The 144,179-nt window shown below is 33.0% G+C and overlaps 6 protein-coding genes across 18 annotated transcripts in view; 4 read left to right on the top strand and 2 right to left on the bottom strand.

Annotated features, from left to right (window-relative positions):
- Window positions 1-41,998, top strand: part of LOC131847731 (sodium/potassium-transporting ATPase subunit alpha) — a 55,611-nt gene extending 13,613 nt beyond the window's left edge. The window contains exons 2-18 of one of the 9 annotated variants that reach the window (XM_059197374.1): window positions 19,421-19,527; window positions 25,671-25,751; window positions 26,034-26,165; window positions 26,583-26,753; window positions 27,356-27,577; window positions 28,081-28,299; window positions 28,407-28,587; window positions 28,927-29,184; window positions 29,602-29,951; window positions 30,280-30,531; window positions 30,683-30,894; window positions 31,156-31,339; window positions 31,739-31,954; window positions 33,806-33,900; window positions 37,975-38,149; window positions 38,340-38,572; window positions 38,753-41,998. In XM_059197374.1, the coding sequence (XP_059053357.1) occupies window positions 19,519-19,527; window positions 25,671-25,751; window positions 26,034-26,165; window positions 26,583-26,753; window positions 27,356-27,577; window positions 28,081-28,299; window positions 28,407-28,587; window positions 28,927-29,184; window positions 29,602-29,951; window positions 30,280-30,531; window positions 30,683-30,894; window positions 31,156-31,339; window positions 31,739-31,954; window positions 33,806-33,900; window positions 37,975-38,149; window positions 38,340-38,572; window positions 38,753-38,873 (3,111 nt within the window). In that variant the 5' untranslated portion in view covers window positions 19,421-19,518 and the 3' untranslated portion in view covers window positions 38,874-41,998. Of the gene's footprint in view, window positions 1-19,208; window positions 19,528-25,670; window positions 25,752-26,033; window positions 26,166-26,582; window positions 26,754-27,355; window positions 27,578-28,080; window positions 28,300-28,406; window positions 28,588-28,926; window positions 29,185-29,601; window positions 29,952-30,279; window positions 30,532-30,682; window positions 30,895-31,155; window positions 31,340-31,738; window positions 31,955-32,358; window positions 32,454-33,805; window positions 33,901-35,071; window positions 35,167-37,974; window positions 38,150-38,339; window positions 38,573-38,752 lie in introns of those variants that run through there. The other 8 variants (XM_059197372.1, XM_059197373.1, XM_059197370.1 and 5 more) reach the window with 8 other exon arrangements.
- A 2,425-nt stretch (window positions 41,999-44,423) lies between these two features.
- On the top strand, window positions 44,424-54,944 carry LOC131847609 (synaptotagmin-16). The gene is made up of 11 exons (XM_059197210.1): window positions 44,424-44,614; window positions 44,690-44,881; window positions 45,835-45,926; window positions 47,045-47,251; window positions 47,557-47,715; window positions 48,166-48,274; window positions 48,614-48,783; window positions 49,193-49,411; window positions 49,950-50,114; window positions 50,661-50,825; window positions 51,250-54,944. Exons 1-11 carry the CDS (start codon window positions 44,578-44,580, stop codon window positions 51,280-51,282), a joined length of 1,548 nt encoding a protein of 515 aa, XP_059053193.1. The 5' UTR covers window positions 44,424-44,577; the 3' UTR covers window positions 51,283-54,944.
- Window positions 54,945-55,630: 686 nt separating this feature from the next.
- LOC131847743 (sodium channel protein Nach-like) lies at window positions 55,631-64,088 on the top strand. The gene is given in 12 exon segments (XM_059197390.1): window positions 55,631-55,728; window positions 56,292-56,501; window positions 57,414-57,543; window positions 58,331-58,500; window positions 58,946-59,078; window positions 59,973-60,109; window positions 61,525-61,688; window positions 61,746-61,802; window positions 62,250-62,277; window positions 62,352-62,450; window positions 63,409-63,518; window positions 63,925-64,088. Coding segments are annotated over 12 exon segments (1,500 nt in total).
- A 283-nt stretch (window positions 64,089-64,371) lies between these two features.
- On the bottom strand, window positions 64,372-104,399 carry LOC131847642 (transcription factor kayak). 3 transcript variants are annotated; one of them, XM_059197260.1, is made up of 5 exons: window positions 103,979-104,399; window positions 69,043-69,217; window positions 68,129-68,678; window positions 67,687-67,819; window positions 64,372-67,329 (listed from the first exon to the last, which is right to left on the bottom strand). In XM_059197260.1, exons 1-5 carry the CDS (start codon window positions 104,111-104,113, stop codon window positions 67,114-67,116), a joined length of 1,209 nt encoding a protein of 402 aa, XP_059053243.1. In that variant the 5' UTR covers window positions 104,114-104,399; the 3' UTR covers window positions 64,372-67,113. The 3 variants fall into 3 exon arrangements, with proteins under 3 accessions (XP_059053243.1, XP_059053244.1, XP_059053245.1); XM_059197261.1 differs by lacking the exon at window positions 103,979-104,399 and adding an exon at window positions 94,329-94,601; XM_059197262.1 differs by lacking the exon at window positions 103,979-104,399 and adding an exon at window positions 70,428-70,843.
- A 1,216-nt stretch (window positions 104,400-105,615) lies between these two features.
- LOC131847602 (transcription factor IIIB 90 kDa subunit) lies at window positions 105,616-136,285 on the top strand. Its single transcript, XM_059197201.1, has 11 exons — window positions 105,616-105,972; window positions 106,854-107,078; window positions 107,661-107,765; window positions 126,257-126,406; window positions 131,291-131,517; window positions 132,017-132,149; window positions 132,555-132,698; window positions 133,286-133,516; window positions 134,154-134,394; window positions 135,294-135,517; window positions 135,849-136,285. The coding sequence occupies exons 1-11, from the start codon at window positions 105,759-105,761 to the stop codon at window positions 135,971-135,973; spliced, it is 2,019 nt and encodes a 672-aa protein (XP_059053184.1). The 5' UTR covers window positions 105,616-105,758; the 3' UTR covers window positions 135,974-136,285.
- Window positions 108,465-116,884, bottom strand: LOC131847603 (BTB/POZ domain-containing protein 6-B). 3 transcript variants are annotated; one of them, XM_059197204.1, is made up of 7 exons: window positions 116,740-116,884; window positions 112,985-113,142; window positions 111,443-111,724; window positions 110,940-111,087; window positions 110,642-110,858; window positions 109,586-109,951; window positions 108,465-109,492 (listed from the first exon to the last, which is right to left on the bottom strand). In XM_059197204.1, the coding sequence occupies exons 1-7, from the start codon at window positions 116,841-116,843 to the stop codon at window positions 108,998-109,000; spliced, it is 1,770 nt and encodes a 589-aa protein (XP_059053187.1). In that variant the 5' UTR covers window positions 116,844-116,884; the 3' UTR covers window positions 108,465-108,997. The 3 variants fall into 3 exon arrangements, with proteins under 3 accessions (XP_059053187.1, XP_059053186.1, XP_059053185.1); XM_059197203.1 differs by lacking the exons at window positions 112,985-113,142; window positions 116,740-116,884 and adding an exon at window positions 111,988-112,173 and having other exon boundaries at window positions 108,469-109,492; window positions 111,443-111,721; XM_059197202.1 differs by lacking the exons at window positions 112,985-113,142; window positions 116,740-116,884 and adding an exon at window positions 111,988-112,173 and having other exon boundaries at window positions 108,471-109,492.
- Window positions 136,286-144,179: the final 7,894 nt, after the last annotated feature.

Raw genomic sequence — 144,179 nt, 5'->3', positions numbered from 1 at the left:
CCACCAAATATCAATCAGCGATTTGGATTAGATTGTTATTATATATCACCTACTGAAAAAATATTTTATAATTCAGTTTTGAAAAATCAAAAGGAAACTAATTTTTATTTATTCCAAAACAACAACAAGGATATTTTTAAGTAAAATTCATTACTGTGTGACAAAATGCCACTGCTGAATTTATAGACATATAACGATAACCCTAAGCCTCAAAATTGACTTTCTGCAACTGTTCTTTTGTGAATTCTTACACAAAGAAAAAACTTTCATGTATTCTATTAGTCTTCAGAGCCCATTAAGCAACTAAAAGCCTCCTTATATGACCCGCAGTGTACGACCATGTTTCGATTCCGTAAGAAATAAAACTATTTATTTCTGTATAAAATAAAACCCACCCAGCCATGCCTTTATAGTGGTCCTTTATTTCCAAATACGAGTAGGAGTGCTTCTTGCCATTTACATCATCTACCTTTGTTTTACTGAAACATATTCCGGAATATTTTTCTACGCTCTTACATAATTCAGTAGCTGTTCCATTGGATGCCTAAGTGAAATTATGGTGTTTTTCTCTGTATATTATTGTAATAATATCTTCAGTTCATCTCATATTTAGCGTAATGTAGACACTGGTCAATTAATAAATTCTTATTTTCATATCAAGTGTTTATTTGTTGAATTGTTGTTTTGTTTGAATACATTTTTATTCTTTAATGTATTTTTAATCATTACATCGCATTGAACTCTTTTATTTCGTTTCAAAGAGGGTATAATATTCATTTAAATATATATTATTTAAATCTACTTCAAATGAGAACTGTTGGTAATAGCGTTACATAATTAGCTATCTTCTGTTTCCACGGACATTTCTCGAAATTATTTAGTGGTTGTTAAGAATCTAGATCCTAAAACGTTAGTAGAGATTATAACGACCTTTGAATCTCACTTCATTTGATTTCCACGTGCTCTATGAATGACTTGTCTTATGGAGAGAATATTCCTTTTATTGATAGAGCAACAATTATAGTTGGTACGTACTGAAATTGTATGTTAGTTTTAACTGTTAATAAATCTGACTTTAACAAAAATATTACGAATATTTTTTCACATTAATACATAATGTGAAAAAATATTCGTAATATTTTTGCGTTTACCCCTTAAGTTCATATTTTATAAGAGTCTCTTTTATATTGCATCCTACAAATAAATTACATTGTAATGTTACAGTGCCAAAGAGCAGTTGGCAACATTCATAATGTTCAAGAATGTGTTTTTTATTGCTATAATTCTAGAACTTGTATTTATTACTTTAACAATTGTTAATGACTGCTCCATTCATTTCAATGTATCTACTCAAATATTTTTATAAAAATGTGTATATAGTGTTGCATTTTAAAGTACTTAACTAGTTAGTATGTATTATATATATCTTAGACATTATATGCCCAATAAAGATGGTATAGTGTAGTGCAAATTAAAGGCGGCGGTTAGCAACGCTGTTTCAACTTATGTACTCTTTTATAGAAAATCGATATGGCCTGAAGCAGTTTTCGAGGCTTAACTTGTGTCAGCATTTAAATCATTTCAACTTTAGACAAGTCAGATCTGTGCTAAGATGGCCGCTGAGATACCTAAACTGTGGGGCGCTCCAAGATTTCCTCCGTACATTGGCCTTGTTATAGCACGAAATACCCGCCTTCGTATTGATTAGACAGAACTGCTGAATGTTACATAAGTAGTACGCGACGCGCCGCAGACTCGTAGACTGCAAGACTAGGTACAACTATAACTAGGTACTGGCTACACTGTATTGCCTTTGTACATGTTTCCGTGTGGCATAGTGTATTGTAGCAATATATGTACACAGTCTTATAATTACTCTTTGGTCTCTGTCAATCTAATACGATATAATCTAGTGCAATCGAGCATGGAAGACGTGAAGTACATATATCAGTAAAAGATATATCTAAATCGATCAATCAGTTAGTACTGCTTATGTCAGAGGCAACTCTATGTAGAGACCAATCGCATATTGGTAAATGGCATTCAATTTTCCGACTGAGTTCATTATGAAGGAGGTTATCATCTTTGGTTCATTTCTTCAATACATTTGCCAATTTTAAAATTTTAATTTTAATTGTACTTCCGTGATGGTTTCGTATTGTAATTGGCATTCTAAAATTTATATTTTGACAAGGAGAGGAAATTATACACTTTATTTATAAGAACATGCACAACTGCATAATGTCTCATAGGTACTGTAACATAAGTGTGATTAGAAATATCCATTTCTAAATCCGTATGGTTATACGTTTCTAAATTTGTTTGCGAAATAGCGAACAAATCTTCATTTGCATTTTATCCTTTGTTATCGTTTTTATGAAGCCAGTGTTGAATGCTTAGCTTCTAATTTGTCTAGTTTATATTATATAATTAGTAGGACTAATATTATAAATACAAAGTATTTGGTTTAAAATTTTATTATTCAATCCCGTTTAAGTTGTATAACTAATTTCAACGAAACGCTTTCTAAGATCACGAAAATATCGTATTATCATTTTTTTTTCGGTCCCATGGAATACAAGTCCCTGTAGACGATGTCGCGAGGAAAGGATAGTATGTATAATGGGAATTCAGACTACAAAGTCTAGATTTTACGACTCCATTGAGCTGGGATCTCTGTATTGCATTTGACATTTAGAAATACCCTTCAGAATTCCCTCGCTATTATATCTCGCGGGATTAATTCCAATATACCTGACATACTTTGCAATCATTTACACGGTCTTATATTGTTGCCTAATATTAATTAGCATTAGTATCACGTAGACATTACTATGTAAGGATTAAAAAAATAGCATATATTCAAGAAGTTTAACGTTTATACATATAGTTCATTTAAATCACCTTAGACACTGTCGGGAAAAGCAGAAACAAGTAAAAGATTATTTTCACAATTGATATATGTATACTATAATTTTCAAGTTATACCTATTTTTACAAATGTAAAAGACCCGTTTTATTAATTTTATCAGTAAATTTAAGTAATTTTTGTATTATAATACATTCACCTATTATAGTTCAATTTGGATCATTCTGTTTTTAATCAATATATTTTCTCTATGGTCTTAATATCATATTAATTTTGTCATTTGTTGATGTTAAGACTAAATAAAGATTTTCAATGAACTCTAATAAGATGAGTTATCCTTTTGGAGTGGTAGAAAAAAGGATCTTCAATCTTTTTACGTTGGTATTTCTTTTACCAGCTTTTATGTAAATTACTTCGTATAATAAAATTATTTCCGTTCATCCATCTTCAGTTGCGCAATTAAATGTAACTAACATAGAGACATAATGAAAGGTACACTGTGTCACGTCTTTTATCATGTTAATTGAATGTAGGGAGACAGTGTCTGTTCGTTATTGAATCGGGCGTTGAGATAAGTTGACGTTCGACACCCACTCCTCTTGTCTTGAGCTTGTCATTGTCATATAAAAGCGGATACAATTGCAGTATACGTAATGTACACAGAATTTGCCCCTCATACATACGTACGTAGAAATCAATATATGTATATAATTGAAGTTATCCAAAATAATAGTATTGTTTTGCCAGATGAAGGCAGCAAAATATTGAAAATTTGCAGTGAGAAATAACCAGCTTCAATCATGAGTATATTCATGTAAAATAATTATGAGAGATCAATTGTAAAATGATACATATTTTTCCTCTTCTTTTATTAATTCGTCAATTCCGAACTAACTTTTTCCAATTCAGAAATAATCTTACAATGAACTTTTATATTTTCACTGATGTTTATATCTCTTTTTATTGTAACAACGTTGAATAATTAATTTTTAGAAAAGACAGTTACAGTACGTACTTATTCCGCGTTATATATTGGGTATGAAGTAATTTTAAAGGAATAATAGTTTGAAACCTAAGAATAGCCATAAGACGTGTCATGTCTTAGAAACTTTCGTATAAAATAATTATATGTATAAGATTAATAAAAATAAGAATATAATGGATATTTCGCGCTACCGATTTATATTACTGCATTGCACCACACAGTCTCTTTTCAATCCCATGTTATATTTAGTCATACTAATCTATTTAAAGTGAGTATGGTATTATATAAATATGTATGATATTATTACTGTGAAAGCTTTTCGCCGCTTTTCTCGGGGTTGCATTCCCAACAAGAAAAAATGTCGTCCCTTATTTCATTACTCATGTGCCTTTCTATATGTCACCGGCATTTATTTTAGAGAACGTTTGTCGATTTTTCCACTTTATGTGACTTGACATACATTGACAATTTCAGCCTACGAGTTCTCCTCATAAACTGCTGTAGTTCTATTATTCAGGTGTAGAGAGTACACTACTTCAAAGAGGCGTGATCTTATGGTGTGTAAGTTTTCCACACCTGTTCAAGGGATTGTGTTTCTGGTTACCAATGTACATGTGGTACTGTAGAAAAAAGATATTTTTTATAAATTGACTGCCGATGCTGCACGTTGTGGTACAAGTAAGGTTGTCTCGAAGTTCAAAGCTTAACTTAACAATGGTACACTTGACAGACAACTGAACCTTTTACAACCTTTAAAAAATTCGAACGCAATTTCTACAACTAATGGATTCATATTTAAAGTTTTTTTTTTTATACATGCATATTTTGTACAAATTGTAATTTGTGTGTAATAACATTTATGTATTTCTTCAATTTAAAATGTTGTTGAAGCTTAATAAAGCTACTACTCTTTATTTTTATTAATATTTGGTACAAGTATGGTAAGTACGACAATAGCTCTCCTTCACAGCCTGTCGGCTCGAAGCCCCCTGCGGTTTTGAATTTAAAAGCTTTCCTGTGTCGATTGCTCTGTCTTTGTGCTGAAGTCTTTATGAATATAATATTAAATGCTACACTTGGAGCATTTAGCGTCCAAAGTCAACACGGGAACGTAATTATGTTTGCCTTAGGTCGTGTCAAAGGGTAGCTCATAAATGCACACACGGCTTAACGTTTACGAAACTCCTCCCAGCCACTTCATAAGGCTCGCGTGTGGTTTTTAATTAATGTCATCATGTATAAGTATACCTTTATTTTAGCTATCTGTATCTTCATCCGAGGCATATGATTATCTTTTTTTGAAGGCAAAAAGTACCGTGCCTGAGCCTCATGTTGTATGTAATACTAATATGAGTGTTGGTAAATAGAATATGTTTTCAATTCTAGGATACTTTTTATTATTAAATGATACCGACTGTAATCTGTAAATTTATTTGCCTCATCTATTGAATTACCTTATCTATTGCTGAAAACTGCATTAAAAAATATCTGATTTTATAATTCTATAAAGTGTTTCAATGGTTGAAGCTTAAAAAACAGACACACAAGTTACTTTACATTTATAATATTACTATATATATGTACCCACTAAATAAGGAGATTATATTTGTCTGGACTCTAGACTCAACTGCGCTGTCTGTCTGTAATGAAATCGTTTTGAATCTCCTTTGACTCACCAATGCATTCAGCCCCGTACGTTAGTGCTTCCTCTGCATTTTGATGTGGTTTCTAATGTATAAACTGTACCTTAATACCTCTATGGTTATTTATTACTGTTTACATATGATCTATAAACAAAGAGTAATTTAGTATGGGCTTTGTGCGACCGCTTAAGTAGTTAAGTGAGTTTTGGCTAATTCAATTCTACAAACGAATAGCTCTTTTCCTTTGACTCATACGGCATATTCCATTGAAGGATTACTGACTAATTGAAAAGGCACACTGATTTAGTCTATTAAACATCATTGTAGTAATATTATTATTTTAGACACATTCAGCTATTATTTATTATCAATGATCTGATGCATCTTATAATGTAATTGATTGCCCTTTGGAAAACTTTTCCAACCATACATGTACACCATTAAATATCCATTTGAAATACAAATTACGTTTATTGACGTAATAATCTGAAGCGACACATCTATAGACGTCTTCAGGAAATGAAGCAATTGACGTGATTTATGATGAAAATACGATTATTATCAATTTGTGCCAAACGGACGTCCTAGACCTTGACTGCGGGATTTGTGATACTTATATAGCGAAGTGATCATTCCAGTCTTCCTGATTGTTATACACAGTTTTCGTATTATATTATTTTTATTTACATAAATAGTAGTACATTACGATATTCTTTCACTGTAGGATCCACCCTTCTTCGGTTATTTGGTAGTGCAATTATTACATTAATTTTTGGCTGACATAAAAACTTGCCTATTTGCTAAATGTCATATGGATTGGTTAAGCCATTGTAGCTTAATCAGGAGAGAACAAAACTCTGTTTTAGTCGGTTTAGTTTGTAGAATGTCTACATTGAATGTCTACTTGCAGTGATGTGTCTACAGAAGCCTGTAGGTTTAAGCTGATATAAGTTATTGAATGTCTTATTTTTTTCTTCTTTCAACAATAGTTGTCTATAAGATATTGAGTTTTCATTACTGTCTTATAAAATAATGGCAGCATATCAATAGTATAGCCATAAAAACTTCTCATGTGGCAAGACATACATAACCAAACCCTTTTTTTATTGACGTATCTATTTGTGTTTGGACATTCTGATTATTCAATTGTACAAAGTTGTAATCTACTTTATAACACCATGGTGAAGATAATGTTCATCAAACTCTTTTGTCAAACTTACTAAACAAACATCGTATTGTTTACGGTTCGCCAGGACATTTTGCGAAGGTATACAATACAATTTTAGGGTGCTACCGGTTCTTGTTCGGCTGTTCTACGTTGCTGGCTTTACATATTAATGAATACAATTTGTATGTATGATGTCTACTTCAACTGGGGTTAAACAAGCTTTAGTTATGAAATGAAAAACAGAATCAATGTTTTTGTGTTACCATTGAAGAGATTGTCGATTAAAAAATTAAAATTATGGAATTTATATTGACTTCGATTGAAATCTATTATTGTGCATTAAAAGTTTTTAGTTTTTTAGTCGCCGATTATAGTTATGTACGCTTATATTTAGCGTTATCCATATATTGACCATCAATATACGCTGCTAACGTATTCGAATAGAATTACTACTGTCCTATTATGTTGCAAATTAGCATGAACCAGAATGCACGAGTACCAACGGCCATTGTCAAGTTTCATGCGCGAATTTCATTCATGCTCATGTAACTCAGAGTGGCACTCCCACGCGCAATTTGTCATTCTCAGGTTACTATTTAATGAGGAAAGAGAACATGGTTGAAATTGCTGACCGGCGGACTTATCTTTTATGACCTAATTGCTCTGGATGAAGGGCCATTGATAATAAGAACGAATTCGTTTAGTAAATTCCTAAAACGGTTTAGTGTCCGTATTTTATTTAGACTCTTTAAATAATTTTGAACCTAAAATTATTAAAATATTAGGAGTAAGAGGAGTGTGGTTTTAAAGATTAATATGAAAAAAAAAACTACAATTGAGATTCTACAACGCAATTGATGTAAATAATATATCAATAAAATATAAATATGAAATTAAAAAAAATATAAGGAAGTATAAATGACATTCTTTTTTTCAATCGGAGGTTTTTAAGGGTAGAAGTAAATAGTCCACTCGCCTGCCTATATACTGGCGGGGCACTAGTGAAAGATGACGCTAGGTTAAGATGTACATGAAGTCAGGTCACTTAGCCTATCATTTCACCAGGAATTAACGATGATTGATGAGCCCGCTAGTCTAGCTAGAGCTAGTCCCGGTTATCAAGAATCGCTTCCCCCATTTTGAAAAGGGTAAAAAGGAGTTCGCTTTACAGGCTTTAGAACTTGGCTTTTTATTCGTATATTGAGCAAAATATTTAAGGGTAGCTATAATATGGTACACGAGGTGCCGTCAAGCTCGTAATTGAATTATGGGGAGCACGACAGTTCTCGCGTGCACTTAACGCCGCCAGATTCACAGATTCACGTAACGTAAAATGCCCTAGTGTTTAACACGTCACGAACTTACGACCCTGTCCCCGATATTAGCTATGGAGGAACGAAGTGATATAATAAGAAAATATAATCTACCTGGATGCTTAGCTAATGCATATTAATATATCCACATGGGATAGAGTTGATTAACTAAGGTATAACAGAATGTATTACTAAATATGTACTATCAACATTTTGTACTTTCATTTTTGATTCAGTAATTATGACCTATCTCTGTGAGTCAATGAAACTAAAAATGATCTGTGCTAATGGGTGTCTATGACTTATACGTACATAAATATATAAGGTTATGACTTGTGGTTTAAATTTAGAAGTATGGTGCGTCTTTCTTGTTGTAGAAACTAAATTACTTAAACCATTTAATGTATTTTTATTTCGTAAAACAACTATGACTTAGATTTGGACTTGATTTAGTAAATTTAAAAATAAAATCATTTCTGATATTTGTCGATTTAAAAAAGAGACAATAAACATTTCTCTAAATCTATCTTTTAATTTAGAATTAGAAAAAGAAGAAAACTTTTAGCAAACTTCTAAGGAAATGACGTTATTCTCTGGACATGACGATTCTTTATAAGGAACATGGGAGAAAAGACAACACATTGTTAAGGACAGTATCATACTATCATTCATATTACTAGCGTACATTAAATCAAAAAGTGCTTTTCCAACTTCCAACAACGAATCAATTGGCAAAGGAGTGTTCAACTTTAGCCTAGTTTATTTTCGCGTACACTGCGACTGCGCTGTCTCACTTTTATTACATAAGAGCCCTATAAATGGAATGGATCTTTAAAATGGTTAATTAAAGTTTAACTAATATGAGAATTCTAATAAACACTAACGGTTTTCTAATTTTAATAAATCGAAAGGACCTCTGATTGACTTGACCTTATGAAATTAATGAAAAAAAAAAACAATGAATTTGTTTTAGTATACGATCAATTTAAACATAAATATTGTAGAAATGTAAATAAAGAATAATACATTTGTGATATAAATCTTAGTTACTGACATGACACAATAACAATGATTAACACTTAGACTGTAAAATGAAATGTAGAAACTTATTATGACAATGTATCCATAACAAAAATACTTGCTCATGGAAAAACCGATGTATGTACTCGATTGCAAGATCAATAACATTTTTCTTTTCACATATTTAAATCCTGTATAGTAGTAGTTTAAAGCCATTAGTTTACTATTAATACTGTAACATGGGCAAGAAAAACGGAGATTTTAGTAGCTTTTAGTTACGTATCTAGTTACGTATATTGTACGTAATATACACATAAAATAAAACGGTACCGTGTTGCGAAATCCTCTTCATAAAATACCATGAGGACGGGAACTAAATAGTTAGTTCCAGGCGGTAAAAACCGCTACAGACAAGTAAATTAGTATTATAAAGAGCAATGTTTTTGATTATCATTTTATCAGTAAAGTTAAAACATACTTAGCTTATAAAATATGCATGTTTCACATATTAAAAGCTACATTTACAGCAAGGCTACAGTTTCTTCTAAAAAAATTGCTATCCTAACAATAGGTAAATAGCATCCGCATGAAGTTTATTGCTAGTATACAATAAAAACAATAAAATTAGATCACGCTAGTGTATAGTGTGCCCGTAAATATTTTACAGGAAATCCCAAACCAACCTTTTGTAAAACTTCTAGAAACGTAAAGGGCTTCCATTGGTCAGTTTTTGTACAGTTAAATTATGTAACCGACCACACCGGTTCTTTGTTCTGTTTGTAATATAATGAGGTCCGTAGCTTCTTTTTAACTAAGCGCATTATGTAGTTATACATTTGTTTTTCATCAACGTTTTATTAAAACTTTGATGTCGAAACATGGTAATATATTACAGGTATAATATAAATAAACTCGTGACTGCATGAATTTTTCATGATCAAATGACGTCACATAGACTCTGATCTACCTTGGACTCTAAGCTTATCTCTTCAAAATTTAATTCAAATCGCTTAGAATTCCATTTGAATAGACTAATAACAACTCCTTGGGATACATGCTTATTTAGATTTATGCAATATATTAGCTACTTTGGTTATTTTCTTATTATTCTAGTGTTAAATTAGATTAGTTACTACCATATACTACAACACCCCATTAACCAAGTCACTGAAGTTCACTGGTCTCTTCTGATAAGGAAATATAATTATCGTTCCTACTTTTACCACGCTAGCAACTTAATATAGAATTTGATTCCATTCCATTCCATTTCTTCGAAATCCCTCTGATTTCTTCTCTTAGTACATAAGAGAAGAAATCAGGGGGATATTCTCCTAATCGACCTTTACAGTGTCCTAGGGAAAAATATTAATTGATTATGTGGCGTTTATTGAGTTTCTCTCATATTCATATTCTCACATACATAGAGTCATATTCTCGAAAACAAATTCTGTAAATAAATAAAATAAGAGACAACAAACTTTTGTATTCACATTATTGGATTATTCCTTTCGACTTTATAAGGTTTCTTATTTTATTTCACGATATGCGTGTAGATATTTATTTATCGTAACCAAAACAAAATTTTAACTAAACAGTTGGTTCATAAAATGACTGTACCTAAGTAAATGTTTCTTTCAGTTGTGACGCAAATAATCCTAAGATAGTCGAGGTTGCGTTTTATAGTTCACATATCGCTTTTTGAGGAACTACTTTTAGTCTATATGAGTAGTGTGTAATTTTAAAAATATTTCTGCGAACTATAAATCTTATCTGCTGGTATATATTTCTAATAAACTTCCATCGTATTCACCTTCGGACTGTACACGAAAAGTGAGTGTATCAACAATATTGGCGTAGCAACGTGTATGACGCCTTAGGTTTATATTTGCTCATATTCGTTTACTCTATAATAATTTCATTGACTGAAATATTTTACAGTCCATCCGGATTCCGTATACTAAATACAAAATAATGATTTACAAGCTGTATAGATCATGACATGTTTTCTATGCACCCTATCAATTACATTCTCCCAATGTTCAACAATATCGGTCATTGATTAACTGCAAGTATATTTTTGTGTTGTTTCTATTTATTAATACTTTAATAATTATATGAATATTATACACACAAAGAATCTAAAGTATCGTACTATTTACATGGTTTTATTACCTTGTATTGTCTAAATAGTGAATTACATTTTCAAAAACGGAAGAAAATATGCCGTTTCACAGATTAGACCATTTCATATTTTAATTTTGCATTTTAATATGGGTCGTACCTTATGATTGCCATTACACGCGTAAGTTATACTTATCTCATGTAAATGAAACTTATTATTAAGTACACGAGTATGAGTAAGTAATGAACTTACCAAACTTAGTACGCACAAAATCTCAAAAGGTCCTTTTTGGACTATTCAGTATTAAAATTTGCCTTAATTTAATTATGTAAAGTACAAAAACTAGTACATGTATATGCCATTGCATATTGAAAAAATTATCCTGATACTTATGTTAATTGAAATTCACTTTCTTCATTCTGTTTGATATGTTCATGTGATTATTATTTGAGCACCTGAAGACTAATAAACGTTATTACTGATATGTTTCTATTAGGAATCAAAATTTTGAACTTGAATTCCTAATTATAAGTAATCAACGGGATTACAATTCTATTAAATGTTCTATTTTAATAGAATGTGGTATAAAAGTCAAACGCCTTTTACACCTAAACAATTACGTAATGGATGTCAGGCATTATTGGGCTATCTAATTCAGTAATGTCAGACAATGACTGCTATTGTACATGTGTTGTGTTTCATCCACTTCGGAACCTTTACCGTAAAAAGTTCTTACCACACACATTTTCGAGTAAAAGACCGCTGCAAATGTGGTCCCAATGGACGTAATCATTATCAGTGCATTTCATAATCTATTGACGAACATTTTTTTTCATTGCGTCTACTCATACTTTTAAATATGTATTTTTATATTCTCTTTCCGATATCAATAAATATTTTTTCACACCACCTGACGTAATGTGTCTACTTGCGTGTACGTACGTTCATATTTTTCAGAGCGTTTACCTTTGTGAACATTGAGTTACAATATAGAAGCTTATAGAGTGCAACAGTTAAACAGACGAATTTAGGCTGAAAGTAATATATGTACATACAAAATTATTTTTGCAATTGAGCAACTAAAGAACGCTCATCCAATCCAATCCGTGGCTTAGAATGTTAAATACAATGCAAGTAAAATAAATTATTTAAGTTTAATTTATAGTTCGATTTAACCGACCTAATAATATAACTCTTTTGCTCCTTCACCGTGCTCGTGCTTGGACCCGTACCGTACGCAAATTTAATATCTGAAATGACTCGGCTACGGCTTATTCACTTTAAGCTCGGTGCGGCTCAGCTCGAGGTTGGGTAAAACTAATAAATATCCTCCACATCATTGCGTTAAGGAAGCAAAAAAAGTCGAAATTCATGTCGTGTACAAGAACAAATATAAGAAAACTAACACAACGTTAATAGCATATTAAATAAAATAATTAATATTTGTTCTAAGAATTAATAATAAATATTTATTATCTACTATTACCATTTATTAAATGCACAAATCATATTATACAAATTAAAATAATAACAAAGTCAGAATATAAGTATTTATCTCTTCAAAAAAATATCGGCGTTCCAGTTATATTGGTAATCTCACATATTTTTTACAAATTTAAAATAAACTGAGACAAAATTGTTTTGTAAATTTTACATAATCTAGTGGTATGGGTAAATGAATGAGATAAAATATGAAATTCGATCAAGAATACTAAAGAGTAATTTACCGTGCGCAAGCCTCATCAACTGGCGCGATCCCCTAGCCGCCCTTCATAACAAATGTCCATCATGTTTCAGATGCTCAAATGCTTTCCGCAAACATTTATCTACTTGGGTGTAAATAATATACAAATTTACAGCTTGCATATTTTTCAAAATTATTATTTCTATACCTCTTACTTTCTAAATGTTACTGTCTCTATTAAGTGGACAGATTTCACTGTGAACGATTTGAAATAACATACTCTGGTATAAAGAGTATTCATAGATTTCGTAATAGAATTTTATTATTTAAATAATTTACATAATAATTGGATGCTGTATAAAAAGTTATGTGCACATTTAATTGCCCAGAGTGAACCATAGACCAAATCAAATATCTTGTAAAATATCCTTCAAAATTGTTTCGTAATAGTTGTTACGTATGGACTTAATGGTTTAGGAGTTTTGTGAACACGTTTTGGCAGCATGTTCAACGTATGGCTGACGTGGACGTCACGCTTGGTAGTACCCCAGTAGTTTACCTTCTATTTCGATGCGGTACTCACCAAGCTATTTCTGAGCCACCAAGCGCGTGGATTGCGGTCTAGGTGTTTTACCTAACAATAGATGATTTACAAGGCACCTATCGTAGGTTTGTACAGTATAACAAAAAATATAAATTGCATGCAATACTAAAGAAATTAATTAATACGAATTTAATAGTTTCAGGGTTATTTAAAAGTTTTACCGAATGGCTGCCGCCTGCGTATATATATAATATAAATTCCTCTTCCTTTCCCCTTCTTTATCAAATAAGTAAATCCCATTTTTTATCTGAAACCAAATTAATCTCTTCCCTATTTCTCCATTTTTTATATATGAGATCGCGCTAATATATACGATATTTTTTTAATTATTGAATACATTAGCAAAAAATTCCCTACCTACATTTAAATGCTTAGGTTACACGAGTAACTTAGCTAAACATGACCCCCCAGAGTATGTAATAGTTATTAACATAGTGCAACAAATTGAATTTACTGCTTTATATTCCGTAGATCCGGAGATTATCCCGTATAAAAATATATCTTCGAATTTATTGTAGTTAATTTATTCAAAACCTCATTCGATATTTGCCATCAAAAGATTCTTGAGATATAATTCCATTAAAGGACGAATAAATGCGTGAATAAAATATTAAATAACTTTTATCCATGAAGAAAACTTTACCGACGGATCGAGCCTAATGTAAAAAGTTTACTGAACACAATCCAGTTAAAATGCAAATGTGCATGATTCAAGTTGAACGCTCGATTCACTATTGGATTTGGCCAGGAACATTAGTTTCAACTTTATTCATGTGGGATCAACCTCATGTGAGCACTCAAACTTATTTTAGAAAAAATATATAGGTGTACGGTCTTGTATGTATACAAGTACTATATCAGACACACATATTATTAAAGTTAAAGCCATTTATTACCTGCTCTGAAAGTTTTTTGCAACTAGTTAGCGCTCGTTAGCTAACGTTTCATTTATTCTTCCACTTGAGCCAGTTTCCAACTCAGAACGAACAACTCAATATAAGCTTTCAGCGACGTTTTAAATATGACTCAGTTCATATAGATGTCAATTTATTACCTACTTCATTCTATAAACTTTATACATAATTTAATACTAAATACTTAGTAGTTGTTTAAAATATATTATGGATAATTTATTTTAAAATGCTTTATTTCGAACTAAGAGTAGTTCATAGTTATATTTTAAACTGCTATAGTACCTGACTTAGGTTTTAAGAATTTACTTTAGCTGATGATTTCGTTGAATTATCATTCTCGTAAGTTTCTTGGCAAGTCTTTTCAGGGTTCCGAAACAAAAAGATATATTGAAATCGTTATAGTGGATTAGGCCGCTCGTCCTTTTGTCACAGTGATATAGTTTAGTTATTACACATACTATCAATTTGAAATATGGATTATTTCTGAATATTGTTGGCCCAATAGTAATGGAAAATGAAGATTTAATAAAATGTCTTTCTTTAGAGCCTGCAATAGAATAGAAATTTCAAAATAGTAGTATATTGACCACGTTCCATAAAAATATACATTTAGTTTAATTCCATTAATTAATGAAAATTATGTTATATAACTATTTATAATAACAAGAAAGAGACAAGCAGCAAGTAAATTATCATACAATAGTTTTTCGTATACAGACGTTAATCTCAATTGAGGAGCCTGTTACAAGGTACGGGCCCATAGTTCTCACAGTTAAGTTTAAATAGCTCATATAAAGGGCGATTTAGAAAATAATTAATGTTGGTGGGCCAGTGTGTGAGACGAGTTAGGTAACTGGCGGCGTGAGAGAGCGAGACTCGGCGCGCGCCGGCACCACTATTGATCGTGGGGAATGACGCCCGGGGTGACCCAAATAGAGCCTCCGTGCACCCTCCACCCCAAAGCGAGCGCCCCTCGCAACCACCCACCACCCGCTGGCCGCTCGACGACGAATTTTCATATCAGCCGGTCCTTCACAACGAAGGAATGGCCCGCTGCCTCTACTCTGATACTAATGTCTTATATAATAGATCAAGAACGCCCTGTTGAATTATCTCCGCTTAAAATCTCTTTGTCCTTTTGACATTTGACATCTGTTGTGCAGACGCTTTCTATACGCTTTTGCCCATTAGGAGTTCTTCAGAAAGTTAAGGTTACTTGTCCGAGAACAACGGGACGGCCTTTGGGGAGTTTCACCACGTTTTAGAAGTTTAAGTGCTTCAACTGAAAAGTTTCGAGGTCACTTTCACCACGGGTTTCATAGCTTAGGCAATGGGGTGATAATAAAAATGTTAACACAAATAATGTGACGCTGATAGAATATTTAGTTTATTATGTTCTATATACATATAATACACCTACAACACGCAGGGGGAGCAGGCGTAGTAACTGACCTATGCCTGGGAAACACCCGGCCGCAGCAAACCAGTGCATGCGTACATTTCACTTTATAACTGACAATTTCTACTCTAAAAAATCAATAAGATATGTATTATGTTTTAATGTCATTGTAGGATTCTATCGACCTCTTCGAACTATACAGGCTGGTATCTCTAATAATATGTAAAAGTCAGTCATATCAGGACACTAATAGAAAGTTAAATGTATGAAAAATATAGAATAATAAAATTATTTATAGTTACTTTCAACGACTTCTGTACTTTATAAACTTTGGACCAGAGTCGGTTTATATAAGACTAGTAGAACAAATAATTTCTCAATTCGACTCTTATTTTTGTGTATTCTGTTACCTGACCTTTCACCAGTATTGAACTTATTTTGATATATTGGCTTATTTTTGTAGTATGTTTGATTTTTTTTCTCACCTGCGTCTACAAGTTTTGCAACGTTTGCTTAAATGGTAAAGGTAGAGTTAACATAAAATGGTTTAAAAAATCATAAGGGCTCCTATAGATACACATTTTCGTTTAGATACTTGATTAATTTGAATACAAATAAACATTACTATGAAATTGAATTAATTAATGTATTGTTAAAAATATGCTTTGAATCGAGTGAAACAATGAAGAGAAAAATCCTTTTGTTTAGCATTTCAATTCAGACTGGGTAAAATGAAAAATACACTCATAGCGAGGGCACGACGGACGCTGAAATTGAAAAGTGTGCAACTTTATGTTTTATTGTCTTGCAACCAGCCATAGTACCACCAGGGGACTGAAAATAAAACCGCTACAGCGCTTTTAATACTCACAATGTATATCTCTATAAATTGCATACAATGTGGCTGGCTTATATTTGCGCTATACCAACTAGTGGCAACTGATATTACAAGCTCAGCAATACCGCATTCTATTAAGCTTTTAAAAGACATTTTACTTGGTAATAAATGTTCGCAAGGTCAATAGGGCCTTTTAATATTGCATTTTATGGACGTCCCTGTCGTTGGGTAAGTCGCCCTTTTCCTCCGCATAAAAGTTCGATATCTGAATTACGTGCCCAAGTGGTGTGGGTTTCGGGCCGTAGGACATTTACCGATGGTGATACGTCTAAATTTGCTGACGTATAATTACGCCGGACCAACGTCAAGTAGCGGAAATTAATACCTGACAGGTGGCGCGCCCGACGCCCCGGAAACGTATTCGCCATCTACCTACTTCCGCTCCCTTCGTTATTTTCACTTCGATTGATAATAATCATATAGAACAAAATTTGTAAACACTGCTGATAACTTTATCAGCAGAAAAGAATAGAATAGAATAGAAAATTCATTTGTTTCTCCGGAAACGGTGTATAGAATTAAACTCAGAGAAACAAACGCAGTTTTTTATATAAAATATTTGTAGATAGAACTACAATAAAGAAGTATTACGCAATAATAATAATTCTAATAAAGAAGTATTACAATAAAAATATAAAATTTTTATATTAAGAAATAGTATAGAACGTTGAATGTGTGATGATCTGGTATTAATTGTAATCTACTTTAAAGAGCTGGGCTTCACATGTATGTGGTCACATGTATATATTTTAATCACGTATCTCTGCACAAAATAAAATTTAAATTACTTATTTAAGCCCGTCATACTCGTAGATATATATACTTATTCTTATACAATGTCCCTTATTACAGTTTCCTCTAATCTCAACAGAAGTTTCAAATCTCCTCGTCTAAACATGCTTTATCGTGAAGTTCTTTCGTTCACGTCTTACTCTCCAGTGGGAAGAAGCCCACTGATTTCTATCAAACCTCTCTTCTTTAAGTAACCTTAAGTACGAATAAATAACGATTTTTAAGTCACAAAAATCAAATATGTCAAAAAATATGTTCTGACGGAATATAATTTTATTCCTGTTCTATTCGAATAATGACAGAATTAAATTAAACCTGTTTTACACTTCTTTAAAAGGGATATAATAATTATTAGATAGAACAATTATGTTATCAAAATATTATTTTAGCTTTAAAACAACTTATTTTAACAACATACTTAATGTTGTTGTTAATATCCTTATTTTGGGTCTTAAAAGATAAAAAATAATAAACCGAGGCGTAAAATTGTGAGTGCTGTCTAATTACATCTTACAATATATTTTTCCTCTAGAAACCGACTAAGTTTCTTTTCCTCTTTACGCTATCATTTCTTTTATCAGTTTTTGTTATTGGTAAACTCGTATATTTCGCGTGACGGCCTGTCCTTCTTAAATGGGATCCATCATTACCTATATGCGCACAGTACCTAATATATAAAGTAGAGTTGAACTGCGTGCGGCACAGCCAGCGCAGCTGTAATTTATAGTATCGATTTTCTGAACAAATGCATGGATGCGTTGCAGAAATTGTGCGCGATATTTCCTTGATAGACATTTAGGTTTGTGACTTTTGTATAAAAGAATTTTAAATGGGCTTACCTACCCATATAATTGAAATCCCTAAGGTGTGGATAATTTGAGGTTCAGATTTTTCCACATTGCTATTACTTTTCGGACAAAGGATTTAATGGACCCCACATAATACGTCCAAAGCCCCTTTCTGGTTGTAATGCGGCTTTCTATTCCTCCATGGTGAGGTAATAAATTTCGCGCGTGTTCCAGAAGGCGAGACTTGCGGATTTAGTTCGCGGGAATAACGGCCACTTCAGGGCCCTCTAGTAATAAAACATTTACGTCTATCATTTATTTATATTCGAATGTTATGACATTATCATAATGCAAATGCAATAAAACGGCACAGAATATATTCACTGGCAATAAAATATTCTCTAGACATTGTAATGCAAACGATATAACCAAGTTGCATTTTTATAATATTTGCCATCCTTTGGAAATGATACATATAGATTTACATTGTATTGCATCTTATCACAATGTCTTTAAATTACCTTTTAATTGTATCTTAAGTAACGTATAGATAGGTAAGCGCTTCGAGTCACCCTTACAGATAAGGAAGTCTGCCAATATTCAATATTACATTAGGGGTGGGCCTATCAGCGAGACACTCGGCCGTCCGCCCTATCAAACATATGCCTAACATAAAGATTACGGTACTGAACTTTTAGTTGACGCAAACTCTGTTACGTACAACGTCTGCCTAACAATCGCCACGTAATGTAAACGTAGCGCCAGTATACTCTGATTATGATATTTTGGAATTGCTTATATGTTGACGAAGTGACAGCCTGCATCGAGATATAGTTTAGGGAAAGGCTGTCAATGTACCCGTTGTGGAAGGTTACGAGCGGACGGGCGCGGCGGCGGTGGCACCAGCGGAGGGTGCCATGCGCGGCGGGCTGCGCGCGACGGCCGCGGCGGCGGCGGCGCTGGCGTCGTGACGCAGTGTGACGTCAGTGCGCCGTCGGCTCAATACGCGCGGACCCCGCCGTCAGTCGCCGCCCGACACTGGCCGCCGAGCGTCGCGCCCTTAGCGCCTTTGCCACCCGCGCTCTTTCTCATACCGGGTTTTAGTTTCGTACCACGATGACATAGCCCCAGTGCCGTGACACGAGACTACGTGAAAGCGCACACAATTTTAAGTTTTTTCGTTAGAACGAGGAAACCGTAAAAGGTCCCCCGTTGTTACAGAACTAGCGACGAACCACCCCACTCCGTTGAGGGACAGAGGCGAGACCAAGAGGCGGCTACCTCCTTTTTATCCGCCTTTTTCATAAAGACTAGCGAAAATGGGCGAGGTGAGTGCAGTGCTTGCTGTAGTGCCTTACCTTAGCCTTTCCAGTAGCAAATCTTTGCGGGACAGTGCTTTCGTGAAGGTGAAGTGCATGTCGGGTATAGTGAGTGCGGAAGGTAATGATGAAGGAGTCTCCAACAGCCGAGCAGTGATCGTCTGCTTGTGAAAAGTGCTTGCTTTCTCCAGGGCACGTCCCCTATGTCGTCTCACACCAGAATTTGCACGTTCATCCTCTTTGTTCTGCTGTCACTACAAATGTATAGAAGTAGAATGCGCACAAAGAAATCAGACCGAGAACATTCTTTTTTTTTTCATTTTATATTAAGAAGAATTGAAAGTCTATAAGGTTAAAATGTTTAATTTTCGCACTCATTACCTGTGATATATTTTCATCTTATTTGTTCATTTTAATGTAGTAGTTTAATCTAGTATTATATGGATTATACAATTTGATAGATAGGAAAATAACTAGGAAGTAATGTCAGGAGACGGCGCCGGCTGGGTTGCGTAACTGTGCGGTATCGATCTGTGCGGGGAGCGAGACACTCCGCTTGGTCTTTCATGTGACAGTGCAGGATCAGTTCCTTTGAGTAATTGAATTGAAATAGCATTAAAAATTGCTAACAAATACTGTTAATCGATATAGATTTAATCTAGCGTATATGAAACTATAATTGGATATCAATTTTAGCCATCTACTTTTTTATATATGATTTTTTTTGTGAGAGAGATTTTAATAATTTTTCTTGCAGTTTGCGATATGGCTTTAGCTATTTGTACGTGCCTTTAAATGAATTAAAATTATTTTAATTAATTATGTAATTTATAAATTAATATTTTATTCTAATATAATAGAACAAAGAGATGTCGGTCGTAGCCCAGTGATTCCTTTAGATCGAAAGGTCGTGAGTTCAAATATAGCCGACAAGCTTTGTGTTAGTTTATATTTAGAATTGACTCTGCGGTGATGAAAACACCGCTAACAAACCATCCAACTAATAAGAGAAACTGCGGTAGTCTGGTTTCCTGCTATATTAGAATTGAATACACCGAGCGAAATGTGGGTATGTCAATTGCTGCTGTTATAACGACATAGACAGTCGAAACAACCTCTGGCTACCTAATCGAGAATTAAGTGTAGTCGTGAATGTATATTATTATCATAAATGATTAAACAATTTATTTTAATAAAATGATCTTTCATCCATAACCGAACTGAACTTTATGGCAACATGGTTAAAAACGGGCGGGTACGGACATAACAATTTTTTTATATAAAGTTCAAACTTGCACATTTGATTCAAACCTAAGCGGTAATTATTTAAGACATTCATTATATCAACGTTTATTTGTTACCTCTTAATACTACAAATTTTAAAACTAGGTCATTTATGTCCACTCACCTTTTGGTCAGAAATAAAAAAAATTATAATAGTTTTGATTTTATTTCCAAATTTATGTACTAAAATTTCATAAAAAGAAAGAAAATATGTTTATGCAATACTGTGTGTATTACAACAGTAAAGAAATACTTAAATTATAACATATTAACGAATATCTGACAATAACCGACAAACGGACAAAATATGATACCGTGAAATTTTATAAAATATTTTTCTTTCTTTCTTTCGTTCTTTCTTTCTGAAATGGGTATGATAGATATATTAGGGTAGATATATTACAAGAGCAGATATTTCTTACAATTATTTAAAGTCTGCGCAGTTAATGAATTCTTTATAGACAGAGGGATATGGTATCCGTTTATTTTATTTTTTTATTACATAATAGTTTATTATATTACCCATTGTAGTCTTTGACCTGCTTCTTACTAGGTGTTCTGAAGGAAGTAGGTAACAGGTTGTCGCGGGAGCGAACCGTGGTTCGGACACGAGAACTATAAGAGCACCGAAGGTTTATTAGAAAATTGCTTCGTCATTATGTCATTTAAATCGCATAGAGTACTGTCGCTCTATTGGAGTATTTCCTTTATCCTTTATGACGACAGTACGCATCAATTAGGATGCTAGACGGTCCTTGGGGGATATTTCTAAGGTACATAATTATCTAATTTACGACATCGCTAAGCTACATCTTACATATTTTATTTATTGTACACCATTTCAAGCACATATCCAAGTATATTATGTTCGTAGCACTTTATGACAGCAATACATTTAATTAATTGACGCCAATATTTCATAATTGGTTACATCAGGAACAATTAGATGTATATAAATATTTCCTTTATCCTTTTTGACACCAGCACCTATACCTATTTAATATAAAACTTACCTATAGTTTATATATTAACTCTTTGTATTATTAATTAGTTACATAGCTTTTTACATATTTTTTACCAGCGGTCTACTACAGAACCTTTTGAGTAGAAGAAATCGTAAAGAATATTGGATAGTCCTGCAATTACCATCCTCGTCTTGAACAATAAAGTAAACTTATTTGTTACTCCAATCACATTAAAAAGTATTACATACATAATTACATAAGTAAATTGCAATTATAGAATGCCATCCAAGATGATATTGCTTATGATATAAATTGAAATATGTATAATAATTTATAAAAAACAATAATTAACAGAATATTTACATCTTTTAATTCATTGCTAAATAACTAGCAATATCTTTTATATATAATTTAATATGCTCAATATGGATTATATAACAGACTTTAATCTCATACATATTTTAATTTCTCAGATCGCAAGTACTGCAGATACGAGTTTAGGCTACAGTAAAAAAAAAAAGAAAATTTATGTTAAATCGTTTTATACTTGGTAACCCTAATCTTGAGTCTGTCATGGAATATTTCATCATAACGACATCATTGTAGTAGTTTTTACATAGATATGTAATTGAAACAATTAAACTGTTTAGGGCGGCTTTAAATTTTCAATTCTTCGATTGTAATTAAAATTTTACTTCCTCTAGAAATTATCTTTATTTAAATAAACGAAATTTAAATATATTTTTGTTTAATACAGATATATAAATGTAAAATTCTTTTGGTTATTTAACGTTTTAATAATATTTATTACTATATATTTTGTGTCGAAATCTTAAGCGTAATCGCCTCTTATCACATCACGGAGATGAATAAGAGTAGTGACACGTATTATAATATCTTATGACATACAGACAATTATGCAAGCATTCATTATAATAAAAATCGAAAATTCGGTTCTAAAATTTTCTTAATGATTATGAAACTAGTTGAATTCTGAAATTAGTGTCTTTATGCACTATTTTTATCCCGGTTAACAAAAAATATATAATAAATTACAACAGTAATGAAACAGTCAATATCTAATAGTAAATAATTATTTTATTATAAAACTTTAGCAAACTTTTAGCATTGTGAGCAAAAGAAGTATCCCAGGACTCGACTCAAAACACGCCTATAATTATTTCATTCATTCATTCCTTCATTTACTACGATAGTATCCACTAAATTTCGGTGATAACTAGTTTCGTCAACAATGTCAATGAAACTTTAGCCTTCTCTTGACTTGTATATACAGATATATTTAGAGTTATTGACTAGAGACTAGAGTTGATTGGCTGACATTTTAATAAACGACACATTTAGTATATGCAATTTTTACAATTGGCTCTCTCCTGAATTATTGATATGGAGTATTCGGGGGAATAGTCATCTTCATCAAAACGGTGTTTGACATTTTAATATTTGACATTGATTTACATAGTATTACAGTAATAAATCACACATAGCTCTTTGTTAAAAAATTAAATCGAATCCTAATTTTTATTATTAATATTATATTTTATGTCCTTGTGTTTGCATATTCAGCATGCTATATCTAGTACAAAAACAAAATGACCCCACTTCTCTTTACGATTTGGTTGCAAATACGACTATAAAAGAGACAGGCATCTCCTTTTGACATATTTTCCGTGACTGGAGACCTGTTTCATTTTGAATTGTCACTAAAGCCCACCTCGCCCCTCGCAAACTGTTCATGTTTGAGTTCAGACGGAACTGGTTTCGATTTTTCATCAGATATTCCGGTTTAACCTTTATAGAGATTATAAATGCGGTCTCCAGGGCCTGGGGGTGGTAAGTGGCAACCTTGTCTTTAGCTATTTATGTCGAAGGTACCGAGTGGGGGATGGTCCCCAGTGCGCATGCCCGGCGCGCCGCCGCTTATGTAACACGACGGACCACGCCGCCGCACGTCTGTCTCTCCAGTTAACACGATCTTATCCACCGCCCTCTGTCATATGAATATTGCATCACCTCCGCCTTCCACATTCGGAGGCCGGCTTAGAGCCCCTTAATTAAGTTTCATACAGATTAGATCGTGCCCTTGTTCGTAAATAGCCGAAATCTATTATCTAACTCGTCGTGTATAATTTATAAGCTTTTGACTTTGGCATCATTTAACCGCAATCATTTTGATGGTAAATTTTCCACCGAACGCCACACTTATTCGTGTGATGTCCTTGGATGGAATTCAGGGCGCGGTCTAATGATGCCTGTATGAAAACGTTGATCAATTATCGACGGCGACGACTGACTTGTTCGCAGCAGCGTGGACGCATTTAGACGTAACGACATTGCGCCCTTATTGCACACAATGCGAACGTTACAAATACAACACACGCCGAGTCCATGTTCAGTTCCGGGCGATACGTAAATATAGCCACAAATCACCCTCGGGACAGGTGCAAATTTAATATTCGCAGAGATGATGTCGTTTCTGGAACATTCCTTTTCATACCTAATTAGCATTTCCGCACAAAATGGTTTACCATCTCATGTTTATATATTAGTAACTTTTACCCGTGACTTTAATCTTTGCGGATAGATAAAATGTCTCCGTTGAATATACCAGAATTTAGGATCTGATGTATTTTTTTAAAAGTAAATATTTAAAATATTGTAAATTGAATACGACAAATGCAGACACATATAAAACAGTACAGCTAAAAAATAAGCTTCCAGAACTAAATAGAACAAATTATATATTAATTTATGTACTGTAGATATAAGTACATTAAAATACCTGATATTATGAATCCAAAATTTAAGACTTCTCTATCTAAAGAATAGAATAAATCTACAAGGAAGCCAAAAAATTTTTATTTTATTTTTAGAACATAAACTTTACGTACGTTTAGTGATAATATAGTAGGTATAATTTATCTCTCTGTTAATCATATATTAATTAATATATAAATGTTCTAAACTACAACATTGTCCTACATGTACTGGGTGAAGTAATTAAACACTAAATATATACAATAATAAATAAGGACAAGCTACTTATTTTACCTAATAATTATATAATTTATACAATTGTAATTTAATATTTTGAGAGTTCATGTCATGTTTCTACAGGAAATTTATAATTTCCTACCCAACAAAATATACAGTTCACTGAATTCGAAAACGTCAGTGTAATTTCCACAGAATCATTCTTAATTGAGAATGCCTCTGGCTAGCCTATATAGGATAAAACATTCAAGTAGAATACGTTTTTTATCTTCAACAGGTTCAATTTTAGGAAATACTACTTACATTTAACTATATAAATAAAGAAACATTCGTATAAGTATCGATGTTTGCATTGCCCTTGCCACCGCTCTTGAGTTTGTATGCGTAACGAAACCGTATGTATCAATTGAGTGTCATCGAGCAGTGGTCCCCAGGGTATACCTACGCCCGTCAAGGTTATAACCGCGTGTTCTATTGTTGTATGCTAGCCATACAATCCCCTTCACAGTCTCCTATACATTTATTTTATAGACCTATTATGTAATTTACTCTTTACAGTCGATTTAGCTAATGTTGCAGTAGTTTTGTACTTCCTCTTTTATCACGTCGTAATTGTTTTTATTTTTTGCAATAATTTCTAAATTATTTATTGTTGAATGCAATTATTATATAAGTTTCGAAACACTTCCTTTTTTGCATCGATATAGCATGATTTTAATCTTTTACTTATATTTTATACTATACATCATTATCTTGATTTCATTCATTATCTGCAACTCTTTTTTTTATAAATCGTGCTGTATCGTTATTTGTCACCATCTGCCATAATTCATAATGCATGACCCATAGGGTCCCTAGTAGAATGTGTCTAGCTCCTAGTTGTGTTTGCAGCATGGCCGTACCGACTCGTACCGCGTCGCAACCATCGGCCCCATTAAGGACGATAATAGAACCGCTGACGGACAGTACAAGGTTTATATTTACATTACCATCTTTCATTTGATGTTTCAAAGTGAAGATTGACGCCAGCACTCAGTGTATAAAGCGCGGCAATCAATCGTCGCTTGATATTGCATGTTTTTTTACCTCATACTATTATTTTAAAGTTTGCTATAACTTTGTTTATATTTTCCTTTCTTGATTAAACATAACGAACATTAAAATGTTAAAATACTTATGATGTGAAATTTTTGGTGGTGGAAAATAAATTATTAGTTTTAATATATTTATACGTTATTTTTAATGTGTTTACAGACACGCCGAAAACCCCCCGCGAAAAAACGGAAAACAGGAGATTTAGATGATCTGAAACAGGAGTTGGACATTGACTACCACAAAGTAACACCCGAGGAACTATACCAAAGATTTCAGACACATCCCGAAAATGTAAGTAACTCACTTTTACCTAACTTCATTAACACATTAGTCAAGATTCTATCATCTTATTGTAATGTATTGGAAATAAAGTTCTTTCTTTCTATTCCTGTTGTAACAATATCAAATACGTATCTTACTAAAATTTGAGTATTCCTGACTCTGTAATGTAATTGGCTGTAATGTTTCAGGCTATATGACGATTAAAAAAAGGTTGAATAGTTTCTTTTATTGTAATAGTTTTCTTTCACTGTCGTACCACCCGAGGCAACGATAGAATTCAATCTTATCAAGTCAAATTGTGTTGAAAGATTCTTTAGCCTATTCTATGCTTCATAAATTTTATAATATTCCATTTCATTACAATATTCATTTTAATCTTCCATAATAATAAGAAGGATATTACGATGTACAATCTTTGTATTTCAGGGCCTTAGTCACGCAAAAGCGAAAGAAAACCTCGAAAGGGACGGTCCAAATGCGCTTACACCACCAAAACAGACACCCGAATGGGTGAAGTTTTGTAAAAATCTGTTCGGCGGTTTCGCGTTATTACTTTGGATTGGTGCTATTCTATGCTTTATTGCCTACGGAATTCAGGTCAGTATTATGCTATAATTAAATAACAGTAACATGACTAATTTTAATAGATGTTATACTTACGAATATTGGATGAACCTGGTAAATGTGTGAATCAAACAGGCATAACTGTATACAATGCTTGGGATTTGTTGTATTACAAGCTATTTAAGTTGCTGAAGAAAGTTTAATTTAATGAATACGTACACAGCAGTTTACCAATTACGGCTAACCATTGTAGCTTATTTTTTTTATATGTGCCTATAGGGTCCTAAAAAGCAGTTTTAATAAAATAGACCCAATATAGGACCAATGACACAAAACCCTCGAAAAATATAAATAGTTTACTTCGATATCACATTATTTGAGGACGAAAAGAGACTACTTCCTTCCTTTTCATTTGTTTATTTGTAACTAAAGTGTTGTCTACTTAATCTATTTAACTGCTTTTAAAACATGTGTACCAGTTGATTTGCTTCAAAACTGAAGGAGCCATACGAACTGGACAATAGGGAAGTGATAGTGATATTAAAATGCATGTATTTAATTCATAGGTCACAAATACGATATTCTAGCATCAATGTATATATCTAAAACTATATTCATAAAGAATGTGATTACAGGCTAGTACCGTAGAGGAACCAGCGGACGACAACTTGTACCTCGGCATTGTATTGGCGGCTGTAGTAATTGTGACGGGCATCTTCTCATACTACCAAGAAAGCAAGTCATCAAAGATCATGGAATCGTTCAAGAACATGGTGCCACAGTTCGCTACTGTCATACGTGAAGGCGAGAAGTTGACGCTGCGTGCTGAAGATCTTGTGCTTGGTGATATTGTTGAGGTAATTACCAACAACAAAAAAAATTGAGTTTCTCAATTTGAAAAACTATACCATCTACCATTTTGACTATACTCTTTTATTGAAGTAAAGGAAGGAAGAATTTGTAGAAAGGGAAATCCGACATTTTTATTATATTACTTTTTATTATATAAAAGCATTCTTGTGAGTTCATATTTCTGATCCACTTTCAGATAATGGATTACACCATTAACAAACCTAGAATAATATTATAGATATATATTTAAATAAATTCAGCAACTACACTCTGCGACTCTATTTATATTCATTCATGACTATACAAATACTCATATCTCAAAAATGTATATAGATATACAATAATACTACCAGTTCGAGTACGGCATCCTACATGTATGGTATTGGAACACAGAAGGGAGGGCCGTATATTGTAGTGTGCTGATGGTTTGCGTATTTGTTAGGAAACTGTTTACACGGTCTGTGTTTACACGGTAATAAAGAAGCATAAAATAAAAAAATATTTGAAGGTGAAATTTGGTGATCGTATCCCGGCTGATGTCCGCATTATCGAGGCGCGTGGCTTCAAAGTAGACAATTCAAGTTTGACCGGCGAATCGGAGCCTCAGTCCCGCGGAGCTGAATTCACTAATGAGAACCCATTGGAGACTAAGAACTTGGCATTTTTCTCTACCAACGCTGTTGAAGGTACCGCTAAGGGCATCGTTATCTGCTGTGGAGACAATACTGTGAGTATATTTTTAAAACTTCACAGAACTGTTTTTTCTATAATAAATATTTCATTACAGCTGTCAAAGTAAGAGTAATTTTTAAATGTCCATTATTTATTCATTAGGTTATGGGCCGTATCGCCGGCTTAGCTTCTGGCTTGGACACTGGAGAAACGCCAATTGCAAAAGAGATTCACCACTTCATCCATTTGATCACTGGTGTAGCTGTGTTCCTTGGCGTTACGTTCTTCGTCATTGCCTTCATTCTCGGTTACCACTGGCTCGATGCTGTCATTTTCCTTATTGGTAAGAATTTTTATTATACAACATTTTTTAATGGACAAAAATCAAACGGACTAAATATTTTTTTCTAAGGTTGCCTATTTTTTTTTACTAATAGTAACTATATAATTTTTAATCCTATCGAGAAACCATGAAACACAATTGACAGACAGACGAAAAAGTATAAATAACGTATTTACTAATTTTTTAATATTTTTTCCTTTTTTGATAAAAATTTTATGTAGTGTGCATTATTAAATTATAAAAAAAGAAACAAATTTTAAGAACCATTACATAAATAGATGTTTAGTAATCATAATAAATTACATATTATTAATACCTACCTATATATTATTTTTACAGGTATCATTGTAGCCAATGTACCCGAAGGTTTACTCGCCACTGTGACCGTATGTCTGACCTTGACTGCCAAACGAATGGCTTCCAAGAACTGCCTGGTAAAGAATTTGGAAGCTGTAGAGACGCTCGGCTCTACATCAACTATCTGCTCTGACAAGACCGGCACCCTCACCCAGAACAGAATGACGGTAGCTCATATGTGGTTTGATAACCAAATCATTGAAGCTGACACTACTGAGGACCAATCTGGAGTACAATATGGTAAGTAATCCATTTGGAATGGCAAAGAAGCTAATATTCCAGATCTTCTTAAGAACCATGATATTCTCCGTGCCGTGTAATTGCACTGTCCTATCGGTTCATTGTTCAAACTAAAAAACAGTGACACAGTTATAAATTTGTACAAAATTTTCGTCTACTCTGTACTTGACGAAAATTACCGACGGCAGTACCGTTCAAAACTGCAAAATGACATGTATGAAAATATTCACAGAGTATAAGTGTAAAATATTTGTTTGCAAAATAAAAATTATAGTATATAATAGATTTATTGGTATATTCATATAATCCAAGAGTACATTAATGGACCTGGTCTCTGTTCACGATATAGCTACAGAATTTATATTATTATACTTCAAAAACTTTTAAGTAATAATAAATCTAATTGAACGTTCTCAGACCGCACCAGCCCCGGATTCAAGGCACTCGCCAAAATCGCAACCCTCTGCAACCGCGCTGAGTTCAAGGGTGGTCAGGATGGCGTGCCTATCTTGAAAAAGGAAGTCGCTGGCGATGCTTCTGAAGCTGCACTGCTCAAGTGCATGGAACTGGCTCTCGGTGACGTTTTGTCTATCAGGAAACGTAATAAGAAAGTATGCGAAATTCCCTTCAACTCGACCAACAAATACCAGGTCTCTGTTCACGAAAGTGATGATGCAAGCGATCCTCGCCATCAGCTAGTGATGAAGGGCGCTCCTGAAAGAATTCTGGAACGCTGCAGCACTATCTTCATTGGTGGCAAGGAAAAGGTAAGTGAGATCAATTATTTAAAGTGTTAATTTATGTAAAAATTTCAAAATACAAAAATAATTGGTAGTTTTATAATGTACTGGTACCAAATTATAAAATACACTTTTACACTGCGGGTTGTAGCACTGATGCGGTCAATAACTTATAGCAATGTTTTTGAAGTCAAAGTGTAATAGTAAAAAAATACATGTTCGCATTATGAATTCTTTTGTTGAACATCACTAAGCTCTCGGAATTATGCGTCTCACTCACACCATGATGTAACGCGCGTACTAAACTGGTTTAAGTTGTATAAAAGCTTTATCAAATTTTAATTTACAATACTAGGTCTTAGACGAAGAAATGAAGGAGGCATTCAACAACGCATATCTCGAACTTGGCGGTCTTGGCGAGCGTGTACTCGGTTTCTGCGATCTGCAGCTGCCTTCAGACAAGTATCCCATCGGTTACAAATTCAACACGGATGACCCTAACTTCCCCTTGGACAATCTGCGTTTCGTCGGCCTGATGAGTATGATTGACCCTCCCCGCGCTGCTGTGCCTGATGCCGTTGCTAAATGTCGATCAGCTGGTATTAAAGTGAGTTGAATAACATTTTCTTTATATTTTTAGCAACTACGCTACTTTGCTATATAATAATGTGTTCGATTCCTGCATAATAGATTTCATTTATAATTATAGCCGTAGTGTTACTTTTTCTGTGGGTCCAGAATTTCAATTTTTATTCCAGGTTATCATGGTCACTGGCGATCATCCTATCACAGCTAAGGCTATTGCGAAGTCCGTCGGTATCATCTCAGAAGGCAACGAGACTGTTGAAGATATCGCCGCCCGACTGAACATCCCGGTATCGGAAGTGAATCCCCGCGAAGCTAAAGCCGCTGTAGTCCACGGAACTGAACTTAGGGAGTTGAACTCTGATCAGTTGGATGAAATTCTCAAGTAGGCTATATTTTCTCTTTTATTATATGTAACTTGAACAGACTCTTAGCCTGAGTTCTTTCATGTGTTTCTCGCAATAATGTTCACCGGTATCTCATTACACACTGTATAGTCTGCTCTTGAAACACTCGTATATATACATATGTATACATATATCTAAGAATCAACTAGACTTCCCAAAATTCTTTATCATTTTGGGCTGTCCAAAATAATTAGTACAAGTCAGCTATTAAACTAACGTACTGTGTAACTACCATACAGGTATCACACTGAGATCGTATTCGCCCGCACATCACCACAACAGAAGTTGATCATCGTAGAGGGTTGCCAACGTCTCGGCGCTATAGTGGCTGTCACCGGCGATGGCGTTAACGACTCTCCCGCTCTGAAAAAGGCTGACATCGGCGTGGCCATGGGTATCGCTGGCTCTGACGTATCTAAACAGGTACTTTTGTGATTTGGTAACAAATTGTACTCTGTATGTGCTAATAAGTCTATAAAATATGATAGCTACGATTTAGTTTAATTGCATACATTGAAGCTACATGTAAAGATCGAGACTGATAAATACTATTTAGGGAAGAGAAAGTGAATGTAATAGGTCTCCAGAATTGACTTGGAGAAGTTATATAATGTAGACGAAGAAAGAAATCTGGGTAAGAATCTATAATAAGTCGGTTCTCTGTCTACGGCGTAAGTTCAATAGCATTCTCAGACTTCTAAAAAATAGTTTTTTTAATTATTTATATTCATTTTGAACAATTAAGTGAACAAATTTAAAAATAGTTCCCAATTTATGTGCTAATATCTATAACTTGATTGAAAGTAAATATTTGGATCCTAGGCCGCCGACATGATTCTTCTGGATGATAACTTCGCGTCTATTGTCACTGGCGTTGAAGAAGGCCGCCTGATCTTCGACAACCTGAAGAAATCCATCGCGTACACCCTCACGTCCAACATCCCTGAGATCTCGCCCTTCCTCGCCTTTATCCTGTGTGACATTCCCTTACCACTTGGCACTGTTACCATCCTTTGCATCGATCTTGGAACTGACATGGTAAGTTCGACCTTATAGCTGTTCAGTTAGGGTCTATTAGGAACTTTACAATACGACATCGTTTCGTTTTACAGATTTCAGAGCATCTAAATAAAGTTGCCCTCAAGTTATTAATTTATTTTGTTTTGTAATAAAGGAACGATATCGTATTTGTAAAAATACGAAATAAATATTGAAATAGAATTTTCTTCTTAAACAAGACAAATTAAGTGTTCTATTCTCAGCTGTTACTCTGTGTATTCTAGTAAATACTATGAAAATACTTTTAAATAGAAAATCATTTATATCAACATATATACACACACTGACAGCTTGGAAATAATATTTTCCTTAGAAATTTCAGCTGTGGAGATATCTACATAGGTAATAGTTATAAAAATACCAATATAAGTGATTGACATTAGGTGCCAGCGATTGCACTGGCGTACGAGTCTGCTGAGGCCGATATTATGAAACGACCACCCAGGAACCCATTTTGCGACAAACTTGTCAACGAGAGGTCTCTATTACGTGTAGCATTGTATTGCCAAATTATAATCCTAACTGGTTTCAGCTAATAACATGTTGTTTCGATATCGTGACGAGTGGTGTTTCTCTAATAGAACGTAACGTAATTTTATGTAATCATAATTGTCAGGTTTACCATGAAATGGCGTCCTAAAGTTTGATAACCATATTTCATGTTTGTTGAAATGCGTGAAATATTTTTATTAAGATTAAGGCCGTAATAGCTCTATTTCATTCCTTATAATACACTTCCTGGACGAGTCGACCGGTAGTGGCTGAAGTTATATATACTATTTTTGAATTTTGACTTTGTGAAAATTTGGACAAAATTTCATGGTAGATAGGAATTCTTTAGCGTCGTCACAAACACAAAACGTCGTCACAAACAAAAACGTATTAACTAGTTTAATTAGGACATTTTATCCTGTATTTTAAACGAAATAATTTTAGGTATAAATTTAATTATTTTTGATTTATCGGAGTTATTAATTTATTAACAGTAATATGTAACGCTTTGTAAAGAAAAAAAGTGATGTATGAAAATAGAGAAAGTTCGTGACCACGTTAAAGTTGTTATGAATCTGAAGACTCTTATGGTGGTGTAAGATAGCTATAACAGAATTAATGTGTTATGATGTTTTGAATTGTAGTATCATGCAGGCGATTTAACAAACAATCTACTAATACAGCATCTGGATATTAAATGTGATATGTAAACATGCCTAAGAGGTGTCCTAGTTTAGAAGTTTAATAATTGTATGTGTTTTCATTTAGCTTTTACATATACCTAATGGTGACGAGCGTAATAGTACAAAGAAGTGGTGCCCCGTACAGGTTAACGTAGTGCGCTCTACAAATTAGACAGACACAGCACACTGATGTAATCACAGTCACCGTCATACCATTACCATTGTCATTCGTTCAGTTGAAACGTTCATCAATGTGCGCCCATTGTAAAGTCCCGAGATGGAAATGTCCATTCATTCATTTGATTGAACTTGCGTTCCACATTACAATAACGTCCCATACCTGCCACTATGAAGTCATCCCATGAACTACATTTTTATGTGTTATCGATTATTTATTTTCTATAACATAGTTTTAAGCGTTACAAGTAGTTGCAAGCATGCGCCGAAATCTACATTGGTATGTTCAAGATTCAAATGGAAGTAGTGGCGTCTGATTGCAATTGGCTTGCTAAATGTTGGATGTTGTACACATGTGATAATAATGCACACGCTTTGTTGGAGCGCGAGACGTGAGCGCCGCTGCGGGCGCGCGGTCGTCGTCCGCCGTCCGCCGTCCGCCGTCCGCCGTCCGCTCATATCGCTAGTGTTTGTGTAGGTGCCCGCCATTTCCCTGGCCTACGAGGAGGCCGAATCTGACATAATGAAGCGACAGCCGCGTAATCCTTTCACTGATAAACTCGTTAACGAGAGGTAAAACATTACGAGTGGCATCCACACTCGTTCAAAGATATTATTCTATCCGCTAATTGCTTGCTACCACGTGTAAGTTAGTCTTCAATATTAAAGTTTGGTTGTTGCCTGCGTGTGTGGACGCGTGTCCTGTAGGTACACGACTCACTCTCTATGTGTATATTGAAGGCGACGATCGCACCGCTCCTAACTTATGCCTTGCGTTGTCTTTTGATACATTTTTCTATACTAACAAATCTCCTTTCCTTTAACGTATTTAGATTGATGTCTTTATGGAGTAATGCGTTGTGACGATGTGGCATTCAAACGCATTGTTCCATTTTGTGGATTTATTGGTAATTTAAATGTCTTGTGAGTGGTTGTTTGAAAGGTAAGTGTTCGGTGTCTCTCTGTCTCTGTCATTTGTCTATCGTGCATGTATACCTATGAAATTTACATTCTATTATGTATACTAATAAAATAATATTGTAAATATTCAATTTGTATTGGCTTAAAAATATTTCCATAATCAAAATTTGAATTGACGGAATCCCTTATTTTATTAGTATTACATTGTTTTTTTTAATTCTGATTATATTGTTTATCCTATATTAAGTTGTATCTCATTTCTTACCTCTCATATCTCCATGTATACCATGACACACTATTATTTATTTAACACAAAATATCGCCATCATTCAGTTTACTTAACTATTCCACAAGCTTCACCACAACACAGTTTCGTATATTTTACTGTTAGGCTAATTTCATCTATTTTCTAGGTAACAGCTACACAAATTTGTATTATACATACTACATATTTATAAAAAAATATGTTATTTAAGCGCTGCTAACCTTTATTTGTAACTTCTATCACTAGCGTAGTGTTTCTTTATTAAATTTTGTACTAAGATTCTTATTAAGAAAGGTAAAGTTATCTTAATTTTAAAATTTAATCACGCCACTTTTTCTATTTTTATATCTATAGCTAATTTATGCGTAATAAATAAGTAAATCAATAACTAGTATTAATGCTAACTTTTAAAATTGTTTCCTGATATCGCTAGCCTGTAGTGCGTTGTACATGCGGCAATGCCGGTCGACGTGTGTACGTATATTTATTATGTATAAGCCGCGGGTGCGCCGTCGTGTGCGTGTGTTGGTTTGTCCTGATTGCTTGGTGTTACCGAAGGTGCCTGCTATATCATTGGCGTACGAGGCGCCCGAGTCTGATATCATGAAGCGGCAGCCGCGGGACCCTTACCGCGACAACCTCGTCAACAGAAGGTTCGCCCCGCCGCGCTCGCGCGTCGCCACGCTTCTAGTTACTGATATGGGTGTCAACACTTTGTTAGCCCACTTTCAAGTAACGTCGCGATAAATACCAGAAACTCAATGCTAATTTGACAGTGAACACCCTATTTTAATTAATGCATGCATTTGTTTCGTACTGGTAACACAGGTGATTTTTATTTGGGTCTCACTGGCGAATTCGCTTTGCAACAGTTACTGCGTATTTAAAGTGATGCCTGAAGCCATATTCACTGTTCAAGGGATGATCAAATTAATTTTGAACAGTGAGGCTACCCGTATTGTCTGACGTTTAACAACAGTTTAATATACTGGATGTGGAAGAGTGATAATAATATAAAAACACAGCACTAAGCAATTGGCTATTTTAATGAATATTGAAACAAATTTATTTCGTAGTAAACTACCAACTGCCTACTTTATTATAATATAGTATTTTTAAATACAAAATAAATATACAAATAAATAGCATATATTATTATATTAAACGCTAAACGAAAGCTTTTATAACTTATAAATTTATTATAGATTTCTAAATATTGCATAGAAGTCTATTTTTTTAAACCATAGATTTAGAGCAGCTTAGTTATCTTTGTTCTACTTCTTTGATCTTCACTCTTCCATGTTTCAAAATTAGTAAAAAAATCTACAATGTAATTGAAATGCACGTTAGTGAACATATTAGAGGTTCGTGTAGTCTTCGCAATAGACAACGCACTAGTGGATTAATTTGTGTGACGTGTCGTAATAGTCTGTAGATCCATAGTAAAAATAAACATTACGGAATGATTTAGGTGACATGGAGCATTAGAATAGTTCTTCGTTATTATTTGGAGCGGTATTTATATTACTTTTATTGTATTATAGTATTTATTTCTCTTAATATGTATATATCTATATATTATATTTATATAGTATGTAGCACGTTGCTGATGTGCCAATTTATCACTCGCTACCTACGATAGCTTCCACGCCTCACACACAACATGTAGGGCTCTTTTTATTTAAGTTACCTTACTATTGACTTATCTATTCCAATATTTTATGCCTGTAATTTATTTATCACATTAGAAATGTAATTTATTTCCATTCCACTAATACCACAGACATAGGTGTATAGACGCAATTTACATCTAGTTTGCTGCGTTGTTTTTATTCAAAGTAATCGCATATGCGATCTACTTGAACTTGTACTAAATTGCTACTGGGAATTTCTACATTTAATTTTTTTTAATGTAGTTTCCACATATAAAGATTTTTAAAAGATTGTAATGTGCAAACAGCGAAAGTTTCCTTACTTTGCTGTCTATAAAATTATTTTGTAAGTTTAGTAGACAAATTGTGTCGTGTATCTTTATATTAATGTAATCAAGACTGTGTCTGTGGACTAAATAAATACGTAATTTTTCTATAAATTATGTGGAAATGATTACGTTTTTAATGAGCTTTGCTAGTAACCCCTACTTACATTGCTATGAACATGCTTTCTTCTTCCTGCCAATCTGCATGCTGGGTGTTCTAGGTAAGTATAATGTACCCCTGATCATTTCCATAGCTAATATGAAAACCAAAACATAGAAATTTATTTTTGAATGTTATCTTTCATAATTACTAAGTCTGACGCAGTTGTTATATCAAAATTTTATATTTATATTTATTTTTTATGCAAGACTAATTATTCTAATGATTCTTGATGAGTGTAATCATAATATAATTAGAGACCTTACATAAATTGGTGTCATTGAACTTATTACTTATTAGAATAATACTTATTAGATTTAAATAAAATTTAATTTTTTTTTGCAATCTAATTTTTATTGAAGTATTTAATCTAAAATTCAGCTAACTGCTTCGACTTCGTAATTAGTTTCCATTTTGTAACTTTTATGTATGCTGTATACGATCGCAATAATAAATATTCGTACTGTTGTATTATATATACATTCAGAAAAGTTTGCAACTTCCATTTGGTTTTCATTGAGGCAAAGATATAAATATATGACAAACTAATCTATTGAATTATTTGATTGAATTATTCATTGTAGATTCACACTACTGATCAGTATTAGAATCAAAAATGTAATTATATTATTCATTAAACTTATATTAGTTCTACTGATGCCTATGTACAATCATAGTATTAGATATGCACTTTCAGAGATGAAATCCATCTCTTCTGACATTGGAATCGTTTAGAATATACGCTTCTCTATAAATATCTCTAATTTAATTTAATATTTAGGTGGAATTGTACATATTATGTTAACGAGACATTTGTTCAAATATTATTTTCGAGCTCCCGATATATCGACGTTACACAGTTTTTGATTTAAATTGTCTACTCGTGAAGAACAGCGTGTTCATTCATAGTAAAACCGTTCTATTCGGACCTAAGTGAACTAATTAATAATTTAAATATATTTATATATATAATAAATAAGTAAAAATCATTTTAATCTTTACAGTTGATGTCTGTCCTGAGAATAAAGATTTAACCTGTATGCCAAATTGAACTAAAGTTTTAGAGATATGTATAGACATAGTACTTAATCGATTTCAATGTCTCTAAATCGTTACTCTTATGTTTAAAGTACAATAATTGTGACTGATCAGTAACTTATGCAAAGTCAACATAGTCCTATCAACAGAATTGCACGAATTTGCTTAAAATTAAAATACACCGTGCATTGTTTAATTGATTTTCAACAATAACACACCAGTAAATAATTCACTTTCCTACATCATTTGAAGTTCTCATTTGACACAAGCTGTTGGATTTGACAGGCTTATCTCGATGGCCTATGGGCAAATCGGTATGATCCAAGCCGCCGCCGGCTTCTTCGTCTACTTCGTGATAATGGCTGAGAACGGTTTCCTGCCGCTTAAACTGTTCGGCATCAGGAAGCAATGGGACTCGAAGGCAATCAACGACTTGACCGACTCCTATGGACAGGAATGGGTATGTATTCAATGTTAAAGTGAACATGTTAATGTTAGAACTTCTAAAATGTTACATTTACATTATTGTATAGTAATACTAACAGTTTTGTAAATAAAAAAACAAATGGTATACACTTAAACGGCTTATACTTTACTTTTTTTACTATTAATAAATCATAATCAAAACAACAAATTCTTATCATCTCCAGACTTACCGGGACCGAAAAGCCCTCGAGTTCACGTGCCACACCGCTTTCTTCGTGTCGATCGTCGTGGTGCAGTGGGCCGATCTGATAATATGCAAGACCCGACGCAATTCCATCATCCACCAAGGCATGCGCAACTGGGCACTTAACTTTGGCCTTATCTTTGAAACCGCTCTGGCCGCCTTCCTGTCCTATACACCTGGAATGGACAAAGGCCTCAGGATGTATCCACTCAAGTGAGTATCCGTCTAATAAAACAAAACTTAATATTTTCAATTATCTAAAGGCAATTATGACCAGTGGTAACAGTACTACGTGAAGGCATAGAGCTAGATAATATTTCAAAGGATATACTAGGTAATTTCACTCGATCCTCTACCCTACTTGATTTACTCATTTTTGTCTTTTGTCTCCAGGTTCGTGTGGTGGTTGCCCGCTATTCCGTTCATGCTTTCCATCTTTATCTACGACGAGATCCGGCGCTTTTACCTGCGCCGCAACCCGGGCGGATGGCTCGAACAAGAGACTTACTATTAAACACCACCGACCACTGTCCACACCGTCGTGCATCACTTAGTTACTGCGTACATAACTACTTCATTTGTGTTCTCATGCCCACAGAGCACATAACCCCTAGAGGTGGCGCGCGGGCGGATGCTTTAGTTATACTGTACAATATATGCATGCAAACATAACTAGGTGATGCGTGAACGATTGTGTCGGTCTCCCGGGACATCAACTGACGAGCGGCCACGCTGCGTCGTGGTCGGCCGCCCGCCGACTCGCCAATATTAACTAGTATAATTAAATTACGTGCGGTACTGGCATGGGTAATTCGCTGTTAGGCGGTATTGAATCGTATGTGTATTGATTTTGAGTAGCAAATATCCAAAGTGTACATTTCAATATCTATATATTGGCGACATCCGTTGATATCTATGCTCGAGTGCCCCGCACATAGCGCTAGATGTCGGATGTTGCCTCTTTGCATGAATATTGTAAATGTATACGGTAAGTGTCGGCCGTGAGTGCGGTTCGCGGCCACTCGCTAGGGGTATGTGGTCTGTGCTCGTACCTGGCGCCAGAGCGGCAGAGGTTGCGATGCCGTTCCGGTATATGTGTAATCGCTGTCGTGTACGCTTCTCACCGCTTGTTACCGCATCGCTCCGCACGGGGCACGTGTGTATGTTGTGTGACGTGCGCGTCCCGCGACACGTGGCCGGGCCTCGCCCGCGGATTCACCAGTATTGTTTTTATGAACTATGTATGTATATATGCACAGTGGAGAATGATGGATATATGTGATGATAAAAAAGATATTATACACAACATTATTTTTAAATCATGAATCATGTTATTTTTGTATTAAAATTGTTTAAAATGTAACTTGAGTATCTCGAATGACTCGTGACAAGTTTATGAATCTCATGGAGTATGTTGAATCTCTGGTTACGTTCGGCGGATGTCTCGCGGGGTGCGCGGCCGCGGCTCAGACAGTCGACTGCAGCTGGCAGCTCACCGTTACCACCACCACCACCACCACCACACTACACCACCACACACATAGTAAGCCCCGGTGATTGACACTCATGACATTATAACATAGAATAAATAATACTAATTAAAAATTTGTTTTTCACATACTTATGTAATAAGTAATAAATGATCGTTTAGCGGTAGTTTATCGTTCGTGACTCGGGTGGGCAAAAGTATGACGCCCGCCGCGCACCGTGCTCGGCGGCCAACGAAAAGCATTTGTTGTAAAATTAACAGTTAAGAAGCCATTATTATTATTATTGTATTTTAAGTAAATTAGATTAAGTTGAATTTTTCGAGTGAATAATGTTTAGTTGATGATTCGATCGGGTGCATGGTGTATGAGAGGTCGATGTGGAGTGCCTGAGTTTTAGTGTACTACTGCTTACTGTTAGGTAGGTAGTTGAAATTTTGATGCCGTATTTTCAATTGTAAACGTAGATAAATAAAGCATACACAGACGCGAACGCTTAGAGGTGGGACCCCGGCGTAGTGTTCGCCGCGGCCCGTACACGTTCATACAGCACTGCCGTCGACTATTGTTCGTTTGTCTCTATATCTGGTCTTTGTGGTCAGTCCCGGCCCACAGCTAGAAAACAGTCCAGAGGGAAAACTAATTAACAGCAAATGTAAAGCCATTATTCCATGAATGAGTGAGTATGGAAAGCGTTATTAATTTCTTGACATGGTTTTAACACTGAAGATTCGGTATTATGGAACCACGATATTATATTTAATTATCAAGATATTGTTATTTAATGAGGATCTTCGCGGATCGTTTTGTAATCTGAAATTACATTATTCATATTTTTGGGATTTTAAATGTGTCATTAATATATTTTATTTTTGTTATGGTGAATAGTAATTCACTTATCAAATTAAGCAAGGTTCTAGGCGCAAATCTGTGAACGAGTGTGTTTGGAGTATGGTTTGACGGCTTTGCTTAGCGTTCCCTCGTGGCTGATTTAGTTCGTGGGTCTTCGGCTGAGTGTTCGCTGGCGGCGCTGGATGCAGCGCTGGCGGCGCTCAGTGGTCTCGCGAGCCGAGTCACGCGACACCGCGCTCGGACACGATGCTTTTCTTTTATAAAAAGAATAATCAGATTATTAGCGAATTTCGTCAAATTTATTAAAATAGGCTGCTCATGATAATTACGTAAGATTTTATTTCTTAATTAAAAGATAATAACAAAATGTAGGAAAGCGTAATTAGAAATTTTTAAAATTATACAGTTATTATAGAGTCATCTTGTTTTAATCACCACTTGGCTCTTCTACGAGAGCGGTCGTAGTTAGGAATAGTATGTGAAGATAGAATGGGACAGTCTCAAAGTGACGTTTTAAAAAAAACGCCGAGATATAAATGCTGGATAAAGCGATCTATGATTCCAAGAATCTGGATCTCTTTGTCATACCTATCATTGTGAAAGAAATTGTAATTTACATCTGGTTACAATAGATAAGATTTTATGAGTTATTGTTTGAAATAAAACTACATATACCTACTTCAACATGTAACATCTTTAAAAAATGTACGCGCTTAATCGCCTGAAAGCATACTTTTCTCTGGGGTTAGTTTGCTATTTTATGTGAAATATCACATATCGTTGTTGGCCAAACGGATGGACGGGACGAGGCTGGACCGACCGGACGGGCGGGACGAGCCGGACGAGCCGGACGGCACGGACGGGGGCGTGGGTAGGGGTGCCGCCATTGCGGCGCCACCGGCCGGATAGAAGGACCAAGTGGAGAGATTCATTTCAATTTTTCGTAACGAATACATATAACATTATAATAATGGTTACAAAAGTAAAATATAACATTATAGCGACTAATAAATCTAAATTATATGAAATGTTTATAGATTTAAATGAAGTTCGTTTCTTTAGGGTGACCTTCTGTGCTTGTTTGATGAGAATGATGTACATCTCACTGACAATAGTCGTTCATGATATATTATTGTAATGATCCGATCTTTGTAAGCGGTTTGTTTAACGTACACTGTAGAACTAACATTGTTTTGCGTTCGACAGTTCTTTACACCGATTCATTTTATAGTATTACTCTGTTGGCTAGGAGCGCTGTAAAAATGTAAGTGTTAATAAAAAAAACATTTTCAAAATATTATTGCAGAGTTTTATTGCTACCTTTTTATTTCCTATTTATTCTCTCTCAAATGCATTTAGATGTATTCAGTAACATACAAAAAATATAGTTCATTAAAAAATAAATCTATTTTAATCATGAGGTGCCTACCCAATATCCTGAATATTTGTAGAGTTGTTAAAGCACCAGAAAAACAAAAATGAAAATCCATTATCACCTTTATTATGCATATTAGTAAAAATCATTAATATTAATTAATCACGATAACAAAACAGTTAACAGCAGTTATAGTTAGTGACCCTCAACTGATGTTAAGGATGATCAACTACTACTTTCAAAATTAGATAAGAGCCGAGGACCTTATCGAGTTGTGCCGTCCACGGTTCATTGTTACTAGGGGCCTCTACCCTGACCAGCTTTGCTAGCCTAGGATGCATCTTACCTGGCTACGCACACTGTTAACTATATTATTCCTAGACCGTCTTATTTTGAATATAATTTTAAACTAACAGGTTCGTAGTAGATAAAAATCTACTAAACTCATTATGAGACTATCAATATTTGATACCAATACATATTGTTAGATATATATTATTTTCTTTTTATGTATCTACTTTTAATATTGGTGCAATAAAGAATTATAAATAAATAAATATTGTCATTTATTCTATGGTACATTAAGCTAATCATAATGTGACCCGAAAAATTACACTATACCAATCTATGTTGTTAGTTATCTGAGTTAAAAAGTATAAAAATATTCTGCGACTCTTAAATCGCATTGGTGATTTTCAGCCGAAGTGATAAAAAATACAGGCAGTAAACTCTTCGGGTACGAAACAGCAGCCACTAACCTACATCATTTGTGACCAAGTCTACGATTTCTCCTGACTTATAACCCGTAAACAAGCCATTTTGCAGAATAAGTTCAAACAATTCGTACATATGGTAAACCCTCCTCGTTTACCATATGTACGAATTGTGTTTGAACTCTTTTTGTCAGATTTCTCTTAGGTACACGATGCCAACCAAGGACGACCTTAGTGGTAGTAATAGAAACATTGTCGGCCAACTTTAAAAATTTTAAATATTAAGAACGAATGTCGACAGTAGGTATTATTCATAGTTCTTTCAAAATTAAATACAAATTGTTTTATTCATGTGCTTTTTAGAATGAACACTGACTGAAAAGTCTTCACTCTTGTGTATGTATAACTCTCGCTTTGGTTAAATCATATTCTTTCAACTCACTGGAAAGGAAGATGCCTATAATTACGAACAGCACCAACAATATCATCAATTGATGCGTGTGGTTCCTCTAAATATGTTTTGAACTTAGATCTCAAGCTTCTCTGCTTTTAATTGTAATTTCACGGCTGTAGGTATTTCAGAATCTGTAACACATCTTACAAAGCAAATTGCTTAGCGTGAATTACAGAGAAAGAGGTACGTAAGCAGACGACTTTTTACAAAGTCTAGATGACCTATTTACAATAAGAATATTAATAATTCTTTTGTTAATGTTAATTATTTATGTAAATAACAAATATAGGTACTAGGTACTTGTTAATGCTATGATAGATTGTTTGAATTTAATAGGTCAGTTTCGACGAATATTTGGTGGACAAATCGTAATGAAGAATTGATTGGATAATAAAGCGAACGACTATAATCTGAAGTACCAAGAGTATGATATAAAAAAACTGTTATCTCTTTCTTAAATAATTGGAATTATAAAGAAGCTGACGACCCACTTGATAGTGAGTGGTGACCGTCGCCTAATTATTTTAAACGCGTCCGTGGTATTTATTATGAATACGTTGAATCCAGTAGACTAAGGTGTACTGTACCCTATAATTTCACTTCCTTATCTCACCCATCAACAGAAACACATTTCTAACGTAGTATATATAGCTGGTTTGCGGCTGAAATAGTTGAAAGTGATAAAAAAACGACTTTTTAACAACGTCTACTTTGATTAGTCTGTCTATGTACCTAAATAGCTCTGATCGAGATTTAATTAAAGTTTAAAATAATAAATTACATAAAGTAATACAATGAAATTTATAAATTCACCTCATTTTTTCAAATATTTCAATATTTATCAATATGCTTATAATAACTTATGTAGCTACAGGTGTATAGCAACAGCAGCAGGTTGAAGTACCTACCTGATTTATTTATTTTATTCATGTGAAGCGCGTTAAAACCACTGAATGCCTACGTGATCTAACAGCAACCCTATTATAATCCTCAGAGGGCACGTGTCGCCCTCGTCCTTGAGGACTACGTTCTATAGCTTTTAAAATACCTATATATTGTACGAAGATACTTATACCACAGAAAGAAAGAGACTCTTCGCCCTATAGCGACACGGAATGTTCCACACGCCCCGCCGTGCCCCTCGCCGACAACGCATGCGCGCATTTGACAGCCGAACCAAGCCTGCACGTCCTAATTTTCTTCAATAATATAACAACATTAAAAATCCGACACGAAATAAAAAGAAAACTCGTGAACGTGCAGTTGCCAACGTATTTATCGTTAAAGAGTACGCGCGAGGCGCAGCAATGCGCGCCGCGGAACTAGGTTGAGCCAGAATGGTGGCTAACATTGGCGTCATCAATCCTACTAATGGTAAACGTTGTAAACATAACTGCGACAATACTAAACACCAAGGATCTATCTTTAATCATATCGATTGTTGTACAGTGGAGGCCACAGCGTATATAAGTGCGGTAGCAGCATTCGCTGGAGTGGTTTTGGTGCTGTTGCTGTTCCTTGGCAGGCGATGGTGCTACTCCGCAGTATTTGGACGCAAGTGCTGCGATGACATCCTCGCGGTAAACGCGCGCGTTGCAGCTCCGACCAACCATTGTCTACCACTTGACAATGCTAAGTTTGGTTAGTAATGTAGTTGTAATATTCCACAATCTCATATTTAATGTCACTTTTATGGGGGCTAGCCCCCTTGCGTTCTGGGTATATAGTTTACTTGTACTTCACATAAACTAATTGAGATTTCAAATTTGATAACAATATTAAGTAGGTATATATTATATATATATATATATATATTGTATAGTCTGTCCGTACACTGAATCATAAATGCGACATTTGTAATGCTTCTATGATTATTTTGATAAAATGCAATAATGATATTAAAAATATGATGTCATTTTTAAAAAGCTTTTGTTAACCTACTACTAAATAAGGACTTACTTAAAAAAAGTACAAAGTTTACAATCACCCTGGCTAGACGGCTTATTATTCGTCGTTTCGAGTTTTCCTTCTCTTGCTGATAATGTATATCTACCATTTTTTTTCTGTAGTGGTCTCCTGATGATATCATCCAGGAATTTCCCCTAGTTGTCTTTTAAGTTATGAATTTTGGGGGTTAGACGAAGTATGAATACATGACTTCTATACCAGTGGCTGAATATTTTATAAGTATACTGCGTCACCATGTGAATTTACAAACATAAAAGAACATTCAAGGCCATAATTGTAATCTTTACATACAAGTATGTAGATACCTTTTATTGCGTGTTAGTAACATTTAGTGACTAGAATAGATACCTAGCACATACCTACTATTTTATTAATATGTTCGTAGCAATTATGTAGCTTCAAGGGCAGCCAACCAGCCAAGGCGACATAGCCGTGTGCTTATTATGTCCTTTAGCTATTATTCAGTCTGTACGTCTTTATAGAAGACTAAAAATTGTCTAGAAAAACTAATTATCTATAATTTTATATTTTGCTAGATAGTGTAGATAAAGCTTGGTCTTCACTAAATACACTGGGCATTACGTATTACCTATATCGATTGAATTGTCCGTACGTCTGTGTTATAGATGCTTTGTCGAAACCGATCCATTATCCCGAACGCATATTCACATTCGAGGCCTCCGACTCGGACGAGGAGCTGCGTTTGCGCATACAACAGGTGAGATGGCTAGAGACAAGTCAGATTGTTAAAAGTGCATGCCATTTAACTGTAGGCAATATTAACATTATTGATTCATTTAAATGAACGGGTAGGATAATATAATAATATCCTCGATGCTACACTACATTATGCACAAGAAACAAACTATTGAAAATTACTAATAATTTGGAAAAACCAAATTATTAGTAATTGTATTAGTAAAATATAAATACCAATTCAGTTTATATTAATAATAAATCGTTTAAGTGACCTCAATGTTTATAAGGGATTTTAATATACCAGGCAGCTCTTTTTTTCAATAGGAAATGCACGTTATAGTACATCAATTTTATTTTTATAATTAGTACTTAGAGAGATTTAATATGACCATATAAGTTATAGAATTAGAAAACATGCTACTGATTGCATGCTGCTTTGGTTTCATCAAATTCGGGCAGATCATTACTTTATGTTTTGGTATACGCAATTGTTTTGTGGAATGCATGACATGATAGCTAGTTATTTTTTTGTCTACATAGAATTTATATACATACGACTTAGGTAATAATAATAATTTCACCTATATATGTATATGTATAGTAATAAATATAATAATAATATTCTGACAATTGGTTTGTATACAGTTACAAGTTACAATTTATTTTAGTACAGAAAAGTAAAGGACCACAAGATAGATTACATGAATGTTTATAATGCAAATTATAAAGAATGTGGATTTAAAATAATTTAATTCCATGTTTATTTAATCAATCAAAATAATGAACAATTATAAATATATAAACTCTATGTAATTCGAAAATAGTGAAAGATTTTTATCCACATTCTAAACAATAGTAGAGTTGTAACTCTCCCACAAACATTTTTCAAACAATTTTCTTTGATACTGACGATTTTTATTCCCAAAATACACAACAAAACAAAAGAACGATAGTGTTGGTTTCAATGTTATAAAAACTTCAATACCTATAATACCCCGTATGCTCATCGCTATTATCCATTTGCCTGGTTATTATTGGTAGGCAATCACAAAGCTATAGGTAGCTAATTCATTCATACTATTATAAAAATATTTCCTCACAAATAATTTCCTGTTGAACACATCATCTCCGTTCCAGGATAAGGAAGAAGTTGTGGAATGTCATTACGAGGAGAAGAACGAAAATATAGCTCCGGCAAAGCTGGAGGTGGACCTGGTAGAAACAGCTCTCCGTGAGACAACGCTGAGGGAGACGAGGATCGACGACGTGATCCCTCAGCGGGCTGAATATATACACACATTAGAGGCGCAGAGTAGCGTGGACAGTGATGTTATAGTTCACAATGTAAATTTACAATGGGTTATCTTTTAAACTTATTTTATTATAGTTTTCAACCGATTATCCAAAATTGATTGGATTTTTTTAGATACGTTACGTATACGTGTTAAGTATCGCCAAGAAAATTTAACGGATTTTAATGATTCTATTGATATCAATGAAGGTTGCTTCCATGTGTAAAATTTACCATTTTGGTTGGGATCAGTTACACCTATGTTTTTTATATTTTTATAATTATAGGACAAAGTAAGTGTTCTTTTCGAAGTTATTCTGACTACAAACTTAATGATTATTTTGCTAAATGTTTCCAGGACACATCTCTTTTGTGTGGAGAAAGCAGCAGCTCTCAAGAACGTGGCTCTGTGGAACTTACACTTTTGTATGACGCACCGGTGCGTAGTATGACAGTCCACATACTGCAGGCGCGGTCGCTGCCTCAAAAAGCTGAAGGGCAGATTCTACAAAGCCAGGTTAGACGTAATATTTGCACAGCGCGAAAAAAATACGGGTTCATTTTTACATATTAATTTAGTATACAGTTTTTCAAAATGTAGATTGTGAATTTAGGAGATAGAAAATTGTACGTACACAAGTATGAAATAAGTTTATTAAGAAAAGATGTATCTCGCGTTGCGTATGGGAATCGACGCTTTTAATAAATGTTTTTCTCTGCCTTATTCTAAATTGTAAAAGAATAATTGAAATACTTCACCCATTGTTAGTAAAATGGTTTATTACCAACCATGTACCCATTCTTTTTACTTATTATTAAATATTTAACCATATAAAAAGAGTATGTGGGTAGTTAACTCGCCTCTAAACTTATGTAATATTATATTATCTATGGCAAAACTAAGCAGTAGGTAAGACGAGAATAATAAGCATCTAATTAACACGAATTCTACTTTTTCAATTTTCAGGTTCGAATCGTACTTCTCCCATTGAAAAAGCAAAAATTTAAGTCCAAAATACGAAATGGTGAAAATCCACAATACATGGAGAGTTTTGTTTTGCATAAAATTAATCCAGGTGAGTATTTGAAATAAATAGGAATTTGCGTTTATATAGCATAGCGTTTCGGATAGGTACACAGGAAATAGAATTAACTAGAAATAATCTGCAAGTAACTTAACCTATTTATTAATATACACCACTAAAAGGATCCCTCGTTTAAACTATTCTGCCAAATTAATTGAACTCAAATACAAACCGCCTCATTTAGACATTTGCAATTTAGTTTTTTTGTATAGTGGTTTCAGAAAAAAAAATTTACATATATTATTTATGTAACAGTAATAACTCTTAACTTTCCTCTAATGCATATTACATAGACTATGATTTAAATTAATTTATTGTATTCTTTAACAGAGGATGTGCATGGCCTTGGTTTGCGTATACGCATTTACGGTTGCGAACGCATGCGCAGACAAAGGCTGCTCGGTGAAGCGGCCGTCAGCTTTGCAACATTAAACTTCGAACTGGAGAACAGTTTGTGGCTACAGTTGATGCCACGACAACATCATCAGCCTGCTTTACAGGTAAAATTAGATCATCCTATGCATTTTCCACTTTTGTCATGGTCATTTGTGATAATATTAATTAAAAGTTGTTAATGCAAATTCACACCATCATCTCGTCAACACCCTGGTGTATACAAAATAATTGCACCTGCGGCATTTCCTACGTGGGATCAAACTGTATTGTGTTGAATACAACACAATTCGACCTAGAGGAGCTATGTAATTTTTTTATCTACATATATAACTATCTATATATACTTTATATTCCATATACAAATTTGCTGGCAATCTTGTCGTCTGATTTATTTGATTGGGTTATAATTTTTATGACATCGATTATAAATATAATATTGATTAATTAATCATACTAACACCCATGGAGCAATATTTTATATTAATTTAATTGTTTGTTTGTTTCTATTATCAGCTACCAAAATTGGATTCAAATCATACAATAACCGGTGTGCTCGCGAGTCCATCGTCGATAGTGACGGTGACGACGCCCAGCGCCGTCGGCCCAGGCACAGGCGAGGCATGCAGCCTCGCTAGATCTGACTCTGCCTCCTCGTGCTGCAGTGCTAGATCCACGCCGGAACTTCTACTGGGCCTGCAGTATAACTCCACAACTGGACATCTCTCTGTTGAGGTATTTCCTTATTTCACAAAAGTAATGTGATGTATTGTGGTCCTTCTTATAATGCTGTTTCTGTTCCTTGTGAGTAGCAAATTTTAAATATTTATGAAACTACCTAACTTTGTGAATTTATACAGCATTTTTATATTAACAATTTTATACTTTATAATACAAAAACAAATGTTAAATAATTTCACAGGTAAATTTTATAAAGAATAAATATCGATGAAACGTACCTCGAGTGTTCTCCTAAAATTTCATATGTGGAACGTTATTGATATTTAAATAATTGCCTGCTTTTAGTTTAGCAAGTTGATCTTAAGACTTTTATCCATCGCTAACTTGATTTAGCGTTCAAAATAGAAGGGCACACTTTTAAATTCACAGCTAGTAATAAATATTAAATCTTTTATATGTGTATTATGCAAATTTCTATTATAGATAGGTATCATACTATACTATGCTATGGCTGGCTCTACATATTATATTTGATAGACTATGGGAGCACAGAGATGTACAAGATGATGATGATCATGAATTTATTCAAAAGGTAATAAAAGGCACACACTTTCGAAAGTTGTCGCCCAACAAGGCGCCGGACACGTACGTGAAGCTGTGCCTCATCAGTTCACTGGGCATGGAGATGGGCCGGTGCAAGTCCACTACGAGGCGCGCTCAATCCAATCCACTCTATAAAGAAGTTTTTATATTCCAGGTGAAAACCGCAATTAAAATACCAAAAATATACGTGTTATCTACAAACAATTCAATTCTTTATTGAACTATTCCGTTTGCTTTTTTTAAATACAAGTAGGTACTTTTAGCGCTTGAAGCAGACGTAGATTTTAACAGCTAATGCGTTACTAAATGATGGTTATATATTTTTTTTTTTAAAGACTGACCGACAATTTTGACTTTGTGATCGTCATCTACAATCGCAAAACAACAATAATCATTTTGATATCATCTAGAGATCAAGGTCTTCAAAACATTAATCCCCACCATTCTACAACTCACCTATAATTTGAGAACGTCAAATAATTATTCATTTCTCACACGACGAGGGTCCCTACCGCCTTCTACCTTGGAAGACGGTTGAGCTCCAGATAGGAGGTTTTCATACAGCCGATTGTAAATGTGCAAACGACATAGATCTGATAAATATTATGTTTAAATATTTAATTGACATCACAAAATTCAAGCATAGTTCTTTGTTACTTAATATAATAATAGATCACTAACTGTTGTGCGTTACCGTCAGGTGGCGTTATTCCAGTTGAGTGAAGTTACTCTAATGGTTTCTGTGTGGTGGCGACGCAGCGTAAAACGCAATGAAATGGTCGGGTGGTTCTCGTTGGGTCACAGCTCCTCCGGCCGCGAGGAAGAGCGCCACTGGCAAGAGCTTTGTGAGCGCCAAGGAGAACAGGTATCATTTGACAGAAAACTATTTGTATTTGTCTGCATAGGTAGCCTCATCTCTGCCGCTGAGGAAGTTATGGTACAGTTCAAACTGACATGACATGAAAAGTACGTCAGCCATCCTGTGTATTTTATCCGATATTGTTTAGAAGACGATGCGACGGTTACCACTATTTGTGGCGGATAGTTTAAGTTTCACCTTGTTTAATATATTGTAAAAAAGTACATTTAAAAAATAACAATTGAACAGGTATGTCAAAATACAGTACAGTTTAAATTCTCCTTCCGACGGTCCACCTGATGGTAAGTGGAAACCATCGCCTTTACATAACAAAACCACGGACATTAAGTCATTACACGTTGCCCATAGTACAACTTTGTAGACAGTAAAAACTGTTATTGCTATTGTAACTGTCATTGGTGTATGTCAGGTTCAACGCTGGCACGTTCTTCTGGACTCCTGACGGTCAGTAACTTAGCGCATGGATGTTGCGCTCGCTTGAATTTCTACCTGGCACCCTGGCCGCACCACTTGGTGCTTTTACGCGGTGACTCCGTCGCGCGTTGCCAAATTCAGCCAGCCTTCAACACTCAAGTGGAGACGCCGATCCATAGTCACAGACTCGACTGCGTCTGCTTGCGTGTGTATCAATGTTTTTGGCCACAAGTACCTACCTACATGATAAATTCTAAGGAACTACATATTAAAAAACGTCTTTTTTAATACAACACAATTGCCATTGACCAAAAAAGTCATTTGTGAGATGATGTAAGAGAGTTTATATTATATTATAATATTGTTATTCGACTTTGGTGTGCGTTGCTTTGATGGTTTTAGCACTGGCACCTGCTTTATCGGATCCATATAAATATATAACTACGTGTATTAATAGCTACATTTATATTTAAACACATGTTTAATACAGACTCCTACATCATATAATATAGATATTGCTTACAGGTTTTATTTTATTAATATTTTTTTGGCATTGTGATATACCTCTTTAATAAAGAAGGGTGAAACAGAGCACACATTCTGACTGATTGAAAGTATGAAAAAAATACAAGATCTATAATTTCTGTTTTATTAAAATTGTAATTCTATTTAATGATAGGTATATTAAATTTAAAAATGTATATTATAATAGAAGTTTTACCGGAATTGTATTTATGTATTTAAATATTCTTATTTCTTAAATTTATAATTTAATAAGTAGATGCTTGACGTTGTACTTTATTTTAATTTTGTCTAATTAACATTTGGATGTTGTAGTAGTAAGTATTTATAATGATGGAGAAGACTTGGAGCGCACAATACAATGTGAGATTAATAAAATTACGATTATATAAGACTACATATATATATCTATATATTGGATATTGATATTTAGTACGTAATATATACAAATTCAAATTATATGCTTATTCTGTTTTTCACGGAAACTGATATTAATTATATAAGATATAGCACACATGTTTATAATTATATACATAATAAAAATAGCACAAATTATATACTAGATACTAATAGATTAAAGGTAGTTCATACATCCTGGTGTCAAGAATATCTGGGTCATCATTATTGTATATTAAAGGCATCTTCGTGTGGCTTCTATATAACATATTATTACCAACTACAAATATATATGTAAAGATTAACATGTACCTATATTTAATTTGATTCAGTGAAACTGGTACTTGCAGTTTAGTTTAATATACATATTTTATCCCATCATAATATTTATATAGGTATTAAATGAAATGGATGCTTATTTATGGTACAAAGTACCTCTTTTTTTGTATTTCTAAGATAAATATTATTATTAATTTTGTTGATATCATTGTTAATAAATATATGAATTGTAGTGGTTTAATGTTATTATTTTTTGTGAATAGATGTAAAATTATTGTTAATAGAGATATTATATTTGCGTGTACTGCTACTGCTAATGACTTGATATTTTTATAATTAATTAATAATTTCTTCATATTTGTGAAATTGTAAAATTCATAGATATGATCTATTAAATGTCTTTTGTTATAGGCTATTAAATGTGTTATGTATATTCTAGATGTGTTAATGCTAAAATCATAACATACCTGTTATGTGAAATTCTAATAATTTCGACGTTGATCAAACTTAAATAATTATATATATTTAGTTAAGTATTTTAGATCTATAATTATAGCGTATGTTGTCGACATTGCTTGAGTTTATATTTTTTATAAAAAAAAACATGATTTCTTATGTAGGTAAACAAAAGAATTATTGATTCAGCTTGCTATATAAATAGATATATGTATAGGCGTGTATCTGCTTACGTATCTGTGAGGAAATATCAATCTATTTATTAATTATAAATAAGTTGTTTCTTTGCTCAATTAAAATAAAAGTTCTTTCCTTATGAATATCAATTATTAACGATAGAATTCAGTAATTTATTTTATATAGAAAATAAAAGATTGTCTGTTTCTGTTTCTAGTAGGGTTGGATGAATAAGATAACTAAATAATAAATTAAATTAATAGTGAGATTACCAGTACCTAACTTTTAATAGAATATCGTTGCCCTTATAGCTATCAAAAATACAGCTACACAAAAAGTACACAATTAATTTGTCAGTTTAGTAGCTAGAAGTGGAGAGACTGAGATATTGTCAATAGTAGCTAATTATTAATGTTTATAAAGTTCACAGAATATACGTATATATATATAGCAACTTTTCTTCGATTTGGATACTAAGTTCGGTCACCCTTAACAATTTTACCTACATTAGGACACAATTAAGAATGGTAGTTTAAAAATGTTTGAAATTGTAATGACAACTACTAGACTACTAGATGTCAATAAATAAATAAATGAAGTGTTTACGTAGATCGGTGACGACTCTACTAGGTAGGTACGGTGGGAGCGGACGCTTGAGTAGGCCTTAATACCTACTCATTTCTAGTGTGAAGTATAAATGGTAAAATGTCACAAATTTATATTCAAAGATACTACTCTAAAAAAGTAGGTGTGTGAAACCGATATTCCTTGAAAATTAAATTATTACATACATTAAATTTTTCTTCAAAATGAACTTTCTTTATCTTACAAAATTTTCTTATCGTCATTCCCCACAATATCACTTTCTCTGTAATATATTACACCACCTGCGTCGTTTGTGTTTCTTGCAGCATGGTAGGCATAGTAGGCTCTCATATATAAAATATTAATATGAAAATATTTGTTAAAATCATATAATCTCACTCGACCTTTTTGGTTGTTTACCGTCTAAATTTTAGTCCAGTATAAGCTTAATCGTTTACAATTTCAAAGATTCTTTATACCGTTTGTAAAATATTACTATTTCCATAAATAAAATAGGTGCTGTCTGATAGTGAACAATTATTTCTTTTATAATACTGTATATTTTTATAATACAATACTTTATCAATAATTCTGTGAATGATATCAACTTGATGCCAAATTAGTACCTGTGAATATTGTAATGTGTATGTAAAGAAAGGCTAATGTTTGATTATGTATAATTGATCACTACAAAAGCATTTTCTTCATACACACTATAGAAATATATTTTGATCAAATTTAATAGTATGTACAGTAAAAACTCTACGTCACTGAGATTCCACTTTAGGTTATTATAGGTATACGGACCATTAGCAAGGTCCAAGTTAGTACATCTATTCATTACAATAGATTTTTTAGTTAAATATTAAAATTTTTTCATATACATATTCTAATCTAATGTACTCTGTTACTTCAAATATCTCTGACACTTTATATACCTAATTACATGATAACTCTTTTTCTCTGATAATTTTTAATTTAAGCCAAATAACTTATAATGTAATATAGACATGCAAGTAAAAATGCCACATCAGTTATTACTAAAAATGATTACTTGTAAAATATACCAATCTATAGCATTTTTCTTGTATTCAATCATGATTTAAGTACTTATATCTTACTAACGTTGTACTCGTGTTTCTATTCGATTTATATTACTACACGCTGCTTAGCGTGTTAACTAATAACTATGTCTGTTAATCTATTCAATAGATTTAAAACTTTTGTCTAATACGAATACAATATTATTATGTTATGTATTTTACATTGCCAGTACCTACCAATACATATTATAAAACATTCTTAATAAAACCACTTTATACATTTTTCCTACATAATGTTTTAATTTAACTTATTTACACAATATATCCTTTAAACTACCTAAATATCTAATTATATAAGCAATTTGCGTTACAAAGAACTGTGAATTGGAATAAATAAAAATTTATATAAAAAAAATTTTGAGTAGTAAAAACTAAAAGCACAGTTTTCAAAAATATTGTAAAAATACATAATATTGGGCAGGTGTTATGTAAAGTCTACTAGATATATAGAATCCAGTTTTCACCGATGCATTGCTATAAGTCTGACTATAAGGAGTATAGGCTTCATTTTACAGTAGAATATTATCTTACTCCGTACTAAGCAAAAGTATCAAATATGTTCTAAACTTTGTTCCTACCCTCTTATTTAATATTATTTGTATAAAACTAACACTAGCTACCTATATAATCATTTCTAGCATGCATTATATTTAAACAAAGCCTAATTAATTATTAATATGTTCATTCGCGTGACAATTGAACACAAGCATATAAAATATACCATTTAATATTAATTTTAACCCACTACAATTATCATGATTCTAGTTCATTATTACTACAGTGGAATATACACCTAGTTACTGTATAGCTAATACAATATCCTCTCGTGAACGACCTGTTGTTGGAAAATAATAAAATATGAAAGGAAATTTCAAAGATTTATTCCGTAAATTCTGTTTGGAAGGCTCATTTGTGGGACTAAAATATTTTTATATATATCCAGATTTTGTGTCAAGGTTGGTAGCCAATTTATATGTTTTATTATAGTCAAATTTTATGATCACTTCACCCATAGAATTCGTATAGGTACCTACTAAATCTTGGAGATTTCAACTACCTAAGTTCTAATAATTGTTTACAGTTGGAAATGTATTTAAAAAAGTTAAGTTATGAAACTTAAATATTAGCACTAAACATATTCGTAGGGAAACTCTCTCAGACCTTGAGTAGTTACTCTTACTCTTTAATAATTACCTATTTTAATAATTTGAAAGTGTAATTTATCTTACTAATACTGTAAACGCGAAAGTTTATCGAGTATAGATGGATGTTTGTTGATGTCCTTCACGCAAAAACTATTAAACGAATTTTAAGGAACCTTTACAACACATCGTTATACATATATAACTATAGTTTATACATCAGAATAATATTTAGGCTATAAATTACACGCGGGAAACCGCGGACACAGCTAGTTATATACACATGGATTATCTTAATCTGTTATCCTTTATTACTCTGTAATTTATGATTGTAGTACAATAAAGAGTTAATAAATAAATCTCTTCTGTATACCCAGATGTTTCTGGATGTTAAACACTGTGCTGACCTTGGGTCTATCGTATCTACTCGTCTACCTGCTGTATCACCGTTTCAATGAGATGCCTACAAGGATAACCATAGAGAATCAATACGAGATGATGGATGACATGCCTTACCCGTCTATTACGATCTGTTCACCAAATCAGATGACCATCAGTTCTATGACACATTTTAACAAGACACTTGTGTATGTTTCTTACATAGTTATAAAGTATATATTGTGGTAATACCTAGGTGTATCTTCGTAGTATACACATAGGTACTACCAAAGAGTGAAATAATAGGTGTAGTGGTTTGCAGTTTCCTCCATCCCTCACACTCTTATAACAAAATCCTCTCTCACTCTTAATATACCTAATATTCGTAGGTATCCTATTGAATACAAACCGATCTAGCTCGACTCTACAGATAGATAGAATGAATGAAAATATGTTTATATGATAAACTGTCCCACTTTAAATAACGTTAAGTTATACAATTTTCAAAGGATTCTAATATGACTTGTTTTTTAAATAATACCTTATATATAAAATTCTCGTGTCACAGTTTTCGTTCCCATACTCCTCCGAAACCGACTTGGCTTGACCGATTCTCATGAAATTTTGTGAGCATATTGAGTACGTCTGATAATCGGCCAACATCTATTTTTCATCCCCTAAATGTTAGGGGTAGTCCACCCGTAAAGTTTTGTTTTATTTTAAGGCAAAACAACGTTTGCCCGGACGGCTAGTGTATAATAAAATATACCTACTTAGTGTTTCCTTCCAGTTTTACTATAAATGTTTTTGTTTAAAGTATTTTAAAAAATTATATTCATTTATAAAAAATATTACATTAATTGCGACAATCGTAAGACAGAAGCATAAATGCTGTCTATTTAAAAAAATCATCAAAGTCAACACTTGTTAGCAGTCGGCGAAGATATTAACTTCAAAGAACACTTAGTTAAATTGACCTCTTTCTTGTCATGTATAGATTTATTTAATTAGCTACTACATTGTAGGCCTAATATCCATTGAAAAAATAACGGATCTTTTGTCACTTTCTACTCTCTAAAATGATTACTCTTTTCGTTATTTTATATATAAAACCGTTTCAGAGATGGTAACGTAACATTTGATTTAGAACATATTCTGCCGCAACTATTGGGATTTTATGCACCTTTACAATTATGGGACGTCCCTGGACTAGAACAGCTGCAGACTGTTATCAACCTTAACAGATACACAGTGAGTTAATCGAGCAATATTTCTTCTTAACAGTAACAGTAAACATGCTGATGGCTCTACTGATAGAAATCTGGAAGCCGTCAGTTATGGAGAGCCATAATGTCGTCGTGTGACGTCCTTAGTACGTCTCATTTGTTGTTACCTCTGTCTACTCTGGTGTTGTAATATTACTGCTATATCTCAACCTTAATCCAGGACATAACAAAGCAAGGACATGATACTGCAAAATATAGACCTAATATGAATTACATATTCTATAATCGACTATAAATGAGAAATACCTTTGTTAGTAGCATAATCGGTTATACCAGAACAAAAACGCTAGCGCCGGTAGGCGCGCTAGGTAACTGATCTGGACGGTTGAGTTAAAAATTCAAAACTGACGCTAATGTGATAATAATGTTATGTAGAAATTGTTAATATTTTGATTTATGGTGCATGTAGGTACAAGTACAATATAGCTACCAAGGCTACAAAGTCCAATTATTCTTTACATTTTTTTTATCTAACTGAAATAGCAAAAAGCTATATAATGGCCCATGTCATGGTAAGTGGCATTCATCGCATATAAGTAATGAAGAAAGTCGAATGATCATGGATGGACATTGTAGACCCTTCATGCATTACCACTTCTAGAGAACTAATGCTCATACGAAACAGTCTCCTTGGTGGCTGATATAGGTGAGACAAAGGTATCCACGTAGAGAATTTTGTACAAAGACTATCTATGTAATAATTGTTTTCGGTAACCTTTGATAATCGTACGTTGTACCATCGCCTATTACAGGTAACTGAAGTAATTAACTCAATGCCACAACGCTGTGATCGATTTTTAAAAATGTGCATATTAGATAGGAAGTTGTATCCTCAGTGTGAAGAACTATTCAGGCCAATCCTCACGATGTACGGACATTGCTGTATCTTCAATAATATATACTACTTCAAGAATCAATTAAGGTAAATTATAAAGTGTATTGCTAGTTCATCATAAAAGAACCAATGATTACGACTAGATAGTTCAAATCAGACTTGAAAGGAGGATTGTCTATTGCCATGCCAGCATTGGTTTAGTAAGTATGTGGTTTTTGTTCGACCTTTCTTTTACACCTTTCTGTTTTCACTTTGTTTCTTTAGTCGCCTCTACGACATCTGGGAATGAATCAGAATGAATTGCCATTTTATAGGTATTCTTACTCAATACGGGAAAAATATTGGTAAAAACTTAATTTGCATTTAAAATAAAATTGTCATTGTGTTGATAATGAAAAATATATATTTAAAATTTGTTCAGTTCGAAAATTAGTTCCGGATATATCTCCTTTCGGCTACTTAAACCTAAATATTTCTACATGCTATTATTGAGACACACAATAAGATTATTCTGATCGCTCTATATTTTCAGGAATGAAAAGGACAATAATATCTACAGGTGGAAAGTGAAATCGTTCGGCGTAATGGAGGCACTGACGGTGGTCGTTGACTACGAGCCTGAAGACGCACTGGATGGCACCATACTCAACGCGGGTTCAATACGGGTCTTTATTTATATGCAATCAAATCAACATCTATTTTTCAGAGAAAGGTGTGTCTGTCTGTTTGTTAGTTACCATTACAGTTTGCACGACAAAACATGAATCAATCGTAAAATCGAATAATCGTTACTTATATCTAAAAAAACAACAAAATAAGTCAGCTATTATACATAAATATAAGATTCTAATACACAGACACATCAGATATAGAAAACAAAAAATAGAGCTTTAAATCTAAACTCTAATAAATGAAAGTAATAAATCATGTATAATTAAGCTGAATAAAAACTTGTGACTGTTGGTTTTACATATTAAGCCTTCCATAAGAGGTTTCAAGCCCGAGGCAAAGGAGCTCGACCCCGATTCCCCAACCTCACGCCCTTACAGGAGGATGCAGAACACTCGAGTCAGTCGATATCCATTGTTGATTAGACTTATTTGAATATATAAATTCATACATATATTTTACAGTAAAACCATTCATTAATAATAAACATAGAGCTTCGATATTGTAGTGCTGTACCTACTACATGTGACTTTTTGTTTTTATTCCTACTTTATGCAAATATCTTTATCAATTCAATTGAAACCGCTTTGTTATTATTTATATATCTATATTAATATTATTTACAGAACAGTAAAACAAAGCAATATTTTGCAGAGATACCTAATGCCAAAAATATTTTATATATATACTATATAAATAAATAGACCCTAAATACTGTTACTCCAAATGGGATAGACAGAGGCATTATTAATTTTCAACATCATGGTGAACACAAAACTTGGTGACACCCATATTTCGCCTGGTATATTTGAATGCTTACATTTGCTATGCTCTAAAAAAAGCGGATTAATTTTTATCGATTCCATTAATAAATAATATAACTTGTACAGTTAATGTTCAACGACATGAACGAGTTTCCAGCTGAAGAAGAAACAAAATTAGTGCATCCATATACAGAGTCGTTCCACGTAATCCAAGCTGCTTATACGTACTGTTCTGAGGATGTTCGCAATTTACCATTTACGAGGTAGGAACCAATAGTGTACATAGATAAATTGATTATTTCGGCAACTTGAACTGAAGACACATCGACTACTTTTTTAAATGGAATATCATGATGAGTTAGGAATTTCATAAGAGGCCAATCTTTTAGAAGGAGCAGTATATGTTTGAAATTCTAATTATATATTTATGTATTTATAATGGCAAACAAGCTGACTGCCCACTTGACTATAAGCGGCAACCGTCGCCTATATACATTGGAGTGTCTGTTTGTAATATTGAAATAACAGTTTTTTACTACATGCCTATGCCTATAAAAAAAAAGTATTTCTATTCCTATGAATAGAAATACGTCTTTTTTTTTCTGAAACTTCCCAATAGTTTCAGAAGTGGGATCAACAAGATCTATATTGGATTCTTGCCACGCCTACAAATGCAAGTAACATTTTTTTTTTTTTTTTCTTTCTCCATAAGAAAAGAAATGGTTTGATGCATGTATATGCACCAAAATAAAATTTTTACAATTTTTGTCTGTCTGTCTGTCTGTTTATTCCGGCTAATCTCTGAAATGGCTGGACCGATTTTTACGTGACTTTTTTTTGGCAGGTAGCTGATGTAATAAGGAGTAACTTAGGCTACTCTTATTTTAGAAAAATAAAGTTAAAGTCCACGCGGACGAAGTCGCGGGAATAGCAAGTTTCATATAAATTTCATAGACTTGAATAGATACTGTAACGACTAAAGTTAATACTTATTAAATTTCTAATCGACCCTCGTAAGGATTTAGACATACCTACATTGTATTCCTAGATAAAATATATCTCTAAATACTTAGAGGGTCGATGAAAAAACACCGCAATATGGTCTTTTCAAATGATAAAAGGAAAATATATCGTATAATAGTATTTTGAAAAATTCTTGTAATGGTAGTAATTTTATTTTGTGTAAATTGATGTTGAGTGCGGAAGTCTGATCACTGCTACTGGGAGCGTTACGGTATTCGGCAAGTAAACTGCGACAATAGAAGTTTTGTTATATAGTTTTATATTTCGAATAAAAAAAAAATGCATCAATCCATTGGGCGTAGTAACGAACGTCCAATCTTAGTGCTGGTACACTTTGAATATGCTTATATTTTAAACAGACTTATGGTATATTCAAAATATTGACTGGTATATTGTATCTTTTGCTAGCGTCAATATATATTTTAAACATTTATATCTTATCTGCGAGGTTATATATAAAATACAAAATTTAACGCAAATATTTATGACACCTACTGAGATGAATAATAGCTCTCCAGTGAATTAATTGGGATAGAAAGTATCGATCTATTGTTTATTTCTCTAAACTACGATTATCTACCGTAGCACGGTTTCTTAAATCAAATTGTAACATATTCTTGTCCTCTAAAAAAATTTAGTATTATGATACTTGCAGTCGTAAATGTTACTTCAACGACGAGCATCACCTGCCATTTTTTGGTGATTATCATAATTCCGACTGCGACCTTTTATGTTACGTGAAAGCAGTGGAAGCCGCCTGCAACTGCATAACTATCAGCTAATACTATGTGCCCGCGCTATATTCTGACCTATTTTACCGTACAAAAAAAAAATATATTTGCAATATCTCTTGCCCTATTTGAGGATATATTATAGATGATCCCCGGCAGGCCTGTAACTTTACAAGTATCTCTTGCATAATGGAAACAAAACGTGAGTAGGTATATATATATATATTGTTTTTCTGTTATTATTTGTTTTTCATTTCTTATCAATGCGTTCTTGGATAATTTGAAATATAATTTTTATTTTTTGACATAATGTAATTATTGACTTAGTAACATTCTTTTTTTATCTTACTAGCTGACCAGGCGTCCCGAATAGCAGAATAAATATTCAAAAAATTAAAGAATCGACTGTTAGGCGTAACGAAATTCGCCGGATCAGCTAGTATAAAATAAAGATGTGATTAATTTTGTAATTTTTAGATTTGTTATATTGTAATCTAAGTGGCAATTTGCTATCTATACATATCTATATATATTATACAACAATTCAAAATTATTATATTACTTACATATCTCTGATGATAAAGCTGTGATAGAGTTTACTTATAATCATAATATAATTAGTATTCTGTTATATATGTTTATTTAACAGTTCACATCTACGAATCGCTTACAACAAAGTTGTTCTTTTGAATGTTTATGAACTTACCAATTAAATGACACACTCATGAGATAATATAAACGAAATATATAGCAACTGCGATTGTCCGAGAGATTGTGACTCTCGCCGCTACACCACTGAAATGACAGTAGGCAACCTGAAAGCTCTTCCGTACTTAGTAACAAATGCATTGTAAGTAAATATGTATAAGGTATATATGTACCTAACAATATAATTTTAATAATGTCTAGTATATAAGTTCATTAGTTAGGTGTTGCTTTTAGCATGGTTACATTTAGACTAACTTTCCCCTATCAAAATATACATGTATTTGGTACTTAGGTACATGAGTACCCCTGGCGCGTCCCTCAAATCAAATCATCATTAACGTAATTTTTTTTGTACTAATACCTATTTATATTTTTCCCTGCCGTCCAGTTCAGTATACATATTCAATTGGGACTGGGAAGAAACTTAACTGAATTTCTATTTTTTTTTTGAAGCCAGTTTACATTATGTACTTATGTAGGTGTCAATGTCTAACATTAAGTGAAAATTCCGTGCACGTTCGTCATTCAAGTAATTGTTTAGCCTGACACACGGCGCATGATGATTCTTCTTCAGGCTACGGGCAATACAAGTAATTTATGAATCTTAATGCGATGGGCTAATTTGTAGAAACCAACGTGAAAAGATAGATATTTTTCAGTTTAATATTTTATGTTTTTTTAACCCTCTCCTACCCATCCCCCTTCTTTCGGCCCGCAGTCCGCCTCTCGCCTCCTAACCTAATGAAACTGATATACTGAACACTTACTGCTTTTGTAATAACAAATTAAATCAAATATATTATTAAATATTACTACTCGATAATACGGAACAACATGGAGGAATGGGATTGTTAGATGATATCCACGTGGTTCCCATAAGTTCATAAAGTTCCTGATAAATTTATCACGGTGGACTAACTGATCTGATCTCATGCTCATCATTGTCAGCCTTCACTGGTGGCCCACCAGCGTAAACCGTTAGCACAACATGGGTACACCATTCCATTATCAATAAAAAAAACGGAATAATATTATCCTCCACAGACAATCCTCTTATGCAGATACCCTATACATTAATTAGTACTCTTTTTCTCTTGCAGTTCCGGTGTAACGTTCAACAGAAGTTCCGCCATTATGCATTTCTACTTTCCAAGTCCGGTATATGTAAAACAGAAGCAGGAGACTGTGATGTCACTTATTAGCTTAGCTTGTAAGTAAATTTATGGATCTGATCGGATCTGCTTTTTATAACATTTACTTTATAAAATTAATAAGCATATTATTACATAATACTGTTGTACTCTGTGCTTAGCAGAATATTGTTACTTCGCAAAACAGAAATTAAAGTCATTGTAGGAACATTTCCAATTAAAATAATTATGTATATTGTTTTAATTTCTACTATCGGCCTATTTTCCATCAACTATTAGAAAATAGGTAACGATAACAGAAATTATTATTTTGACGGCAATTTTTAGTGTGAGTTTGATAATGATTCCACCATAAATGGAACAATTTCTGAGTATAAATACCTAATTTTTAATTTTGTTCGTTAGATCGGAACATTCAAAACTTTTCATATTAATGTTTTAATATTGTAATTGCATTATTTTCAGCAAACCTGGGAGGTGTGTTTGGTTTGTGCCTGGGTTCGAGTGCTATAAGCGTTTTAGAAATATTGTTCTACTCATATAAAGCAATAAATAACTATATTTCAAGAACGAAAGAAATACGCAGAGGTTTACAAACGCAATTGGAAGTATTTGACTATAATTCCTAAACAACCAATAATTTATATACATATATCATGCCTGTCATATAAAATATTGTAGTATAATGATTTTAGCCCTGCACCGTCAAATGTTTGTATGCAGAAAACAAAATTTCCGTTTGTAGTTTTCCTCTACTACTTTTACCTATTCAGTACAGTGGTTCTGCAGCTTGCTACTAATACAGTACTACGTTCAATCTTAGTACACCTACGGTACAACAAAGTTTGTCACGTAAACATATATTACTTGTATAGTGAAAACTACTAGAGGGACACACAAAATAAAACCCAGTTATGAGGTGTATGTAACAAATTTATATTTTCTGATTTACATATATATTTCACTATATATGGCGATAAATTTCAATAATTTTATCAAATATATTGCTTTGCTAATTTTCTTGAAAAAATACAAAAGTATTCTACGATTGCGTTAAGAAAAATCTTCTAGAAAAAATTACATCTCTCTTATTAATCTAGATGTTCATATTATGCATAATATTTCGAATGCGTACTAAGTAAATATAAAAATTGTCGTTTGCACAAACATGGACATTGACGTGACAACTCGTGCTATTGCACCAATCCTTTCGAGTGATGATTATTTCACTATACTAAATAAATACTCTCAGAATTCGTCCTATACAATAATACTTCAAAGTAAATGAAAAGCTAAACAAACCTACAATAACGAAATAAAATGAATTTTTGGCTTAGATTTTAATTACATCTACAATAAAGCATATAACTTAATAATTTGGTCTAAGTTATGAATATTATAATTAAAATGTTAAGTATCCTTATACTAATTATTGCCTTAAACTATTTTACTTTAAATTCCAGTGGTCTCTATAAACACGACCGGCCGACTCATGCCTATATGCGAAAAAATTGTATCTAAAATACAAGGATATAATTAAACTATCATTATCTAATATCGATGATTTTGGACGCTCTACTCTATTCAGTGACTCGATTATCTATTATAATAGACTAATTCAATCTCATCATTGGTATAAATTATTATAAATATGAGCATTTTGAACAGTAATTAGGTAAATATAATATATAACATTGATTATCGAGGTGTACCATATAGCAATAGTATTTTAACCTTATGAAAATGAATTTTTATTTAAATTAATAAAATATTATCCACTAAAATAATACAGCCATTTCAAACTTACTATAACATTTATATTGCTTCTTACTTTTAAAATTTAGCTGGCTCTCGCGAATTAGACTTCAAGTGCAATCGATTTTTAGGTATCGGTCACCATGCACACAGATTAAAAAAACAGTGCTATACAATATGTAATAAGGGAAACGCTGCCGATAACTGCATATATTATATAGAACTTAAATCATACTATGTGAAATTGAAAGTATTGAAACTGTTAAGAATTATAGAGAACAAATAGCGTAAGAACATTTACTGTGCGGCATAATGCCCACAGTTGTGTAGAAAATTTTCTAACATGCTGTGTCGTCATTTTACGAGCTATTACAAAAAAAAACAGTTTCGGCAGCGTTACCTTACACCGAGAATAAACTAAACTGGCGACAATTCATCGATATTCGAAATGTATAATGTTAACAAATGGCATGAGTGAATTAAGCAACCATACCGCCACTCTAGCGGAGTCAATACAAAATCACTGGACGTATCACATAAATCGCTTATCGGTAAAATATTACATACCAGTACGTAATCCAATGGAACGGTAATACGTTACACCAACATTGAGCTAACTTACATTCAATATATTATTCTTTATGTAATATTGCTGTTAATTTATGGTTAACTAATTATATCATACTCGTAACTGTATTCCTGAGAGTAGACGTAGACAATGGCACTATGTTTATTATGACAAGAAACACCGAGGATCATAGTTTATGTGCCAGTTTCACAGTTCCCGTAAGAGATACTTTTACATTACAACTAACGCACCATCTAGTCTAGCCTCGCTAGAATTTAAGCACAACACGAAAATAAATTCCTGAAATGCTTAAAATAAAACTCTGTTTTATTTTTACACATCACAATTATTATTTATGAGGCGAATACAATTTTTATAAAAAATATTTTCGATTAGATAGTAAGGACAGCTTATAAATTGACTTCAGTAGGCTGGCAGCCCTAGGTCGACGCTAAATATTACAATATAAATACAAAGCACATAGTGAGCAAGTAAGTTTCTTATTGTAAACGTTCCTCAATAAATAAATATAGCCGATCGCCTAAGAAAAGGCTGAATACAGAATAGAAAGATAGGGACTATAAAAGAAGTCAAGAGAAACTTCGGCTCGACCGACACAGTACATCGAATAAATAAGTAATCCATGGTATTTGAAGTACAAAACTCAGTTATACCACAGAACACTACATATACAAAGAGTTAACTCAATCTGGAAAGTGTACAAAATTCATATAATTTTTATTAGATCTTTCCAAAATGAGCACTAGCTGAAAAACTTTTACTCTGTATATATGTAATACAGTGTGGTTACACGAACTAGGTTCGATAAGGCCGGCGCGCGTCTGACGCTGACGCCGGCCAACAACCTGCGCAAGGCACGCATTAACTTACTACATAGAATCTTCACGAAGCGCCTTCCCACTGCTCTAGCGGCTCGTGTCTTTGGGCGTTTCATACTATATGCTAATTGATCCACGGAGCGAATCGCCTGTGGGTATATGAATCCATTCAGATATCGATAGGTATCGCTAACGTATCTGTTTTAGAAACGCTGATTTATATTGCTATATGCTTTTTTACGTCATAATTTGACAGAATTAAAAATAACTGTAAAAAGTACATTTTATTTATGTACACAATATTCTAACTAATACTAATAGTAATAAAATTAAATATAACACTAATCCAGCCGATTCGCAGCGCGATCCGAGCGGTCCTAATGCAAAACTACCAAAGACACGTTACGCTGGCGTTCGAACTCACACTGCGACGTCATAGTCTAGGAGCGAGGATTCGAAGTCGAACAGCAGGGAGGCGGCGTCGAGGTAGTCTCAGAGGCTGACGAGGCTGGTGTGTGCGTCGGGCGAGGAGACATCGGGCGCGGCTCGCTGCTGCTGCCCACACGGGTGCGGGTGCGGGTGTACCGGCGTCAGGCCTGTGCCACCCTCCATCAAGCTGTCGAAATTGAACGGGATCCCGTTGCTGGGGGTGGTGATCTCGATGCCGGCCACTGTGTTATTGTTGCCCAACGCTTTCACTTTGTGTGGCTGAAATATGTATACAAATAAATAAATAACCATTCACATATGATACAGCGCCATCTAGTCTTAAAAGTAATGCTTGAAATATGACTACTGGACAATATTTAAAAAGATATTGTAAATATTCATAACCACAAATATTTGTAAGGTACGAGTATCGAATTTGCGACAGTCTAAAAGTGAGGCAGCACTGAAGTAGTAAAATACAAATAAATTTTAGTAGACGATTGAAGATACATTCAACCATACTTGACCCTGATACAATAGGAACCGCCATATGACTGATACCAAATTAAAAATAAGTTTATACTCCAGTAAAAAGACTTTATCAACAAAAAAAATATGACAAGATTATTAACATACCTGTGAAGAATTCGAATGTATGGGCACGTGTAAGAAGCTGGGCCTGGTCGGGCGTGTATTCGCGGGGGGAGTGTCCAGGGTATCTTGCGTCCCACTCGTCACCACGGCTGGATTCGCCGCCGACAGCATTATTCTGCATTTACGGAACATCCATTAGGAACAATCGAGAAGTTTGAGAAAATAAATATATTGAAACTATATCTATTACACAATTACACATTATGACTTCAAATATATTTTCCACGTATACGTAATTTACTATTCTTAGATGTCATTAGATATTGAGTACTATCCAGTGGACGAAAAGTGTATAAAGTATTGTACGTTTCTTTCTATATACATATTGGTTAACTAATAATATTCTCTGACAGTAGATTTATATACCATATAAGAACATACATAACAAAATTTTTACATTTACACAAAATGAACAAAAACTTACTTTTGGTCTGGGATCAGCGATGGGAACATGACATTATCTGACAAGTCAACCGCGGGCTCCATTGTTTCCACTTTAACGCGGACGCCATCTTCTGGGATTTCAGGGTAAAAGTGGTTGTCGTGGAAAGGTTTGACATCCGGTGGACTGATAGGTCTCTTTTTCAAACGACACGATGGAAGGTGCTTGTTTAGGATAATTTGAAGATTTTGGCGGTCAGCGTCTAGTTTGCGAATTTCGTCTTGAAGCGCCTGTTTCTTTTCTTCTAGTTTATCAGTTTCTTCCTGGAGTTCGTTGGTGTGGTCAAGTCTTCGTTTGCGACAGCGGGCGGCGGCCATTTTGTTACGTTCCCGGCGAATTTTCCTACGCTCTTCTTCTTCGGGGGAGAGATCTTGCGGAGCCTTTGTTGGTCTTCTGCCGCCCATGTTTCGTCGCTTCGGCGCTGGTAAGCCGGGGCTGCTGCTACTGTCGCCGCTGGCGGAGAGCGGGCCCGGCGACACATGCAGCGTCGTCGTCGGGCCCGAATCACAGTACCCCACCGAATTCAGGATGCCTGTAGATAACAATATAATGAACATGAAAATAACTAATACATTCATTGCCCACAAACTCACGAGATTTACGAGAGAAGTAAAAAATAAGATGAGGCATGTGCAAGTAATTATAAGCAGTTGTGTCAAAGATTTGATCTTATATTTCATAGGATTTCATTATATGTAATGATAACTTCAAACAATACTTAACTGATTTAAAATATTCTTTCACATATAAAAAGTTATAGTAGTAGTGGGTAATGCTAATATAACTTTTTATGAACTGAATTTCATATAACAAAAAACAAAAGTATCGCCAAAATCATTGTACCAGTGCGACGCCGGGGCTGATCGATGTTATTGACAACAGGTATGGGTACTGACCGTAGTTATTGGCGTGCGTGACTGACGGTGGCACGAAGCCTGCGTGGTTCGCCTGCTCGCTCCGACAGTTGTTCAGCTCTATGTATGTCTGCTCGAAGTTGCGCAGCTGCGTTGGCGTTATGGTGGCCGTGGTGCGCGTCGGTACCCCCGACTGGAGGCCCTCGAGGTTTGCCAACTGGAAACAAAAGCAAACATAAGCAAATTGTTTACTAAGTGCGACTTAATAATGTTTAAGAGATATAGAAGCTTTCACTAAATTTACTATGATATACTTTTTATAATAGAGTTGGGACATGTGTGAATACATAGATAAAAAAGTTTGGTTTATGTTACGTACTGTATGCAATAATTTAGGAAGCCTTTTTATAGAATGGGTTTTTTTAGAGTAAATTATCCTTAACATGTATGTTTAGAATTTAACAATATATGAAGTGATTTATACATAGATAAAATTATTATTATAGCCGATTACTAGTAATGAAATTCCTGAAATATCTTCATTTCGACGACAAATATTATGTTTATTTATTTCAGATATAACTCGAACAAATTGTTTGTTAATTGCAGTATGTAACTATGTATGTATAATTTTGTTTGCAATTATTATGAAATATTTGCTTCTGGCGCGCTGATTGCTTCCACATTCCGATCGTCATTTACAATAAACATTTACATTATACATTATACGGTTTGTATGTTAAACAATAATACAGAAAATATAACTAAGTTATGTGTGATCGATGCGACGTTTATAACAACTTTAATATTCCTTTTATATTAACAATGAATGAGATTGAGGAATTTTTGAAGTCCTTGTATACATTGGCTTGGCGCATTGTTGTATTTATTTTAATGACAATGTCGATATTATATATAATAAGAATGCTTATGAAAACTTGATGTATGTAGTGTGATTTTCATTCATTTAAACACCTACCAAATGTTTATGCACAGACTGTTGGTTTACATAAAGTATATTAAACAGGTAATAATTTAAGTATTATCTATTTATAGTATTTAAAATTAGAATTTCACATATAAACAAGTGGGCAAAGTGCAACGATAGCCGAGCGGCGTGCGAGTTGAAAGCAAATTCATAAATCAGTCATCCTGGGCCATTTTCAATAATAAATTAACCATCACTCCCAAATTGCATGACTTTCATGTAAATATGTAGGAATGTCTAATTAATGTCTAAGAAAGACTAATTGTTATATTTCCCATATTTTATACAAGACAGTGACTAGGGGATGCAGTACCTGTGTACACACAGGTACTGCAATTAAACAGAAATCGAGATTTACTTTCGTATTTGCCGAAAGAAAAAACATATTGCGTACGCTGTACTCAGATTCATTTTGTCCTGTTTTACGCATGGCGCATACCTGGTGGCACCATAGCTCCGTCGCGAGGATGTTGGCGATTTCCAGTGGATCGATATTCTGCATCTTAGCAGTGCTCAGTCAACCACGTTTATAATTAGACGCTTACTCTATTGTATTGCTCTTTTTGCGACGCGACACCTTCGTGCGGTTCGAGTTTGTTAGTCGATTTGTTCGTTATAATCCGCCCTCGCAAAGTACACTGTTAACTGGGGTCGATCCGTCGATGCACCGACCAATAATATATCGGATTTTCGATTTCGATGTAGTGTTGTCGTGTATGTAATCGGTACGGGGCGGATCGGTGGTCGTTAATCGCGACAGTTCGCGTTGTACGTCGTGTGCGCGGGATAGCGGCTCGTTCGTTCGTTGTGCGCGCTTACGCGGCTGCCGCGGCGGTTCGCGCGCTACTGCCGCGCCCGCGCAATCTCGCCCGAATCTTCGCCCACGAGCGACTTCGAATCATTTATTAATAGAATACTCCTCTAACTCCGGAAATATTTCGCGTCATTTCGCATCACATGCGGCGGTTCTAGTTATCTGAGGTAATGGGCGGTAAACTTCTGTTTGGCCATATCGGAAACAAAGACCATCCCTAATACAATACACTACTTTAGAATATAGAAACATAACTAGTTATATGCCGACTTTGTATGTCATACATACGTATAAAGGCACAATCCTACAATTATCTGCTGAACTTCAATTCAAAAATTCAGAGATTTTTGTTAGTGTGTAAGTCACACTCATCTTTGAATATCTTCACATATCATCACGAATATACCACTGTTATTTGATAATATAAATAAAATACCCTTGCCTAACTTAACTATAAACTAGAGTGTTATTCAATTTAAAAGGCAAGAAATTAAAAAGATTTTGTTCAGTAAGCATGATACTCGTAGTTCGATGATGTGGGCGAAATGCTTGGTCGGTCCTTGCTGCAAGGTCGCACTCACGGACCCGTGGGCGCGTCCGCAACTATACAACCTTATTTGGCGCCTGATAAGCTATACAAAGTGTGTCATATACTATATGACTATACTTGAATTTATCGGTAAATGTTGCAATATTGTTTTCCTAACACGTCCAGTGACAAAACAAAAACCATATAGCGATCGCAGAGACAATAAACCAATAGTTGCCTGTTTTATGGGGATGTGTCTAACTTGTTTGTCGTTAATGATGGACTAGTTTGCAATTTTGTCGCTATGTGAACCTGACGAAATCACAAAAGAAAATTATGTCATTTGGACTCGAGACTTCAGAATTACTGTTAATCGAAAAGGCCCCTAATATTATTTAAATTTAAGCTTTCAATTATGCGTAAGTTCAATAAACTTTAAGAATGAACAGTACTAAATAAAATTAATTAGTTTAGTTTAAACTATACAATTTACTGACTGCAGTGTGTAAACAAGGAAAACTGACACTGGAACATTTGTAGGCACACATATAATAGTACCTATATAATGAAGATGTTATGATGACTAGTATAATTTCCTCTGTGAATTATATGATCACAAAGGGGACAAAGGCGGCAGACGGGTCCGGAAGGCGCTGTGGCCGGTCAATTACCACAATTGCTTAAATGAAATTCGTCTCGAATGCGCGTTGCGCTTGCGCCGGCCTGCCCGCACCACGTACGTTAATTGGTCACGGTGCTTACCTAACAATTAACTGATAGTTTATTATCGCTATCTCGCATTCTTGCTCGTTATCAATAATACCATACAAATTGCGTCCACGACTTAAAGCTTTTAAAGTATTTTAAAGGGAGAAATGAGTTACCTAATAGTTATAAAACTCTGAATCCGGAATTAGACCATGTGGAAATCACGGAAAGTTGTACGTCGAACTGCACATTTAGTGCAGTTCAACGTTAAAAATTAAAACCTTTAATTTTTAAATGCCTTGGTTATAGAGTTTGGACACAAATATAATTTAGCTTAGGACAACCAAAATCTTAATAGGGAGCAAACAGAAATAGACTGTTATTTTACTATAGGTATTAGTTATCAGACATAACATATTCTAGTTCTAGTCATGTTAAAATTAATAAAAAAAAATACATTCAAGTACATAGTAATTAATGTTGCAAATATGCTATAATATCTATAAAAAGAAATAACAAGAAGTGAACCCAATGGTAGAGAGATCCCACAATCACTCATAGCTGGCTCACTACTCCGCTAACTGCTTGTTCGACGTCGCTTATCGAGCCGCGTGGTAGGACGACCATGAGATCACCACTATATGTAGTTGTGACGTAAATAATATGTACTTGATGTACCGCGTGAGTGCTGCGGTAATGGCATCGCTTTTTGTAAACGATGCAATAAGTTTTTATTGTTATTTCATGTGCGACAAGCGTCTGTTGCCAAGAACCAAAAAAAAACGAGACAGTTAAAAATCACAGTTTTAATTTCAATATCTATTCAAGTACATGTGTGTAAAAAATAATTGAAATATTTATTAATGATTGCATTCTGTTGTAACTTATTTTATGTTAATGTTACTATACTATTTTTAACCTGCAGTTTATTTGCTAAAAAAAATCTCCCTAGACACCATTCAAACTGTTATTACTTCCCTCGCTCATACTATATTCGAATTGTCTGTATAAATTTCCAATTACACCGATGGTAACCGAACCTAAGATTAGCGAATTTATCTAACTGTGCTTGAAAAATCATTTAGCCAGAGGTAGCATTTAACTTGTTATCATAAATCTGTTATTCATAGAAATACTTTTTCCTTATTGAGAAAACTAGTGTTTTCATAATATTACCGATATGGGCCTATAGTAGCACGTGCGTAGTTACAATCAAATATACATATTACATACACATGGATATATAAACAAGCAACTAGGTCCAGAATATGTTTATTACATATATGTAACGTGCAACATAATGGTGCAGGATTGTAATATGGCATGCTTGTGCGTAGCACCTGCAGATTTAGGAGATAAGGCTTACTAAATTAGACCAATAGATAAAGTTTGTACCTATCAGAATTTTGATATCGTTATATTTTTAACATGTCTATAATCAGTACCGAAGGGTGAAAGGCCTTTACAGCCATCATATCTATTTCATATTTATATCAGTACATAATAATCGTCAAAGTAGAAAACTATGTATCTCTTATTATTAAAATTCATTTTACAGAATTGGATAATTAATTTCAATTCAGATATTTAAGTAAATATTATATTACATATTTAATAACAATTATTAAATTTGATATCAAAATTTGAAAGAGAAACATTTTAATCATCACACTAGTGGTCTCTTTAGTTATTAGGCTATCAGCCAATGTTTACATTTCTTTGAAAAGTACACTTTCCACTCTTGCTAATGTACTGTTACATCACGACATAATTTTAGCACTGTACAATTCTCGGCTTTCCAGGAACAACATCTGATAATCCAAATTCGACAATCGACCAAACCAAAACTGTTTACTCGAACTCGAAATAATGTATAAAATATAAAACATGTTTACAACTGTGATCAAAGTTTATTAATAGTGAGCAGTTAAATATTGATAAGTTACATTTTAATGTGTCAAAGTCTAAAGGGCGCGTTGTACAAATAATTAAATAAATTGAAACAAGCTGAAACGCTGTCAGACATGTAATTTCATAAAATTTTAAAAATCATTCTAAATTTTAGATTATTATATATATATATATATATATAAATACCTATATAGGTAAATGGACTGCTAAAAACTTTTCCTTTAGTCTCTACCGTGGTCGGGTAAAGAGATTACTCATTACACGTGCATTTTTGTTGTTTCAGCATTTCGCAATGTAGTATTTTACATTTCGCTGTAACGTCTTGTGTGTTTTGTTTCGGATATTGCAGTCACCGCTTAATTTAGAGCAGTATCAGGAGTGACGGGCATTCCGGGACATTTCCTTGACAATGCGAAAATTTCGTAACAGACAATCTGTAAAGGTTTCTTTAACTTTCTTTTCTATACTAAAAACAGATGAGACGGGAATAGAAAGAAAGAAAGAAAATTGTTTAATTGGTACACTGAAAATCATTTTTAAAATTAAGTTTACATTTTATATTAATAATTAGAGTACCAACTAGGTCTCCGCTCAGCATATGTCGTGACGGGGTGCCACGACGCTGGTTTTCAGCGGACACCTTATATACAATAAATATAATAAAATAATAATAATAATACACATACATACATAAATCCAGGCGGACAACACAAAGCAAACATTTACGACATAATACCATATATAAATAAAAACCAAACATAAACTACACACTGAAAACATAAAATAAACATAAACATAAATTCTGGTGATACTAGGATACCCTGCATTACCCCGCTCTTGGAGTGCAGACACATCACGGCACAGTTTTCTGAGTGAGGAGGAGTATTTTTTTAAATTTATTTTTAAAAATCTGCACAGTTAAATAAGATTGGCTTTACCTCATTTTCCTTTACATTTCCAGAAGTTTATAGTGAATATGATTAAAAATTTAATTTTCAGATTTTAACAAAAAGAAAACTTATTCAATTAATCTATTATTGAATTAAAAGATATATTTATTTAATTATTCTTTTGTTTTGATTACATAGGAAAAGTCAGGGACATTTCGGAAATCTATTAAATATATTCTATTTGGTAACCTTACATTTGAACGGGAAATGTATAAGTACCAGTTTATACGCGGGAAATGCCACCACAGTACTTCCTTTTTATATATGACCAAACATATAAACGCATTCAAATTAATAACAAAACATTTGTATGTTATTTTTTTCGTATCTAATATTTCAAGATATCGCATATTCAAAGATAGAGCACGTTATTTTGGACAATGGTGTAGAACGACGTGAGCGATGTTGCGAACAGACAGGCGCGCGCGCACGTGCACGGCTCGTGATGTACACACGACAGGTGAAGGAGGTAACGCTTCTGGGTCGTGGGTTCTTGCAATTTTAGAAATAGATATTACGCCTCTTGTCATTACATACATTGTCTGAATAGTATTAATATTGATTAATTCGAAATCGCTATACGATTTACTACTGTGAACATTATCTAAAGTTTGACGTTCGATTAGGTATTGATAAACAAGATAAATGTCTACGGAGCTGGTATGGCTATGCGAATGTTTTATAAGCTAAATAGGTATTATAAGTGTGGCCACGTGACAAATAAAACATAACAGTAAACCCAGTACTATTACTTGATGGTAAAAAATTGCAATAGGTAACTTAAACAGAATACCCAACCCAATTCCAGATACAATCAAATTAGTACTTACAGTAAGTCAAGTAAGTAATGAGTTAAATCCGTGAAATGAAATCCGTATCCGTAATATATAAGAAAGAATGTACCCACACATTCTGATGTCATATGAAGTTGAAAGTAGGGCCACGAGGGAAAATATCAGTAACGGCTAGTATCAGTTTAGACAAAAGCACAGTTTGTTAAATGGACTCTGTTCAATATGTACATTAGTAGAGAATGCAATAGGTAGGAGTAGTGTAAAATTCTTCCCATGCCATACACCAGCCTTCGACATGGATAGTTGAAATTTGTTCTCAATACCATGGTAATACGGAACTTATTTCAACATATTAAATGCTACGGTCATAAAACACTCGTACTATTATGCTATCAAATTTAAATGTGGTCATTCTATACGGGGTCAGGTCCGATGGACGACGTTTTTATCTAGTCGGTTGTATGGGAGATCATTAACGCGGCGCTAATTGCTCACACTAATAGCACTCGGGTCCAGTAAGAATTCCTTGAACTGATTTTAAATGAAATAAAGATGTGTTTGTTTTGCACCGATATACAATTCTTGTCGTATGGGCAGTTGATATATATTAAAGTCATATCATTATATTTTTTTTTCTGAAAGTATCTCATATCAGTTAGGGATTAATAAAAATCAATTAATTAAATTGAATAACAAAATTTTTAAAGAAAAAGCCCTGAATTATATTTACGCATACTAATGTTAAACCGAATAAAATACTTTTCTCTACAGATACCTGTTTTCGATACTAAATTATTACAATTTTATGACTGAATCAATAACAGCCCAATAACAAATGCGTATTAGATTTTAACTTATCTATTGTTTATTGAAGATATAAAAATAAATTTTCAATAACATTAACACACATGACTACTTACTCGTATTTACGTACACGATTTATTATATAAATTATTTGAATACAGTATATTCAATATATGCCTACTTAAAAGAAAGAAGTGCAGTTATGGACTTCGCCAAGTTTCATAATAACTATCACTAACATTGACCCTTGTACTCGTTATATATACTCTCTAACCCGGTTGGGTTATTATGTTATGCCTCTATATTTTGATATTTAGCTACCTAACGTTATCTATATTGATCATATAATAACACACAGAATCCCAGTACACTTTGTCTCGTGTTACTATATTGGGTATTAGCGGTAGGTTGATTAGGTATAATACACAAAGAACACATGTGAGCGTAGTGTGGCGCCGAGCGCCGGCGAATTGTCGCGACATTGACCGCCACCGCGCGAATAAAACAAATCGGTAGCTGGCATCGTGCCAACACCCTTTCACTACATCGACATTATACGGAGGTACACTGGATGCATCGACTAATGCTGCAACAAGTCCAGCTTTGATAAATAAAAGCGCTACCAAGCCAGCAATGAAAGTAGCAAATATTTGTACGTACATACAACACAATTGTAATACTTATAGTGATGGACACTCACTTTTCATACAGCACTTTCCATGGTCACCCGTATAGTAGAGGACAAAAGGTTATGAACCTACACAGAAATTTCAAATAATTTCCTTCACATCCAAACTTTCCAGTTCACATGAAAAAGAAAATTATAGCGCATCGACACAAAAGAGCCATCATTAGCGGTCGCTTCGTCGGAGCCAACCTTCATTTTTCACGAAAACTGCTCCATTCCGCGTTTCTCGGAAAACCCGCGTGACTCACCGGCCGCTCTCTATCGCGGGTCACTACGATCGCGTATTTACATTCGTCGTCGGCTCGATTCAAAAACTCGATTACGTCGTGTGATTCATACAAACTATGAATCAGCGAACGTGCGACATTGGTGAAAAAAAATGCTTATGAAAACTATTGAAAGCGTTTAAAAGCGAAATAGTTAAAATATTACAAGTATAACATTTTTCGTTAATGTTAGTCTGCAACGTTGTTTATATTACTATATAAACAACGTTGCAGATATACCTTAATATATAATCGGAAAGGTCACACAAAATTATATTTGAAAAGTTTTAAAAAACTTTTGACTGAACTGAACACTAAAAAGATCGGTGTGTGAAATTGGTATGTATCTCTTTCAACCATAAAAAATAGATTTCAATCATTCTGATAGTGTATAATATGGAATGAGACTAAAACTCAGTTCAGATAATGTAATCTATACATATAGAGACGACGCACTAAGGCTATGGCGCGCAGAGTACCGGAAATCGTCCGGAAATGTCGGGCATTCCGCGCAGTTCATGCCAAGCCGCAGACTTCACCGAAAAAAAACAATGATCATACTTTTTTGTAATTAGAACACTTTGGAATAAGTTTTTACACGTAAACTTTTTTTATAAATATATACATAGAACAACATTGTTTTTATAGATGGTGTTTCTAGTCTCGAGGTAAGGTTGCGTTTAACCTTGCGGTTTTCTCGGAATAGACTCAGTTTAGTGACGTTAATTATTAATTAAAATCTCTGGCCTAATGTTTATTTTATTATATAAACAAAGCAGATTGAGAATTATACTAGTGCCTAGCTGCTTATCTGTACCGAGAAGTGTTTTCAAATAATTATGTACCTACTTGGATTGTATATTATTGTTCTATAACGATAAGGAACAACAGCTGCACGAGTGCGGTATAACAAAGAGGTATAACCCTAATGCGTCAAATGGCAATGTGAGTGCTACAGCTACCATAACCTATTAACATTTTCAATGTAGTCACATTACGTACGCTCGTGTGCATTATTTGCAATTACAATAGCTAGTATCGCGAATAATTAATGTTAAAGTATGTTTAAGGCTAAATTTGATGTAATATAAATAGCATTACAAAATAGCAATCTTATGCACTACACATATGAACTAAACAAATATTAATACTACAATTGTTATTAATCAAATTGTATTACTACAATTGCAATATAAAAGTTATAAAAGGAATATTTAAGGTAAGTACACGTTACTTTCTAAAAGGAAAAAATAATAGGGTTGTAGTGTTACAGAAGGAATTGGTCCCAAATAGTTATTTAGACTACCTATTTTGTAATATGTGTACATACCGATGGTGACAGGAAAAGTGACCTCTTTTTCTCGACTCCCAATAACATGAGAAGTATCTTCAATTGGTTCAAGCATCGGCAGTTGATCGCCCACACGTGTTTATATTTGTTTTATTTAATTTTTAATTGCGTCGCCCACATATTACCGAGAAATAAATAATCGAGCCTATTCGGCCGGGCTCGGTAATCTTCGACTGTTTTTAATTTGAACCTTTGAATCTTGAACATCGCAATTACCTCTATTAGGCTTTGCACCGGTAAATATTTTAAATTGAACTTAATGACTTGTCTAAATATTTTATATCTTTTCAAAATATTCCTGGATGTATATAAGTTACTTTATAAACTAATTTGTATACACTTTATTAGCAGGACAAAAAATAAACTGTAATATTTTTACTACTATTTGCTGTAAATAATACTTAGGCATACCTACAAATTCTAATAATATCATATGATTTATATTGCACGATTTATGACTTAGTACTTTATTTATTAAAAATAATGATTCCTACTTTACATTCGAATATTATATCTTACAGTTGCAGCATAATCCTTTATGACGTTACGTTGGTGAAAATAATGCGCACAATAACCACTTCAGCATATATGGACTTTGCAGACGTTTTAAAATTGCGTAGTAAAGTGTATATAAATATAAAGCAACACAGTTAGCGGCGACGTGCAGACGAATAGACAGACAAAGCCATTGTTCCCCCGCTGCGTTTGGCGGCACTTATGCAAATTTCTTTTGAGGAGCATTACACACATCCTTAGCGGGAATAAATATTTTATTATCCGCTATATTAAAACGCACAAAAGGCAAACATAATTAAATATGCATAAAAAAGTAAATTTATTAAATAGTATATGACTAGTAACAAATAATATTTTTGAATGCAGCTTGACAAACTAAAATTTTCGAATCGAAGTAACTAACTATATTATCAATTGTATCATAAGGGGGTTACCCTGACACAAAAAGAGGAGGGTTATAATTTTCACGTGTCTATGTGTCTGTCTGTGGCATCGTAGAATAGACCAATTATGATACGTTTTCTTTATACAAATTTCTTGTAATGATCCTGTTTCGTTACGTTTTCACGTTCCCGGGATTACCTTCATCACTATTGGAATATTATTGCGCGGACGCAGTGGAAAGTTTAGTTTATCACATGGGTGCGGAAGGCCTTCCAGCGACCCTGGCACCGCCTAGCACCAGATAAGCAACGCCCATCTGCGTTGACGGCCATGTACATTTTGTACTTAAGGAAAATCCAACCAATAACTTCACAAAAAGATAAAAATAAAATGGAGTTTTATATGTTATCATCAAGCATGCAAAATATACGAACAGGACAAAAATGTATACAAGACTAACATTGAAATATCGTCGACGTAGGAGGACTTAATAAGTCAAACTTTTTAGTTTGCAGTTATTCGCCATTTACTGATTTCCTTCGATTTCTTTGTAATAATTGATTATTATTGGAAGATAATACTAATATCGATAAGTCGATAAATCTACAGTGAAAAATGTCTTTATTTCGTTCTCAACCTAAGCTATAAATATATGACAGGCCAATAATATTTTCCGGATTTGTAATGCTGAGCAAAATGCTGAATGTATTTGTACTAAGTACAGTAATATTAGTAGCAGGTAAAGTTTTTGGATGTGAAGCCCAGAAAATACTAATTCAAATTTAAATGTTCTATACAGGCTGTATATTTCACATGATTATGACCACTGATATAGCTAATGATATAATAAATGCACTCTTCCCATTTTGTAACATTAGTAGAGACCTAATTAAATCGTTGTGATATTTATAGGCTACACTTTGCTCCGAGACTTGCCTCCTACGTTCACACAGAGTCAAGAGTGTGAACTTAGTGTCAATGTAGATCCTGATTTATTAGAGTCAGTGTATGGATCGTGGATATTGTCTCTGCTATAATGTTTAAATAGATACAATTTGAATTTTTCCTATTAATATTATTTTATTCATTATCCTGAACAAACAATACCATAGTCATTTCAATAAACATATATTCTACCTTCACCTGGGTTAGTTCAATATTCTAATAATTCGTATTGCACGCCAAATATTATTTATAGGATCACAATTTTTATCTTGATTATGGTTTTAATTGTATTCGTATCTCCGTTCCAAGTGTTATAGTATATGAGTATTTTTTTATTTTGTTTAACAAATTGTAACAATAACTTTTATATCATACAATAACTTTGTTTATATTACGTAATATTTATAATTATTGTTTGGTACTATAGGTTATACGAAGTAAATATTTTATTGGCATATAACTAATTAATTTTATAAACAGCTGCCTTCAATTAGCGAGGACTAATAATTTGATAAAATATAAATCAATCATTTACAATATCCAATTACGTAATTTCTATATGCGTGACCTAGTCATAAGTGCAGTCATAGAAGTTGGGACCACCTAATTGCAAAATTAACATAATTGTATTGCATGGATCTTTCTAAAAATAATATAGAGTTTTTTACATGACGAAGACCGTTGAAAATTACTTCGATGTTGTTGTGAAGTAAACTTTGAGGGCTACATATTTTTTTTTAAAGAATAATCCATCCAAAAACTTGTTTTCAGTTATAATAGTCAACATTCTTTCAGTTTTAACCAACATAACATTCGAATGAACACTGTCGAACTGTGTGTTTGTAACACAAACGCCTGTCCTGTCCGTGTGTCTGTCTCACCTATGTCCTGTATACTAATACAGAACTCTCTACCCTGTGTTCTGTATTAGTATACAGTATACAGACTTATCAACACTAGATAGTGGCATCCGAATAGTCTTTCAACTCCCTACTTTTCTTCCTCAAATCGAACCCCCGTGTAAATCAAACGGTGACAGGCTAGGGTAATAGCCTGAGTCATTGTCGATCCTTGACTCAGGCTAGAGGACCCTAGCCTGAGTCAAGGATCGTTTCTCCACCTAATAGTGTTCTCAGACTAAAGTCGTATCCGCAGGATCTTGCTTTCAGCCGCTCCATAAGCCGTTTCGCGGATTTGGACTCGCTCGCCCTATCGTTCACTGAAGCTGCAAAGGCCAGCGTCGACCAACAGCACTAGAATATTTATAAAAAACTTACTTATCTATCACCTTTCCACGAAACCCATTACAAACACTTGCACTTATCGCGAAATATTTCGAAATATCTTTGATGAAGAATGCCCCATTGTGCAGGTTAGAAATTGTATTTTATATTATTTTCCTTGTATTATTAATATACTATATAGATATGTCTGGCGCCACACGTATTTTAACAATCAGTGTACTGAATAAATATAGATATTATTATTGCTATAAAACTTGTAAAAGTGGGGTTAAGAAATTTACAAGGGTCGTTATCATTCTTTATAAATAATCATTGACCTCAATGATCATCGTTCATCATCATTCTATGGTAGCATTATGCATGGTAGAACATGGATGTGGGCAAAGAAATTCTATGAATTCCGAGTACAATCCTTTCTTCCTTGGATTCATTGGAATTGACACCAATGTAGGCCCCTATATATGTCCTGTTCAGGCCAGGCCTTTTTGTTAAACAAACTATTATTGTGTAAAACTTAAGTATTTCTTTACTTTCATAGATTTACGACGCGAAATTCATATTAACATTATTTGATATTAAGATATCGTGTAATCGTAAAATATCCTATAATAAAAATATAACATTGAATTGTGAACTTCCTACTTTTTAAACGTAACTACAATAACGGGCGTGTCATTATTGGATATTACAGTAGAATTACAAAGAAAGTACAAAGAGCACAGAAATATCTAGAACTGTAGATACAAGTCAGAATAACTAACGTAACTTTATAATTATTATAGAAACACTACTTTATTCGTCAATAATATCGAGCTACTGAAAAATGGTCGTGACCTTGCACATTTGCAGGAAGCAACAATTTAAGTAGAGGAGATCTTAAAACCAAAATTGTTTAGTATTCAACATTACTGTGTACCGCACAGAATACTTAATTGAAGTCAGTTGGCATGAACCCAAGGATTTTCGTAGTGTGTGCAATCGTCGTTGTGGGAACATTAATTAATTTGTCATAAACATATACCAACCATTATCTTTCCAAGAAATTCGACTGCTTTTATATATGTATAATTAGCTAGATACGTGTATGTGAGCAACAACAGTCATTACTGTACAAGAGGGAACAGAAAGACCTTGAATAGTGCCATTATAATGTGATTATTATGTATTAACGTTATTATTATTCAGCAGTTCATATAACGTCTAAGGAATTCACCATAATTGGTAGAAGGTACGATATTATAACAAGGAAAATGACTTGGCTCATTTAACACAAGTAATATCTTTTTTAATATCATGCATTCAATTCATGCGTTCCAGCAGTTATCTTTTTTCTTGATACTTGTCATTTTATTCAAATGATATCATTTGTTAATTGTTAGTTAATGACATAGCCATTGAATGTTGTCGAGATATGGCCGGAAAGGGATTTTAAATACATTGTATTCCATTTAAAATAGCCGTATATATTTAGTAGACATTTTAGTTTGTTACATTAACACACAACTTACTTCTGAAGCCTTTGTTACCTATCACAAGCAAAGGAAACAAAACCGCCGCCGCGCTGTGGTAATGCGTTTGGTAGGTACAGCTTTTATGATTACCATCAAGTGACGAGACACATTAACGACATGTGAGGAATAATAAGCCCGCATAATATTGAATTGTTCACTTTTATAAAATTCTTAACTATATTTGCAGTGCGTTGCAATGTGCGATTAAAGCTCGAGCGTACCTAAAAGAGATATATTTCTATTTACCTTTTTTTATTTGTTTAAAGCTTATCTATTTGTACAGGCTCATAATCATATAGGTAACTAAGTATGAGGTACATACAAATAAATATTGTACAAATAAAGGTCGAATGTACAATGCTGCTAGCGATATTTACCTTACAATAACAACTTCCACGAATTTCCAACAAATTAAAACGTAGGTACAATATAACAACATATGATGTCGTTTTAATAGATGTTTTTTTTAGATTTTCACATTTTAAACACATATTATGATCATAAAACCGCAAAGCGAGATCATTGCTGCTAACTGAAATTATTTTGAAATGAATAACATTCTTACTTCCACCATAAATCAAATCTTCTTTATAATATATCCTACAGGAACTTTATTTGCTATTTAAATAAGTCTCAATTTAAAATTGCGTGGGATTTGCCAAACATTCCAAATAGTTAATATAGAATACTCATGTTTGACTTGTATGTTATGAAATTAGAGACATTTGTTTGAGATAAATAGGGACCGTTATTCAAATTCAATAAAAGAAAGAACAAAAAAATCCCGGAAACAATTAACAGGTACAACAGAAAATATTACCAGCAAAATAGAGAGGAGTATCAAACTTATTTATAAAATTAGAGGCAGAAAATCTGTTAGAAACAGATGCAATACTACGGTAATGAATTGGGATGCAATCGTTAAAATTTAATAGGGTTGAGGAGTGTTAGAAAAAACTACAAACATAATATATTATGTTTGTGTGTAGTAATATTCATATTTCTATTGTATAGTCCCGAAAGTATTGAAGTACACTTACTCAATATTGTTTCAGTATCTACCTGATTTTTTATGTACGCTACACTAGTTAACTTTGTCTGCATTTTTACTTATTGTAGGCATAACATTGTTTGCACAGTTTAATCTATATATCTTTTATATAAGTCTAATATAAGCCCGGGGAGGACAATTTGAATTCTTCCATTATCGAAACGGTTCGATGTTATCAGTCGGTCAATCCGGAATTCCACATTCAGCTATTGTTTACACCGATACTCGAGCGTATCTTATCATGTAGCACGGTCAGTCCTTGTTGTAAGTAATGTTAGGTACATCTATTTTGTATTATACATTTTTGTGTTTTAACTATAATTTCCCTCGATGACTGGAGGAATGGAATGGAATTCTAATAGTATCAAGTGCAACGGGATGATCAAGATAATATACATATAACAATTTTTCTATTGATTCGAAGACAAACAAGACAGACAATTGAGGCAAGTATATTATTTTCTTCTTACTATCAAAGAATGGTTTCACAACCATAATAGATTATTAAAGAAATTATAACAAATAAATATTTTAGTTACATTAAGTATAGGGTCTCATGCTATTTAAGTTACAAAGTATTACAAATATGATGCTCGATGACGATAGGGACCAAAAAGGGGGTAAAAGGGAGAGGGCAGGTATACAGCACCAACGGTCAGAATACATCCGTCTAGTTGATGAGACAATTAGAGGCACGCTTACAGTCCACTGGTTACAATGCCGATGCAAATAATCTCGATTATGGCAAGGTTGACGTCGGTCGGCTGAGGGTTCGTTCAACTGACCGCGAGCGATGACACGGTGCGCCCGCGCAGCGTCGCGGCGTCATATGCGCATCATGCCGATACACCAACACATGAGGACGGTGTGATCCTTCATCAAACATTATTCAAGGTACACGTCGCAAAATATCACCGTAAGAGACAATTGATAACCAACTAGCATTCAAACCAATAAATAGTAATACAGATAAACATCAAGAGTGATGCAATTTTAAGAGTTTTATAAATTAATTGTGCAATAATTAAGTTAAGAATACCAAAACAATCAAGAACTTCGCTAAAAACATGCTTAAAATAACACAACAACAGCTTACCTATTCCACAAACTGTAATCCAATTATCACACTAATTCACAGTGAAAATTAACTGAACAACTAGGCAATGTCCAAAAACTTGTTAAAACTTGTCAAAAACAAGAGCGAAACACGCGTGCGCACTAGGAAAACAGTTGGTCACAATATATCGGCTAGTGTCGGAAAACCCCTCAACCACTACACTACGCAAAGCACGCACTCTGTAAATATTATTGCTACGGCTGGACAAAGGTTTTTGTTATCTAAAACCGGTGTCAGCAAACGTGTACGACACAAGCCGCACGGACAGCGGTACTGTGTGGAGTGAGGCTCGCGCGCCAGCCCCGCCACCGTCTGATAAGCCTGGCGCGACGCCCCCCGGCGACGCCTACGCCCCACTCGGCGCCACCGCACCGGTGCATCGTAAACACCACCGGCCGCCCCTCAGCACCTAACTTTGCAGCCGTCGCCGTTGTTACCGCCGCCGCTAAAACCGTCATCGCATCGACCAGACAGGCCCCCGCGCATTATGCATAGCACCTACGCAAATTTCACAACTGCACAACGAGCCGCGTATTGCGGAAAATGTGCAACTTTCGACTCCTTAAAAAGACGAGGGAACAGGGGCCACTTGCGAAATCGCGGTATGCGCCCAGATACCGAGAGGCGAGAACAATGAGGCGCAAACAAATGTACAGCCTTTTTAGTATCTTCCTAATTGGGCTAGAAGTGCGTCAGGCGAGCAGAATTCAATATGCAACGCGTTCAGTGCGATACCTAAACGGAGTAATTCAATTAGTAGAAGCATGCCGGTCAAGCAGAGCCAGCAATGCCCATGAAGCTTAGAAATAGAATAACTATCTGACATCACATCGCGATAATAACGCCACTATGATCATCAAATTACAGTTAAAGTTGGTAAGCTCTTAAATAATATTATCTTAGTAAATATATCATTTATAAAATGTATACAGTTGGTAAGTCACGTCTATAAACATGTGGTATACATAGGCTACAAAGAAGCCAGAAAATCAAAATATAATTGTATCAGATATCACTTTTATTTACATGATTAAATTTTACATAATGATTACATTGCAAATACGTTATGCTGTCGTTATATCGTTACTTTTCTTATTTAAAATCTTTCTTTTAGATTTGCGGTGTTTATTCATAGACATCATATGATCTTCACATCAATATAAAACCGCATAAATATAAAAACTCAATGTCAATTAAGATACAAAATGTATATTCAGTGACATTCTGTTGAAAGATTAAATGCATATTTTTGAGTTAACACAAAAATAGAATAACATTCCATAGCAATCGATCAAGGAGGCAATGACATAGTGTCACCTCCCGTAGTTCTTACGAGTTCAATGATCGAAAAATACACGTAATGGCAAATACGTAGCAAAACAATGCCGAGGTTCCGACGTAATGATGGACATATCTACTGTGAAAATGTTAGTGTCTAAAACTTTGATTCTAAACTTTAAAAGGCTACGGTTAAAAACGGAATTTAAAAATTGTTACTTCTGACCTTTTATCGGGAATGGCGTAGGTGTTGCTAATATAAAATGCCACGGTTTCAAAGAATTGCGACAAGTATATATGAAGCACAAAATTTTCGTTATTTTTCTAAGTATTTCAATTGATATTAACTCCTATCTAAATGCATTAGTTACGGAATAACCAATCTATGTTTAATGCTTCTGCTATATAAAATTTCCAAATGTCAATTTTACTTATCGGTCATTACTTTATATTTAAGTCCGTTAATTGATCTTAGTTGCATAATATAATCAAGTCAGGACCGAGTAATCTTAATTAACAAATGCGCATATTATTAATCCAGCTAAGAATTAGAAAGTGTTAATAAGGAAGTAAATACATAATTAACCAAATATTTGTAATATTTAATTGAACTTAATATTTCGCATTTAAAAATCCGAAATAAAAAAAATCATTGCAAGAGTAATCATTCGGGGTCCTACAGATCAATTTTAACATGAAATGAGCACCATAAATATAAAATATTGAGCGTCAATAAAAGTGTTCATGGTAAGCTCTCAAAAACGCATGCAAATGTGCGAGGAATCTCGAAAAATGATTTAAAAAACATTGATGTTGGAAACACAGCCGCAGCAGTAAACATTTACGAGTGCATTACTCTCACTCGACGCGGCGTGCCTGCACAAATTATTCTTCAGTATCGGATAATTTATTTTATACGCAAGATTTACGGCCAAATATGTGTTCTCAGTTTAATTAACGTTACATCAATCAAAATATTTAAAATACAAGTGAGGAACTATTCCATAGCCGTTGTAGTCAATGCTGCGTAAAAAGTGATCTCACATTTCTTTGTGTTGTCTACACAAAATCAATCTCATATAACTCCGGTATGTCAGCCGAGAAATCTGGCGGGGCGCGTTAGACCCACATAAATTACGAGATTAATCTTTTCAAATAATTTGACCTTTTCATCTGACGAGGGTTCATTAAATAATAGAGGCAGACAGTATTGAGAATTGCAGTTATTGTGTCGTTTATCAAACTTTTCGTGGGCGGTGGTGTAACATAGCCAGATATTACAATATTTATACTCATTGATATAGTGTTTCTCAGTTGATATAATTATAAATATTTTAAATTCTTTATAATCTAACTGACTACCTTCTAATAATATTATTAGTTTTTAATTGTATTATAACTATCATATTCAGTGATAAAATATGGATAATATACAGAATATAAGAAACATTTAAATAGATTTATCATTATGTTGAACATTCATAGCAATACCGATGAACAAATGAAGTCGGTAATGTGGGTCACGAATGTCTTGATTATAATAATACAATAACAATGAGACTCGTACAATGCACGTGCGAATGCACTCCAAGTATGACATCCTTTAATAAGGCAATCAAGGCGGAAACATAGAAAATGTCAGTAATCTTTAAAGCTGTAAGCACGACTTTGCCCATAACTGGTACAAGGACTGAGCAGCTGTTGTAAAACTAGCTAATCGTGGTATAATTATTACTTTGTAAAACAAAGAAAATTAATTCCATACCTATAATATAAATAATAATTATTCATTAACATTTATTGTACTACTGTCAAAATATTAAATAATAAGCTATGCTTAATCGTCTTCGATAAAAGAAAGGAATGTTATGAATGTCCGACAAAATACCGTAGGGTGTATGGCAACTGAGATATGACTCATTCAATGTGAACTCGAGATCTTTAACGGAATTCCCGAACTCACCAGAAGCAGAGGCAATTGTTTAATACAGATCGTTTCCAACATCCCATTAAAACTAAAAAGCACTATAGAAATATCTGTGGTAAATAACAAGCATTACCATTTTCAAATTTTATGGCTTCATATTGTTATATGATAGTGTTGCTATTGAGACAATAGATTTTAGACCATTGGGCAAAGCCGACAGCTACACACAACAAAGCATAACGACTTGGAATTATCACAAATATTGGCAAAATGCTATTGTAACGGTTCTTAGAATTCTAACATTGATCGTGTTTTTATAGTTCAACAGACATGATTTTTTTTTGTTTCAAAGGAATTATATGCACGTACTCTTATGAGAACGGGAACAATTGGAATTATGTCAATCGCAGACGATTTTTCGGCTACGTTATCCAGCTATCAGCAAACCTACCTAATATATTACCGCGGAGACATAATTTCGAGCGCCTACCCTGATAATATTCTAAATACCTTTAACTTACGATTATACAAATGAGAATTACTTTAATTATAATATACGATAATAATATTAAAAGTAAAAATATATTTACATATTATATTTTACTGTTAAACAATAACCCTTTATTGTTCTTTCGATTTTATGAAATACTTCTAAATAAAAATACTTCTATGAACAAATAGGAAGTAGTTATTTTTATATAGAACACGATTTTATCCATCAGTACGTTTTATAAGACTAAACAACATTATTATGTTAATATAACGACAGCTATATTTCTTCATGAATGTTCTTTTCCTGTTGATTACATTACATCTACTTTATAAATACAGTTTAGCGTTAAATTGTGGTTATTTTAATTATAATGTTTTAATAACGTAATGAATGGTCATATTCATATTATTATTTTATTTGACTTTTATTACCTAATGTAGAGAAATAATAACACAATACAGAATAAACTTCCAACTCATATTTCCATTTAAAATAACAAATTATATAAATCTTAAAAACATATAAATTTCGCAAAAATAAATGAAGCATTGGAAATAAACAATTAGTAAGAATAAGAGGAAACACCTTATAAAAAGGTGACTACAGTTTTACTACTTTACTATAAGAATAAATATTTCACATATTAAATACAAAACCCAATGAATATGATAATTGGCCACTAACTGCTAGGATTTTATTTAGTTGATATAAATATGCACTTAAAGAACTAGCTTATAGAATAATAGAATTACTATGTGGTATAATATACATTCACTATCAAGCGAAAGTTGCAAAACATTATACAGCCACCGTGGGTGGTTAAGATGTGACAAAGAGACAACAGTGCAGGAGCATTTGAAATAGTGTCTTCAACAATCAGGTAACAATGTGTTTTCTACAATAAAGATACTGTAGCATGCCTGTCACATAGACCGTTTAACTTTTTGCCTTTTTTGTCCATGTCAGCCGTCACAAGACAGATTGGTGGTCGGTAAAAGCAGCTATTTAAACGTCTACAACAGCTTTATTTTGTGCCCTTACTATCTGTGAGTTAGAGGGTTGTGAGCACCTTTCAAGATCATAAATAAACATAGATAAGCAATAAAAAGAATACTGAGTATGGTAAAACGTGATTTACCTGACTAAATGTTGGTCCACGATGGATAACATCGGTTAATTATCTTTAAGAGAAATATTAGTTACTTTCTTCTTTATTGTTAGGAGTGTGCAACTTTATTTTAAACCCTCCTTTAGTCATATGTCTCGAGCTACTGCACTCAACTTAAGGTCTTCATGCATTTTACTATTAAACAATGCGGTGGACGCGAAAATCACCACGTTCGCTAGTACATACGTTATACATGACGTCATGACAGAGACACAGGTTTGCGGTTGTAATTTTTACCTATATCAAAGTTTCATAGCAGTGAGCATTCTTAGAATTTTTGTCAACGGCCCAATTCTATACATATATCGTAAATCACTTAAAAAGTAATCATAGATAAAGTTCTATCTAGAATTCTGCAAATCGCTAAATCAGATTTTATAGGTTTATTTTATACAAATGAGGATTTTATATGAAAATTACCACATGTTCTTACAAATTGTTTACTTCCGATCCGATACGACACGATGAGTAATTTTATTCTTCGAATACGCTATTCAAATTACCTAACACATGTACCAAACGTGGTATACACCGAACCAGTTTCGCGTGAGCTATGATGAGAACGTATAATCTCGTATTCCCAACAATAAACATATGTACTTGCATAGTTCAAAACACCGTATGTTTTTTTATGAAAATATCTACAGTTCTTGTCTTCGCTTATTCTCGTACATACGAAATAGACTAAATTATGCACATCCGGCTCTCATTGGCTACATTAGTTGGGTTATTAAATAGGTGTCGGTCAATAGAAACCATCTGCTCAAGTCCACAAGGTTAATCATTAGCACTTATTACTCTATACAATTGAGATAGACAATAATATTGTTGACATAATATAACTGCCTGACAATTAATTGCTTTTCTTAATAATTTATTCACCTTTTATTCTCCGCACAAAGAAAAAAACTGAAATTTAGGAAATCATTAAACCTTGTAGTAAGAAACCAGGTAAAGCGCTATTTTACAACAGATTGGGATTCCCCAGAAGTTAGTTCTTGGTAGTACGCAGCGCTGGAGAAATTTCACAAGCGCGATGTAGGTCAAGTCAGCCGGACTTGATGTTTCGCCTCGCAAAGGTTGCGCGTGCGCCGCGCCACCGTCGTCGACGGCAGCCGACAAATCCGGTTGTGCTATTGCGCAATTGATAGCCTCGTTTATCAGATCCTTAAAGATCAGTTGTTCTAGAACCTACATAATTACAATAAGAAGATATATCTATATTAATAAAAATACATATTTCGTTAATAATTATTCGGTCTAGATACTAATAGTAGTCTTACATAAATTGCAATGCCTACTGGAATCTGGATTAACCCAAGGAGTCCATTCATGTATTGGATTAGTAACGTTTTTGAAAGTAAACAACTTTGTGGCTTAGTGACGTCTATATATTGATAAACTTGTTTACATATATGTTTAAATATTTTATCCTGATTTTTTTAAACTTCGTGAGTGGAAGCACGTCCAAGCGTTAAAATGTCCAACCGGTTCATAGGAAAAATCCGTGACGCTGGCGAACTAATCATACGACTAAAATGTGTCATTATTACATGTGCAATTAATTACATTTAGTTCAAGTTAGCTGTGCGTGCGACATCACCTGCATTTACGTTTGTACCCGCCCCCTATTGATGATAATAAATAAAGCATCTATACAGTACCAATTGTTTAAAAAATAGTTGAAATAATGTGTGGATTATTAAAAAAATTATGAATCACATGACCTAATCTTATTTCTACCACGTGGACTAGAAGTAGTGAACACTTTGAATAGAATAATCAATTTAAAATCACGATTTTACTATTTCGTTACACGATGCTCCAGTCTTTGGAGTCGTTACCCTGAGACTGAGCAATTCCAATTTAAGTATTTACGAAACTAGATTTTATCTATGACATTGTCTGCCTTCTTTTATATATAGAAGACATGTCCATACTAGTGATACAATCTATCTTCACTTCAAATTATATTATATTGTTAAGACCTTAATCATGAAAAGGAGACATTACTTAATATAGATTAAAAAAAAATTGTACGTACATTTACAAAATTTACTATTTTTCTGTATTACACACATGGTTTCCATATATATATATATGCAAGGCCATAAATTTCCGGATATTATACTTAATAATGGACGGTAGTAACTAAAAAAATTCCTACTTTTAACTAAGATTCACTGTATATAGTTTTGTTTTAAAGTCGAATTTTTAAATGTTGTAATTTGAGTAAATGCATTATATTATTAAGCTTGTGGTATTATACAAAACACGATAGGAATAAAGTCGGGATATTCGTATGTGTTGTTGTATTATATGTATAACTGGTAAAGCCCATAACGTGAAGACTTGTTGACAACTTAACAATGAGGAAAAATAAAAGGTAATCCATTGTTTCCATTAAAGTAGGTTATACATATTCCTCTTCAAGCTCGAGAAAAGTCGAGAACTCGAATGCCTAGAAACTATTTTTGTTTACAAGTTTAAGGTAGATTTTTTCTAAATAACCAGCCAAAAATGGTGCTGTCATTATAAATATAAGTCTAAATAATATTAGGTCATAATATAATGTATATTATTAATAATAAATAATAAACATTGTAAGACTTCAATAGTAGGCACAACACAAGATGTAATAGTATGTATAGTGTGTTATTAAAAATAAAAACAAAATTTGCAACTAAACTGTACAAGCTAGATCAAAATCATTGCGTTAATTTAGGGCCTGAACTTTTAATTATAGGTTTCTTAATCTCGTTACAGAATATTAGATAGAAATATTGATAGAAATATTATTTTACAAAAAATTTAAACCTTTCATCTTTTAAACCATTACATATTCAAATGTAAGTATACAAAACATCTGGCACAGGTAATATGATGTTTTGCTTGCGAGTTCGTGGAACTCCAATCGGCCGAGCGGCAGCGGCCAAGTGGAGGGGCGCGGATGACGTCATACCATGACGTCATCTGATAGCGCGATTGGTGGTGACGTCATAAAATTAAGTTTTCGAGGAAGATTCCAAATACACTGGTTTAATGAATTCGTACAATAATATAGTAAACTGGATTTACGAGAAATGTTTGTGTGAGATGTAAATAACATTTTTTGTTAACTTATTGAGTTAACAAAAAATGTTATTTACAGCTTACACAAATATATTATTTTCCATCTATAATTATTTCAAAGATATAGTAATGTAATGTAACTCTGTTAAATGTATATCACAACATATGTATGTATGTGTACTCCTACAAATTGATATCAACAGCAACGCAGATAATGATATTGTAACCACCAACTCCATCTATCGGACTTAATGAGAACCTTACAACAATTCGGATCTATTAATTGACTTTTATTTTATTTACGTCTGATTAATCAAAATATATCTAATATGCGCCAATAATATAACAATAATTATAAAATTGTATTTATTTCAGTCACAGATTACGAGGTACCTGCACACCTAGTAAAAATGTTAGCATCAGTGAACTAAGCATAAACATGATCGTCGTATCAAATATTATACATTGCATAATACATATTTCGAAATAATTTATTCTTTAACTAAGAATTATTTAATAATATGATAAATGAAATTTTTGTGAAATTATAAAAAAATTACAACATCCCATTTTACTAGTTACGTGAGAAATGAACACCATATGTTCCAATTTATGATTAATAATTTTAGCATAAATTTAAAAACGAAATAATCATGAGATCAGAAAATAATAAAAGAAAAAGTATTATATACGGTAATCTAACAAAATATTGTGAAACTACGAAATCGAGAGAAAGCGAAAGTTATTACGAAGTTTGTATGCTATACAAAAATAATCCTGTGTATTAATGTTATTAAAAATTAAACGTTAGAAACTCACCACTGGCTTGTTATATTCGTCTGTATGGTACTCGAACATGGTAGCGAACATTAGACTGTCGTCTTGCTCACCGTTGAGGTAGTATGGCACCAACTGAGACATGAAGGCTGGTTTTCACAACAACCGTTCAAAAAATAATCCAAATGGACCAATAAATTAAAGTACACTATGAAAAAAAGTTCGCGAAATTCAGGAACCGCTTGTCATTCACTGTGATAAGAGTATGACTCATACGATGAGTTCTATCAACTATGGACGAACATACACCTAGAATGTTTTATATCAGACTGAGTCAGTTAGGTCGCTGATGGCCGGTTTTGTAGGATGGCGGGCAACTGTACCGCGCACGCGCGAATACACGCTTGATAACAAAACGTCGTATGTCGCCAAGTATTCCAACAATTTGTCCACCGAGCCAAATACTTGTTGTTTTTCTTGATGAAAACTTCAAATTCCAATGAATCGAAGAATTCCTTCTACATGACAGTTTGGAAAATATTTTTACAATTATGAATTTATAGCTGGGATGCTGCCAAAAATTTAGAATCATTAGAACATTTTTACTTGAAATTTATGATTAGTTACTTTGATTATATAATTAAATTAACACTAACTGAGCATCTTCATAAGTTGACAACCAGAATATAATAAATAGGGTCCGATAATACATGGTTAGGCGACTAAAAATGAATCATTTTATACATATTGTAAAGACATAAAGCATAATAATGTAGTGCAACTACTTAATCTATGTAGGCACTGTACAATGGTTATGTACCTACCTATATAGTTTAAATTAAGACTAAATTACATAACAATGATTGACAAGGGAACCGAATTAATATTAATACCACAAAGGATTCTCAATACTCTTACGATTCCTTATACCTACTTTTCTTAATTTTACTTAGACAATGATATGAAAATCTTAAGGAACGTGATCCTATTTGTTTGTAATAACATACATACAAACAATCATACTCATAAAAACAAAATGCGCGCGTGGAATCAAAGTCGCAACATAGGGGAGTAAAGCGGTCTGTTAAACCGCTAAATCTCCGAGATTTAGTTAAAACTGAAATAAACAACGCAAAATGGTGGTTCATTTGCCAACCACCACTATATGTATAAGGTTAGCAAAAACTTAATAAAATAGAACATTGACTTGTACAAGAAAACATTCTATTATTACAAAAATGTATAGGCATGCAGTTTTAATATAACAACTTTAATTTATTGTTCAAGTTACTTGTTTACTACTTATTCAAATTTTGTCATTAACATTAGGTATTTATTAATGTATAACAATCATTCATTCATTCGATCCTTTTTTCCCATAGTGAAAGAAAATTATGCATAAAATGCAAATAGAGCACTTCATTAGGTAATAAAAATATCACGTAAGTAAGTTCGATATCACTTACTATTTGATTCTCTTTGAAAACTTTGAACAAGATTTCTGTTAGATCGGGTAATTAGTCCACTAGATGCACAAACTTTACAATTTACCAATAATATGTAAACCAGAGCCTCCTTTAAGTCTCCGTACAATACTAGTGAAAATTATTTATGCATGGATCAGTTATGTTACTGGCAGGGTAAATGACAAACGTCCAAGTGGCCGTAGACCGTAGCAAACGGTCAGGAGATACTATGACGCCCTGCCTGATGCCAAAGATTGGTTCAGAATAGAGAAATAAACAGAATGTAATTGTAACTGCTGGATCATAGCAATATAATGAGGAAAACGAGGCTCGAGGAAGTAAAGGACAAGAGGAATAACAGGATACTGATAGAACTTTATTTTCTAGTATATAATACCATAACACGTCATCAATAACATATAAATCAGTTAGGTAATAAGGCACACCTGTATGGTCCGTAACAAACACGCCGTCTGTAGATAAAGAACGGGTAGAGTCACTGATAGATGATTGTATAATTTTTACGCCGGTCGTGTTATCGATAACGAGAAATTATTTACAAAAAATGAAGATTCACAACATGATAAAAGTTATTTATATTCTTATTTTCCTTATATGTAGGTATTTAACCAATGACAATTTTTTTCAAACCATAAAAAGGTTTAATGAAAATAGATCAAAAGTAGCGACTTTGTACAAAGTCGTCTAAGTACCTCTATCTCATTTATTTTAGCCGCCAAGCAGCTCGGTGGTTGAAAGATGAGATGTGTGTATGTGAAGACAGTGAAATTACAGAGTACGTGGCATTCCCCAGAATCGTTACACATAGTCGACGGTTGCTAGTCACCATCAAGTGAAATATCGGCTTGTTTACCATTTCAGTTACAAAAGAAAGTATGTTTTATAAGGTATTAATTAGTCACATGAATGATTCATGTGACTAATTAATATTTTAATAGATTATAACGTATAATATGTAATACTAATAAAAATAAACCGCTTAACATTACTTAAATATAATTTTTTATTTGTTTTTGTTGGTATCTCTTTTAAACAAAAAATTACATTATTCTAAAATTCAAAATTTAAAAATCATTTATTCATGTAGGACATTTTAGCCGCTTATGAACGTCAAGTTTTTACATTATAATTTTTTTCCCTACCGTCCAGTTCGGTATATAGATTCAATTGAGAAGAACTGGCAAGAAACTCAATTGAATTACTTTTTTTTTAAAAGCCAGTTTATTTACAATGATATGTCTAACATTAGATGAAAATCCCGAACATGAAAACTATTGCCATGCACGCTCGTCATTCAAGTAATCGTTTAGTGAGTAATAGGCCTTGCTCAGTAAATATGATTTAACAGATGTTTCGAATTTATTTAAGGGTAATTCCAATATATCCTTTGGTATGTTTTTGTAAATTTTTATACCTATTCCCATAAAAGACCTATTGACTTTTTCTAAACGATACTTGGGGACAGCAAGTTTGTCTTTAAATCTAGTATTAATATTATGAATATTGCTGTTTTTTGGAAATAAGTCAAGATTTTTATGAACATATAGGATATTTGAATATATAAATTGAGAAGCAACGGTGAGAATATTTGCCTCTTTGAATTTCTCTCTCAATGAGTCACGACTCTTCATACAGTAGATCGCTCAAATGGCACGTTTTTGTAATATGAATATATGTATTTTTAATATCTGCCGCTTTTCCCCAAAATAATATTCCATTATATACACTTGTACTTGTTATGTACTAGTCTAATACTTAATTATTCTATCAAATAAAAAATATTCAATTACTATTGTTATAATTCCGTGCAATTATCTTGTGGTACGGTCAAATAATAAATGCATTTACTAAATAAGGCAGATAAACATTAGAAAAAGTATGTTTGTAACATAATTATATTTCATGCATATTGCATAGTATACTTTGGCAAATGGTTACCCCTAAAAACTGATATAAAGAGGTAATTAACATACCTACTGAAACTGTAATGATGTAAATACTATTTTTATCCACATAGTGTGGTATTTCATGAGATCATTTCTTATTTACTGTAAGATCTCCAATCTAATTGATAAGACATAGTTTTATTGTTGCGCCAACTTCTAAACGTGATATTATCGATGAAGAATGCCAGTATTCGCATACCAAAATGACATTATATTCCTTCATTAGAATATAAACACAAGTCATATATTATATCATTAATTAAACATGTTTTCGTAACTCGAGTTGTCTTACAAGATTTTCAATTTTCCCTTTTCGTTTTAAACCGAAAAGAACGGAACTCCAACAGTGTAACTTTGCAACCGATTAAATTTTTTATATAACAGTAATGTCAAATAAGCTGAAAGTCCACATGATGATAAGTGGTAATAAAATGAATGAAGTAAATTCACTGCTTTATTTCACCTAACCTTAACCTAACCGACTGACATAAAAATTTTCGTCCTCCGAATTAGTTTCAGTATTATTTTGCCTAATTTAAATACATTAAGATATTACGTAACAAAGATATAGGGCATTTTTTAGTGTTATTCTATCTTTTCGGTTTAATGTGATATAGAATATATCATATTTTTAAACATATATAGAATGATACATTCAAAAGGAAAATGTTTCTAACGTGTAAGTTAAGAAAGTGTTAACAAATTCACATATCTTGTAAGTGGGGTAAAGAAGAGGTCATAGAGACGCAAAAGAATAATTAATTAAATAATTATTTATCAATATTTAAGTGTACTTAATGAAACGATAACATAATATGGAATGTTTAGTAATATCTATAAACTAATTAATTAATAGTTTTAGTCATTTTATTACAGGGTTAATTTTTGTTTTTTGACATTGTATTTTTATTTGTTAATTAATTTAAACCTAGCGGTATTATCATTATTATAATTGACATTTTATATAAAGATCCATATTATTATTATATTATAACATTATACAGGCTAATAAAGGTGAACACCTTTATCAGCCGTATTCTGAACTTCCTTTGTCTAAGCAGGTTGTATTACCGGCTTGCTTACTGGAGCAAAGATCGCTTGGTAATACTGCCCACAAACGAAAACATGTGGCCACTTAAATTTCGAATATAGAATAAAAAAACAATTGAAAATAAAAAGTGGAATAAAAAGTAACTATTTTAAAACAAGATAATTATTGATTTAATTGATGTAATATCATTGTTTTTTATGAAAATACATTTAGTTTAATACAGTTTAGTGGCCACGCACTCGAGAGTGTACTCTCGAGTGCGTGGTCACTAAACTGTATGTTCAACAACAATCGGACAATCAACAACATCGGGATTTTCCTGAACAAAGGTGAGTAAGTTTGGTCTTACTTTTTTGGGTCTTCGGAGTGTAGAAGACATTCTTCCCACAGCCAAATCGTATGTCTCCTGCCCTTTACAATAATTCCTTTCTTTTCGAAATATACAGTCTACTCTCTATTTTATTTATTCATTACTTTATAAATATTCGTAATCCAAAAAAAGGGTTTATGATAATTCCCGAGGGAACGAAAGTTAATGACATCGCGTGCAGTGCAAATAAATCCGCGGTGTTTTTCTACCTTCAACATATATTGGAATTAGTATTCGGTATACATTAACACAAAACTTTCATATAACCAGGTGATCGATAGTATGACAACATAATTTATTTGATAGTGATCGCAAATCGTAGAACCGAGAACGGTTCTCAGAAATAAGGGTCAAACTACTGGAAGCGTTAGCTCGCGTGCCACGCTGGGGTAATGTGTGTACCCTTGAACTATACCCTGAATGATTCACTGTGTTGAGTGTTTATCTTGAATTCCACTAATATTGTATAGTTATATTTCATTAATCAATCATAATTAAAGTAGTTCATAGAATTACTATTACTTTTCGTGTTACGATACTTTTCATGTTTTCGATTAATACAGGTACACACACCAAAGACCAACCATTTTATTAACACAAGGGACAAACGAGCTTATGCCTCACCTGATGGTAAGTCATTACCGTAATCCATAAGCACCAGGGGAATTGCAAGTGCGTTGCCGGCCTTTCAACAAGGAATAAACTCTTTTCTTGAAGGTTTCAATTTTATCCATTCGGAAATACCATTACTGGAAGGTGATTCCACAATGTGGACCACAACCTACTCATTACATTCCTTTAAAATACCTGCATATTACTGTTGAATAACTTAACCCTTATGTTATAATGGGACAAACGACCAACGTAGATAGCTATTCTCCTTGGTCGTTTGTCCCATTCGTAGGTATCCATTCATTAAACTGAATAACTTTTACGAAGGTACGTAATTTGGGAATGAGAGGGGTAGAAACACTTATTTCAAGGTCTCGGTGGTCCAGCGGTTTAGCACACCACTATGCTTTCAGTGGTCGCCGGTTCGATTCCTCACACATGACTAACATTTGTATCTATGGGTATGATGATTTGTATAGGTCTGGGTGTTATCCATGTGTATTAATATGTACTTAGAATTTTAAAAATCAAGTAAAAAGTTTAAGGCTTTGTGTACCTACTTCTATCAGTCGTTTAGTAAATATAACAAGCACTGCTTAGATTGGGACTAGATGGCATTGCGTGTGGCAGCTATTGCTATATTGTTTTTTTTAATTTAAAATTTATAAAGTAAATATATTTTTAAGATATAAAAAAAATAAGAACACTGGCCATTGACAGATGACATTAATAAACACAAGCTTTAAAATCGATACTGTATCACAGAAAATGTTTTAAGAGCTTTTATTATCTATAAATATTTATGTATTTATTAGTACTATTTCAATTGGAGATCCATAATTTACGTAATACGAAGTTTCCGATTGCACCAACGTAAAATGGAACAGAGTAGCGGATTTATGTACCATAAAAAATAAATGCAATAGAAAAGATGCCTGAAAATTTAAATTACACCACTAAGCATTTTTCAAAACATTCAACATATATCTAACTACCATACTGAGTAGTTTGTGACATCAGTTCTTATCTATAAGTAAACACTCACTAAATACGAAGAATACTAGATTAATACAGGAAAAGCAGTATTCAAGGTTGGTGATTCCCGAAAATAATTTAGTATAGAGGAAAATTTCTCGAAATATCTATATATATACAAATATAACCTATGAAATAGTTTTACAAGTCTGTCTAATTAATATACCATAATTATAATGAGTAAAAATCAAATAGTTTGTTATCTATACGGAAGACTAAACTTCATTAAACTGTATTTATTAAAAACATATTAAATTCTGTACGAGGTTTTAACTCGTATCACTTTTAAAAAATCATTAAAACATTTTTCTTGTTTTAGATTCTTACATATTGAGCCTCAATCAACTGTAATTATTAATAATATATTACAGAAATTTCGGAGATATTGAGGAGGAAGCTGTGCATGTTCTTTTCATATTTTTTATCTGAATATATGTCAGTAAAGAAGTAAAACAAAATGATGTTTACTATCACATACAACACCTATCGAACTTAGGCTACTTACTAGTTACTTTCGACCTCTAATCCTCCCTTTCAGGTTTTAATGTTTTAAAATTACGATATTTTAATTATTTGGTGGTGTAATTCATGTGCCATTTCTTTATATAAAAAATATATAAAAATATATTATTAATTTTAATAAATATTGGTACCTCCTTATTGGCCTTATATAAAAATAATAATATATTACAAATGAATAATATTAGTAAATGTTAGCCCGTTAGCGTTATTAGACCTTTTGGATTCGAAGACTTACACATTTTACTTTATTATTACGGAATAGGTATATTCGAAAGTGAAAAAAGATAATGGCGTTCATATTCCTAAGTGGATTTTTTCAGTCAAGAGTTGAACAAAGAACCTCTTTCTATTCGAAGTTATTTCATAAAAACACATACATCTAGATTTTTGATGAAATTACATACGTATTTGGTTACTCTACATTACAGATATACATGCATATATATCTGAAAGTCATTCCGATACCCTTTCTCAGCATTACGGTAATAATTCACAATTACTTGACCAAACAACTCAGTAATATGTATACATAGATACATATTAGTGTGGTGCTACTTATTGGTCTGTTCGGCGCGTGGGCCCACTACCGCGAGTTTTCCTCGAACCACTGACGTCAGCGCCGACCGCGGCCACCGGCACTACATGCCGTTTTCCTGCTACAAATTCATGTTAAGCCCATAATGTGCTTTGTTTTTACAGAATTAGAGAGGTGCATTACATATTAATTTGATTCTGTCTATATAATGGTAGACAAGGGTGACATATATAGGTATAGAACTCTGCAACACTATTCTATTATAATTTATAAAAAAATAGATTACGTTTACTTGGAATAATTATTTTATTTTAGTCTACACTACACCAATGTAAAAGATATTTCATTCTTAAAATTGTGTGACACAATTTCTGCTTAAGAATTAATTTATTTTGTACTAGATTCACATTCAGGAATTTTATTGTCATAAATAAGAGATAATTCTGGAAAAAAATATTATTTTCAATTACTGATGACCAGTATGTAAATTAATATAAGTAGGTACCTATTTTAACCTGCATTTTTTTTTTAATTGAATAAAGCAAGAATTAATCAAAAATCATACCTGCCACCTAACAGTATAGATATATTATAAAAATATGTAAATGTGTGAACTATATAATAATTTATATTAATTTTATTAAAATAGAAGAGAGAAATATTTCTAATGATAAATTAATTTCAAAATGCAGGAGTGGGGGTCCCAAGTTTTGTGCCATATGTTTAGGTTACAACCAAGTTATGTAGAAAGCCCCCTCCCCTTTCTAAATATGAATAGCTACATTTAGATTTGAAGTACCTAGATAAAATTAGTGAGTGCAAAAAGATTAGTATTAAAAAATCTCAGCAAACTGATAGCATTTAAGTGAAACAGGGAATTTGATAGCAATAAATAGCATTTGTATTATAATGGCAAGTATTTTAGTAAACAGAGATACCATATAAATTGAAGTATTTTTACTACCTATTCTTGCTCACAATATTACATCTTCAAGCACCACCACTTAATTTTTAGACCTACTGTAAATTATGTACATAATAGGTATCCCTATTATGTACATAATTTGCAGTTTAACCATTTTACAATCATTACAGCTTTCTTCTAAGAAATATGAAATCCTACTTATCTACATACTATTCTACATATCATCACATGACATAACATTAGCATTTCAGTAATGATGACTAACACAGACTTTATCTTATCAAAAGACACTATAAATCTTATTTTTATAAAACCCTTGTAATAAAAAATTATTCTAGACTAACACAGTATTGTAAAATTGTGAGTTTAACTGGTCGGAAAATATCATTCGCTCAATATTCTTAACAGATTTATAGATTTCAAGTTATGAAAATGGAAGTTAAAATTGGGTTGTACTTAGAGATTTTAGTCATAAATTGCATATAGTAAAAATGTTGGGTATAGTAGTAAACTTCTATTTCTACTTTAAGTATATACAAAAAGACATATCCTATCTGACAAAAATAAATCTATCAAGCAGAGCCCAGACCATTGGATATAAAAAGTAAAATTTCAATTGAAGGTTTCAATATCAGTAATGTTTCGCATGAAGCACAAGTAATAAGTAATCATTCAACACACCACAAATGTGTTGTGGTGTGTTGAATGATTACTTATGCTTATAAATGAATGATATTGAAACCTACAATTGAAATTTTACTTTTTATAATTATTTTATACTTGTTTCTTGTATTTATTATCCATGTTCATTATTGTATATCATAATAAAAATTAATGTTTAACATCCCACATGATCATTGTTAATTAAATAAAAATACATTTACAATACATACTATAATTATCATAAGGAATATAAAATTATTATTGTTTATTGTTTTGATAATAAATCCTAAAAATAGTGAATAAAGCACTACCCCACAGAATAGATAAATATACATTCAAATTGAATTTCAATTTATATAATATATAAATTTGTTTATCAATATACAGTTCACTTCTGTTGTAAACAAAATAATGTAACTATAATGCAGAATTACTGTCTATCAGTAATGAAAATGACATTGATTGGCAAATCAAGGCCATATATGTTTGATTATTCTTTCTAAAACTTATATATAGAATCTATTGGATACATTGGAATGTACTTACTGTAAGCATAGACCTGGATGTAGGCACCGATGATATGAAATCATTTGTAGAGGACCCTTGTGAGGATTGACTATCATCACAAGAGAAGTCAGAGTGGTTGGACTGACTGTCACTAACTTCCAGCTTCATCGTCATCAGTCTATTTTGTTCACAACACAAAACAAAAAAAATCCTGCCCGCAACAACTGATTTACGTAATGGTGCAAATCTTATCAATGTAGATGTTTGAGATATTTGTGCATAAATTTGTACTAGAATTACAACAAATAAAAAAGTTTACCGTAGAAACTTCTACAAAGGTATCACAGATACGTGCACTCGTATGTTCAATCTGACAGTTCTAAATGTCAGCAAAAGGTAAAGAAATCAAAATACCTATTTAAAAATGTCTCAAGAGATTAGACACTAACGAGAACACAACAATGATGAGTCATCACATCACATCACTGAAAGTGTGTATACAACTACGCATACATAACCAAGAACGATGACGTCGTCCTCACTTTGGGGATGCCCTTCTTTTACAAGTTGTATCAATTTATAAAATAGCGTAACCGCCTATAGTATTCTCAAAGCATATTACTTTTTAGTCACTGATTCTTGACTATGGTTGTTGAGGCAATACAAAATTTGAAGGGTGATCTCACCTTCTATAATTGAGATAGTGGCGTGATAATCAACCAATCATAATCAATCTTGAGTCTGACGTCATTAGTGTACTGACCCTGGTTGGGCGGATTTCTGGCGAAAGTACGAACATTGAGCAAGGACAAGTACCTACAGGTAGGGTTTGTTTGATTGAAATGGCTAACACACGACTCTGAAATCGGTGGTAATTCGGCGCAGAGCTGAGGAGCGCCCTCTATCACTTCTTAAACATATTTGTGTGTAGCGAAATTTTTGCCCATATCGCATAATGTCGCTATTCTTATTTTCGTGTGGTCTTATATTCTCCCTAATTTTAGTGCCGTGTGTAGACACTTTATAAAACGCATAGTCAAGTCTATAGTAGTACTAGTAAATTAAATGAAACCATAGGCAATAGTATATAGTAGTACATATATCCGAAGCATTGTAAAATAAAGGTTGGAGTACCTTCATTTTACTGTACTCTATTTTCACCAAAATAAATATGAATATTGGTATTGGTACTCCACGTTGGTTCTTTATCAGTTCTTTATCTAACACAACAGAAGGAAAAATAAAAAAATCTAACGAATAGCCACGAAATACGGTGTTTTCCCAAGTTTAAATAATTAAAAATAAGTTTAAAATTTTAGTAAATGTTTTAATTACATAGATCAATTATTTTTACGAACTGTACGCTATGTTGTGTAATTAATGTAAGTACCTAACTTATTGCGACATTATAACATATTAAATTGACGATACGTAATATTTATATATAAACAAATTTCCTTTCTTTCTATTTAGAAAATAAATTTTATTTTTATGAAGGCAAATGTGCGAAAAGGACAGATTTCCTTACTGCAATATCTCATGAATCAATGTAATCCACATTGCCGCCATTCTTTTTAATTTTCAAACACAATATCTGAATTGTCATGAGTGTTGTCACTGTCTAGTGGTAATCAATTTTTGACACATTAAAAAATAACCAAACTTTTAATGTCATAATATGTATTAAGTAAATTAATGAAAATGTGTATTGATAATATAAAAGCAACCAATTATTAACCTAAGAACAACTTGACTTTATTATAAACCTATTAATTTTATATAATATATATACCTATACACTCGTCCACTTACAGTTAACATGTCTGGTAAGAAATGTAAACACTGTGGATCTTCAGAGATCGAAGTAGATCCAGCTCGAGGTGATGCAGTATGCACAAGCTGTGGCACAGTGTTGGAGGATAATATAATAGTAGCGGAAATCGAATTTCAAGAGAACGCTCATGGTGGTGCTTCAGCTATTGGACAGTTTGTTTCAGCAGAATCTAAAGGTGGAGCAACTGGATTTGGACGAGGTTAGTTGTTAAAATAATTAAAATTCCGAAACATTAATATTTCATATAAAGTTTGAATAATGTTTATCATAAGTTTACCAATCAGAATGTTTTGTTTAATAAGTATATTTACCACTGTTTTCAATAAAAAAAAATTCATTGCCTTACTTTTATCCTGTTATTTCTACAGATCCCTATCGGCCGTTTTGTCTGAGCGTAGGCTCCTTTTATAAATATCATCTTTCTTCATTAATAATATATAAATAAAACTTGATTGTCGAACTTTTACAAAGTAAATTGATACTAATATTATTTCGTTTTTGTTCTTATGCTAAAACATTGAGGTTCTTTTAAAAGGTTTAAGTTCTCTTGCACAATTTAAAATTTGTGTTATTTAAAATTTAAAATATTTTTTAAACTGTACCAGTTTAAAAAATATTTTTTTATTCAATGACATAATTTAATGATTTAATAAATATGTTTTCATGTTGTATGGAGGATTTTTTTCCTAATATTAAAACAATATGAGAGTCACGCTTCACAATTAAGATATAAGTTCTGAGTTTTACAATGACTACTCTTATACACAATCATGAGAGTGGTAGCTCTAATATTATGTGGCAAATGGCTAAAAGTAATAGGGGAAAGATTCTTGATGCTACTTTTATTTCAATATAACCTATCAGAATAACTTGACAAAAGGGACACTTGTATCTGTTTGAAAATATATTGTTATAATGTATGTTTTACTAGAAAAAACATTAGTATACATTGCATCTTTATTGAGAAGAGATTGCTTAAGCGATAAAACCACCTTTTGTACATACTTCCTCTGTAAATGATGTTATTTATTATACATGTCTAGTGTAATAAATTGTTAATATAATTAATATTTTTTTAAGCATTCAATGCTGGCATTGGGCAGGAATCAAGAGAACTAACATTAAGAAAAGCAAGAGAGGGCATTACGACATTGTGTCAACAATTACATTTGAATCAACAATGCATTGACATTGCTTGTAATTTCTTTAAGATGGCACTAACTCGTCATCTCACAATTGGACGACCAGCAACTCATACACAAGCTGCCTGTGTGTACATGACTTGTAGAACAGAGAGGACTGATCGTATCCTTTACAAAATAGAATAGTTGTAAATCAAATTGAATTAATATTCATCAAAATAAAAAGACATGGAAACAAATTAATTCAGACTCCATTGTCAACATTTAACCCATTCTGTATTTAAAAACAATACACGTGTTATTCACTTAATGATGGTTATGCTTTCAACTTTTTTGAAAATTACTGTATGTGGTATGAGGATACCACATACAGTAAGTCAGTCTATTGAAAACATTGGGTGTGTTGAATTTGAATAGATATATTTAGGATTGAATATTACATAAACTGGCTCTTCAGTGCATCATATAGCTACCCGCTAGGGTTTCATAAGGGTGTACATGTATTATCGATATAAACCTTCCTCTTGAATCACTCTATTTGTTGCTAAAAGTTGCATTAAAATCCATTGCATAGTTATAAATATTTATATTATACTATATAAAGATTATACAATTTGAGGGATTACTTGAGTAGTAGGATTACGCTGTATTTTATTTATAATGACGAGCAATTGCATAACACTATTGCCCCTTTGTAATTACTACCATGAGTATACTTATTATCATTTCCTTAACACACTATCAGATCTTTTAATAGATATTAGTGATGCTCTACAAATATGTTGCTATCAACTTGGCCGTACATACTTCAGATTATCACGGGCACTCTGCATTGTTATACCTCCGACAGGTAAGAAAAACATATGATTTATATTTGTTTTACAATATTATTATTATACAATAATAATAATACCCAGTAAATATTGTTTTCGAATATAAATTGATGTACTAATATTGGTATCAAAAATAAGGGGCAGATGATAGAAAGGTGAATTTAGGAAAGAAATAAAATATTTGCCTAATATATAAAAAATAAAATTTGGGTTGGGGCCACCCATATCAGTCAAGGGTATAAAAAATAGATAACAACCTATTTTCAGCCCTATGATATTTCATCAAAATTGAAAAAGTGTGGAAACTAACACAGTAACATGGGAATTTTCTATATATAGAGATTTATAATTACCTATAAAATAAGAACAATAATTGCGTGATTCTAACCAAGTTAAGGAACAATGAAAAAAATATGTTGAATATTTCAATTCATCTATTCAATTTATTTATTCGACTACTAAGATTTGTATTAAACACTTGGGCGATTATTTTCCGTATATCCTTCTTTTCGACATATAGAAGTTCCAAATACAATTTATAAATTAAGTACAAGTAAATGGTGTTACCAAAAGTTCTGACATATACAGTTAAAACTCTTAAGACTCAATACATGTTAGATGATAATTTTCAAGATAAAATGTTTATTTACATTTTCTGTAAATTATATTGAAATGAGTATTATATATATTTATATTTAGGCCCTTGGTGCATGGTGTGGGCGATGCTTAATATTATAGGCTTTAGTACCTGGGAATGGTATTTAGTAAGATTTATGAAATCCATATTAGTATTGACTCCCATGTTAATAATCCCACAGTAATAATTTACATTTAGACAATAACATTATAAATACAAAAACGCTATGTACAGATCTGTTTGTGATTTGTATTTCTGCAGCTTACACTATCCTATTCTATTAACTATCCATGGAAAGAAATAACAAACATATTTAGGTATTATTAATTTATTGTAATGTTTTACGAATTCATTTAAATCTATATTTCTAGAGAGCTTTACAACACCCATATCACAATCTTAAGGTTCTCTTAATTCCTATACAAGTCCAACAATATACACAAGAACTCTTACACAAATTTCAACAAAACAATTTTAACATTTGGGAATGGTTAAGTATAAACATATGAATTGGAAACTTTTTTGAGAATATAATTGAGCATTCTAATTAAATTTATCAACCTTTTTGCATTATACTGAGTAATAATTGAGATGGCGAGATCTGCACAATTGTCAGTCCTCGGTTGTATTTGAGTTGGTCATAGTGGTATTTACTGTCGGGCCATAGTAAATGAGCTCTGGTATTTGACCTCCTTGTACACCTGTGCCATTAGTACTCTCAGATGAACAATGGAATTGAAAGGTCACTGTACCCATGTATACCTCACTAAGCCCTTCTTGTCCAAAATAACTTAGTTCACTACCATCAAGTATAGCTGAGGCTGTATAATATGTTTCAGGCTCTATTTGTATTGGATTTTCAAAATATACATGAAAAGTGTTACTTGAACCATCTGAGAAAAATTTTGTGTTATTTTCTGCCAATACTCTTCCTAGGCGCTTCAATTCAATCTTAACATTATAATCAGCTGCTCCGTTTGACGATCCATATAGTCCAAAACCAACAACAAATATTCTCTTGTCTACACAAAATTGTATAGAGTCACACCGGCCGCGATATCTCCACTGGTTGCTTCTATATGCACATGATTGGAATCTGTGACAGATCTGAAAACAGTAATTGTATTATTTATATTATTCAATTATTACTCTCATATTGAGAACATAGTATTAATTAAAGATTAGTTACATAATTATTACCTGAGCTTTTAATCCAGCTCTAGCTTTAATTGGGTATGATAGTTGTGGTTTGCTAGATGCAGTGAAATGCAAAAATATATCAATAGTTTCTTGTGGTGTTAAAATTCCAAGTTGTGCTGCGCTATTTGCAAACTCCTCTAATGTCATTGTTGGAAATCTTATTAAGTATATGGCACTACCAAGCATAGCTCTCTTGTTAATTGGTGATTGTTCTATTTCCCTTCGGCCACATTCTGCACTGGCCCAAGCTAATGCAGCTTCAAATAAGTTTATTTCCTTGCAGTTGAGTGTCTCTCTTGCTAATACTGATTCTAAAGTAGACACATCAATGTCTACAAATCCTTCAGAATTTAGGGCCATCTCAGCCTACAATAAAATGAAATGTTTTAGGTATAGGTTTATTGAAACTGCAATACAATTTGTTTAATAATTTATTCAGATCTCTATGTGAAATTACAAAATATTACATGTAATAATCACTTGTATAATACTAAATCTAAACATGCAAACAACATTAAACTGTATTGCAGTTATTCTAGATAATTATGTCTAGACATATTGACTAGAAATAAAAATTATGGACAGTGGAATGCAATGGCAAAGTATGATTTTGTACAATGTCAGGAAATAAATTCATCTTATTCTTAACCTAAATCACAACCGAAAATTACAAAAGTCCATAATTTATAATTGTGGCACAAGTTATTTATGATATGGCAATCATTTTATCATCAATAGGTAATATAGTGCTAGAGATTGAGTATTTAAAGACAGATTACCTAGTATAGTGCCAGAATATGAGTCTTTAAAGAAAACATGTAATTAACCTAATAATAATAGTTATTATGTTTGATAATAATCTATATACAGATATGTTGGGAATGTCTTAAATGCTATTAAAATTAATTAATTAATGCAATTGGTGGTAAGGTTTTCAATACTTTCTGGACTTGAGTAGTTCTGACTTGAAGTGTCTGACAGCTCCATCAGTAGACTACTGTACGAAGTAGATGGTTCTAAGCAAAGTGTGGCTAAGTTTTCAGTTGACTCACATACCTGAGCATCTATAACTTCCCAACATCTTTGCATCAATTCTGGTTCCTCAAATAATCTTGACTGGCTAAGAAGTAGACAAGCATTTTTTGCCGTGAGACTAGTTTCCAAATAGCTGACACATGCTCTTGCTAAATATGGTACAATGTATTTCTTAGCCACATATAATGTTGATAAAACAGTGTCAGCTTCTAATTGTATTTCATCACAGTATACATATCTGAAAATAAACAAGTAAAATTATTCATATATATATAAAAGTAATATAATAATAAAGTAAAAAATGTTAAACAAGGCTTACTTGAGTAGTGTTAAGAATGCTGACGGTTCCACATCAGGTACTTCAATTTCTTGCTTGCACTCTGCAAGCCCTCCATAAAACATAGCATAAAATACTGAGCTAGCTGTTGCTAATACATACTTGTGGGCTGGTATTACTTGTATGTTCCCTGGAAATAAAATAATATTCATATCTTAGTATACAAGCACAAAATGAAAATATTACAATGAATTCTATGTCTTTCATGATGAATAATTTTGTTTGATGTCATCCTTGAAATGATGTTATTATTCTATTTTGTATGAACATAATTTGTGTGTCTTCTTAATATTAAGATTATTTTAGTTGAAATTCACCAATTTTAATATATATATATTATTATTATGTATATAAAGGAGAAAATATTAGTTATAATTGGATTGTTATATTACAATATAATAAAATAAAAATTGTACACTGAAAATATCTCAAAGTGTCAACTGTCAGCTGCAACATGCAACTAAAATACTGAATATAATGCTCACCTGGGCTACCTACAATGAATTTGATATCTGACATTAATTGGTTATTAAACATAGCAGCATTCCTTTCTCGGACAGTGTGTTTGGTAGCTTGCCAGTTAGGGTCAAGGGTGGCTGTGCCTGGGGGCGGCGCTGGGGATGCCGTAGGCGAAGGTGTGGAGCTTGTTGATCCACTAGGAGATGGAGGGCCACTGTAGCATTGTGACACCTGGGTGCCTGTCTCACGCTGAGATATGGTGTGCGGTGGGGACATTGATAAACCTCCACCATTGTTTATAGTTTCTGCTGTAATTTAAATGCATTGATTAAGCTATGAATTGTTCAGTCTTTATTCGCCTTAGTCTAAAATCGATCGAAATACTACCACATATATGTCGATATTCTGACAGTTACACTTTTTGTTCTCTCATATAATAACATAAACAGCGAATATTATACTATTTTATCTTAAAATAACTTGTTAATGACCTCAATTACGTCGTAAAATGAGCTTTAACTACACGAAGGTCTTTGAAAAAAATCAATATTTACAAAGCGCCATCGCTCACCGTTCATCCATGTATTTGTTTGAGCCACTGACATACTATCTCTACTTTCTTGCAATCTTTTAGGCGGTTTAGAAACAATCCTTGAACACAGATTCGACATTATTAATACTGGCTTAGTGATCTACTATCTTTTTAATAATGAAACATTTGGACCATGGTTTATACACTGAGGTCAGCCATCTTGATTTGTTCATTGGTATTTTTTCTCAAACTTGACGCGTAGAGTTTGACATAGGGACTAGGGTTGTACGATATACATCGATGTTTTATATGCACTCGATGGACGGTTACAATACCTACAAATCATCGTATTCTATAATATTGATATTGTTGGGTACCACATAAAATATATTTCGACTAGTCATATTTTCTAATCGATTTTATGGATTAACCAATAAAACAAAATAAATGTTAATTGATCTTCATAAATCTCCGTAGAAGCTATATATTTTCTGTTACAGACAATTCCAAGAAAGACAGCCGACTACTTTTGTAAACTTTGATGTTTATTTATTCTCTTTTTGGTGAACTTATTTGCAAACTAATATAAAGTATTACTAATATAAAGTATATATAATGTAAAGATTTTAGTCCCATAAACTTCAGCATATATATGTAAATTTAACCCTAAGCAGGTCTTAAACTCATTCTATGTGATATGTCAATGCAATTCAACACAAAGATGTATCATCGGATTGATTAAATATCAATGCTTATTTGAAATGACCATGCTTATTTCTACGCATGAACCGAAGGAAAGGGAAGGGTAACTAATGTCAAGCGTTCAGAAGTGATTTAAGAGAAGTCCTATGTTCACAATAACTTCAAAATTGACATTTAAATCTGGAAGACGTATGCTATATATAAGGAATATGAAATTGATATATCTTTTTAAGGAAAATGAACAGTGTAATTTTGCATTTTACTCAGCATTTATAATATAAGTATACACGAATAAGAATAGAACCGGAATATAATAATGAAAGTACGTTTATACCTTGAATCAGTGGCCGCAGACGTGACCTGTGTCCTCGCACAGGTTCCTGACAATTTAGTTCAGCGAACCGGCCGTCTTCATCAATTAGACTTTCAAAAAAATCAACACTGCTGTTCATCGATGATCGGACGTGTAAATGACACGCATACCAAACAAACCTGAAACAAATGAATAAAGGATTAGTTACATTTTGCCTCATATATGTTATGAATACTATATACGTTGTTGAATTATACATTGTTGCACAAGAAATCATTTGTAAAAAAGAATCATCCGTCCAGTTCATCAAGTCCGTACAGTTTTGGCGATGGTTTCTTATGACTTTTTTATTGGCTTTCTTTTAATAAAGCTATCATACCTACCGTCGTACATACTGACGTTTTTATATAGTAGGAATTGAGAAAATCATGTCGGCGTATTCTGTAATTTCACTGCCATATCTCACCCTTCAAACCGAACATAGCTTGTAATATAAGCTTGTGGGTTGTTATTAGGAAGATATACATAAAAGTACCATTGATATGTGAATTTCCTCTTTTCCGCAGTCGCTTAAAGAGTAAAAAAAATATGAATTGAAGGAACGAGTGCTATTAAATTTAAAAGCGTTACAAATAAACAATTTGTAAATAATGATATTATAAATGTCGTATCTACTTATATAACAAAACTAATGTAATAGTTGCAAAAGATAATATTATGATTATGACAAAATGTCGAAATTACACACTACAAAAACACGAAATAAAGATTGTTAGATATGCAAATAGGAAAAAGCATTTAAATCTAATATACGTGTACGTGTTTCTAATATTATGATACATAATTATAAATATTGAAATTAGTTAAAAATGTAATACCATGCCAATAAAAGCCTTAATTGTCTAAAACTCGTATAAACCATAAACATTGACTCCTATTTTATTTTTCTCTATAGAAGACTATATCATCAACGAGTAAACATGGACTGCATTTCAAAACATATGAAATGTATGTTGAAATAGTAAAAAATAAACATCATATGAACTTGTTTTTGCGTTTTATACGCGTTTTGAAAGGACACGACGACTACGTCTCGATTTTTTAGGCTAAAACTAAATGTCCCGTGATGGACGGGCCTAGTACCGCTTTTTGGGGATTACTCGAGGGTCGAAGGGTAGTGGAGGAAAACCGCACGCTAGCACGTGCAACACCGGTGACTGTTTTTTAAGCCGCATGTCCTACGTAAGATTTTTATCTTGTATTCGAAATACAGTTTTTAGGTGGTCCGCTTTGAACAAAAGAAGTTTCTTTTGAAAGGGAGGTTTTTTTTCTGAAAAGTATTTGGCAACGCTGCGTCATACGCAACCGGGGGTGGTAGCTAGTTTTCAATATCACATAACATTCCTGAAATAACATTTACTCACACTTATCACTTCCATTATTCGCCATCACAATGTCAATTACGGAATTTATTACATTCTATAGTTGATACAATGCAAGTTCTTATCTCTATATATGTAATTTGTGCAAGTACAACAATGTAGTTACATCATTAGTAGTCAATTGGAATTAAGTCACAAATAGACACTATGTTAATTGCTCGCGTTTTTGCTGAAAACAATTGCTTTAGTTATAATAAGTGCTTAGCAATTTTATACGAAAGTAACATTGTTAAATCATAAAAAACAATTATTTGTATGTTAAGTATTACATTAATAGTACTAGTGCAGTGTGAAATAAGTAAATATATAAAACTTTTTCATATATTGCATGTAGTTAAGACGATATTGTGTTTCAAATAAAACTCGCAAACTAATCTACATTGACGTGTTTATTTTTTATGGGATTGATACGGGACCCTATCATGTCCAATAAACCCCCTCAAACCCTAGTATAATGTACTACTAGATTTGTAATTTTAACGTAGGTTGATTTTAATTAAAAAAAAAATAGGCTACATGCAACGATGCACAAACAAATTTAACACTATTAAATTTGTCTATGGTGTATGATGTCTCAGATGTATGTTGATATTGTGATGAAGCTCTAGCACTCGATGGGATATACCGGCTTCTATATGACCAGCTATGTGTAACGGCTTCTGTATGAATTGTGATAATTAGTAGTAAGAATTCTAAGAATACATCTACAAATACTAGGTAAAAGTGACGTTATTACATCATCAGGAAAAACCAATAGAATAAATGATTCTCTTGTTAATATACATACGTAGGCATTATCAGTTGACCTCCTTATAGACAAATCAAAACCTATCTTCTCTTATTCATCAATCTTACTTATTATCAACTTTAAATGTACGAACAGCATTGTCCATTAGTATAAGAATACATATATCTTTTATCTTAAAAATGTTACCCATTAAACATTTGTTTAATTATATACTCGTATTGTTGTTTTCTTGTTTACCGACTTTAATAAAAAGGGGAGGTAAAATCTGATTTATTTTTTATCCTCAGACGTCCGTAATTTAAAAATTCAATTAGAGAAATCAGTTTTTATTTGAAAATATATACAATCAGATGTGTCCTATAGGCTTTCCATCAAAATTATTGTGTATTTAAATTAATAATAAATAGAAAAAAATATGTTTTTAAGTCGTGATATGGTCACAATGAACTGTCTTGTCTACCATCCTACTGCATTATCAAATTTCGTAGTTGTAAATAATTAATATATAGTTTTTTCTTAAATAAACTCTAATACTTTTTCCTATACAGCATACAATGTGTTCAAATTATGTTTTGGGTACCTCTGCCTAACCGATTTCTGGTATTATCTAGCCTATTTGTAAGCTGTATTTCAGTTTAAAGAGTAATGATTGAAATAGTAATGAAATTATGATTCTCATAAATTTGTATAGGTGAAAGTTTCTCTCTGTCGACAATATCGTCTTGCCATCCATCCTTCTTATTCAATTGGGAATCAAAGTTATGATAGCCTAAACCGAGGTTTAGCGATGCCGTCATATCCGTCAGGTAACCTTAAGCCAACTCCAGTCCATCCGTGCGTTTAAAGTGCTATCGACACTCGCCACCTATCGATCGGAGAAGCTGTAAAGGCCAGATGCGGCCAACAGATTTAAGGGTGGGTCGTAAGGTTGTGTACTTTTCAAGTTACATAAAAAAAACAAATCTTATCTTCCAGATCGGCGGCTGGACATGACTAACTTATCTCCGAGTACGCCTATGTATTGGATATCTGAATTCTTTATTTAACTAGGGACATATGTCGACTTCGCATGAGTATTACGATGAATTTATAAGAAATATTAACAAACTATACATCTAGTCCGATGCTGATTTGGTCATAAAAATATGTTCAGTTGTTTTTGAGATTATGGCGGGTTTGTTTTATAATATGTATACACTAGCGATGTTCTGTTATGTTGTCTACGTGGAATATTTCTTTTTATTAAATTAAATAAAATATAATAGCCTATAATTCCTCGCGGTCGATGTTACACGTAATAGCTGGTATGATGTGTAATAATGAATTATCTCTGTTTAGATATTTACAGAACCATACAGTTTCATAGATGCGGAACTTTACCACGAACGTAGTGTAATTCACTTCACTTACATCAAAACAAAGACATTAATGAATCTAGAGACCATTATCCGTGCTCTAATTTCTCCATTATTATTGCACAGTTATTACGATATTCTATTACCAAATATTAAGTAACGTAAAATCAGTTCTCTTATTAGAAAGAATCAGGTTGATTGTTGTGACATACATGTGTGAATCAAACGAACCGGAGTGCGAAGTTAACTAGATCAGCCTTATTGAAGATCCAGTATATCACGATTTTCCCGAGGATCACAGGTCTTCTTGGTGAACAAACAGTCCTTCCCCTCATTTCATTCCTTCGGTAACGGTAGAGTAGAACATTTCCCTGCACACTATATAACTCACAATACACTTCACAGTGCTTTATATTAATTAAATTAAACGACTAGAGATAAATTGGTTTGTTTTTTTTTGGAACGTACGATTTTCGGTGCGCGCGCGCACTATAGCGCTCTACTGACTGCCGCCGATCTCGAAGTCAACAGAGTATGAATGCGAGGCTCTTGCGCAAGGTCGTGGCAAGGGACACCTGCCTTACTGTAGTGCAGTCGCCGGTTTGAGAAAGTGTTGTGATGTCATCTATTATCGATGCAAGTATTATATGCAACTAACATTACGTGTCGGTCAAATCACATAGATTAAACGACAACACGTGCTGTATCTGTACAGTAGTGTATTGTGTTAGAAAAAGTATTGCAAATGTATCGTAGGATTTCTTAATTTTGGACATCAAAATGGTGATCAAATCTGCTCATACTATTTACTTTGCCAATGAGAATTGTATAATTATATTATATCGCATTGTTTCAGCATTTGTCCGCTTCCTGAATTACAATTTTATTTTGAAGGATTAAATAAAATTGAATATGTAATATAAATCTACACATATAAATAAAATTAAAGTGTCCGTTTATAATAGTGAAATAACTGTTTTGTACTGCATGCATATGAAAATAAATACGGTACAAAATAACATGTTTTACAATTTTTGCCTATCTGTCTGCCTGTTTAATCCGGCTAATCTCTGAAATGGCTGGACCAGGTTGGTCAGCCATTGTAGCTAATGTAATAAGGAGTAACTTAGGCTACTTTTATTTTAGAAAAATAAAGTTAAATTCCACGTGGACGAAGTCGCGGGAACAGCCAGTAATACAATAAAATCCAATATCATGATTTTGGTTTTCTATTTACATCTGTCTTTTAAATTAATCGACATTGTTAAAAGACGTTTATTACCAATTAGGAAAAAAATATGTTCTATTTGAAAGGAGTTTCAAAATTTATTCTATATTTTATTTAATTTGAATTTGATATCTTTGACAATTCACACAGCGCCATCTAGTCCCAAGCGAAGCAGAACTTGTGGTATACCGAACTACTAGACAGCTGATAGACATATATACATAGATACATTTTTTTTGTAAATACATACATAATTTCCTCATATACATATAGAGCACAAAGAACAATAGAAACAATCATATTCATGAATACTAATATTTGTACCGTAAAGTGCTGTGGTAAACAGCTGGATTACCGAGGTCGACGGAATTTCATACTTCGGATTCAAGGATCATATTTTTTTGCCGGACGAATCTAACTGAGAAGCTATTGAGAGGTGGTAAATATAGTAGTAATAATAAAACAAAATCATTCCTATTATGATTTTATTGTTAAATATTTCCCCTTATGTGTCATTATATTATTTTATTAGGTTAAATTATTACTTTTGATTAAATTAAATACTTACAAACTTCCGATGAACAAAAACATGTTTTTTAAACCTAGATAGACTGGTACTATAAAACTGATACTGAATAAAATACTGGCTTCGTGTACTTCATCATCACACTTTTTACTATTTTCTTACACAATCCACTAAAAGCTGCACTAGTCACAAAACTCACAAAAAACAACATTTAAATGTTATGAAGATTATTAATAATTTCTAAATTTATTTGATGAAATCTTTTTTCATATATTCAGTTGTCGCCAATATTAGCAGTTTATTCGAAATAACAAGAACTGGTTATTAGTTAAAATAGTTAGTTATATTGTTTTAATTCAGTTATATATTAACTGAACCGGCTTATTCAGCTTCGCGTCTCTGATCGCGAAAACGTCTCGCGTTTCGCGACATGATATTTTGTGACTGTTAGATGTTATTATTAATTTAAATATAAACAAAAAACGTCAATTTCCTAGCATCACGAATTTGTGCTAAAGGCAGTAAGTACGCTTGAGATGAATCAGCCAATTTAATTAAGATACCGGAAGCTTCGCGGTGTCCTTGCTAAATTCATGCCGGAATAACCCCGAATAGTCCATCATCCTTGATCAAATAAGATACGAGATATTTGACTACTTACACACCTATGTGGTTGGAATAAATTATTATTTTAAATTGTCTTTACTAATTTAAATATCTCTGAAAATTTAATTTCTTATTCTAATATAGCTATAAAGTTATATCAACTATAGGTATTATTAAATGTATTGTTTAAAATACTCATTGATAAAAGGAAAAATCTGACCTAACAACCAATTGGGATGTGTAAAATTCAATAATTTGTATGTTAATTCTGAAATGTATAATGAAATATTGTTATTTTGAAATTGAATTTAAGACTAGATAAAAAAGTTTGTCGAACTTAGTAAATTATACATAGTAATAACTATTTGCTTTTTTTCGCGTATATTTATTAACTAGTTGAAGATAAAATACTGCAATCGTGAAAAGTAATATATTGTAGTATTTGACGTTGTTTAAAAATACCGAGAAAATATCTGGCACTAGTTGTTTTCAAAGACTTAATACTTAGTCTAATGTAGTTATTTGGATGGTCATTAAATGCGGTTATCAATAAGGATTTACCGTAACTGGCTTTAGGGGTCATATATAAATAGAATAAAGAACTGGTTTCGTACATTTAAAAAAAACTATTTAAAGATCTTTTAATGCGTGCATATCACCTAGTTGATACGTGCTTAGGTGTGCTATAAAGTAGAATATCACATCAGCATGCTGCTCTCGTAAGCACGACTGTAGACGAACTATAAACTAGTATACACACGGTTTCTATACACACAATGTGTGGTCACAAGGAGTACTACCTTGAAGAAATTTTATACACGTTCTATATATTATTTATTGCACACAGATACACAGTACAGTATAATATAATTTAGAGACAATGTTAGCAAAGGTTGACTTATCCCTAGTAGAGATATCTTCCAGTCAACCCAAAACAGTGGCATAAGTGGTAATGAGTGGTTATTAATTAGTGCAAAATATAAATACAAAGTCAAATACTAAAACAAATTAAATTAATTAGAAATTGTATAATTTAAAACAAACGAACGAATCAAAATTAATATACTAAAATACAAAACATGACCAGCATCTGGACGATCTATGAATTTGCTCTTTATAGATGACTGATACGATGTCAATTCATTATGTAAATTAAATTGTTGTTTATAACAACTCGTTACTTATATATACTTTAGCTGATTCAATCATAACCGTGTTTGGCTTAGCTTTTATTTATTTTTTCCTATATAATTGCGGCCTTTCAGTGAGGATGTACATTCAATCACATTAATCGAGAAATCAAAATTGATATACATCGTATTATTATATTATCCAAATAAGTAGTAGGTATTATAGTTCAAATCCATGTATATGTCGTAAGTGTTTAACGTTATCTCATTATAGGTACAACCAATTGATATCATAGTACTGAGTAACTAAATAAATACATGAAGACACCGTGTTACAAAAACCCAAAAAAAAATGGGAAACACTCGTATGGGTATGAAACCCATACGAGTGTTTCCCATTTTTATAATGAAAAAGGTCTATTTCACTTGTATCACGAACACGTTACAAAATAAACACACAAGAGATAATATTCATAAAATTTTACAAAATCTCATATATATATATTATTTTATATTATAAATAAAATTTTTATGTACGACCAAATCGCTATGGAGACTATATTATTAGAAGCTCATTTTCAGTAGAACTAGTGACAGTAGAAGATGACCGATCATCAAAATCTGTTCAGGAATCGCCAAAATATCGCGTTTATTTAATATACATATAAAAATATCTTATATTATACTAAAATAATCAGTAACGACAAGGAACTGCGGATTAGCAATTAAGCAGCTGACCTTTGAATCTTAATTTAACATTGAATTTCCAAAATTGAGTCGAGTATATGGTATAGTCATGTATTGTTTTTGGAAGTTGTATTGTAAAGGAATATATACAATGATAGTTGTAATTAATAAATCGAAGATATTTTTTATTGTGGTTGGTTTTCACGACTAAACGATTTCATTAATTTGGAATGGGTAAATCTTAAATGAGGAAGTAGTATCTTGTAATAGTTTTTAATAAATATTTCAATTTGGAGTAAATAAATTTAAAGTTTTGCTGAATAACCGATTTTTGTCCATATGTCATAAATTAAATAAAATACTTTCTAATTCTATATATTTAACTATACTTATACTAAAGGTGAAGCTGGCGACCAAAAAGCTCGCTGTACTCAATAGCTGTTCTATTGAGCACACCGAGCTTTTTATATATCCTCCTCTTATATGAGTCGGAGGTTCAGCCGCACATGGAGTACTGCTCTCATCTTTGGGCAGGAGCACTTGGATACCAGGTCGGTCCTTTTGACTCGGTTCAGAAACGTGTTATGATAATTGTCGATGATTCGGATCTCTATGGTGGTATCACACCATTTAGCTTGAGGAGAGACTTCGCTTCGCTTTGTGTGTTCAACCGAATATACAATGGACTGTGTTCTGATGTTCGACAAGATGCCTACCTTTTACCATCGCACCGCTCGCCATCGACACATAATTCATCCCCACACGCTAGAACCTAAGTGTCCTCGGACGGTGCGGTTTCAGAGGAGCTTCCTCCTGCGTACACTTAAATTATGGAATGAACTTCCTGCCGATGTTTTCTCACGAGACTACAGCATGGGGTTTTTCAAGAAGGATATATTAAGGTTTTTAAGGGTCGGCAACGCGCACGTGACACCCCTGATGTCTTAGGCGTCCTTAGGCTACAGTAACAATTTACCATCAGATGGGCCGTATGTTTGCCACCATCGTAGTATATATAAGGAACTAATGGAATCTGTACAATTTGTAATGTGCAATCTATATAGTTGTATTGTGCGTGGTTGTACTGACTGTGGGACAGGGTTGACAAATAAAATGAATTGATATATTCTTTTATAAAATAGGACCCTAAAACTAGTCAAAAATAGTAGTTACATTTTAATCACACTATGAATTGACATTACAAATGGGAATTTATTTGTTATATATCTGGCTTCCAATATATGTACATAGTAGATTTACTTATATGTATATATTTTTTTAAGAATTAACTATATTGATCAAAATTATAGTAGGCATGAATTAATAGTAGATTTGTAGTAGTGTATAGATAGTCAATAGTTGTTTTAGGCGACCCTAACTACCACATCTGTACTTACTCGTATTACGTAACAGGAAAACAGACTAAGAAGCACGCATTTTCATTGCCACCCATCACAATGGAGTTGAATGGAGGCCATTTCAAACACTATTTGGAATGGCAACTATCCTCTTAACGATTTATACTATTTTTGATTTGTAATAAACATGTGATACGAATATTTGAATTTAAGTTCTTTTTAGAGTGATAATAAACTGTGGTAATAATCGGCCAAGAGCATACCACACACGCATTTATTCCCCATAAATCCATAGCAGTTGTAGTTATAAATTTCATTATATCAATGACGGACTTGGTGAAATAGATATATAGTATGTATATCTAACGTATTATCTCACTCTACAACAGTCACAATGTCTGTCCAGCACAATACAAACATATGTATATTAATACTTACGTATTTTTAATCTAAGACTTATATGATTGTGGTATTATTCTATGTTTTATATGAATTATTACGTATTTACATTGAAAAAAAACTTATTAAGTATGTTTCTCAGTTGTACATATGTCTATATATGTAGACGTCTATTATCCATAATATTGCTCTGGTTAGTTTGCGACTAGGTCTATTTTAGAATTGAACAGAACTTTTGTCCTCGTCTTTCGAGCCATTTTCTTCTGACTGAAAATTACCAATTCATCAGTTAAAATGAGTTTATAATATTTATATTTTATGTATAAAGGATACATGTTTATCTCGTACTCATTAGTACGACAAGAGGTTGTAAAATCTATATTTTTGTACAAAATAAATAGTTAACCAAAATTAATGGATTGTACAAATAGTAGTATACCTTGAATTGGCGGAAAGCGGAATTAGCAATACACACATAGGAAGTTAAGTGTACACCAGTGAAGAGGCCATAGTATGTTGATCACAGTACTGTAGTTCTTATTTTACTATATCAGGATACTAGATTCCTTTGCCTCATAAGTTTTTACCGGAATTTAATTTACATAAGATGTATTTAGATACGATCCAAGGTAAATTAATGTTTATATACGGCATTACTGCACCGAATGGTCAACAAAACTGGTCTTATTGCAAACAACTGCCGGGACTGACTGACTAGATAAACTATTAATTATTAAAATTTTTGGTATAAAAAAATTTAATAGTTTATCTAGTACTAAATGGAATCCATACAATTATAATGCATAAATGTATATAAATGTACGCGTGCGTCCGTCTGTCTCTTTCATTTCTGTATATCGTAATCATATTTTGTTATTAATTATGAATGTGACATAAAGTACCTTTTTTGAATATCTTTTAGAACATAAAATCTAAAATAATAACTAAATGGGTTGAGATTTATTATGATTTTTCAGTTTTGAGAAATCTCCTAACAGACTTATTTTTAGTTTTACATACTTGCGGTTTATTCTTTACTAGATGCAATAACTCTTGAAGTTTCTTGAATTGTATTTATTTCAAAAACTTAGGAGATAAAAGTAGGGATTTTTATAGCTTTATTTCACAATTGTAGAGTTTATTTACATTTTTTATAATATATGACATACCGCCCCGACCCCAAGTACGAGTAATGGGATAAAGGCAAGGCAATGATGATATAGTATTAATTCACCATATCCAGTATTAGGTTAGTATCGGCTTCACGTCTCTTGTTTTAATTTCTATTAGATCGCTTATATATACAATGAGATCAAATTTTTCCTTTTTATTCATTTTGAAATAGATAAGCATGAGAAGCTGTTCCGGTGTATTCAGGGTAAACAATTACAAATAGATACTAATGATACTCGACCAGTGCCATAGATCATATGGCACTGCTTGTACCAGTGCTGTTATATTATATGGTGTGACTACCGATCGAAGTACTCGTATTGCCTTCAAGATCATTAGCGAATGTCCTCACCTTGAAAGGTCAGTGGCTTGATATAAAATTTGGCGGTAACAACTATGAATGAAATAAGAATTTCAAATTTACGCTAAGAAGAAAGGAGCTAGTATTTTGTCTCATTTATATTATTTGAATGCATTAGCCAATGTAATGATTTATTTGTGTGAACGTCCTACTGTCTAACGAATCCAATTTTCGGATTTGAAAAAAAAGACTTAGACAATTTTTCTATTATTATCTTCGCTCATTAAAATCAAGCATAAGTCGAAAGTATACACAGAGAATTAAAAAAAAAATAGAACAATTATTGAGGAGCTATGAATGCGTTTGAGTACAGGGACTGTTGTTAAATCATTTATCTGTATTTGTACATGTAAAAATGTGCAAAAGAAGTAAAAGATATATCCGCAATTCAAAATATGTATACATCGATAACCTTACTTCGTTGAATATTTATTAACATCCCTGAATATAGTGTTAACATGTGACGTAACATGAACTAGTGAATGGTACTTCAACAAAAACACTGTCATAATTTTGAAGCGGAACAATTCGCTTTACCGCATTCGTAATATATAACATTAAACTTTTAGTTGATAATCGTATTTCTTTCAAGTTTAATGGTTTTCTACACGATAAACTATGTACTTGTAGGTGATAATGACGTCCAAAGTAATTTCATATAATACTAAATCTTTTAATTTACTTATATCATTGTTCTGTGTTTTAACATCTAATATCCAGGATTTGACCTGACAACCCATGTGCGATTTATAAATCTACAGATAATATCTGACATGTAAACGTTGCAATTGTCGAATAACAGATATCTCTCTTAGGACGTACTCGTCATCGTATCTTTGAATAAAAGCTTTTAAATTAAGCGGCGCGGCGGGTGATACTGCGGGTACGGTCACACTTAGTGAAATAAATATACCTACACACTATTCACACTAATGGATTATGCATTTGTATAAGAATGGTAATGTTATATAAAAATACATAAATGTGATTACGTATTACACTATTATTTATTTACATTTATTACAATTAGACAAAATTTAGAGTACATTTAGTGGATCTAACGCCGCCGGCAGACAAAGTCTACCGACCGGTTGACCGTGAGTTGTGCAGACAGAGAATGTTGTTGATGATAAAAATTAACAACAGTTCCACATATTGGACATGTTATACACGCATGTGAATCTATTATAATTTATGTATGTACGTTTAACTATAGCTACGTATAGCTAGCTATAGCGACCTGACGTTGCAATTGAATTTCTCGCCAGTTAATTTATGATTACAACCGAAGGGTTAAATATACTGAAAAATATAAACCTTTTTCGTATTTCGAAATCTACCGTTGTTGGCTTCAACTGGCCTTTACTGCTTTACCGGACCAAAAAAGCGATGATTGCAGATGGCACTTTAAATTCGCGGAAAGATATATAGAGCGGTTGAAGTCCAACTCCTGTTTGACGACTTTATGCTGACTGCACCAGTAGATAGGAGATAGAATCGCGGCTCGAAACGTCCTAATTACGATCCTCGTTTGACTGAGACAGGGGATCGATCAGACGCAACATTGACATGTGGCTAAAAAGTCTTTTTTTTAATATATGCTCTTGACTTTGGGATATATCTTTAAAATTAAATAGTTCACGCTTTGAATTAATTAATTGCAAAATAGAGTATATTTTTGGTAAGTGGATTTTTCCGATCCACATATAACCAGAAGTAGTGAACTGGTTGTCAGAGATTTACGTCATCGTGCCATTATGCAAACCGAAATCGTGGAGCTCCGCCACGCATGACCTCTACTACAATAATATCAAATGTGAATTCGGCGACATAGGTACCTAGATACATTTACATTAACCGTACTTGATGACCCCATTCGGTCACCGAACCGATATAACTAGACCTTCATACATTTGCAAGTAAAACGTAGTACGGGGTCAATAAATAATTAACATTGTAATAGTGGGATGGTGAATTCTGTAATGAATGTATAGGCATACGTATATGAAAATCAATTATAATAATAATGATGTATCTCAATATAGTAAGCTAGTAGTATATTTTTGTGAAATGCGAAATTCGCCTGCCAGCTCTGTTCTCAAACCATATCCCACACATATACATCTCTACTATGTCCTTCTCAAAACGATAATTTTGCAAACATATTCTTCAGTGTCAACGTCCATTAAGAAATCTTCTCAGAAATCACTCATGAGAAAGTAGGTGATTTGGCAATTCATATTTAACTAATATTAATATAACATAATGTTTAAATTCCAGACCCTTGCATGTATATTCTGCGATTCGCGTCGCAGTTACAATTTGAAGATAAAGTCCATGATGTCACCACAACGGCGTTGCGACTCGTCAAACGTATGCAAAAGGACTCTATACATTCTGGTCGTAGACCGTCTGGAATTTGTGGGGCAGGTAAACTTTTGTTTTCAAACTTTTGTTATATGAACCTTTAGGTATTCGTAAATTAGGACTACGGCTAATAAAGGCTACGATAACCATTTACCATCAGATGGGCCGTATGCTTGTTTGCCACCATAGTAGTATAAAATATATATGTAATATATTATTTACTAATTGTGATTAACTACTTTTTCTGTTCTGTTTTTGTTTACTATTCTATTATCAAATATATCTCTTGATAAATCGGGCAATCTATCTTTACATTGAAATTTGTTTGATGTAAAGGATTTTCCATTCAAACATTCAAATTTAATGTAAGAAGTTACAAACAAACAGACTAACACACTGACACACTTTTGCTTCTATAATATTTGTGTTGATTTGCATGTCTTTTGAGGTTCCTTTTTATATATTGTATATATATGGAAATGTTTCATTTCAATTGTTTCTTTTGTTCTATTTGCATGTATGTCAAGTGTGTATCGTGATTCAAACAACCTAGTTTTCTGTACTCTGATTGGTGATAACATACGTAAGCTGCGTTTAAAAATAACACCGGCGCACCTGCTTACGCAACTATTCTAAATTTATAACCGTATAACATAATTATAATAGAAACTAATGATAGAAATTGTTTGTAACTGATGTGAAATTATTATATTAACATGTATATTAGTGTAGATTTAACGTGTGAAAATAGGTCATTGGTATAATCTGTTACAATTTTTTAATTTAGGTCAATATACATTCATTATCATGCTGAAGAAACTGAAACCCGAATCAAATATAACACATTAAAAACTTACATTACCAAAATAATTGGATTATTCTAGAAATAGCCTATTCTGTATAGTATTCTGTAATATATCTATTCTTAATAGATTATTCTAGAATAGTATTGATTAGTATTCTCTGAAAATATTGACGGACAAATTAATTGTACTAGTAAATAAATAGTTTGACTGTTCGTTTAGCTCGATTCGATAACCAAATTGTTGTTTATTACTAAAGTTTTGTTTTTCCATAGTTAAGATTATTTATATTAACAACCCAAGTAACATTCAATGAAACATCGCCAATATAAATTGGATGAGATGTTTTAAAATGAGATGTTTTTTTTTCGATGTAAGTACATGTAGGTACTTTTATTAGACGGCCTCTTGTCGAGTACACTGTCTGACTTTCGATGATCGCATCAATTCTCTTCCTTGTAGCGTAAAACATCTATATTCATGAATGTTATTGTTTGTAACGGTCTTGGTTTTTCTATGTATAATATGTAGATATTTACAAAAATAATACGTTTAACCTATATACTTCTATAAGTTTTCTAGTACTCATAATACAAGCTTTGCTTATTTTGGGACTATACTAAACGGCGCAGTGTAAATTGTCTAGGGTTATTTAGTTATTATTACCCTGTGGTATTGTTCATTATCAATTTGTGCACAAAGTGAAGGTGGTCTCTTACAAAAAAATTCAGTGCTAGTCAATGATTATTGCCTGACCATGAAAATTTGCTATGCGGATGTAATAACACTGTTCGATCAACCCAAACTTCAGCTGAATGATATTGGATAATTTATACGAGATTGTTAGGTTTTATTGGCGAAATAATTTGCATGCTCAGACACCGGAACTGAAGTATCTACCTAATGTATTCAATGCTTTTTGGATGGTTATATTGCATTCGCTATAGAATTTATTATATTTTAATTGAATGACTCTTCATTATGTAATGGTTCCTCAATGCCAAACTCGTGGTAAATTAGATACACTATATTCATGAAATAAAACTATTGGCTCAAGGGAGTGGTGTATGCGTTATTGTCAACAGTGTCGTGACTTCAGGCACATACTTATATTCTTTTATTTTCTATGTACTTATGTTTCTTGCAATAAAAACTTGTTAACTTATAAAAAAATCCTGCTCACGCCTGCTCGTTTCTCTGAAGGCGACAAACTCAAAAACTTTACAACTGTTTTTCATACAGCTTTTTACAACAGACAGAATAATATTCGTGGAAATTGTGTCAATTGATTATAAATATTACAAAATTTATTTTCTTATTTGGACCCAACCATTAATTACGAAATATGTTAGGGGTTCGACAAAGTATGACATTATAAACATGGACATGTAAAAAAAGTCATGTAACCTAGGACCCCTCACATCCCTGGGAGTGGGTCTATTTTGTGATATCATATTTCAATTTTATCACAATAACTGAATATTTTAAGTATTATGAGATGTAACCAGATGTGACAGAGCCGCCGTGTGCGGCAGGGGAAGTGCAAGAGGGAAGTGTGGGAGAAAGTTAAAAACGAATATATAAAATTACTATGACGTATTATTTGAATGTCCCTTATCCACTTTGTTTGGTGTTGAAAGTGCAGTTTTATTGTGTCTTCAAGTTTTTATGTACGAGATTAGTAGAGAGTAGGTAATATACTTACTAAGTTTTTATTTTTCTATTTATTTATACTCTTTATTGCACCAGATTTTTTTTTTATTGGGTTGATTAGGCTATTGTCAGGTGTTTTTATTTATGGATGATAATGGAATGATGCAACCGCCTGCGCTAACGATTTACGCTACCAGTTTTAAGATGAGCATGAGGTCAGGTTTTCGTGACAAATTCACTAGGAATTTATGACGATAGTTTCCAGGGAGAACCGCGTGGAGGTCGACCTGACATGGTACATTGCTAGTAATGGGGTCATGAGTCCACATTACTAACAATCCCTTTCCCCCCTATTGTCAGGTGTTTGTAGCGCCTGTATCACTGCGACCTACATAGATCTATTGTGCTCGCCCTCTTTCAAAGTTCGCTGCCTAGACCTGTCAGGGACAAGAATTGAAGGATATTATTAGGAGCGATGGTTTTTATCTCCTCGGGAAAGAGTGTAAACTTTCCATAGGAGATATTTCGTTTATGCATGAGTGGGCTATAACCACATAGGATGTGTAGTGGCGTTTCCTCTTCAGTTTGGCATAATCTGCAAATTTTTGTCGTGTAAAGGCCTAGTTTAGCCATATGCCTGTTTAATTTGCAGTGTTCTGTGAGGTCATCGTGCATACGTTGTTTTTACTCAATAGCAGTAGTCTATTGGAGTATTTCTACGAGTAGCCCGATATTAGGGCTTTTGAATATGTCAATCCTGGCATTTCTTGCCAGTGATTCAGAGTTCTCGTTTGGTTATTAATTTAAGATGTCCCAGTTTTAGGCAACGAGGCACACCACAGAAGGGTTTGGGGCCCAGTTGGGCGGTTTTTGCCCCTAACTTTGCCAGATAGTCGGCAATTTCATTGCCTTCGATATTTGAGTGCCCAGGGACCCATCTCAGTATAATATTATTTCTGCTTCCTACTTCATTTAGTAGCAAGATACGGTTTCTAATAAGTTTAGGACGGATTTCGTACGAGTTAAGTGCTAGTAGAGCAGCTAGACTGTCCGTGTAAATGTATATGTTCTGATTGATGTAGTTAAGGCTTAGGATTACTTGCATACATCTAATTAAGGAGTAAGTCTCTGCCTGAAAGATTGATGCGTATTTTCCTATATAGTTGCAGTTTTGGGTTTTACACCGCATATTCCACATCCTACATCATCTCCTATTTTGGACCCGTCTGTAAACCAAACTAGGTCCTGTTCTGAGTGAGTTGGTTTATGGTTATTTTGCCATTCGTCTCTTCCAGATATTTCGATTTTGTAATATTGTACAAAGTTACACTCTGGTGCCATGTTGTCTTCAGGCATTCCCAGAATAGGATCACTCATTATCGAGTCTTATTTAGTTTTTATGGCCAGGGAATGCCAAGATATCCTACTTTGGGAACTGATTCTGAGCATATTGGCTTTCGCCTTTTCCTGTATAAATAAAGGAAGGGGCGTCAAGTCCAATAATGCGTCTAGAGCTGCCCCCGGCGTGGTGCTCATGGCTCCTATAGTAATCAGACAAGTAATTCTCTGTAGGCTGTTTAGCTTTGTGGCAGCTGTGGATGGAGGGTTTTCCGCCACCAGATCGCGCAGGCATAGGCGGTAAGCGGTCTCACCACTGCTGTGTAAAGCCATAGGGCAATTTTGGGGTTAATTCCCCATCTGGGCCCCGTTACCTGTCGGCTTATTCCCAAAGATGTTTTCACCTTTTGAGTTATGTTGTCTATGTGTGTGTTCCATGTCAGTTTTTGGTCGAAGGTTACGTCTAGGTACTGGATTTCTTTGGAGCACTCTAATCTTCTTCCATTTACTTTAGGCATGACAAGTTTGTCAAGTTTCTTCCTTTTTGTAAACGGAACAATAACTGTTTTATCAGGATTTACTGATAATTCATTTTCTTTACACCATTTAACTATGATGTTTAGTGCTCTTTGAATGCGGTCTGATATTGTTGTCGGACAGATCCCTCTGGCCATGACTACTATATCGTCTGCGTAGCCTTGTACCTCAAATTGGTTTTTGGTCATAACATCTAAGAGCTGGTCTATCATTAGTAGCATTGCACCAGATACAGAAAATAATAAAAGTTTTGTTTACATAAACTGATACAAAAGGCAGTCTTATCGCTAAGAAATCTCTTTTAGACAACCTTTGGAAAGAGAGTATTTACAAAATCATAGCCGCCTACTCTCTGTGGCGCGAATGAGTGGAAATAAATTAGGAAAATGTAATGAATATAAATAAAATTAGAATTGTCATATATACATTTTACTTACTACGAACTTATTTTTTATATAATTGGAATGGAAAACAAGCTGACGGCTCACCTCATGGTAAGCTATAACTGTATCTTGTATACATGAACAGCACCACGGATATCAATAACATAAAGATAGAAATAGGGTACGTGTATATACTTTGCTTTGCTTCTAAATAGTTTATAATAAAATTTTAGCTCTTCTCATTGCTGCCCGGCTACATAATTTCTCCCGCACACCCGCCGATGTCGTTCGGATAGTGAAAGTCCATGAATCTACATTAAGGAAGCGGTTGCTTGAATTTGGAGAAACACCCTCTAGTGCGCTCACTCCCGACGAGTTTATGACGGTTGATTTAGAAGAGGAACAGGACCCGCCAGCTTTTAGAGCGGCTAGGAAAAGAGATAAAGAAAGACTGCAAAAGGTATTTGTGTTGTTACCGTATATGTGAATATATTTGTATAAATGTAGCTACGATCAAAACCATTCTATACCTACAATATTAGAGTTATCCCGCACTTTCATCTGCATAAAACTTCATACTCTATATCAGCCATGATTATTTTTCGAGATAAGAGATACCATATAGAAGCCAATCTTCGTCGTCGTAATATAATGTATCTTCATGTCAGATTTTTCTATTCTATTCTATATCTATTCAACTGTTTAGTCATGAAAAGGTAACAAGTAAACAGACAGACACACAACAACAGCTTTACGCTTATCAAAAGTTCAATTTTGCTCATTATTATAGATAAAATAACTTTTAAAATTGTTAAGGTATTTTTTGAGTTTATCATTTATTACACAAGAATATTTCTTCCTTATAATATTAGTTTAGAGCAACAGTGTTCATAATCATTAATTAAAGTTTATTAATATAATAGAGAGTTATAATAAGTTCTTTTGTTGGCATTTTATAGCTTATGGAAGAAGAAGACGGAGAAAGAGAGCTTTCAGAATTGCAAAAAGAGATAGATGCACAGCTAGAGAAGGACAACACAAGGAGAAAAAAGGCTGCCACAATCACAACACCAGCCTCTATAATAGGCGTAGGTGAGAATACAAAACTAGTATATTAGCGTATAGTAATTAAACCAACCTGGATTCAGATACATAATAAAATTACCATACTTTCTTCAATGCATCGCTTGACTTTTGCCAATGATTCTGCTTTTGTCAGTAGATACTTGTTTATGTATACTAAGTGAATATCATAATACCAAAGAGAGGTTCTATATGATTTTCAATAATGTTAAATGTGCTTGTACAAGTTATTTATCATAAGAAATAAGAGATGCAGGGATTTGCTCATGCTCAGTTTGTTTTATAGAAAATTTCTACATAAAAATTAAAATTTCAAGAGTAATATGTAATTAGACACTAACAAATAAAATTCATCTTCAGGAATGCAAGAGCTGTTGTAAATGAAGTATTTACCTCTTACATTTATATTTCCAGACGATGGTACTTCAGAAGAGGCCGAGGCATCACGTTTCGCAGCCGAAGACACCCTTGAACTCATCGGAGAGATCGCGATGGATGTAGAACCAAAAACTGAAACAGCGAATCCCTCCGCCAGGAAGAACCTGGAGAAAGGCCTTGGTAATTTGAAATAGTTCTTAACGTAAATGAGAATACAAATTTCCAGTCAACACTCTTTGCATCCCCACAGATGTTGTAAAAGGAAAATACTAAAACAGAGTTTTAAAGAGATACAAAAATCGAAATAAATTTGTATACTAAGCTTGATCTACATGTATCTGTAGGTTGATAATCTTCTTACGGAAAGAGACCGGGTAGACTAGTGATACAATTTAAACTTATGGTTAGTTAAAATTGAGTTTATAATAAATAATCGGATGTTGAGCATGCAACCCAAAGTTGGACAATGGTTGAGGTATAATTCTAAAACGGCTGTGACAATTCTACCCAGCAATATAAGTCTCCTCTGTTCATAAGTTTGAATTTTACATCGTAATATTTTTGGGAGTTATTCAAAGAAAAGTGATACACTCATATTAAATATTTAGAAAATTGCTATATAATTTTGCAAATATTTATGCATATGTGATGTTTAATTTTATACTAAAAACTTTTTAAATTTGAGTCCTCAAAAAATCTCTATTTCCTTGTTTTTTACATGTATAAATATCTAAAGTTACAACAATTAATAATCATACATACTTCAGGTCCCGAGTTAGCCGTTATAGGTCTTGGACAAACAGAGGACAAAAGTGACAAATTTGTAAAACCGGAACCCAAACAGCAGTTTAGTAAGGACCTGCACAATGCTGAAGATTTGATGCTCGCAGACAAGGATGAGGACTACATCAGCTCGCTCATTATGACTGACGAGGAGTCAAGACATAAAACCTTGCTCTGGAATAAAATCAACGCCGGATATTTAAAAGAACAGAAAAGTATGTATTACTTAATAACTTACTTTGTACTCGTTGTATAATTTCAAATATTCAGAATCGCAATGTTAGTCATTTATGAATAATAGAACAGAAATCTTGAAGATGTTAACAATAGTGTTAGATCAATTAGTCCATTTTTTGTATTAAACCATAGTGTTCCCTTCCCCCCCGTCCACTTACAGGTTGAAACACTATTTTGCATGAAGAAGTTGGGGTTAATTATATTAACAAAAAAAAAGCCTTGTGTATTGCAATAAATATATAAAAATGTAATATAGTTATTAGTGGTGGTCCTGATTGTGGTAGTAATAATAGTGGTAATGTTACGTAAAATTTAACAATTATTATTTTTGTTCTGTCTTATATTTATAATATTAATTTTTGAAGCCTCATTTTCTGCACTTTGCTTCAAAAATGCAAGCAATAACCAACCTTATAAATTATGATATATTAGATATTATTATTATCATACCTATACCCAACCTACACGAAATGTGAACTCTGAACAATATACGTGCAATTATAGCAACAGAAGCTACTCACACCCGCCACGTAATGGTAAAAGCCCGTAGGTAGAAAGTGCATAAAATATGAGTCTGTCAAAAACAATTAATAATAAAAATTAATAAATATACAGTAAAAGAAGAAATGCGTGCCAGAGAAAAAGAAGAGGGTAAAGATAAGAAAAAGAAACTCCGCGGTGCATACAAGAAGAAGACAGTATGCAGTGCGGCGACCGCCGGCGAAGCAATTGGTAAAATGCTAGCAGAAAAGAAGATTAGCTCGAAGATTAATTATGATATACTAAAAAGCTTAGATCAGCCTGGCACCCCTCTGCCGGCTACACCAGCACGAACTACAGTAGAAACTTCTTCAGAGTGAGTTGTTTTTTTTATACTACGATGGTGGCAAACAAAACAATATCATACCGCTCATCTAATCGTAAATGGTCACCGTATCCTATGGATGCCTCAGACACCAGGGGTGTCATTGATTTGCCGACCCTTAAGAAACCTGAATTAATAATAATAAGAAAGAAATAATAACCATTCCCTTGCAAAACTTGTCTATTGAGAAAATCTCGGCATGTAGTTCATTCCACAATCTAAGTGTACGCAGGAGGAAGCTCCTACTGTTCGTTTGCAGAAGTTTATTTTAGTCTGTTTTCTCTGTCATTTTTAAAGGACTTCTAAAATAATAATAGGTTAGAACGACCGATGAGAATTAGTTGATAATATCCGACTTGTGTTTGTTCGAAAAATAATTTTATTTTATAGTATGTTTTACTATATTTAAATTACTTCTATAAAAAAATAGATAAAACTAAATACATGAAAACGCTTCCTTTTTGACAAATTTTACAATGGAGACCATAATAAATTGTTATGATGATTTTATAGCAAATTTCAAAGTTCAGTTAAAAAGGTTGTATTTCAAAATAAAAAAATATTTTATAATTTTAAATGGCGATAGTCATTGTGTAATTGTGTCATTGTGTTCTACTTAGTTGAGGGATGACGGTGTGATATATTTACGTATTTATGTTTTTATACCTATATCATTCTTCTCTTCTCTCTTTCATAATAAATCGAATATAATAATGTAAACTAATAAATAGATTTGCGTATGAACTAATTATGTCAGTTTTAATCTACTTATTTCTTTAGTTATATAATATAAAACTACATGATGACAATATTGTTCACTATACCGTGCATATATGAATGAACAGAGTATAGGAATATTGAATATCAATGATCGCTATTTATAATTATAGCTCAAAGCTCTCAACACCTTCGGAAACTGCGGTGCCCCAGTCTCCGGTGCCGCGCAAGAAGAGAAAGAAACAGCCGCCCCCAATAATACCGAACATCTTCGGCCCCTCCACGCCGTCGGCCCCCCCGACCCCTGCGACCCCAGGGCCCCCCGGGACACCCGGGACCCCCGCACCGCCCACCTCAGCCCCGGCTACACCTGCACCACCCACGCCAGCTCTCACCGGTATAATATTAACCTAACGCTTGGACTAATATAGTTTTCTTGACTTGCATATACAAAAATGAATAAAGAGACAAACATTATCAAAGAGTGTATCGATTGATACGCCAATATAATATGCCAAAATAAATGGTCAAATGGTCTCGCTCATTTCCTAAGTTGTCCTTTGGTCATTTCAGTGAAGATGATGATTCTTCTCTGTGATGATCTATCATTTTGTGTGTTTTCTTTGTCTGGTGCTATAAAGAGTTTAAATAAATAACCTATGCTTGACCAATTACATACGCCCATTATTTGGATTGTTTTTTATTTTTATCATTGCTATAATTATCAGATGCGGGCGACGATTATGACGACGAATTGGAGGCGGAAACGACGGAGGCGGCCGGTGAGATGTCCCTGGCGGCCATGTTGCAAAATGGCGAGGAAGATGATTACTATGATTATGAAGAATATTGAACGTTCAGTGACAGTTACGTGTATTTTATATTCTGCTTCTTGCCTTATTTCCATCAAATGCACGACAGGTGTGCATGAAAACATATGGAGGACGTTCATGATGAGATGATGAGAGATGAGACAATCATGTTTTATACATGCATCGTAACATGCTATAGCCACAAGTAAGAGCTTGTGTTTAAAAGAAATTATGTGTATATTAGTGTATATTTGTATACATGTAAGTGTATGTTTTATTTTGTAGATATATGTACCTACATTGTTTTATTATTTTTAATTTACAAAACTTTATTGGTATCATTACCTACTTCTTGCGTAGTCATTCTTCTTGGGATGATATGTATATGAGGATAATGGTAGATAAAGTAATGCATCATTGTTGATTTCCTGTAAATTTTTTTCATTCCTGAGTTTACCTATATACCACTTAAAAGATTCTCCTTTTGCTCCGTAGTTATATTGTACCAGATATTTAAATAGTGCGTAAATAAAAATATTTATATACTCGTCACCATATGTTTGTTATACGTAATCGTTAGACGAAATGACCTGTTAAGTTCGTAACAATACAATCGTTGCAGGTGGCTTCCTATGGGCTTTGTTATCATATTTATCAAAATCTTATAGTTAGACCAAGTGGTATGCATCTGTGCTGTGTTAATCATAGACATCAATTAGTAATCTGTGTGGGAATCTAATTCTTCCTATTTCAGTTATTAATTCTACCTATTTCAGATATTAAGTAAAATAGATAAAAATACTAAGCCATTTTTATAAACTCATTTTCAAATTTAGTCAACTAGCCTATTGCAACAGCGTTACGCAATCTCTTCCCCCCCTCCCACTCTCCTCCCTCACTGAATCCCTATGACTAATGCATGTTGTGAAATCCTAATGATATCTAGGTTTAGTCATAAAAACGTGGAATAATCTTGAAGAACAAAATCCACCACTTATGAAGTGGTCACCTGAAACAATTTCAATTTTTATTTGCAACAAAGTTAATCACGTGACTGCGTTTATATGAAAGTATTTTAAAATTGTTATCCATTTTACGCATTATTTATTTGCCAAAGTTCAGTTCTATAAATATCATTACTTTCAGCTTGGTATATTTTTTATGATTAACTTTGTATAAATATTGCATGATCTCAATTTTTTTTCTCAGACAAAAAAGTGTTAATATTATAATAAACATTAGTTATTTAGTGTATGCTGAAACGATGTAAATGTGTACTGCCTACATTAATAGTTAAGTAAGATACTTTGGAATTGTTTTTGATGAAATAAAAATTTTTTTTAGTTTTAAATACATAGTATGTACTTTCTTACCTACCCACAATACGAATATGACCACTACTTTTGTTTAAACATTACACTCACATTAAAACAATAACGTATATCGTTATTGTAATGTTTAAATAAAAGTAGTGGTCATAGTCAAGAAAATTATTATGAAATAAGACTTATTGAATTATCGCTGAAACAACTTCTATTTAATAATTCGTGTTATTGCTCAATTTCTAATATAAAATGTTGGTCCATCACTAATGACGCAGAAAAATATCTCATTAAAAGTGTAGAGAACAAAAGATTCAATATTAAAATAAATGTTATACTATTGTAAAATTGTGGATTCCAAAGCATTAATAAATAAATAAATGTACTCTATACCAAAAACTTTAGGTTTAGGTATAAAGTCTCATTCCTCCGTTTTAATACGACAGATGCTGTGTGTAATACTTAATTTTATTCACACACGTCGACGACATGTTGGGTGTATTTGATAATTTCACACAATGTGATTAGGAAAATTAAGTCATTTATTTTGTGGACTATAAACGCTCGCGGTATAGATAAAAATAAGTACATTATCTATGGCACCTAATAATATCCTAAATCTTCTTATACCTAAAAATGACGTTTATATTCATTTATTACATTTAGTTTACCCGTTGGTTTGTACGTATGGCCAGGATAAATTTTTGTATAATGCTTGTGTATTATATGTACATTAGCGTATAATACATTTATGTATATTTTTTATTACGATTTAACCTTTCATATTAGATTTTTTTAAGGATCATGATGATAACGGTGTCTGTCCCTGCCCTAATAGTACCAATAGGTACATTGGCTACCAGTGAAATATGATAAGGTGAGAATGGAGGTGAGTGCCCACTGTACCGAACTCACAAGATAACAAAGAATCGGTTCAAGGAGTGACCGTGTGAAGGTAGATCTGTCTGATAACCTCTCTATGAGATGGGATGGATGGTACAAAGGATTGCCGTTTATGGGGAACCGAGTGACTAGAAGAATTGAACTTTTAGACATATGTCTAGTAAAATTATAGAAAAAAATAATAAATATTATAAAGATGTTTAAAATTGAACTCTAAATTAGAATTCCGAATATGAAATAGATATAGTTTATTTTTCTTTCCATTCGATTAGATATTTTTATCTGATTATCTTTTTTAATCTATTTTACCACTTTGACAACAATCTAGAAATCGAATCTATACCTGTTGTTCCATAAGAACTAGACGATTAAAGGCGACAAGACAAATATAATATAGTATTGAGTTATGTCATTTGACCTCTACCAAAGTAGGACATCATTTAACCTTTTATTTATTACTTTCATTTATGTTGGTTATGTATAAATTATTATATATACGTGTATAAAGGGCTTGTATGCTTTGTATCTGCTAAGTGCCTGTTCAACATTGTACAGTATTTGTTACCTCGACAAATAGTGATCCAATTGCTTTGTTATTAACGTGATTGATAAATAATATTCAATTGTAGCAAATTTAAATCGATTGGTTTTGTAAAACTGCAACTGTGATTTGAATTGTTACTTATTATATTGTACCTACAGTATATTAATATCAAATGGGAATTGTTAGCAACTGCGTTACATAATAAACTCGATCTGCGCGATACTATAAAGTATTAATTTAATTTCGTTACTTTTTTACTAGTTACTTGAGCAACATAGATGTAAGAATAATTCAGTTATAACTCTATGCGTTTTCTTTATTTGAAAACACTTGAAGATAAAGTGAATAAATAATAAATTAATGACTTTACCAAAGGCAGCCCTGCCTATTGCAGCTAATGCAATAATAATGTGAAACGAACTTGTTCGAACTTGTACGCGCTATCACTGGTTAACGGTTTAGCAGTCTTATTTTCCGATGACTCTGGGTTCGAACCCCATGCGATATAAAAATATTTATGTGATAATCGGGTTGTTTTTTCCTGTTAATATACATAGGGCCTTGTGATATTCCCCTTCTCTGGTCTGACGTTAGGCATTCTACTATCTATCACTTTTACATCTAGAAATTATTCTAACCAACGACAGTTTCAAAATTATTAATTTCAAAATTTAAAGTTAAAATATTAATTTATAAAATGTGATGTATCAAGATTCTATAACTTGCTCGCTCCTTGTCACATTTTGTTGATCTCCTCCCCCTTACAAATATACTTACCCTAGTACCTATACATCCATTTTTACTTTGCTTAGATTAAATAATTGATATTCTAAATTAATGTCAGATTTCTAATATTAATGACACATCAAAGTACAGTTCATTACTAAATTTTACGACTGAACCTGTATTAGGGTATTTCTTTCTCTTTGATTTTCACTACATGTATACGGTACTAAGTAGGTATGTATGTATTTATATTTTTTGTCCTACTGTAATGTTTGCGGACTAAAAATAATACCAACAACAAATACAACTTCAATAATATATTTATTAAGGATAACAAGGATTTGCTATGCTTTTCCACCAGAAAGGTAAGGTAAAGTGCAATATACTAAAAATAGTAACTACTGGACAGAATAAGATCTTTATATGCGATCACACAAATTCGGTTCACGTACTTTGCTAGAGGTAGATTTTGTACAAAATCATCTGCATTAATATCTCTGTCTCACCAATTTCAGTCAGCTTCTATGTAAGCTGTTTCTGTTGTAGGTTGAGATATGGCAGTCAAATTATAGTAGGTACAGTAGGCATAATATTTTAATTCTGCACAATGGTAACGATTGATGTGTAGGCGTGGCTACTACTACTGGCGTGACGTGGCATGTGATGAAGTGATGTCGGTGGCTACTTTTGTCACTTACCACCAGGTGTGCCGCCAGTATGGTTGCCATAAGTTACAAAAAATATACGTAGAAATAAGTTCTGAGTCATCACCGAAAAGCGGGACAGCCTGTCCCGCTCGGGCCATTTAATTTTGATTGCTAAATCGGGACATCCCGCCGAAATCAGGATGTCTGGCCACGCTCTAATGCTTGAACATGTCGGTACAGGCTCTCTTTGTTGATAATGCGTCACTCCATACTCCCAGTATAAAACGAAACGAGTCGTTGCATGACGAGTAGTCTTGTTATTCTAGTCAAAACAACTTTTCAGTGATATTGTGTATTTGTGATAACATAATTTATTAAATTATATATATAAAAAAATCTCTATATATTACTAGGACTGAAGTATAAAACAACAGTATTAAAAAAATGGGTTTAAGGTGTAAGCGACAAGAAGAAATTTATAGGAAATGTATTAAAAGCAAGTTTAATGTTATGTCTCTGAATAAATTTATAAGATTACAAAACATTGCGTATTTAAATAATTACTTAAGGAGTTCTTTAAGACAAAATGTCAAGATAATGCTGAATGTGAAGGAACTAGTGAGGATATGGTGGGTATTTTTTTATTATTATTATTAGTTTGTGTCGTAGTTGTTGTTCGTGTCTAAAGTAGACAGTCCCGAAATTCCGACCCGAAAACCATAATCCAGTTCCAAAAAGACCCCGGTACTTATCGAAATATAGTTTTATTAGATGACCTAGGTGATCTATCAGTATAGAACTCTACTTCCATAATGCCTTGTAACGAGCCTGGATTCGATTCCGCAGAATACAAACATTTATATCGCTATCTGTATTTTTTCTAGACGTTTTCTCATATACCTCTGTAAGTACACTAATTAGGCCTATACAAAAAAATAAGTAGTTAACACCTATTCATTGTACAAGATTTGCTTAGTGCTATAGTAGAATGGTGCTGTGTGATTTACAATTTACCTATTCAGCAAAAAATTCATCAATTCAAAAATTTCACATTCAAAAATCATTTTAGACAAAATAAAATACGTACAGTGATAGAACCATCCGAAACGACTTATATTTGTTGCTCCGTGCACGATGACCTCTAGACTCAACACTGGTTTGCATCATCGTGAACATAGGTAAACTTAAAAGTCAAAATATAGTCCCCACCAATCCATCTTTATTTGTATCAAATATATCTCGACTAACTCGCGATAATTGCATTCACTAATGAATCGATGTTTTTTTAGCTAAACCACCTAGATAAATATTATAATTCATAATTTATTCATGGTTATTATAATATATGACATATTATCTGCTATAGGTACATGATGATGAATAGAATAGAATAGAATAGAATAGAATAGAATAGAAAATCATTTATTCAAATAAACTTACATTGAAGCACTTTTGAATAGTCATTACATTTTTTAATCTACCGCTCGTTCGGAAAGCTGTCTCATCACAAGAAGAACGAGCAAGAAACTTGCGTGTTGCTCTTTTAAATAATTTTATTATTACTTTACATTTTTAAGTTTAAGTGTGTGAATACAAACCACCAATTAGCACTAATTCTATTAAATACTCAAATAGAAATAATATTGAATATATAACCAACTGGTTAAACAATTAATAAGAGGAAATCAGTCATAGTGATTAGAGCAGACCAGTCCCTACAAGCAGCACCCGTTCACGAGTATGACGGATGAGCCAGCCATCACTGCGCTCGACCATATTTTAGAGCTGACCCGGCCCACCACGCCGCCACAAGTCATTTTAGTGAGCATGACTACTCAAAACACTAGACTACGTCAAAGCTACTTACAATTGCTATCTGATAGTTATAGTATTCACTTTTTCCATAAGAATGCATGCGGCAATCAATACAAAAACCGCTACGCTTTCATATTTCTAAAATCAATCAATTAAATCAAGAAAGCAATGAGAAAATTAAATTATAACGTTGTATGCTAATAAACTAGTTATTTACTTGATATGTTGTCGTCTATGAATTCGTCTATCCTGTAATAGGCTTTCTTACACAAAAATTGTTTAATATAAGATTTGAATTGCCTCTCTGTCAGATTTAGTGCAGATTCTGGCAGTTTATTATAAAATCTTACGCAATTACCATAGAATGAATTACTGACTTTGTGCAGGCGGCATTTAGGTAAAATTAGCTTATTTTTATTGTGTAAGTTTCTATTTGTACAGTCTTTAAGTTTTCTAAAACTCTCTAAATTCTTCCGTGTATACATGATATTCTCATAAATGTATTGTGAAGTAACGGTGAGGATATTTGAATCTTTAAAACACTGACGTAATGACTCTCTTGAACCCATACCATAAATAGAACGTATGGCTCTCTTTTGTAAAATAAATATAGTATTTATATCGGCTGCTTTACCCCACAGTAGTATACCATATGACATAATGCTATGGAAATAACTAAAGTATACAAGTTTAGCCGTCGCCACGTCTGTTAATTGCCTAATTCTTCTAATTGCATATGCAGCTGAACTGAGTCTATTGGCCAATTTTGAAATATGGGGCCCCCATTGTAATTTCGAGTCCACTGTTATACCTAAAAAAACTGTATCATTAACAAAATTTACTATTTCATCATTAAGCAATAACTGTGTATTTATTGGTCTTACATTAGGAAGTGTAAATTTTATACACTTTGTTTTGCTGGAATTTAATAATAGGTTATTACATGTAAACCAATTTAATATAGCAGACATAGCACAATTTACATCGTCTAATTGATTAGTTTGACGTCCAATTTTAAACACTAACGAAGTATCATCCGCAAACAGCACTATATCTGCAATTTTCTCTACCATAAAGGGAAGGTCATTTATGTAAATTAAAAAGAGAAAGGGGCCTAAGATTGACCCTTGTGGAACGCCCATCCCAATATTAGCTCCCTTAGATTTTATACCGTCAATATCTACAGTTTGGACCCTATCCTCTAAATAAGTTCTCATTAATTTTAGATCATTATCTTTTATACCATAATGAAATTATAATCCTTTTGCATGAATAATGGAGGTATTCTAGCTGAAATAAAAGGATGAGAATTTTATTGGTTTTTTTATTAACAACACATGCTTTCATTTTCATTGGCGGGAAGGAAAGCAACATATTGTTACCCCAATGGATAGCAGCGGCCTCATTACTACAAATTAGATCGGTCAAGTCGATTTCAGGCGGTCCCAACTAGAAACCATCGCTGTTATTATATGCCGTTGAATAAAAATATAAATAAAAATAATCATTATTCAAATAAAGCACTTTTGAATAGTCATATTTTTTTATTCTACCACTCATTCGGAACGCAGATTCATCACAAGAAGAATAAGCAAAAAACTTGTGTGTTAAAAAACTTTTGAATTGATGTTATCTATACATATAAATAAGATTGGAGTGTATGTTTGTAATATTGAAATAACTGTTTTTTTTTTACTAAGTGGGTACACCAAAATAATGTTTTTTATAATTTTTATCTGTCTGTCAATGGTTGGACCAATTTTAACGCGACTATTTTTGGCAGGTAGCTGATGTAATAAGGAGTAACTTAGGCTAGTTTTATTTTAGAAAAATAAAGTTAAATTCCACGTGGAAAAAGTCGCGGAAGCAGCTAGTATAAAATAATTAATAAAACAATAACAAGTAAGAGACATGCGATAATTAACATAAAACCGCTACATACTCAACATGGAACGCAAACGGGTCTGAATTTCTCCATATTCTTTTATCTTCCACTAGTGCCCGCCGGAATATACCATAGTGTACGCAGTAGCATCATTCCATAGTTTTCCATTAAAAAAATATTTGCAATAGTTTTGCGATTTTACGTAATCACTTTCAAAGCGAGTTTCAGTTTATTGTAATGAAATAATTAACATGATAGATACATAGTAAAGAACATAATTTCCATTTGTTTTATGTCGATCAATGAAGCTTCCTCAAAATGGACTGTATCGATTTTGTTTAAATTTTTGCGGCAAAATCTTAATATTCGTTGACCAATAGAAATGTGTAATTAATATATAGATAC

Source organism: Achroia grisella, unplaced genomic scaffold (genome assembly GCF_030625045.1).
Source record: "Achroia grisella isolate CSIRO2021 unplaced genomic scaffold, CSIRO_AGI_Agris_v1 utg540, whole genome shotgun sequence".
NCBI lineage: Eukaryota > Metazoa > Arthropoda > Insecta > Lepidoptera > Pyralidae > Achroia > Achroia grisella.
The sequence above is the reverse complement of the archived record's forward strand: the minus strand, read 5'-3'. Positions and strand labels throughout refer to the sequence as shown.

Excerpts from the sequence above, each read along its gene's own strand:
- LOC131847609 (XM_059197210.1), top strand. The coding sequence starts at position 44,578 with ATGGTGGCTAACATTGGCGTCATCAATCCTACTAATG. Across the intron at positions 47,716-48,165 it reads GGCAGATTCTACAAAGCCAG|GTTCGAATCGTACTTCTCCC; the intron begins GTTAGACGTAAT and ends TTCAATTTTCAG. Across the intron at positions 50,826-51,249 it reads GTGAGCGCCAAGGAGAACAG|GTTCAACGCTGGCACGTTCT; the intron begins GTATCATTTGAC and ends GGTGTATGTCAG.
- LOC131847642 (XM_059197260.1), bottom strand. The coding sequence starts at position 104,113 with ATGACGATGAAGCTGGAAGTTAGTGACAGTCAGTCCAACCACTCTGAC. Across the intron at positions 68,679-69,042 it reads CACGCACGCCAATAACTACG|GCATCCTGAATTCGGTGGGG; the intron begins GTCAGTACCCAT and ends TGTTATCTACAG. Across the intron at positions 67,330-67,686 it reads TACATTCGAATTCTTCACAG|CCACACAAAGTGAAAGCGTT; the intron begins GTATGTTAATAA and ends TACATATTTCAG.
- LOC131847602 (XM_059197201.1), top strand. The coding sequence starts at position 105,759 with ATGTCTGGTAAGAAATGTAAACACTGTGGATCTTCAGAGATCGAAGTA. Across the intron at positions 107,766-126,256 it reads CATTGTTATACCTCCGACAG|ACCCTTGCATGTATATTCTG; the intron begins GTAAGAAAAACA and ends TTTAAATTCCAG. Across the intron at positions 133,517-134,153 it reads ATATTTAAAAGAACAGAAAA|TAAAAGAAGAAATGCGTGCC; the intron begins GTATGTATTACT and ends ATAAATATACAG.
- LOC131847603 (XM_059197204.1), bottom strand. The coding sequence starts at position 116,843 with ATGAGGGGAAGGACTGTTTGTTCACCAAGAAGACCTGTGATCCTCGGG. Across the intron at positions 113,143-116,739 it reads CTAGTTAACTTCGCACTCCG|GTTTGTTTGGTATGCGTGTC; the intron begins GTTCGTTTGATT and ends CATTTGTTTCAG. Across the intron at positions 110,859-110,939 it reads GCATTCTTAACACTACTCAA|ATATGTATACTGTGATGAAA; the intron begins GTAAGCCTTGTT and ends GTTTATTTTCAG.